Source organism: Bos grunniens, chromosome 19 (genome assembly GCF_055505025.1).
Source record: "Bos grunniens cultivar Pamir isolate PY7600 chromosome 19, Bosgru_T2T1.0, whole genome shotgun sequence".
In the NCBI taxonomy this organism is placed as follows: Eukaryota; Metazoa; Chordata; class Mammalia; order Artiodactyla; family Bovidae; genus Bos; species Bos grunniens.
In genome coordinates, this window is record NC_141183.1 from 49,391,150 (window position 1) to 49,534,236 (window position 143,087).

Genomic DNA, 143,087 nt, shown 5'->3' on the forward strand with positions numbered 1-143,087 from the left:
AGAGTCTCCTCCAACACCACAGTTCAAAGGCATCAATTCTTCAGCGCTCAGCTCTCTTTATGGTCCAACTCTCACATCCATACATCTGTTTATGTCGTCTTCAATTTCCTTCATCAGAGTCTTATAGTTTTCAGACTGTTAATTTTTTAAGGGCATCGTTTTGCCAAAGAGACCTCAAACCTGTCCCACAACGGTCTGTGAGAAGGATTTCCAAGCCCCCAAATTCACATGATAGAAAGAGGGCTGCTAAAACAGCGCTGAACCCCAAAGGGGCATCCTTCATGATGCACACATCATATGGGCCATGAAGGACAATTCACAGAAGAGACTTTTCCAAAGTGACAAGCAGGAGCCACAGAGGGCAGAGGGCAAAGGGGAGCCTTTCACAGGGCAGAACTGGGGCAGATACATACTTGCTGCCAGGGTAGGACGTCCATGTGATTTCTGCGCAGTATGACATGGGTTATGTAAGGACAGTGACCACTGAGAGTTGTTTCTTGTTCTTTTATTTTCCAAATGAGACTTTTTACTGTGATTACTCTGTTCTCTCTCCATTACAGTTTATGGCGTGTATAACAGTGGTTAAATATAACCACTTAGCCTCACTGGACCACACAGGACCAAAAGACCTCCACTTGCAAGGTTCTGTTCCAGAGAACCAGACTGGGTGAAACTGTGCCTCATCCCTTTAGGAAAAGAGGTTGCTTGTGTTTATGTAGAGAGTGGGTATTTTTGAAGATATATTTATGGGGATATAGGTGAGTGTGGCTATTGAGTAGTTAAAGGGCATGGACTGTGCTAGATTGATACTGTTTTTGCAACTCAGCATCCACTTACTTTACTTCTGATAAAATAACTCCTTCAAGTGTGGTTTGGTTGGCATCATGATCCTGCCACCCACATCTAGGGATGGGCCTTGATCCTCTTCAGGTGTGTCTTATCCCCTGGCTATGTAAAGAGACAAAACCTGATGCTGGGAAAGACTGAGGTGGAAGGAGAAGGGGGCAACAGGATGAGATGGTTGGATGGCATCACCAACTCAGTGGACTTGACTTTGAGCAAACTCTGGAAGATAGTGAAGGGCAGGGAAGCCTGGCGTGCTGCAGTCCATGGGGTCAAAAAGAGTCAGACACAACTTAGTGACTGAATGACAACAACAACATAAAGAGAGCCAGTGAAATTGGATCCGTGTGCAGAGTTTGGAAAGAGAAGAGCCTCTCACTTCTTCTCCACCTCTCTTCAACAGAAGTTAGTGGACAAAGGACCTCCCTTCCTCTGGATGACATCCTGTTAAGACGTGAGGTTTGTGGTCCCTGCAGGGATGGGAAAGAGCTGGCCCTTGGTGACATTCCTTGAATGTAATCATCACCTGAATCAATCCTATCTCAGCCCTTTTCAGTTGCAGAAGTTGTAATAGCTCCAAGTGGTTTGAGCCAGTTTGAGACAGGTTCTCTGTCCCTTGCAACATAAGAAGTTCTTCCAGGGACACTGTCAGGATTTCGTGCTTCTGTCTTTTTTTTTTTTTTTAATTTGGCTGTGTTGAGTCTTAGTTGCAGCATGCAAGGTTTTCGTTGCATCATGTAGGATCTTTCATTGTGGCTCACAGACCCTCTAGTTGCGGCCTGTGGACTTAGTTTCTCCAAGGAATGTGGGATTTTAGTTCCCTGACCAGGGATTGAACCTGCGTCCCCTGCCTTGCAAGGAAGATTCCTAACCACTGGACCACCAGGGAAGTCCGGCTTTTACCTTTTAAAAATAAAACCTGTTGTTTATCAAGAGCTTTGTGGTTTAAAGGTATTTGCATAGACTTACCTCTTGACCTTGTCACCACCCCTGTAGGGCAGGCAGACCTTACAGTATCATCCTCTTTCTTTTTTTTTTTTTTACTAGATGAGGAAACCGGGATGAGATTCCATTTTGCCCAAAGACATCCAGCCAGAAATTAGAGGAGCTGGAGCTTGGACCCAGGTCTGACTCCAGGAAAAATTCTCCCCTGGAGGGGTGGCTCAGAAACCATTCTAAACACAGCAAGTAAAACAAGTAAGTAAGCTCCCAACCCACCTGATTTCCTTTTCATCAAAAATTCTCCGCAGCAGAGCCTGGATGCTGGTTCCGAGCCCCAGCACACTTGCTTCTGCAGGAGGGGAAATGGCTCCGTTTGAGATATCTCTGGTGCAGTCAAGCGAGAGGTCATTTTCCCTTGTGGTTTCATTGATTTTATGACAAGGGAGTCTGTGATCTTAGTTGGAAATATTTCTGCTTCAAGGAGAGAGACGGGAGGGATCGGTCCTGTCTGTAGGCCAGTGACTCCCAGGGACCTTCTTAATTTAGGGATTCCTCTTCCTCTGCACCCCCCGCCCCACCTCCTCTGTCCATCTTCCTTTACACAGGGCAGGGCTGCGTGGGTGATGTATTTATGAGACTGGAGCTCCAGAGCCCACGTGGAGGAGTAAATTACAAGTGAATGCACCTCCAGGATGGGGCAGCCTCCCTTGCCCTGGCGGCACTTCAAAGCTTCCTGAAAATTCCCCCAAGAACAGTCAGTCTCGGCAGGGCCTCCCTGCGACTCTCTAATGGTTCTGTCGGACACCTGCGCAAGGATTCTCCACGATCTGCAAGCGTCCACCCATCAGTTTCCATGCCGTTTGGGCATTTAGCCACACCCCTTGGCAGAAGGAGGCTCTGAGACACAGCGACACTGAGGCTGTAACCTGCAGATGTCTGTCTGGGATTCCATCTACCCATCCACAAAGGGCCAGGAGTGTGTCTTGTCCGTCTTTGAACTCTCATCTCTAGCACAAATTATGGCACTAGCTGGGACTCAGTATCTTTCTATGGAAAGAGTGCACTATTTTGCTATCCTGGTCTTTGTGCCAAATTTGGTGAAAGTCCGTTTTGAATTTCCAACTCCTTGAGACCACAGAGAACAAAGAATTCAAGATTCTGATACATTGCATAGTGTCCAAACTGGCTCCTCAGTAACTTCCAGACATCAAAATAAACACTTTACTTTAGTGAAGCTGCTTACAATTTACAAAGCCCTTTTTCTTATAGCCTGCCATTATTCTCTGCAACAACCCACGAAGCTGGCATAGCAGCGTTCACCCCAGAGATGAGGGAACTGAGACACAGCGGTTGGGTAATTTCTCAGCTGGTAAGTGATAAAGTCAGGACTCAGACCCAGGGCTTTTCATTCTGAGCCCAGTGTTCATTCGACTCCATCATAACAAGGGCGGTATTTTTGTCCCTGCCTTCTGAGGGGCCCTGGAGGAGCTCCTGGAGAAGGAGGAAGAGGAAATCAAGATGAGAAGTCTCTGACTTTGCCTGGGGCAATGGAGAAAGAGGATGACGGTTGTCTCCACGCTTTTCCCATTTCCTGAGCACCTAATACACGCCAGCCTCCCTGCCGCATGCATGCCTGCTTCCAGGGGAAGATATCCAGGGAGGCTGATGCTTTAAGCCCCTCCCTTGTGCAGACCCCTCTAATGGTCCTGGGTAACAGGTGCCATCAATTCATTACACAAGACGCTTTGAAGTGCCCTGAGCACCTCTATAAGAGACACATGATAGTTTTCCACATTTGACAACAACCCCGAAGAAGTGCCTGACATTACAAATAATGAATTGTAAAGCTGAATCAAAGACTGATTTATCTTTCTCTCCTGACTATGGAAAACATTACAAAATCTTTGTCATGTTGAGAAGTGGTCAAAAATGTGCAGTCAAAATGTAGGAAAGATGATAAAGAGGTAATGCTTAGGTAATTGAATTTTTTAATTGTCATTTTTCTAGGTTTTGTGATAGTTCTAGTACTTACCAGCTTTGAAAATGTGTGTGTGTTTTTTTTTTTACCATTTCTAATTCTAAATAAATGTTCATTTTACACCTAACATCTAATTGTAACTTTGCCTTCTCTTTTCTTAAAGAGGGCCGTGTCAATTTTATAAGAGAATAGTACCCTGTACAATTTGGATCTGTCCCTCGGGAGGTCATCTCATTTAATTATTATAGTAAGTCAATGAGAGAATTACTATTATCTTCATTTTATAAATGAAGACACTAAGGTTTAGAGAGGAGAAGGCAATGGCACCCCACTCCAGTACTCTTGCCTGGAAAATCCCATGGACAGAGGAGCCTGGTAGGCTGCAGTCCATAGGGTCGCGAAGAGTCGGACACGACTGAGTGACTTCACTTTCACTTTTCACTTTCATGCATTGGAGAAGGAAATGGCAACCCACTCCATTGTTCTTGCCTGGCGAATCCCAGGGACGGCGGAGCCCAGTGGGCTGCCGTCTGTGGGGTCGCACAGAGTCGGACACAACTAAAGCGACTTAGTAGTAGTAGTAGTAGTAAGGTTTAGAGATGATCATTTTGCCCCAAATCCCACAAACTGAAAAGAAGCAAGGCCTTGGATCAACCTCAAATGTGACTTGAAATCTGTGCTTTTCCTTCTTTGTAATTACCAAAACTAACTTTCTGGGAATTCATCCATGGTCCTTTAATGTTTAGGGAAATAGTGATTTTTAACTATGTACACAAATCCTTTGATATTCTTTGCTCCCTATTTCGCCCTCCCCTTGAGTGAGGCTGGACTTGATGGCTTTCTTCTAGCAAATGAATGTGGAAGAAATGATGGTGCATGTTTGGGTCTTTTTAAAATTTTTTATTTATTTTTGACTGCTCTGGGTCTTCGTTGTTATGTGGGCTTTCCTCCAGTTTCTGTGAGCAGGGGCTACTCTCTAGCTGCGATGTGCAGGCTTCTCATTTCGGTGGCTTCTCTTGTTGCAGAGCCTGGAGCACGCGAGCTTCAGCAGTTGCAGTTCTTGGGCTCTAGAACACAGAATCAATAATTGTGGGGCACGCGTTTAGCTGCTCCACAGTATGTGGGATCTTCCCGGATCAGGGACTGAACCCATGTCTCTTGCATTGGCAGGTGGATTCTTTATTACTGAGCCACCAGGCAAGCCCATGATTGGGTCTTAAAAGGCACTGTGGGGACTTCCCTGGTGATCCAGCGGTTCAGAATCTGCCTTGCAATGCAGGGGGTGCAGGTTTTGACACCTGGTCGGTGAATTAAGATCCCACAAGCCACGGGGCAATTAAACCTGCATGCCCCAACTAAGACCCATCAAAGCCAAATAAGTAAATATTTTTTAAAAGGCAGTGGGGAGTGGGGGGCGGGGTGTGGGCGTTCCATGGCTTCTCTCTTGCTTTCTGTCTCTTGACTTTGGGGGGAGCTCTCATCTCATGAAGACACCCAGGCAGCCCCATGAAGAGGTGTTATGGTGAGGAACTGAGGCCTCCAGCCAACAGCCACGTGGTGAGCTGTCTTGAAAGCAGACCCTCCCACCCCAGCCAAGCCTTCAGATGAAGCAGCCCCACCAACATCTCGACTACAATTTCACAAGAGACCCTGACTCATGGAAGGAGCCCTGTGGCCTCAGGAATCCAACCTTGGAGCCAAACACCCACAGTCCGGATGGGTCCTCATTCTCCCCCGTGATGTGCAGAAACAAATCTCGCTCTGTAAGCAGTGGACCAATTCCGTCAGGTCTGAGGACGCCAGAGAAACAGCAAGAGACACTTGGTCTGAAGGAAAGAGACGCACACAGAGGCTTGGGGCAGCCACTCCGTGTGTCCTGAGGGGAACCGCCGTGCCTGGGTTCCTCTTGCTTGTGGACAAACCCCAGGGCTCTGCACAGCCAGACAGACTGGACGGTAACTTAGAGATGTGGAAACCACCGTGCGCTGTGGCCGGGGTTCATCGAGGGATTGAGTCTGACCAAAAGCGAGGGACTTGACAGGAAGAATGCCAGGGCGAGGGTCTGCAGCTTTGTCCGGCGGCCCCCATGTGACGTGGTCTTCTGTCTGCATCCCATCTCCTCATCATTGAGGCAGGCAGGCTGTATCCCCCTTTGCAGGATCTCCAGGGCCAGGCTTACTGATTGTCAGCAGAGTGGAAAGTGCCCCCAGGGGATCAGTTTTGATTTTCCTCCCTGAGGTGAGCTCTTCTGATTTGAAATGAGTAAATTTCTTTGCTCATTAACAACAACAACAACAAAAAACTGCAGACACTTCCTTGGGCTGACAAGTCTACCTGGTATGTCATTGGCATTTACGGATTATCTGGGACATTTAGAGACTTTTTGTTTGCCTGGAACAGAGAGGGTTTCCCAGGATATGAGGCTTTCAGTGTTAAAAATGCATACAATCTGGGAAAATAGGATAGTCACTTATTGGCCTTTAGATAAGTGGGAAGTCAGGTAAATACAGATAGGTTTTTCTTTTTAATAAAAAATTAATGATAATATTTATCACTCACCTTCAGGGGAACATATCTTAACAAGAAATAAAACCCTTGATACTGAATTTCTTCAGGAAAGTCCAGTGCTCTTGCGGGGAAGGACAGAGTTCTGTTTCCTAGACTTGACCTCTTTGCCTTAAAGTTAGTTTCTGTTAGCAGCACTTGCAAACAATAACTCACCTGAAGAACTGGGCTTTTTCTAGAAAGACAAGTCAGGTGAAAGGTAGGTCGTTCTGTGAGTCAACATATCTGCAAGGAAGCAAACAAATTTAATTTAAATGCTAGCCAAGCTCTCAGAAGGACACCTGATTCTTCACAGGCTTGCATTTATCTTGAATATGATTATCAGGCTACAAAATTCACTGTGCCAGAAAAATAACTGTTTCAAATGAAAACATTTAACTTCATGTCCTTAGGAGTCTCTATTGTATCATGATGGTTGGAACTTGATCTTCGCCAATACCAGAGTCCTCATCTTTTCTTCGAGGTTGTGTCTAAGCTCGGGGTGGTGTTGGAGTTGAGAGGGTATAAGGTGCGGGAAAGGATGGAAGCAAGGGCCTCCATTGCTCAGAGCAAATCCTCCTGAGCCCGTGTGCTGCTCCAGACACTCAGTGCTTCAGAGGCATTCTTTCTCTTTGTCTCAGATCAGTATTGATCTGCACTATTTTTATCCCCATTTTACAGGTGAGGCCCAGAGAAGGGGAGAGACTTATGCAAGCATGACACAGGGAGTGAGAGGCAGAGCTGAGGTATGAAACCCAACAGCCTGATTCTAGAGGCAGCCGTCTAGGGTCCTTCATTTAACGAATGTTGGTGGATTGTTGTTACCTCGGGATGCAGCAATGAGCAAAGCAGACAGAGCCCCCTGCCCTGGAGGTGCCCCCATCCTGGCCTCTATACCCCACCGCCTCTTTTCAGCAGCCACAAGACATCCACTCCTCACTTGGTCCTGGGGCAGCGTTTTCTCTGGTTCCCACTCTAGAAGGCTCTGTGTCCGGTGACCCTCTTATTCCTTCCATCCTTCTCCTAGGAAGACAGACATTCATTCTGCTCTGTGTACCACACTGGCCACAGTGGTCAGCTCTTGCAGAGCTAAGAGCCTATCTCCTTCCAACTGCCCTCAAGCACAGGGCACCCTTGCTTTTGCCACATCAGGGCTCAGGGAGAGGTCTGATCCCCAGGACCCACCGCACTTCTTGCTCAGGTGGGTGCAGGGGCTAGTGCTCGACTTCCCAGAGCATCCATGCTTGCCCCTTTCCTCTTCTCACTCCCCTTCTCAGTGGACAGGAAACTGGCTGTAATTTACCCAGTGTATTCCATGTTCCATGTAACTTGACGGCTACAGATTTTCAGTTTCAAAACCCTAAAGCCTTCTCTGCTCATTGCAGAAAATCCCTTCCTCCAGCTGGACGTGTGTGGCTGATCCCAAGTGGCAGAAGGGTCACGTAAGGAATAACCACAGTGGCTTCCCTGGTAGCTCAGATGGTAAAGAATCTGCCTGCAATGCAGGAGATGTGGGTTTGGCCCCTGGGTCAGGAAGATCCCCTGGAGAAGAAAATGGCAACCCACTCCAGTATTCTTGCCTGGGAAATCCCATGGACAGAGGAGCCTGGCGTGCTACAGTCCATGGGGTCAAAAAGAGTTGGACACGACTGAGCAACACTTTCACTTTCAGGGGGAAAAAACCAGCTGTTAGCAGTGCAGGATGACGGCCTATCCTCATCTTGACACCTCAGGCCCTGTAAATAAGCACCATTTGGGACTTCCCTGGAGCTCCAGTGGTTAAGACTTCACCTTCCAATGCTGGGGGTGTGGGTTCCATCCTGGGTCAGGCAGCTAAGATTCCGCATGACTCACAGCCAAAAAACCATCACATAAAACAGAAGCAATATTGCAACTGATTCAATAAAGGCTTTAAAAATGATCCATATCAAAGAAATCTTAAAAAATATTAACGCTCACAATACCTCTTCAGCATACACCCTTCTTTGTACCTCAGTTTACTCACTTGTAAAGTAGGAATAAAAATAATATTCCCCTCATAGTCTGTTGGGAGGATTAAAATGAGTTATAAGTTGCAAGTGCTCAGAACAATTTCTGGCAAAGGGTGGATTACATGTGAGCTATCAGCTGCTGTCATTGTGATAATTTCGTGAGATATTTGTCTTTCCCTTTACATATATGCCAGGGTAAAGAACAATATTTTAAAAGTTTATTTCTGTATCCTCAGCACATGCCATGGTCAGGCATGTAGTAGTTATTCAAAACATGTTGAATTTTAATTGAATGAGCAAACCCTGTTATGTTTCTGTCTCTTAATGTTAAAAAATCATATTTGATGCAGTAAAGTCGGTAACTTCTCCCCGAAATCCATCCTCTCCCATTCCTTGAAGGAGATGACATTCCTCAGAATGTCAGAGCTGGGAGGTCATGTGTGAAGTGTTAGTCACTCAGTCCTGTCTGACTCTTCGGGCTCCCATGGGCCATAACCCGCCAGGCTCCTCTGTCCATGGGATTCTCTAGGCAAGAATACTGGAGTGGGTTGGCATACCCTCCTCCAGGGGATCTTCCTGACCCAAGGCTTGAACATGGGTCTCCTGCATTGCAGGCAGATTCTTTACTGTCTGAGCCACCTGTAGCCTAATCTTAACTTACAAAGACAAGTCATGAGCCCCTGGAAGGGGAAGTGAGGTGCCTGTGGTTACCTGGTTACAATGCAGTGAAGGAAGAATCGCCAACCCAGGAGACAGGGGTAGGGGCTTCTCACTTTTTTTGCACAGCTCTTCAATGAGAAAACAAAGCTTATCCTTTCCTTGTACTCATCACTCACTGATGCCACCGCAGGAATACTTCACAAATAGGCTCCGGGGTGGGAAGAGTACAGACCACACGATGCTAAAGAGATCAGGGTTCAGACCCCAGTTCCACCACTCACTGGTTGTGTGCTCTTGGGTAAATGAAGCCCCACTTTCCTTGTTTATAAAATGTGGACAATAAGCCAGAGTCTGCAAGAGTTTTGTGAGGACCAGAGAAAGGAATGTGTGAGTGCTTCTAGCACAGAGTAGACATGCTTGTCTCCTCCTCACCTCCCCTACCACCACCACCTGCTCTGGTAGCAAAGCAGAGAAGTGGAAGACAGGACTCTTTTCCTCCAGGAGATCACAATCTAAGATCATCAAACATCTTTCTGAGAAGGAAGAAGCTTGAGCAGGGATGAGCTGAAGGGCAGAGTCACTGGAGAGGGAACATGAACTGGGGAAGTTTCATGGAAGAGGCAGTCCTGGTTTTAAAGGAGAGAAAGCAGACAGATCACCAGTGTGGACAGAGCACGAAGCTTTTCCAAAGGGCTTTGCAGAGAGACAGTCCCTCCCCTGATGAAGTAGCCACCCTCCCTCTCTACCCCTCTCTCCCAGCTTGACCTCTTCACAGCACTTACACCGCTCGCTCACACTTGTCTTTCTATAATTGTATCCCCAAACGAGGGGCTTCCCTGGTGGCTTAGATGGCAGAGAATCTGCCTTCGAGACCTGGGTTCCATCTCTGGATCGGGAAGATCCTCTGGAGGAGGGCAAGGCAACCAGTTCCAGTATTCTTGCCTGGAGAATCCCACGGACAGGGGAACCCAGTGGGCTGCAGTCCATAGGGTTGCACAGTCAGATACGACCGAGCGACTTAGCACAGCACAGCATCCCCACTGAGAACACGAGAGACTTTCTGTTTCACGTTTAGTGCTATAGCTCCCCTTCCTAGAACAGTGTCTGGCACAGAACAGTTGTCCAAAGAAAACATTCGTGGAACGAATCAGGAGTGATAAGGTACAAAGGTAGAGACTGGGTTATCTTGGCAAGAAAGGGATGGTCAGACTGAGCAGAGGGTCTATGTTTAAAATATTGAGGAATGCAGCAGACGGGGCTAAGGTGCAAAGGCTGAGATTTGATTCTTTTCAGCGACAGAGAGAAAGGCTCGGCCGTGAAGCTGGTGGAGTGGCTTCCCTCTCCAGAAGGCCCACATTCCTGACCTTTGGCCAGTCCCTTTCACTCCCATACCAGCCGGTGAGGCTCGAGAGATAACCTCCAGCCACCCAAGACCCCGGGTGCCTTTAGGTCAGCCCTTTACACGGGGATCATCCGTGGTCACAAGTCATCCTCAACTATGTTTAACTCTGGCGAGTGTTGGTCCAAGGAGAGCGACGCGTTAGAAAAAAACAGACACTCAGAACCCACAAAGGAACATGGTTGAATCACCAAGCATCTTGTTTGTCTTAGAGGTTGAGGTAACCTCTAGGAATCTTACACCCATAAAACTGTCCGCAGTATTGAAAACATGCTGCAGGAAAACTCCCTGGTGGCCAGGAATGTCCCCTCCAACGTGGGATGGCACTAGAAACGTTCTGAAAAACTTGAATGACCGCGGGTTGCTCAGTGTTGCTGCTGTCCAGTAGGGGGCGCCGTTGGTACAAATTGTGTCATTGACACATTGACTCCATTATTCTCAGGACCGCCTGGCTGTGTTTACAGCTTTGCACAGACACTTGGCCCTGGTTTTTAAACACTGAATAGGGGACAGGTGTGCCAGGAGAAGAAAGTGGCTTGTTCCAATACTTTGAAGGAAAATGCTTTCCTGGTTGGCACCTTAATGACCGTAACTGGTTTTCTTCCTACAAAAACTTTTTCACGGCTTTCTAGTCCTCGTCATGTCAGATTGGCTTTTCTCCTAAAGAGATTATTTTATGTAGCTTATCCCAAGGATCAATGTTTGGTGTCCCTAGAATCCCCGTATTAGAGGAATGTCGAGCTGTTGGTCTGGGGGAACCCAAGTCCCATCCACCAGCTTGAAGAAAACCTAGACGACATAGGGTCAAGCCCAAGAGATGAACTTACCCTGGCAGCGAGGGTGATTATTTTGGAAAACTGCTCTTGAGTTCTCCTGTAAGCAATACACAGTCATTTGAAGAAAGGAGCTGCACCCTAGAAATCCCAAAGAAGGGGTTGATGAGAGCTTCCGAATGCCGGTTATTGTGTGCATGCTTCCCTGGTGTCTCAGTAAAGAAAGAATTCGCCTGCAATGCGGGAGACCAGGTTCCATCCCTGGGTCAGGAAGATCCCCTGGAGAAGATGGCTACCCACTCCAGTATTCTGGCTTGGAGAATTCCATGGACAGAGGAGCCTGGCGGGCTACAGTCCATGGGGTCACAAAGAGTTGGGCAAGACTGAGTGACTAACACTTCACTTTTTTTTTAACCCCCTTAGCCACAGGATGGTAGATCTGCATCTCTGGAAGCTTTGAGCTCACAGAATACGGGATGAATAAAGGGTGCCCTCCTGAATGCTAATCCTTCACCCCTTTCTAAGCAACAAACCCCCAAGGCTGGCTCAGCTTCCCCAGATCCTGCTTGGGCCACCTTGGGATGCCCAAGTCAGTATACGGGTCAGGAAAGCGCCAGGACTCTTGGGAACATGCAGATACACTGATCTTTTCTGGAGTCTTGGACCTTCCCTGTCCCCAACAAACCTGCTTCTGGTTCTTCTAGCAAAGGAGGGCAGAGAATCCCCCCAAAGTTCCAGGGCTCCTCATGGCTCAAGGACTCTGAGATCAGACATCCAGTCTGACTCGGTGTCTCAGGACGGCCAGGAAGTCCCTTCTGGCCCTCAACTCCCTCACACACACACACACCCACACCCCCACACACACACACCCACACACACACACAACTCCAGCGGATGGAGGTACCAGAGAGAGGCTGGGAAACAAAGGTGGCTTTCACCCAGAACCAGCTGAGAGGGGACGACCGTGGCAGGGTCTGCAGCCCCGAAGCAGGGTGCCGTCCTGTGACTCTGAGCTCAAAAATGTGTGAAATTTCTTTTTGCTGGGTATTCTACATCAAGCGGAACCTGTTCTCAGAGAAACATTCCATTTCACAGACCCTAATGGCTTTCCTCTGTGCCGATGCATTAATGAGGCTCCGGCTCGTTCTAATCAGAAGGAAGCCATGCAGATAATTGCCTGAATTTTTAATTCAGGGTTATGATAGGGGAATCAAAGTCACACTGCAGTTGCTGAGGCTGCCTCTGGTTCCAGGCCATTGACTTTTGCAATTTTCTTTGATTCCCCCTCTCCGTCTCTTTCTCCCCCACCCCCAGCTCTCTGCTTCTCCCTCTCTGGGACTTGGTGGAGACGACAGTTTCAGGTAGGGGCGGGCTTGGAGTAATGGAGCAGCCTTGGGGTCTCTACACAGTCTTTCTTCTTCCTCCTCCTCTTTTAAACCCTCTCTTTCCCCACCCCCACCCCCACACACACCATAAAAGGGTGGATACAGCCTGCACCTGTCACCCCAGGGCTGGTTCTGGGAGAGTGCCCCGCACTGGCCTTCCCACTCAGGGTCTTCATGCCCGTAGGCAGAAACAGGAAATTTGCCCCAGGAGAGGATCTCCCTTGGCAATTGACTTCTCATTTCACCCCAGTTCTTTGGAACAATGGAGAGAAATGGAAAGGCCAAGGGAAAAGAAACCAGGTGACAAGGGCAGCTCAGTGACCTGCTCTGGATGATGCGGGGACCTAGAGCAGGTGGGAAGCTGGAGGCATCTAAGCTTAGCTCTTATCTGAATTAACTCACACCACAATCCCCGCACACTGGAAATTCTAAAGAACTCACAGGTCTCTGAGAGCTTACAGGTGGTAGAAAGAGGTGCAGCCGAACTGGTTAGATTATTTGCCACCCGCCAGCAAGAACCCAGAGGTTGGTACAGAAGGAGGCTCCCTGACGTTGGGCAGTCTTCCCACTGTATCCAAGACCTTGGAGTGAAATAGAATTTGCTAGGGTGAAAGTCAGTCTTTCTGGCTCAACCCCAACCAGGCAAGCTGGGTTTTCCGGGAAAGCGACTGTTCCTGCAAGGAATGTCTTCTTCCAGCATCCTCCAGGGCTGGCTCTACTACAACAGTATCAGCAGATGTTTGCACTGAAAGCCAGTAGTCAGCAGAATGACTCCATCCCTTCCAGATGGGGCTGCTGAATCCCTGGTCACCCAGTCATATGGTCTCTAACAGCAGAATGTATTTCCACATCTCTGGTTCTATACAGGTTCAGGATTCTTACTTTCAAAAATAGGGAAAAGATGTTTGCACCATGACTGAGCATTTTCTACGTACCAAGGCTCCTTTACCATCATTCCATCTAATCACAACAAGTGCGTCATGAAGAAGAGATGACCACCTCTACCTTACAGATCAGGAAAATCAGGTTCACCAGAAAGAAACAGAAATTTTGCCACCTCCTGTATCTCCCCTTCCATTGGAACGTTTCTTCGATGGAATCCAGAAGTTCCTTTATAGTTGTGTTCTCAGGGCTTGGTGATGCAGTCTTCCCAACTGAAGGCTTTCAGAAATTATAAGGAGCAGTTAGCTTTATCATGCTGGTGGAATTTGCCCTCCTTGGGGCTTTTGTCTCCTCAATAAAAAATGTCACCTCATGCTTGAGACCCAGGTTTGACCCCTAGTTCAGAAAGATCCCCTGGAGAAGGGAATGGCGACCCATTCCAGTAGTCTTGCCTGGAGAATTCCAAGGATGGAGGAGCCTGGCGGGTTATAGTCCATGGGGATCGCAAAGAGTCAGACCCGACTGAGTAGCTAACCCTTTCACTTTCATGCTTGAAGAGCACCCCTCTCCCTAACGTGCCCAAGCAACCTTCAGGATGCTCTGCTGCCACCTGGACACTAACCCGGAAAGGGGAGAAGACTCAACTCCTTAGCAGCATTCCTTCCATTTAGACCAGTGGACCTCATCTTGGCTCTGTAATATATGAAGATAGCACAGAATATCCTAAGAAATATTTGTGAATCTCTGTTGAACTTTTTATGCAAAATCACTCTCCACTTCTTTTAATAAAAAAAAAAAAAAATCTTGTGCTTTGGAATACATTTATGCAGAATTAGGGTCTCATCTGTTCAGGAATAGTTTGACCCAGGAATCAAAGTGGGGGTCTCCTGCTTTGGATTCTTTACCAACTGAGCTATCAGGGAAGCCCATCATCTATTCAACCAGTCAGCAAACAATGAGCACCTACTATATGCCAGGCTCTGCCAAACGCCGAGGATATTAAGTTAAAAGACTGAGTCCTGCCCTCTGGGAGGTCGCAGTTTATTGGGGTAGATGAATGCGTAAAGACTTACTGCTCAGGGTAAGGGCTGCAGCAGAGGCAAGTACGATATATTATGAATATTGACAGGGATTCTGAAACCAAGTTAACAAGATGATAAGTAAACTCCAACAAAATGGAGAGGAATAGCAAAAACGCTTATTCCTGAACCCAGAGTATAGACCCAGTCAGGGACGAAAGACCCCAGTGGAAACTTGGTTCCTGGAACTTCCCTGGTGGGCCAGTGGATAAGACTCCATGCTCCCAATGCAGGGGGTCAGGGTTCAATCCCTGGTCAGAGAATTAAGATCCCACATGCTGCAGCTAAACCCTTGTGCTGCAGCTGTTGAGCCATGCCATCTAGAGCCCACGTGCCACAACTAGAGAAGCCCGCCTGCCAACAATTGTAGAAGCCTGGGCACTGCAACGAAGATCCAGTGCAGCCAAAAATATAAAAAATAAAATAAACCTGAGTCCCTTCTCAAGAGCCATCTTTCTCTTAGCTCCCGGAGACCCAGACTGCTCCCCAGGTCCTGTGCATTCCAGCTCCAGCCCTGTGAACTTGGAGTTAATGATTAAACTGGGCATCGGTGCCATGGCTTCCTTGGGGTGAGCTGGACTGCTCAGCTCTGGAAACTGCCAAGTTCCTGGCTCTGCTCCAGCCCAGGATAAGCCAGAGACACAGCCAGGCCCCACACCCAGAGGCAGCTCTTTTTCCAAGTCGGCTGGAATCTCAACGATATGCAGTCTTCGAACCTCCTGCTGCACACCTAAGGCACTGTGGTACAGTAGAAGGGGGGTGTTCGAGGAGGTGGGAGTCTTGGGTCCAAATCCTGGTTCTGTTCCTAACCAGATGGGTGACCTTGGGACAGTCTCCTTACCTGTTCTGAAGTTCAGGTTCCTCATCCATAACAAAAGAAGGTTGGACCAGAGCATTCCTTGTTCTCTCACACTTCCATGACTTTGCACCTTTCCCTGGCACACCCTTCCTATCCCTTCTGCTTCTTACTCATCCTCCAGGATGCAGCTGAAGGGTCGCCATCTTCAGGAAGTCTTCCCCAACCTTCTCGCTACAGACTGAAAGGGGGGTGCCCCTCCTTTTACTAGATAGAACTCTGTGTTCCCTTTAGCCCATTGTTATCATTGCTTTTTTTGTCCCACGAGTCTGCAACTGAACAATGCCTAGTGTCTAGCGTATGCGTGTTCAGAAATTTTAAGTTTCATCCAGTTAGAGTCGTCATGATTACTGATACTGATGAAATTATTTCTACCATTTTACTTTGTGTTTTCTTTCGATCGCTTCTTTTTAAGCATTCTACCAACATGACTGTATCTTCTTTTGTTTGGTTTGGAAGTTTTCCACTTTATTTCCATTCTTCTTGTAGGAACCCTTAAAATTTACGTTAGTAAATACTTGCTTTAATGACTATAAAGTTAACCAGTATCTCTAACTTCTTATCCCCAAAAAGGAAGACTTTAGAACATTTTAACTGTTCTTCCTAAATTCCTATTGTGTCTTAGTATTTTAGCTTTATTTTATTTTTAAACCTCTAAAATTACTTTAAAAATTTTGTATGATGATTATTTAGATATAGCAATGGGCTTATGTATATATTTTATTTTTGCTCATATTGCTTCTTGCAAGGCACCTCCTTCTGTCTGGGCTTAATTCACTTCTTGAAGCACATCCTTCAGTAGTCCCTCCAGTAAGAGTTTATGATGATAAACTCTGTCTTCGTTTGAAAATGTCATTATTTTGCCATCTCTCTTGAATAATAGTTCAGCTGGGTATAAATTTATACACCAATGATTGTTCTTCCTTTGCACTTTGAAGATTATTTCCACCGTGTTCTGAAACATTTGGTGGCTAATAAGAGGTCTTGTTTCAGTCTGACATTGCTGTATAGGAAACGTGTTTGTATTCATACTTTTTCACACTTTTAACATTTGACAAACATAGCTTTTAACATTTTCGTGTTTTGTTTTGCTCTATGTTCCTTCTGCAGCTTCATTATGCTCATGTGTCTACGTGTGTAGCTGTTTTTATTTATCTTGCATGTGACTCAATATACTCCTTTAATCCAAGAACTCATTTATCTTTTTTCCAAATTTCAAAGCCAGGATCCCTTTAAACATTCCCATTTCTAAATTTTCTTTAGACTCTCTTTTAGAATCTCTATTAAAACCATGTTGGACTTTCTTATTCTATATTTCATGTCTCTTAATCCCCTTCCACAACATATTTTTCTTCACTTAACTATGTTTCATTTTGGGCGATTTCCTTAGTTCCACATTTCATATCACTAATTTTCTCTTCATTTGCAGCTTTTCTATCATCTAACCAGTTTATTAAGTTTTTGGTTTCAATGACCTATATTTTTCATTTTTAAAAAGTCCACTTTTTCAGACATCCTTATTCTAAATACTAAAAACTGTGTCCCTTTCTTAACCTTTTATCTCTTTAAATATTTTAAACACACACATTTTATAGTCTTTCCAGAATGTTCTATTATTGATAGCTTTGTATTATATATACAAATGCTCCCATTTATTATCTCTGTTAACTCTCCCTCATGGTGCTTTGGTTCTTAATGTAGTTTGTAAGTTTTCATCCTGGTCTCATCTTCAGCAGTGATTATCTTTCGTGCCATTTCACATATGACTTTTCTAGGACCTTAGCGATTTTGCTGGTTCAGATTGGTTCTTATGCTGTACCACCTGGATATTATAAATTCAAACTCCACACTGACATATGACAGTGGCTTGGGTTTACAATTTCTCAAGAGCATCTATTCTTCCACCCAGAGTCCGGGTGGATGTTAAGACTCCTGGTAAATTCCCTAATTTGGTGAGCAACTCTCCAGTTCCCATTTGTATGCAGAGGAACCCGGAGAATTCTCCCCACTTCCCCACCTCTCCTTATCCTCAGTTTCTCTGCTGTGCCTTCGCTTAGTACTGAAACTTAGCCTCCCTAGCCTGCCTCTGGATCTGAGACCCCTGTCAGCCATCAGGGTCCCAGTGCCTGCTTACTATGCTAACTTTGAACCCTTCTCTTTCGTTATTTCTTACAAGCTCGAAAATGTATTTTAGGGGAAAGTTTTGTTCTACTCAATCCAGATTTTCTATGAATCTGTAGACAAACAAGCCCACGTCAGTCAATCTCATTAACCAGACATTTCCAGAAATCTCATTCTGATGAATGATATGCAAGATTCCTCCAGCTCTGAAGTCTATACTTTTTTAAAAAAATATTTTTTTATTGGGAGATAATTGCTTTACCATATTGTGCTGGTTTCTGCCATACATCAACACGAATCAGCCACAGGTATACATATGTCCCCTCCCTCTTGAACCTCCCTCCCATCTCCCACCCCATCCCACCCCACTAGGTTGTCACAGAGCCCTGGGTTGAGCTCCCTGTGTCACACAGCACATTCCCACTGGCTATCTTGTTCACATGTGATAATGTATATGTTTCCATGTTACTCTCTCAATTCGTCCCACCCTCTTCTTCCCCTACTGGGTCCGCAAGTCTGTTCTCTGTGTCTGTATGTCCACTGTTTCCCTGCAAATAGGTTCATCAGCACCATCCTTCTAGATTCCATATGCATGAGTTATTTACATGTACTCAAAGGAGAAGCCTGACATCAGAAACAGAAATCCAAGAACCTTGTCCATCTTTCCTGCTTCTGCTGCTGCCAAGTCGCTTCAGTCGTGTCCGACTCTGTGTGACCCCATAGAGGGCAGCCCACCAGGCTCCCCTGTCCCTGGGATTCTCCAGGCAAGAACACTAGGGTGGGTTGCCATTTCCTTCTCCAATGCATGAAAGTGAAAAGTGAAAATGAAGTCGCTCAGTCGTGTCCGACTCTTAGCGACCCCATGGACTGCAGCCTACCAGGCTCCTCCATCCATGGGATTTTCCAGGCAAGAGTACTGGAGTGGGGTGCCATTGCCTTCTCTGCCATCTTTCCTATATACACGGAAATAAGACATAGGGTTCAGTGACTCTAGTGGACATGTCTTGGCACATGAACCAAGGTTCTCTCCTAGTTACATTTGGTGACGATAGTCAGAAAATATACTTTTTTGTGTTATTTAAAATGGAAGCAATTCTATTGACCCAACTTATGGAATATTAGAAGACCCAAAGAATTGTTCTAAAGAGCTTTCTGTGTATTGTGATTTATTCCCAACAATGTTAGCAGTCCAATGTCAAGGCACATTACTGATGAGCTCTTCTTCATGGGTGTTAGAAATGTGCAAGGCTTAGGTGAGAGGGGAGTTTGTGGGAGAATAGATACGTGTATAGGTATGACCGAGTTCCTTTGCTGTCTATCTGAAACTATCACAACATTGTTAATCAGCTACACTCCAATATAAAATACAAGGTTTTAAAAAATGCATATGTATTAAGCAGTATATAATATAGCCTTAATTTAGAAAAAAAAAAAAAAAGAAATTTGCAAGGCTTATAGGAGGAAGACTGGTCCTCAGAAAATTCCCATGCAAGCCCGAGCAACTGAAGGAAATAGTTTCTACAATCTGCCTTTCTAGAATGAAGACATGGTAATAATTTGCTGTGTTACAGGATTTTTATTTATACTGCCATGAAACTACCCCAGAGAAGGCTCCATTTGTTTTGCCCATGAAAATCATTGCAGTTTGACTCAGCCCTGAAAAGTAAAGTGTGCTAGTTTTCTGTCTGACTCTTTGAGACCCAGTGGACTGTAGCCCACCAGGCTCCTCTGTCCATGGGATTCTCTAGGCAAGAATACTGGAGTGGGTTGCCATTCCCTTCTCCAGGGGATCTTCCCGATCCAGGGATTGAACCCGGGTCTCCTTCACTGTACATGGATTCTTTACCATCTGAGCCATCAGGGGACACAGAGATGAACAGGATGAGTGCTCTCCAAACCCTCACAGTCTGGATGATACGAAACATGGGTAAAAATGGAAACTTTTCTGTGATTTTTTTTTTCCGTTTTATTTTCATTTATTCACCTACTTAGAATCTTTGGCATTCCTCCTAAACAATTCTGCTTCTGGAACTTCCCTGGTGGTCCAGTGGTTAAAACTCTGCACTTTGACTGCAGGGGGCATGAGTTCAATCCCTGGTCAGGGAACTAAGATCCCACATGCCGCATGGTGGCCAAAACAAACACAAAAAAAATGCTGATTCATACCAGTAAGTCAGTCTATGGAATTACATCTAAAATAATGAACAATATTTTTCAAAATTCCCCTTTCTCCTGAACAGTGAGAACAGCATTTTTGGACCTCACTTCATGGTAGCTTGTAAAGTATAAGGTATCTCAACAAACCCTACCACATGAAATTCATTTTCCCTTTGAAGCCACAGAAGGGCAGAACTTAGAACAAGCCTGCAGGAGCCTGCTCTTTCTCTGAAACCCAGAGCCCCTGCTCTGCATGTCTCTTGGGGCACCTGGCACTTTTCATTCTATATTATCACTGCTTGCATATTTTTCTCATCTTCATCCCTGGAATCAAAACCCCTTGAAGTCAGGGCTCATGCCTGGTTCATCTTATAGTTCTGTAAGTGGAAGTGAAAGTCGCTCAGCCGTGTCCGACTCTTTGTGACCCCTTGGACTTAATCTGCCAGGCTCCTCTATGCATGGAATTCTCCGGGCAAGAATACTGGAGTGGGTAGTCATTCCCTTCTCCAGAGGATCTTCCCAACCCAGGGGTCAAACCCAAGTTTCCCACACTGCAGGCAGATTCTTTACTGTCTGAGCCACCTGGGAAGCCCATAGTTCTGTAAAGTTCTGCTTAAAATTGTTTTTGTCCTATTTGATCTAGTCCAAAGGCAGCTGAGCCCAAGACTGTTCAATTGCTTACTAAAAATTGCACACCAATGAGGGAATTCTCTGGCAGGCTGATGGTTAAGATTCCATCCTCCCAATGCAGGCGGGAGCTGGTTTGATCCCTGATCTGAGCAGGGAACTAGGATCCTGCATGCTGTGTGGCCATAAAACATCTTTTTAAATAATAATAATAAAAAAAAAATTGCAGATCAAGACAGAGGCAAATAGTGTCAGCAACACTAGGACCATCATATACACTCAGCAAACACCTGTTCTCTAATTCAGTGCTTCTCAGACAGTAACTGACCACAGATCATGCAGGGTGATTTTTTAAATGCAGATTCTGATTAGAAGGTCTGGGATAGGGCCTGAGGTTCTGCATTTTTAACAAGCTCCCAGGGAGTCCAGTGCCACTGGCCCACAGACCACGCTCCGACGAGCAAGGATCTAACGCAAGACACACCCTGTGTTGTGGACACGCACCACGTGGGCTGGCATTGAGAGGGTGGAACAGAGCAACCACATATAAGAGAGAAGGAGAAGACCCAGACTCTCAAAGCTAAGAGTTCAAAGGCCACAGGAAAATGCGGGCCGGAAACGTGTGCGGTTAGTATCCTAGGTGACAGGAGAAGGAAGAACCAACGATTTCCCTGGGTTAACCACAGGAAACTTCAATGTATTTCCTTGCAGGGCACTCATTTCCCTCTCTAGTGACTAACGCTAACGCTTTTTTTTTTCCCTGAGTTTTCAAGCAGAAGTGTACCCAAGGCAGCCTCCTTCAGGCATGCGTACTCAGCGGCCCAAGGACCCCATCCTCCCCCACACCCCCAATGCCTCTGGGGGTGTGGCAGGACTGGGGCCATTACTAGACGATCATCTAATCAGAAGATATTGACCCAGACTTCAGCCTCTCTGGTTCCTCTGAGTCCACCTAGTTTTGAGACACCGTCCCAGACAGGGCATGAATGCCTGACTTCTTAGTACGGTGCTGGGCAGAGGGGGAAATTGTGATGAAAGGGGGTGGCCATCTGCTTCTCGGTTATCATATAGCTGGGGTGCTTCTATAGTGAGAGCTCCTTAACTCTGCTACTCTGACTCTGGGACTTTTTTCTTACAGAATGAAAAACAGAGAAACAACAACAAAAATCCGTGTTTCAGTAATAATCTCATTTACATTTAATTACATCGCCCTGGGCATTTTTCTTTCACTGGCAATGATTGAGGCCTATAAACAGTGTCTAGGACCCTCAGGTCATAGTCACTTCCTGCAAATGAAACTGAGATGGGGTCCCCTGAGCCAGCCCGCAGCTGCTGGGTACCCGGAGTCTGCCTTGTTCCCTCTGGGAATGGGCATGCCAACTCTGACAGCAAGTTCTCCAAAAGGCTATTTGAAATAGGCTGGGAAAGCGAACAAAGATGAGGAAGTAAATTCCTCGAAGGGGGCACCCAAGTGTTGCTGCCAAGAAAGATGCAAAAGCCTCAGCTCTCCAATTCTGTATATCTTATCCTTTCTTTCTTAAAAAAGATCCCCTGGAGAAGAGAATGGAAACCCACTCCGATATTCTTGGCTGGAGAATCCCATGAACAGAGGAGCCTGGAGGGCTACAGTCCATGGGGTCGCAAAGAGTCAAACACGACTGAGTGATTAATACTACTTTCTTAAAGATTAACAGGGGAAAAGCAGCTAAGCTGAGGAGAGTGCCTCAAAGTCAACAGACCCCAAGTGCATGATCAGAGGCAGAGCATAAGAGCGGTAGCATGGGAGTGGGAATGGAGGTAGCTCTTTTGGGGACACTGGAATTTTGGAGAGAGAGGAGCCTGAGAAGTTGTCTAGATCAGTTTACAAATGGGAAACCAAGGCCCAGGCAGGGGAAGAGTTGACTCAAGTCTCTATGCAAATACTCCTAGTATATTTTAAATGCATTTATGAAAATATAGGGATGAGGGGACTTCCCCAGCTGGCTCAGTGCTTAAGAATCTGCCTTCCAATGCAGCGGACGGGAGTTCAATCCCTGCTGGGGGAGCTAATATCCTACACGCTGCGAGGCAACAAGAGAAGCCCTCTGCCTCTGCTATGGATCGTAACTAGAGAAAGCCAGCACACCTCAATGATGAGCCCCTGAATCTCAATGAAGACCCGGTGTAGCCAAAATAAATCAATAAATAATGAAATAGAATATGGGCTTATGTCCTTTTAATAAAATTCCCTTGGACTATTATCAAGGAGGACTTCAGAACTGATCTGTGAAGGTTCAAGAGCTGTAAAGCAAGCTCAACCATCTTTAACCTTCTCTTTGATACTCTCAGGACTCCCTGGATTCACTTGGGGAAAAAAAAATCATCACATTCATGAAAGATGTATGTGACCACATTAAGTCAGGGGAGGAAAACTACAGCCCTCTGGTTTGGACACCCATGAGTTGAGAATGGTTTGCACATTTTTGGATGGTTGAAAAGAAAACAAACAAACAAAAAATAACACTTCATGATGAGAAAATTAGGTAAAATTCAAATTTCAGTGTCTGTAAGTAAAGTCTTGTTGGTACACAGCCACATGAGTTTGTTTACAGATTAACTATGGCCAATTTTATACTACAATGGCCAAGTCCATCAGCTGGCCAAACTATAGCGTGTTCAAAGCCAAAAATATTCACTATCCTGCTCTTTACAGAAAGAGCTTGCAAGCCCTTCATGTCAAGAATAAAAGTTTGGAGTAGGATGTTGGACGTGATCCCAGGCTTTGCCATCTAAAGCTAGAAATTTCCAAGGTGGGGTAGGGGTGGGACACATCACTCATGAAGACAATTCTCTACAAGCTTACAGAGGACCGTGTATGGAGAGGGCAAGGATTAATCCCTTGTGCGGAGAGAGGGTCGTGTCTTTGTGAGCTGCTTCTCTCAGCTCTGGGCCTTCCCTGCATTTGACAACCTACATTAGCCCTGACTGCCCCTCCATCAGAGCCTCCGGTGGTCCCTCCACGTGATCCTTAAAGACCATAGCCTTTCCCATGAAGGTATCACCGGTACCCCTTCCATCTGAGACCTTGTGTCTGCTATTGGTATAGTCGGAGATCAGAAATAAAGGCATCCAAATCAGAAATGTGTGCTTTGACCTGGTAGTAACAGTGTCAGAGAGATTACCCTGGTCATCCAGTGGTTAAGAATCCGCCTTCCAGTGCAGAGGATGAGAGTTCAGTCCCTGATTGAGGAGCTAAGATTCAGTGAGTCACAATGAGAAGAACCCTAGCACCACAGCGAAGAACTTGTGCAGCCAAAAAAGAAAAAAATGTGTCGGAAAATAGGGTGAATGAGAAAGCCTCTAGAATTTCCTCCTCTGAGACACTGCCTCTACTCCCTTGGGAAGACTTAGAGACACTTACCTTTGAGCCCCTTTGAACCTTAAACAGCATTCAGCATCATACTGCAATTAACACATTGCCTTGTAAATTATTTTTTGTGTATCTGTCTCCAGAAAGACAAGGACCTGATCTTTTCATCTCTGGACCACCACCACCCCGCCCTCTACCCGTCCCAGGACCTAGGACCACATATAGCACATAGCGATGTATAAGTTTGCTGCTGCTGCTGCTAAGTCGCTTCAGTCGTGTCCGACTCTGTGCGACCCCATAGACGGCAACCCACCAGGCTCTGCCGTCCCTGAGATTCTCTAGGCAAGAACACTGGAGTGGGCTGCCACTTCCTTCTCCAATGCATGAAAGTGAAAAGTGAAAGTGAAATCGCTCAGTCATGCCCGACTCTTAGCGACCCCATGGACTGCAGCCCACCAGGCTCCTCCATCCATGGGATTTTCCAGGCAGGAGTACTGGAGTGGGGGGCCATTGCCTTCTCCAATAAGTTTGCTAGAGTTTCTATAACAAAATACCGCTGACTGAGTGTCTTAAGCAACAGAAACATTATTTTCTCACAGTTCTGGAGGCTGGAAATCCAAGGATCAAGATGTCAGCAGGTTTGATTCCTCTCAAGGCCGCTCTTCTTGATTTGTAGACAGCCTCCTTCTTCCTATGTCATCAAAAGGCCTTTTCTCTCTGTGTTTATCCCTGGTTTCTCTTCATGTTCTTATAGGATAGCTCAAGCTCAGTCATGTCTGACTCTTTGCAACCCCATGGACTGTAGCCTGCCGGGCTCCTCTGTCCATGGGATTCTTCAGACAAAGAATAGTGGAGTGGGTTGCCATTTCCTACTCCAGGGGATCTTCCCGACCCAAGGATCAAACCTGCATCTCTTGTGTCTCTTGCATTGGCAGGTAGATTCTTTACCACTGCGCCACCTGGGAAACCCTCATCTTCTTATAAGGACCCCAGTTATATTAGATTAGGGCTCTACTCTTCTGACTTCTTTAATTTTCATTATCTCTTGAAAGTTCCAAATCTCCAAATGTAGTCATATTGAGGGTTAGAGTATCAACATGTATATTTGAGCGGCATGCAATTTAGGCCACATCACTGACTGTCTAACAAGTTTCTTTTGGAAAGTAGGATCATATGTGCAAAAATATTTACAAGTGGCAGAGCAGGTTACACATGTACATATTTCACTATCAGGTTCCCTCCCCCTCCTTAACTTCCCCTCTCCTCCTGAAACTAACTCACGAGCCACCAGACATGGGTTCTGTTGAGTTTCATGCAGCAAACATGAGAAAGGGGCCTGTGCTATTCTGGTCTCCCCAAGGGTATTGACCTCAAAGCAAAAGACTCTCCAGACCGCTCAGTCATCTCAGGTCCTCAGGGCAGTAAGATACACGTTTTATATCATAATCTGGTGTTATACTTCACAAAAAATAACGTTACTCTACCATCCACTGGCATTTTCAAACATATTCTTTGAAGAATAACTGATTTCTGTCTGTGAACCAACAAATTGACTATATGTCCCATAAAATGGACCAGGACCTGCAGTTTGAAAACCATTGCTATATTCCTTCAAAGGAAAGCAAAGAAGGGTCCCTTCCCTTTTTTCCCCCCAGTTATTAGTCTTCTCTACCAAACTTAACATTGTACAGAAGAGTTCTACAGACATTATCTCATTTGATTTTACTACAATCCTGAGAGATACATTTTATAAATGAAGAAACTGACAGCTAGAAATATTAGTTAACTATGTTCAAGGTCATTCAGCCAGAATTCTACTGGGGTTAGAACCCATGTTCTCTGACTCAGATTCAAAATACTCTCAATATATCATGCCAAGTAGTTTTATCTTTGTAGAAAGAGGGAAATTTTGCCCATTTTCCTCATCCACATATTTACTTTAATGTCATCATTGATTATTCTTACCTTACTTTCTAGCATTAGAAAAATTTTAAACTTTGGGGTAATCTGATTCCTGATTAGATTAGTCTCAAAATTTTTATAAAGCCTGAGTAAACTTTTTTCTGATTATTAAAAAATAGAAATAAATTATATAAAATTTGGGAAAATATAAAAAAGTCAACCAAAATCTGAATACCAAGACTTTCCTGGGGGTACAGTGGTCAGACTCCACACTTCCAATGCAAGGGTGTGGGTTTGATCCTTGGTTGGGGAATTAAGATCCCACATGCCCCATGGCCAAGAAAATTTAAAAAGAAATAAAAAGTAAAATCAAAATATGAATACCCAGACCCAGAAAAAAGAAATCATTAAGGCATTTTGGATATTTCCTTCCAGTTTTCTTTTCTATACACAGGCATGTTTTTAGTACTTAATTGACGTCATACTTGATTTTATTGTCTGAACATTATCCCAGAAGTCTTTTTCCATGTTCTTTCAAGCTCTTGTGTTTTTAATGGCCCCCAAAATATTTTATGATGTGAATGTGCCACAGTTTACTTAACCATCCCCTAGTGTTGGACACTGGTTTGTTTCTAGATACCATTTTTGTAAATCAAACTTAAGAAATAATGACCTAACTACTTTTCAATGCCCAGGTGTTTTTCCTGGGTCAGTTCCAACATTCTCTGAATCTTTTTTGGAAATTAGACCTAGACGGAGACCTTCAATATCACGTAGTTCAGTATCCTCAATTTAAAGGTGTGGATTCCTAAAGAAATTCCCATGGGGCTGTAGAATAGTATAGCTGAACGATGTACAGGGCAGAGTCAAGAAGCCCATGCCCTTGAACTTGGGAATTCGGGTCATTTTAGCAATTAGAAATGAAAAATAATTTTATTTACTTGTTTGTTTTTGGCTGTGCTGCTTGTCATGTGGAATCTTAGCTTCCCAAGCAGGGTTAGAACCCCCATCTCCTGCATCAGAAGCGCAGAATCTTAACCATTGACCACCAAGGAAGTCCCAGAAATGAAAAATAATTTAAGGAGACGCTGGCGCAAGGGCTATATTTCCATCAGTCACCTGTAGCACAACTCCTACAGACTTACATGAAGTAAGTCCCCATGGAGGGAAGCATCAGAATTTGGGAAACGGGAAGTTGCCCCCAAATTACACTGTAAGGTAATTACAGAACGGGGCCCTGAGCCCAGATCAAGCAGTTCTCAACTCAGCGTTCTCTTCATCCCTCTGAACAGATGTAGTGTAGGTCATAAAGCATCAATGAAAATTTCATCGGACTGAATTTTCCATCCCCCAAACAGGCAAATGGTACTTGTGCACTGAGGTTTACAGTCTGGCTGGGCAGAAATAAAAACTCAAAACTAAAACTCAAGTAAAAACTCAAAAAAAAAAAAAAAAAACACCCCAGCAAAGCAATAGCTTCAGTGTATTATAAAAACCAAGATTAGATACATGGAACCACTTCCATGGAGCAGTTTAACTCCCCACAGAGCTTTAAGCAGAAATTTTGTTTAGACTTATTTTTTCCCCCCAATGCCGGAAATACTTTAGGGGAAGAGACCTATTTTCTTTTTAGTTTTAAACTGTTTATTTTGTATTGGGGTGTATCTGATTGACCATGTTGTGACAGTTTCAGGTGAACAGTAAAGGGGTTCAGCCACACATATACATTTATCCAGTCTCCCCCAAACTCCCCTCCCATCCAGGCTACCACATAACACTGAGTAGAGTTCCTCGTGCTATATAATAGGTCCTTGTTCGTTATCCGTTTGAAATATAGCAGTGTGTATATGGGGAAGAGACACATTCTAATATCAAATACTTGAACCCTACTGGGACTGATGCTGAAGCTGAAGATTCAGTACTTTGGCCACCTGATGTGAAGAGCTGACTCATTGGAAAAGACCCTGATCCTGGGAAAGACTGAATACAGAAGGAGAAGGGGTCGATAGAGGATGAGATGGTTAGGTAGCATCACCGACTCAATGGACATGAATCTGAGCAAGCTCTGGGAGATAGTAAGGACAGGGAAGCCTGGTGTGCTGCAGTCCATGGGGTTGCAAAGAATCAGACATGAGTTAGCAACTGAACGACAACAATCAGAGTACATGTTTTAACAAACACCCAGACGGTAAATATCTGCCTTTGGTTGGTCTAAAACTATGCCCTGCCTAACTTCCACAACCTCTATGCTATCTTGCCAGTTGCTAGCTTCCAACATCAAAATTCCACTAACTGCCACATCTTGGTTGCTAAAGAACCTGCCTGTTGTTGAACTGCGTTACTAACATTACTAGTCCCTGCACCTTCCTTTGCTGCTAACTTTGGATCAAATACAGGTTACACTATCAACTCTGTGAATTGGTAGCAGCTTTCCAGAAGGCAAATTGATATGGCATATCAAAAGCCACAGAGAGGTCTATACCCTTGGGCCAAATAATCAAAAAAAAAAGGAAAAGAAATTTACAGAAGATGTCCAACTTGGTGTCATTTAAAACTATCTCACAATAAGTTAACCACAGCACATCTCTCTTACTAGCTGTTACTTGTTGAAGCGGTTCTCTTACAGGTCTGGACATCCTTCTAAAGCTCACAACACCTCCATCACAGATGTAGAAACCAAGGCTCAGAGCACGGTCACTGAATGCCTAATAAATGGCGGAACCCAGGCTTGAACAAAAGACTTTGTTCCACTCATCCCCAGGATTACTTGGGACCCAGACACCCGAGCGGTGAGTGTCAGGAGTGGCACTCCTGACGTGATGCCATGACCTCCACGGTGAGCATGAAGACGTTTCAGCCAGGTTAAAGGGGCCTTCCTGAAAGAACCTTATGGGACCAGAGAAGGACTCCAAATTAAACCCACAGTTTGATAATATTCATAAAAATATGTGTAAAAACTGAAAGCAGAGACTTCCCTGGGGATCCAGTGGTTAAGAATCTGCCTTTCAGTGCTTGGGAAGTGGGTTTCTGGTTTGGGAACTAAGATCCCACGTGCCATGGGCAATGAAGCCGGTGGGATACCACTACTGAGTCCACTTGATTTAGAGCCTTCGGGACACAACTACTGAGCCTGCTCGATCTAGAGCCCGGGCACCGCAGCAAGAGAAGCTTATGCAACACAGCTAGAGAAACCCAGTGCAGCCAAAATAAATAAAAATATTTGAAAACTTGAAAGCAGTCACAGAGGAAAATAGTTGGCCTAGCATTTAGGGGAGGAAATGAGTGGATGTTTTATTCTGTTTATATGTTCTTAAATGTTTTCATGCCAAGGTCTTAACAGCAAGCCTCAAAAACAAACAAAAAAACCCACCTTGGTCACTGACTGGGGCTTTATCAATGTATGTAGGTGTTTTTCTCTGTCTCCTACCTTTGAGTAACTTCTCCACCCCACCAGTTCTGTCTCGGTTTCATGATGCTTGCACCTTGTTGAAACCACAACTTCCCCTCCGGGGATTGCTGAGTGCTCAGGAGGGAATCATGGGGAGGACTTTTTCAGCAGAGGTGAGAGGATATTGGAATATGACATCACTATTCAAATGGCGAAGGAGAGAGGGAGAGTACCAAGTGCCAAGGAGAAAACCAGTGGGCTTTTATGGCTCTGTTTATGGGAAGCGCTCCACCGGCCGAAAGGTCAGGAGCTGACGTGTCCAATGGCACTGGAGCATCACATGAAAAAACAGAACCTTATAAAAATTCATAAGCTCACCAAGCACCCACTTGACTCGGGTAAGGGGTGTGGTGGCCAGAATGTTGTCAGGCCCCAGAAAAAAAGAAGCCCAGTAGCTAGCTGCACCCTGAGGACCTAGCACGGTGCTAGGTCCTTCTAGTAAAAGAACACTCATAACACTTCTTCGGTGGTCCAGTGGTTAGGAATCTACCTGCCAAGGCAGGGGACTTGGGTTCCATCCCTGGTCCAGGAAGATCCCACATCTTGTGGGGCAGCAAGCCCATGCACCTCAACTACTCAGCCCGTGAGCCGCAAATACAGAAACCTGCACGCCCTAGCACCCTCTCTCGAGCTCCAAAACAAATGCGGCCACTGCAATGAGAAGCCCACGCACTGCAACTAGAAAAAGCCCACATGCAGCAACAAAGAGTGCAGACCAAAAATAAATAATAAATAAACAAAGAACTAAAAAAAAAAAAACACTGATAAAATGGCAACCCACTCCAGTGTTCTTGCCTGGAGAATCCCAGGGACGGGGGAGCCTGCTGGGTTGCCGTCTCTGGGGTTGCACAGAGTTGGACACGACTGAAGCGACTTAGCAGCAGCAGTAATACATGCATTGCAGAAGCTCCTCTTGTAGTAACTGATTTAATCCTACAATAAGTACCACGAGTTTACCTTCTACTTTACAGAGGATGAAACTGAGGCTAAGAAGTTAAAAAAAAAACTGGCCCAGCTGAGATTCAAGCCCAGATTCACCTGATACCAACTGCTGTTCTCCATAGCCTTTCACTACCCACACTGCCCAATGGCCTAGACCTCATCCCATCAATGACCCTATGTGGTACCAAGCACTGCTTCCTTCATATGAAAGACGTTGCCATTCCCTTAGGTCACAGGAAACACTGCTTCAGACCACCCCGCTCCCCTGGGGGATCAGAGCTGAGGGAGGAAGTTCCCTGGGCTTCCTGCCTCTTCAGTAAAAGAAAGAGGCAACATGTCCCATGATGGAAAGAGTCTGGGCTTTGGAACAAAATGGATCCAGGTTTGCATGCTGACATCCACATTCAGTAACTTGAGTAAGTCACTGAATGTCTGAGAGCCTCAATGTTCTCATCTGTGAAGTGGGGGCCATTCATGAGTGGCGAGAATTGGAGTCCAGTCCAGTGCCTGGCACGAGATGGGAGTCTTATCTCTTGGTTAGTAATCTGTCCCTTACTGATTCTGAAGGAACCTCTACCGTCCCAGTGCCCCCTCTTCAATGGAGCTGCTATGGAAGAATAGGTTAGTACCCTCAAAGAGGCACTGGTCACCTGGCAGGCACCTCTGGGCCGCTACTTTGGCCACTTCCTTTCCCTTGACAAGATGCGTCTGATCCATCCACCAGTGGAATTTCTCTTTCCTTTGATGGGAGTTCTCTCCCTTTCAGTTCTCCATTCCCCAGTCTGCTAACACATTATTTGACCTGGCTTCCCTCATAGCTTGGGCTTCCCTCAGAGCTCAAAGAATCTGCCTGCAGTGCAGGAGACCCAGGTTCAATTCATGGGTTGGGAAGATCCCCTGGAGAAGGGAATGGCAACCCACTCCAGTATTCTTGCCTGGAGAATCCCATGGACAGAGGAGCCTGTCAGGTTATAATCCACGGGGTTGCAAAGAGTCAGATAGGACTTAGTGACTAAACCCCACCACCACCTAGCTGCTCTGTGCCTTCACTGGCCTTTGCAGACCCTGGAGCCTGCACACCAGGGCATGGTCTGCCAGGGCAGTGACCATGTCTGCTTTCCTCACGTTCTACCCCCCACGATCTGAGCACTGTGTCTGGCATACAGTAGGTACTCAATAATTGTGTGATGAGTGAGTGAACGAATGAATGATAAATGCATAGTGTGTATGGCCTGAGTGGAGAGTGAGTCATTCTGCAAACGTTTGCAGAGGACCTATTGTCGGCTGTGGGTGGAGAGTCAGAGATAGAAGGTCTGCTAGGCTCCCTGGGAATCAGGGTAGATTATGTGCAGCTTCTCTGTTACATGTTTTATATACATCCTCTTATTTAATCCTTGAAAGAACTCTATACATGTCTATACATGTTTTATATACATCCTCTCATTTAATCCTCGAAAGAACTCTATACATGTCAGGGAAACCCCCATTTTACAGGGAAGACTAACTTGCCTGTTACCCACCTAGGTGGGGTGTCTAACCCAGGCCTTCCTGACTCCAGCTCGGGTGTTACCTCCTCACCCGGCAGGCCATCGAGCACAGGGATGAAGTGCATGGGCTCCAAAAGTCAGACGATTCGGATTCAGAGCCTGACTTGCCTCTTACCAGCAGTGGAAATTCTGACAACTCATGGGTCTCCTCAAGGCTTAGTTATCTTATCTGTAAAATAAGGATGGGGGTATTTCCTACCTCAAGGATTGTTGTGAGAATGGAATGAGGCAATTTAAGTAAAATACCCTGAGTCAAGCACAAAAGTCTTTGGCAACAGCAGCCAGCCATAACAGGAGCAGGAGTAGTAATTGTAATAGTAATGGAGGTACTAATGGTGGGCTTCCCTCATAGCTCAGTTGGTAAAGAATCTGCCTGCAATGCAGGAGACCCAGGTTTGATCCCAGGTCGGGAAGATCCCCTGGAGAAGGAAATGGCAACCCACTCCAGTATTCTTGCCTGGAGAATCCCATGGACAGAGGAGCTTGGCGGGCTATAGTCCATGGGCTTGCAAAGAGTTGGATACGATTTAGCGACTAAACCACCAACCAATTAATGATGGTAGGAATGGGGGTGATGGTAGTAGAGGCAGGAGGAAGTCTGGCGGTGCTAGTATTAATAGTGGTAGCAGCTACAGCTACCAGCAGTGATCGTGGCAGAGAAGGCAGTGGCACCCCACTCCAGTACTCTCGCCTGGGAAATCCCATGGGCAGAGGAGCCTGGTGGGCTGCAGTCCATGGGGTTGCAAAGAGTCAGACACGACTGAGCGACTTCACTTTCACTTTTCACTTTCATGCATTGGAGAAGGAAATGGCAACCCACTCCAGTGTTCTTGCCTGGAGAATCCCAGGGACGGGGGAGCCTGGTGGGCTGCTGGCTATGGGGTCGCACAGAGTCAGACACCATAGTGTTAGCAAGAACAGTGGTAGTAGCAGTCATGGTAGTAGTAACAATGAGAGTAGTGACAGCAGTAGTGGTGGTAGTAGTCACTGTTGTTCAGTCGCTCAGTCGTGTCCCCCTCTTTGCAACCCCAAGTACTGCAGCACCCCAGGCTTCCCTGTCCTTCACCATCTCCCAGAGCTTGCTCAAACTCATGTCCCTTGAGTCAGTGATGCCATCCAACCATCTCATTCTCTGTCACCCCTTCTTTTCCTGCCTTCAGTCTTTCCCAGCATCAGGGTCGTTGCTGATGAGTTGGCTCTTCGCATCAGGTGGCCACAGTATTGGAGCTTCAGCTTCAGTATCAGTCCTTCCAATGAATACTCAGGGTTGATTTCCTTTAGTAGTTGTGGTAGGGTGATTTGAATTTCAGTGTATGCAGAAGCCAACGCGGTGATCTGAGGAGGTTGAATGGGTTTGTCCTCTTAGTGTCCTATCACATTAACCTGGAGACTGTGTGACCACAGGAGCGGGAGAGGGTGCGACTCAAATCCAGCACTCAGGGAGCGCCCTCGTGGCCCAGTGGTGAGGACTCCGAGCCTCCACTGCAGGGGGCAGATACCTGGTCAGGGAACTAAAATCCTGCAGGCCACGCGGCAGAGCCAAACAAAGTAGTCCGGCACCTAGATGCCAGAGGCCCTGAGAACAGAACAGCAGAGCTGCAGCTCCCAGGCACAGTCCTAGACGGGATAAGTTACTAGGCACCCATGGGACCTGAGCCCACCCCCAGGGAAACACACCTGGTGAGGAATGGGGTGACAGGCGTGCCCTAAGGTAACTCAAGGAGAGTTGGCTTTAGAGACGATTTTATTCCTGGCATTTCAGGCAGACCTCACGAGAGCAAGTTTGCCCAGAGGACAACAGGAAGGTCAGAGGCACAGAAGGAGCAGAGCAGCAAGGGTAATGCTCTATCTGACGGTGATGCTGGGACAGTGTCGGCTTGTGCGCCCCACTCTCAAACAGCGTGGAAGCAAAGGAGCCCCAGGTTTCGGCCAGTTCCCCTTCTTCTCTCACTCGTCTGGACACTTTTGTGTGAGTTTGAGAGCCACTGGTCTGGAAAGACATGGTGGCCAGTCAATGGGGAGACAGTTTAAAAGGTCGAAGAGTCATATTTAAAGAAGCCACACACACACACACAGAGGCCTAGAGTAGGGCAGAAGGCTGAGTACGTGTTGTGGGTGTCCAAACCAAGAACGTGGCTTTGGAGCAAGAAGGACTTGGGTTCAAATTCTAGCTTCTGTGGCTATGAGACCTCAGACAAGGGGGTAATATTAGCCTGCTAGTGTCATTAGGTAGATTAAATGAGACAACATCTGTAAAGTAATTAGCATGTGCTACTAAGTAGCAGGTACTTAGTAGTAGCTTCATTGACTGCTCAGAGAAAGGCAGCTATTATGATGATGATGATGATCTTTATTACTGAGTGAAAGTCGCTTAGTCGGTCTGACTCTTTGCGACCCCATGCCTACCAGGCTCTGTTTTGCCCATGAAAATCATTGCAGTTTGACTCAGCCCTGAAAAGTAAAGTGTGTTAGTTTTCTGTCTGACTCTTTGAGACCCAATGGACTGTAGCCCACCAGGCTCCTCTGTCCATGGAATTCTCCAGGCAAGAATACTGGAGTGGGTTGCCATTTCCTTCTCCAGGGAATCTTCCCAACTCAAGGATTAAATCCAGGTCTCCCACATTGTAGGCAGATTCTTTAACAACTAAGCTACAAGGGAAACCCATCACTATTACATCGGGTTTCCCATGATGGTTCAAGCAGTAAAGAATTCGCCTGCAGTGCAGGAGACACAGGAGACTCGGGTTCCATCCCTGGTTCGGGATTGCAGAGGAAATGGCAACCCACTCCATCATTCTTGCCTGGGAAATCCCATGGACAGAGGACCCACAGGGTCACAAAGAGTCTGACATGACTTAGCACGCACGCAGTGTTACATCAGCACAACAATGTAGAGACGTTGCTGAGACTTCCACGGTGGTCCAGTGGTTAAGAATCCGCCTGCCAATGCAGGGGACACGGGTTTGATCCCTGGCCCGGGAAGATTCCTCATGCCACGGGGCAAATAAGACCATGTGACGTAACTGTTGAAGCCCACACACCCTAGGGCCCATGCTCTGCAACAAGAGAAGCCACCGCAATGAAAAGCCCACAAACCATTACTGTCTAGTAGCCCCATGCTCACTGCAACTAGAGAAAGCCTGTTCATAGTAATGAAAACCCAGCTCAGCCAAAAATAAATAATAATTAATTATTTTTAAACTGCTTTTACATCCACTCCCACAGTCTTCTCAGTTACATGGTCTTACATGGGAACTGTCTCATATTTTGCTCACTTTGTGTCACAGATGATAGAACTGAACAAGGTTTCCAGACCCATGAAGGTCAGAATAAAAACACACATATATCTCTTGACTATTACACAATTCTGAGTATAATTCTGGACGTAGAGTGTTTGAGTGATGGGTAAACTCATGCATTGGCCAATGGTGAAATTGACAGCTTGCAAGTTTTCCAGCATGGCATCTACTGGGGCAATCCAACAATCACCTGTTTAGCACCTGCTGTATGCCAAGAACACTGGGAGAGTCTGCTCTGGGGAGCCTGTCCTAGGGGTCCCTCTGTGGGGGAGCATTGCCAGGCCAAGTTGGTGACAGTCAGGCTCTCCCAAGAGGGTGGTGGTCAGGCTCTCTCCCCTCATTTCCTGTTGATAACGACTTAGCACGCTTACGTGATAAATGAGCTCATATAGGATATGGTACAGGTGCACCATTATGCGACTCTGGAGAGTCGCCACTTCTGTTGGCAGGGCTAAATAAGGCCACTCGGAAAGTTCCCAGCTGCTGCATCAGCCATCCCAAAATAAAGCGTGTCTACAACTCCCATGGCTCCTTGAATCTTCTTCCAGCTCCCCAGCTTGCGCTTTACCTACCTGGAGTTCGTTGATCGGCAGGACATTCCTTTCCTTGTTGTTAAGTGATGATGGCCCTGGGAGAGTCCCCTATACTTCTTCCCTCTGCTCTGACCAAACTGACCCCACTCCTGGGCAGAAACACTGGCATGGAACAGAAGGGACAGTACAAGAAACTAACTTGGTCCAGTGAATTTAGGCATTTGATTTTCAAGTTCAAGATCATTTCCTCAGAGACTAGACAGAACTGATGGATCAGTTATTCTGACACTGAAGGACAGAAAGAACTGCAAGGCCTGCTTAAATAAACTCAAGAGAACCCGAAGGGGTGAAGGTCCATTTTAAATATCCTTCTTGGCCTCACTGCTCTTTCTGCCTTACTGGTCTCTGTTTCCTCATCTGGAAAATGAGGATATGAGACTGGCTGGTCACCAAGGTCATTTAAGGAGACCCTGGATATGGCTCCACATGGCACCTGACGATGGGTGAATTCTGGCTCTTCTCCAGTCGTGAACTCCCCATGTGACCAGGACCCAGAGTCAGTATTCCCTCTGCCCTGCCTCCATGTGCCAGTGACCACTGAGCTTGCTCTCGACATCTCTAGGAACCATCCCAGCTAGATCTCTGATGCCACTTCTAAAGTTCTTTCCAGCCCTGCCTTCTCTGCTCCCAGCCATGACTCAACACTAGCAGGGTGGATTGGAGGGCTTGAATAATGAGTTTCACTTCTTCCTCTCTCTCTCATTGCTGGGTAATTTCATGATGACATGCTCCTCCAGAGATGGTCAGGGACACTTCAGGTAGATGAAGGCAAATACCACTGTTCCTTGATGTCTGATTCCTCATTCACAAAATTAAGTGCATGCTTCATTTTTAATCGACAGCATCACCCCTAAAGAAATTTTGAATGACAATCCTATCATTCAATATCTCAGGCAGAAACATGAATCAGTGACTCCTTTTTCGCAAATTACAAAATGAATAAACTTGCCTCTCCTCCTGTGCTCCTGCCCTCTCTCTTCAATCCAGAAATGCAGGGGCTCCTTCGAGGGCATTTACCCCTTTAGAGAGGAGGGGAAATGATGGGTATTCATATGAGGTTTCTTTCTTGCCTGATTCACTCTCTGTCTTTGTGGCTGAACATTTGAATAATTATCATTCAACAAGCAGAATGATTAGCCTTCAGTAGCTGGGTGACTCCTAAAAATGAGAGTGTGTAGCAGAGGGGAGCATCCAGGAGTCTAGGACAGTGCCCAAGTCAATGTCCCTTGTTACAATCACAGAATGCAGGTTAGTCCGGAAGTTCCCAGTACCGCCACGCATCACCCACGCCTCTTGGGAGAGCTTCTTGGGTAGGAGCTGGGCTCAGGTGAAGAGGCAGTGATAAATGAACCATACCTCGGAAGAATGGCCATGTGACTGAGATAAAAATGATCTGCTCTGCAGATGGTGAAAAGATGAAACCAGGCAGGACTGAAATGCAAACACCAGGGGAGTTTTTCATTCATTCACTCATTCATTCAAAAAACACTTACTGGGGACCACTACATGCCAGGCATTGTTCTAGATTCTGGGGTTATATGGGTTGCCCAGGTGGCACTAGTAGATTCTACCAGCAGAGAATGAGCCCGACCTCGCTGCCCCCACCCCACCGGAAAAAAAAGGAATCCCTGCCTTCCTGGGGCTTAGTGTTGAGAAAGCAGACAATAAACCGAATTAAATAGTTCAGCACATGACTTGTCAGATAATGATAAATGCTTTGGAGAAGAAGAAAAAAAGGCAAGGGAATGGGGCTTGAGAATATCAAATAAGAGGTGGGCTACAGTTTTATTAAGGGTGAGCAGGAAAAGCCTCAGAGAGAAGATGACAGATCAGTAGAGACTTGAGGGAGAGGTCTTTGGGGAAAACCTCCCAGGGCAGGGAAAGAGCAAGTGTAAAGGCCCAGGGACAGGGATGTGCCTGGCAGTTTCCAGGAACAGCGAGGAGACCCTGTGGCTGGAGTCAAGTACCTTCCATCAGGCTTTTGCTCTGAGTGATACAGGAAGCCACTGTATATTTAGAAGCAGAGAACAACATGAATCTCTTTTTTATTTTTTTTTATTTTGGCTGTACATAAGATTTCTCTAATTGCTGTGCACAGGCTTCTCATGGCGGCAGCTTCTCTTGTTGTGGAGCTCAGGCTCTGCGTGCTCAGGCTTCAGTAATTGCAGCACGTGCGGACAAGGCAATGGCTCCCCACTCCAGTACTCTTGCCTGGAAAATCCCATGGATGGAGGAGCCTGGTAGGCTGCATTCCATGGAGTCGCTAAGAGTCGGATACGACTGAGCGACTTCACTTTCACTTTTCACTTTCATGCATTGGAGAAGGAAATGGCAACCCACTCCAGTGTTCTTGCCTCGAGAATCCCAGGGACGGGGCAGCCTGGTGGGCTGCCGTCTATGGAGTCACACAGAGTTGGACACGACTGAAGTGACTTAGAAGCAGCAGCAGCAGGGCTTCAGTAGTGGTGATGCACAGTTTTAGTTGCCCCACAGCATATGGAGTCTTCCAGGGATCGAACCCATGTCCCCCATATTGGCATGTGAATTCTTAACCACTGGACCATAGGGGAAGTCCAAACATTACCTTTTGATTGAATGAAAACTCCTTGGCTGCTCTGTAGAGAACAGGCTACAGGGGGCAAGAGCAGAAGCAGGGGGACCAGACCAGACAATAGGAAAGATGCCTGGGATGATGGAGCGGGTGTTGATGGGGGTGCCAGGAAGGGACCAGATTCTGGGTTTATTCTGAAGGAAGATCCAACAGGGGTTGCTGAAGGTAAGATACAGGTGTCAGGGACAGGGATGCCTTCTTGTTCGGAGGCACGAACCAGTAGAAAGATGGACATACCATTTATAGAATTGGGGGATCGGAGGAAAAGTAGGTTTGAGGAAGGAAATAGGAAGCCGTGTACAAACAGTAGGAAGGGGGAGATACATGTGGCATGCTGGCTCCACCTGGAAGTGGGCAGTTCAAAAAATCCTATAGAGAAGCAAGTCAGTCATCAATGCACAAGTGATGTGGCAAGGAGGGGAAGTTCTGGTTTTTTGAGTCAGAACACCTGGTTTGGAGTCCCATATTTGCCACTCTCTAGTCGAGGGATTTGGGGTACGATACGTAAGCTCTCTATGCTTTTCTAAAATTATTATTGTTTTATTTTTAATTGGATGATAATTCCTTTACAATGTTGTATTGGTTTCTTCCACACAACAGTGTGAATCAGCCATAAGTAAGTGAAAGTGAAAGTGAAGTCACTCAGTCGTGTCCGACTCTTAGTGACCCCATGGACTGCAGCCCACCAGGTTCCTCCGTCCATGGGATTTTCCAGGCAAGAGTACTGAGTGGAGTGCCATTGCCTTCTCCGATAAGTAGGTATACATATATTTCTTCCCTCTTGAACTTCCCTTCCCAAAAACCCCTGCCATCCCACCCCTCTAGGTTGTCACAGAGCACCAAGTTGAAGCTCTCTATGCTTGAATCTGCTTATCTTCAAAATCTGAAAACATAAATACACGTGTATATATATACACACTTTGTAAAATGCAGAACATTATACCCAAAGCAAGAGGTTCAGGGCTAGGAGACCCGACTCTGAAAACACAGAGAGCCAAACGTGAAGCTGCTTAGTATAAATATGAATTTGGGCTGGTTTCTTTACCTCTTAAAAGTCTTGTTTTCCTTGTTTGTAAAGTGGAGATGACATGGCCTACCTTACAAGACTGTTCTGAGAATTCTTGAGCTAAAAATTTTAAAGTACCTAACAAAGAGCTTGGTACCTAGTAGGTGCTTAATAAATTATGGCCATTGTTACACATAAATGTAACTGTTATTATAGATTGATTTATTCAGACATTGGCCTTCTGAGTGTGTGGTCACCTGTACAAAAATTCAGAGTGGACAGACAATATTATTTCAGGGAAACAGACAGTGTTATTTCAACATGCATTGTAATATATTACAATATATTACAATTGATATTGTAATATATCAATAAATAATTTATTATGTGCCCATGTATACCCTCTGAGAATGTGAGCTTGTAGGGAACTGCTGGGAGCTGAGAAATAATAAAAGACTATAAACATTCAATCAAACTTTCTGAAGACAAAGAACCTATTTTTCTTTGTATCGTCGGCTACTGGCTTGGTTCAGTGACTACACCCAGAGGTACTTAATAGAGAGATTGTTGTTGTTTAGTCACTAAGTCCCATCTGCCTCTGTGACCCTGTGGACTGTAGCCCGCCAGGCTCCTCCGTCCATGGAATTCTCCAGGCAAGAGTACTGGAGTGGGTTGCCATTTCCTTCTCCAGGGGATCTTCCTCACCCACGGATTGAACCCCAGTCTCCTGCATTGCTGGCAGATTCTTTACTGTCTGAGGCAGCAGGGAAGCCCTTATAGATAGGCTCAAAGAAAGGGATCTTAGAGATCATTTTGTTCAGTCATCTCCTTTTACTATCAAGAAAATCAGAGCCCAGAGAGGGCCAGTGACTTGCCAAAGTGGCCCAGCAAGTAAGTGGCCCAGCAGACGGAGGGCTGGTGCTCAGCTTGCCTGACTGTGAGGTCAACGGCTTTCCACCATACCTCTCACAGAGGAGGAATGATCGAATCCAGCGGTGGCTAAATCAGGAGACTCTCATGACTTGAACCCATATAGGTCTCTTTAATGGGCTCATTCTGTCTGACAGAGATTCAGAGATTGTCCCCTTGTAGGGACAATACGACAGAGCAGGGGTTCTGGAATGGTCTTCTGAGCCTCCTGGATTTCTCTGGGGCCGGCAGTGTTTGCACTGGCCTAGACATTTTCCACCAAACCTCCCGGCAAATATTTGAAGGCCTTGATACAATGCCACACAAATAACCGTATCTAAAGCTCTCCCGTGTAAACAGCCTGGAGTCCTTAGTCAGTCAGCAGTGATCAGAGAAAAAAAACAAAACCAAAACTTAGCTCCTTGAAATAGTTTTTGAAAGGTGAACCTCAAAGACCACCTAAAAGGTGGCACATTTTTGTTGTGGTTAAAGTCACAAATGTTATTTACACTATTCATTGCAAACTGGGAGAGGTGTGTGTTTTCCATGATACGGAAGAAATTTCCTGTGATAGCAAAAGTGGTTTTAAAAAATAACTTTTTTCCCAATATTTTAACCATAAAAAAAAATAACATTTCATTTTATTTTTATTTTTTTTTAACTTTTTATTTTATATTGGAGTATAGCCTACTCACAATGTTATGATCATTTCAGGTGGACAGCAAAGGGATTCAACCATATAGATACATGTACCCATTCTCCCCTAAACATAAAAAGTAACTTTAAAACTTCAAAAAACTGTCTCTCATTCTCTCCCAAGCTTTGCATGTACCATGTGTTAACAACTCCTATTGATAGGGACAGGGGAAAGACTGTAGAATTAGATTAAGGGGAAGAAATTTTTTCTGCTCTGAACTATAAGATGGTTCCTATAATATTTCCCATCTTTGGCAGAGGGGTAAAAAGTACTATTTCTTCACATATTAGCAAATCCGTCAGTAGCACTAAAGCAGCTTTGGACCGGAAGATAGGGATAAAGTCACGTGAAATCTCAGTATAGTGGTTAAAGTTTAGACCAAAGAAGCCACAGTGGTAATTACAGGTTAGAAGTCCCAGGACCATCACCCAGCCTGACTACCTGTCCGTTACCACCCACCACTCCTGACTTTCAAAGAGTCTTTATACAATCATCTCAGCTCTGTTCTACCTTCAAACCTTGTAAATTGAGAATTCTACTACTTTACCTCAGGTGATCACAGATTAGTTGAATCAACTACCCGTCACCAGAAGGCAGGAACAAAATAAACTTAATATATTATTATTGACAATAGTAGCAATTAACATTTATGAAGGCTCAGTTTGTGACAACACTGTGCATTCTCTAATCTAATCTGCACCAAAACTATGAATTTACACTATGTGATATCCATTTTTACCCAGGTTGAACCTAGGTCCTAACTAGTACATCATTATAATTTAAATGCATGAAACTTCTTTATAAATGATAGAATTTCCAGATTACACAAACCTTAAAAGATCATATTATTTTATTTTTTAATAATTTTGTTTGCTTATTTATTTTACTTTTGGCTGTGCTGGGTCTTCATTGCTGCGTGGGCTTTTCTCTAGTTGCGGCAAGCGGGGGCTACTCTAGTTGTGATGGGCAGGCTCCTCACTGCGGTGGCTTCTCTCGTTGTAGAGCACCGGATCAGACATGCAGGCATCAGTAGCTATGTTCCATGAGCTTTGTTACTGCTCTGAGATGTGTGGGATCTTCCCAGACCAGGGATTGAACCCATGTCTCCTGAGGCAGATTCCTATCCACTGTGCCTGCCACCAGGGAAGTCTCATATGATGTTAATTAGTAACTTGCATGTTTCTTCTCATCACTAATACTTGATTGGGAGTAATTCATAAGCTATTACTAGGGTCATACTATAAAAATACTTGAAACTTTTTTCTCATTTAATCTATTGAAATCTCTCTAAATAAATAAGGATTTCAAAGTGTCAACAGCAGCTATTATTATTGAAACTTGTACTTTTTCATTTTGCTTTAATTTTTTTACAATGATTATATATTACCAAGAACAAAAAATTATTTTCATTCTTGAAAAATTAAAAAAAAAAGATTCTGCTATTGCATGGGCCTGTGGCAAAATATTGACATAAATCCATTATCACAGTAAGTCAGTAATAATCATTTACACTTGCTTAAGAGCTGTATACCCACTCCAGTGTTCTTGCCTGGAGAATCCCAGGGACAGGAGAGCCTGGTAGGCTGCCGTCTATGGGGTTGCACAGAGTCGGACACAACTGAAGCGACTTAGCAGCAGCAGCAGCTGCAAGAGCTGTATGGTTTGCAAAGCACTTTTGCATACTATGGCAGTTTAATCCTCACAGTAATTCTATATAATACGAAATATGATGCCCTCTTTCTGGGCAAGGAAACTGAGGCTGGCAGCATTACAGTTTGTATGACTCAAGGTTATTCGTTTCTATAAGGTGGAACTTGAACTTGGCACCTTGACTCCAAGTGCTTTGCATAATCCACTACCCCAGTATCTTCCTAATATTACCAATCCATGTGCCCCGGGTCCTAGATATTTTCTGCATACTGCTCTGTCACCTCTTCTTAAAGTTTGCAATATGCGTTTTCACTCCAAGGATCTACTGTTTTAAAAAGGATATCTATATTGTAACAGCTGCTCTCGATTGCTGGAGAGATAAAGGTAACTTGTTCATAGCTGGACCGTCTGCGGAAAGATGAAACACATGTTGTAAATAGGCGTTTACCACCTCCTGGAAGGTCCTCCCCCACCTTCCCCGGTTGCAGACTTCCCTGAGCCCTGATTGCTCTCAGAGTCCAGGTCAAGGGAGAAACTTCCAGAGAACAAGGATTAATAATGTACCCATTTTCAGATGCAGAAACTGAGCTCCAGAGAGGTTAAGTCCTTTAGTCCCTTGTCACAGGATGGAATGGAAATTCAGACCCGGCAATCTGTCCCCGCTGCCCGTGGGCTTGAAGTCTCCTCTGGACAGCCCCTGAGGAGTATACAACAGAAAAGAGGGAACCAGGGACCTTGGTTTGGTTTTTTTTAAGTACACACACAACACACACACACACACACACCCCAGTGTGAGCATGCATGCAGGAAGCAGGTAAACTGAACAGCAAATGCTCAGAGAAAGAGACAGTTGGGGATTGGGAAGCAGGTAGTGAACAGATAAGAAAGGAGCCTCTCTTTTTACTTGATCCAGTTTTGATTGTTTTCTGTTTTGCATGTCTGTTAGGTTCTTAAAAATTGTGGTAAAACAGAATGTATCGTCTTAATCGTTCTTAAATGTATATGTCAGTGGTATCACGTGCATCCATAGTGTCGTGTAACCATCACCACCATCTTTCTCTACAACGGTTTTCATCTGGCCAGACTGAAACTCTGCACCCATTACACAATAACTACCCTTCCCCACTTCCACCACCCCCACCCTGCCTTGAAACGGTCTCTGTAGTCTCTCCTCTATAAATCTGATTGTTCTCCGTGTCTCCTCTGAGTGGAATCATACAATATTTGTCCTCTTGGGACTGACTTCTTTCACTTAGCATAATGTCCTCAAGGTTCATCTGTGTTGTAGCATTTGCCAGAATCCCCTTCCTTTCTCAAAGTTAGAAAATATTCCACTATATGTGGACACCACATTTTGCTTATCCATCCATCTGCTCTGGCCACTTGGGTTACTTCCACACGTTAGCTGTTTTTTTTTTCTTCTTCTTTTTATTTGTCATCCTGCATGGTTTGTGGGATCTTAGTTTCCTGACCAGCCAATGAACCTGGGCCCTCAGCAGTGAAAGCGCTGAGTCCTAACCACTGGACTGCCAGGGAACTGCCCACACTGCAGCTATTGTGACCAGGGCTGCTGTGAACTTCTGTGTGCAAATATCCCCGCTTTCAGTTTCTTGGTATATCCCCCCAAAAGTGGAATTGCTAGATCACAGGGTGAAGTTTATTAGTTTTGTAACTTAGAAAACAAAAGTAGGTTGTTGTTTTTTTTTTAAGTGAATACTCACATAGATTAGAAAAAAATATTTACTAATGAGCCATGGGAGACCACGGTGAAAATGAAGAGCTTCAGTACCAGGGAGTGGGCCTGTTTGGATGCCAGGAGCAGCCGGTCGCTTCTTGTAGGTGCTCAGTACAGACCATTGTCCTCACGGGATGACTTCACCAGAGAGTCTTGACAAGTGGTAGATCTCGGAGGAGACAAAAAGACGGCTTGGAAAAAGGCGACAGTGGAGGATGGGGTATTGCCACCGGCTTCCGCACTGTGTGGCCGGGCACTTCACTTCCTGAGACACCGTCCACCTTGACTCATCACAGATCCGTCATGAAAATACACCGTTCACTCATTCCTTCACCCAACAAGTATCACATGCCTCCCAGTGCCAGGGCTAGCTCAGATTCGAAACAGAGGCATTTCTTTCAATAGATAATGCTTCAGGTTTCCTCTGGTGTAATTTTGTAAAGTAATTTTGTATTCTTCTTTTCTTTTTTTTGGTATTCTTTGATTCCAAAGAATATTCTTTTATTCCACATTGAAGTGCTCTCGTCTCACACCTCTTTTTTTTTTTCTAAGTTTTTATTGTGGTAGAATATACATAACTTAACTTCGAGTTAATAGACATAACTTAAAATATACATAAGTTTACAGTATTAATCATTTTTTAAAGTCTTTTTTAATGCAGACTATTTTTAAAGCTTTTATTGAATTTGTTACAGGATTGCTTCTGTTTTACGTTTTGTTTTTTTGGCTGCAAGGCATGTGGGATCTTAGCCCCCCGACCGGGGATTGAACCCACACCCCCTGCTTTGGAAAGCGAAGTCTTAACCACTGGACCACCAGGGAAGTCCCCTAATCATTTTAGTTATGAGAAAATATATGCTAGATTCCCTGTGTTGTACAGTGTATCCTTAAAATTTAACGTATGTCTGATAGTTTCTGCCTCTTAATTCCCTACCCCTTTATTGCTCCTTCCGTCTTCCACCTCTCCACTTGTAACCACTAGTTGGTCTCTGAATCAGTGAATCTGATTCTTTTTTGTTACATTCACTAGTTTCTTTTTGTAAGTTTCAAATCTATTCCTCTGTTTTTAAAAGCAAGTCTCTTATTAAAAAGATTTTTTAAAAAAGTGATTCTCTAAGAGCTGCGGACATGCCTTTGTTCCGGTGGCTCTATAACCCAGAAGGTCACCTCCCATGTCTTACAGGAGAGAACACGTGGGTCAGGAACTTCTGGGAAACCGCGGGTCCCTCCGCTCTCTGAAGAGCCCGCTGGCTTTTCTAATCCGTAATGCTCACCTCCAGCTGCAAGGAGGAGTTAATGAGGTGTGTGGGACAGTGATGGGAAACGGTCAGCCTCTATATCACTCCTGACACCACTGCTGAGCGAGGCCCATGGAGGGGAACTAGCCATCGGGTGAGAGAGACGGACCAGAAAACAATATCCACTTCATTAGCCGGTGTTTCTGAATGTGTGGAAAGAGGCCAAGGTCCAGCCCACAGACTGTGACGGAACATTCTTACCAGGCTGAGGTCTGGGCAAAGGCCGAGCGGGGAGAACACACGCTGCCTCCGTCCAGCGGGATCTTGGGGACATTCCCCCTCACTCTCTGCCTCCCTCTCTCTGTCTCTCTCTCCCTGTTTATTTTTTATTTGCTATTTAATGCCTGATTCCCTGGGGGGATAGGGAAGATAACAGGTTACTGTCTGGGAACCCCAGCCTGTGACTCAGTACACGCCTGGGCACACAGCCCACCAGCTGCCAGTTTCCCCCTTGCCCAGCCGCTGGACCAATGCACGATGCCCCCACTGAGGCTGTGGAAGTCGAGCCAAGCATCTCTTCCTCCTGGGGCCTCAGCTCCAACCCACGGCAGACAGACACTGTCAGCCTGGATCAGGGATGGCCACTGTCCTGTCCCTGCAGTGCCGTGGGGCTCCAGCATGCTCTCGCCACCTCTCTGTGCCCATACCAGTCTCCCTAAGGGTGTTGAGGATGGCAGTGGTTGCCAGGTGGGAGTTGGGAAGAAAGAGGACTGGTGGGGCCTGCAGCTTGAGTCCCAAACCCACCCCAGAAAGGATCCTCCCTAGGTCAGGAAGAGCCCCTGAAGTAGGAAATGGCAACCCACTCCAGTATGCTTGTCTGGAAAATTCCACAGACAGAGGAGCCTGGTAGGCTACAGTCCATACAGGCCATGGGCTCAAGAAGAGTCGGATGTGACTGAGCATGCACGCACACACGCACCTTGCCTAAGGAGAGAGGTTCAGACCCCGGGCATGGCATCCAGGGTGTGCTCATATCAGTCCTCCCTAACTTCCCAGCATCATCATTAGCAAGATCCCTCCATGGTCCAGACAACTCAGCTTGCCCTCTGCAGCCCCCATCACCTCCTCACCTCCTTTCATGCCTGCAAGGCTTTGCTTAATAATTCTTTCTGCCTGAAATGTTCTCTGAGTTCTTGTCAAAATTCTACTTACCCTTCAAGCGCTCTGAGTCCCCACAGAACTTGGCTGATTCTCCTAGTATTATTAGCATTTGCTTCTACTTATTCATGTGCCAAGTGGCTTACGTATTTATCTTTCCTGCCAAATTCTACACTGTTTTCCTTTTGACCAACGAGGAAACTGAGGTTCCGAGTGGCAGCTTGCCCAGGGTCACATCTGGGAAGCAGGAGAGACAGGCTGCAAACTTAGATCAGCCTGATTCCTAGCCCTACCCTGAATCCCCCTACCGTTGCTGCCTCTCGGCAAGTACAGAAAATGTGTGAAGCTAGGCAACACAAGATCTCACTGTACATCTTGAGCTTTCTGAGCACAAATGGAGAAATCTAAAAGTAGGAGGAATAGTTTTATCTCACAGGGCCGTTATGAAGAATGAATGAGATGCCTTATGTGAAGTGGTCAGCACTGTGCTTACTGTAAAGCCTGCTCCACCCTGTCTAGCAATAGGAGTGAGTATGTGGGGCTTCCCTGGTGGTCTAGTGGTTAAGACTCTGCTTCCACTGCAGAGGACATGGGTTAGATCACTGATCAGAAAACGAGGATCCCACATGTCACACGGTGTGGCCAAAAACAACATAAAATAATTCAACAAAACATTTTTTTTAAAAAGATAAGTGAGTGTATATGTGTCTCTCTCTCCCATTATAAAACCAACTCTTTCAGAGCAGCAACAGTATCACATTCATCTCAGCATGACTAGACAGCTTCCAGAGTGCCCAGCATCCAGTAGGTGCTCAACAAATGTTTGTTGCATTGACTCAGCAGCCCTGTGTGCTCTTCACCCCCAGGCCTGGGAGCAGGGTCTGTGTCTAGTCACCTAGCATTAAAGAAGACCTTGCTCATCCCTTAGCTGAGGCCCAGTGGCCACTCATGCCTCAGATCATGTCACCAACCTCCTGAGCAGACACCACCCGGCAGAGTAGGGGCGTGTCCACCATGGAAGAAGAGGTGACACCGTTCCAGCTTTTCCATCATTTGAGCGTGACCTCAGGACTAGAATGGGGGGTAACTCTTTTTACCTTATCCTTAAATCTTGTACCTGTTCTGGGCTGTGCCTTGTGCTAATCTCATCATTGTACAAACACAATATTGTGGAGAGGACTGTAGAGTCCAGCTTCAGAAGACTTGGGTCAATAGAGGGTGGTACTGGAATCTTTGGTGGGTCTTTTTTCCTCTCTGAGCATCAGTTTCCTCGTCTGTGAAACGTGAATACTAATGCCTGCCTTGCCTTCTTTGCAAGACTGTTTTGAGGATCAGATGAAAGGAGGAAGCTCTTTGCACACCATAAAACACTGTACAAATGTTAAGAGTTCTTTATGTGGCTGGAATCGCCTTAGACAGGAAAGACTTTGACCTCTCTCTCTCTAAAACATCACAAGATTTCTCTGCCCTGAAACTGTTTAGGGTGCTTCGCTATGCCCTTTCTCTCCCGTCTCATTCGGGTTTGGAAGATGCCAAGGCCCCAGAAGGAAGGTACTTAATGGAGCACCATGGAGTCCTCAATTCAAGGCAAAGGTTCCACTCCTTAACCGTTTGTGGGTCCTTGGGCCAGTATTTACCCTTTTAGAGCCTCTATTTCTTCATCATTAAAGCAGGACTGATGCTGCCTAGCTCACAGGTTTGCAGGAAGAATACAGAGGAGAGTACCATGAGGATCCCTCACTAACAATTCTTTGACTATTAATCTTAAAACAGATTGTAGGAAATCTTAGTAAAGGGTATCACCTTTCTTTCTTTTCTGAACACTAGCCTGGCCCATATTGTTGATTCAATAAACACTTATACAGCCCCTGCTGTGTGCTGGGCCCCCTGCCAACCTCACTTTTCATGGGTGTAGTAGAAGGGCTAGATTACTGCTCTGGAGTGAAGGCTGTCTATGCCAGGTGTAGTATTTATTAGTTTAATATCATACTAGGTCGCTCGTTTTTAATTTAATCTTTTACAAGCTCCTGGGAACACCCTATTTCTAAAAATGACCCGGCAAGAAGGAGGTGGGTTGTTGAATCAAATGAGAGAACTCTCCTCTACCCTTAGGAGTTTTCCTGGCAAAGATCATCTGATAGCAGCTTGTTTGGGGGAAATAAAAGCACAGAGCTGGAAGGGATTTCTAGAAAGGAAGCTGAGGGCTGGGGTGGTAGGATCTGACATCCTCCGGGAGCCATTTGTCCCAAGCTTGCAGCTGTCCCCGGAGGACTTCACAGGTATTAGACACCTGGTTGTGTTTGTCAATGAACTTACCCTAGAAGTTGTGGTTTAGGAGGAGGGAAGGAAGGGACACAGGAAGGAGCCCTTGAGCTGTGTGCTATGATTGAGAAAGCACTTCATTCGAAACCAAGTCCAAGCACTCTACAAGGTGTTTTCCTGTGTTATCTAATTTAATCCTTCCAATAACCCTAGGAGATAGAAATTCCACTATTATCACCATTGACATATGGTGCTAATATGAAGACTCAAATTAAGTAACTTTCCCAAAGCCACACCCACAAACAGCTGCTCTATTCGACTCCAAATCCAGGATCTCCCAGGTGATCTGTGCTAATATCTCTTGGGAAAGTCATTTCTCCTCCCTGAATCTGTTTCTTCATCCCAAAGACGAAGAAGTGAAGTGAGATGCCTCTCAGGTCTCTTTCGGATACATAGTTTTATCCAAGGTTCGGCAAAACTGTAGCCCACAGGCTAAATCCAGTCAGCCAATTGTTTTTTGGTTTGGTTTTGCTGTGTTCTGCATTGCCAGGTGGATTTTTAACCACTGGATCACGAGTGAAGTCCATCCAACTGCTTTTGTAAGTAGCTTTATTGGTACAGAGCCACACAATTCATTTGTGTATTGTCTATGGCAGCAGAATTGAGCAGTTGTGACGAGACTATAAGCCTCAAAAGCCTAAAATACTTACTAACACACTGATGTGCTCCGTCATGTCTGACCCTTTGTGACTCCATGGATGGTAGTCCACCCAGCTCCTCTGTCCATGGAATTTTCCAAGAAGGAATACTGGAGTGGGTTGCCATTTCCTACTCCAGGGGATCTTCCCAACCCAGGGATCGAACCCGAGTTTCTTGCATCTCCTGCACTGCAAGCAGATTCTTTACCAGTGTGTTACGATCCAGCCCTTTATGGAAAAAGTTTGCCCACTCCTGAAACATGCTCGCCTGTAAGTTTCAGTGGTAATAAACCATACACGACAAGTGGGAAGGAATGTATAGGGCCATGCAGAAACTGTAAACAAGAGGGCAGTAAGGAGGTGGCTGCCACTGTTTACATTTTACGCTTTGGAATTATATACTTTTTACTAAGTTATCATTTGGTCTTCCCCAGTACCTCAGACAGTGAAGAGTCTGCTTGAAATGCAGGAGACCAGAGTTCAATCCCTGGGTCAGGAAGATCACCTGGAGAAGGTAATGGCAACCCACTCCAGTATTCTTGCCTGGAAAAATCCCGTGGATGGAGGAGCCTGGTGGGCTACAATCCATGGGGTTGCAAAGAGTCAGACACGACTGAGCAGCTAACATGAACAGAGTTTTAATGTATAGCAACATCCACAAATCCTAAGTGAGTAGCCTGATGATGTATCCACCATCCTGATCAAGATAGAGAACTTTCCCAGCATCCCAGAAAGCTCCCTCATTACCCATCCCTGTGAATACATCCCCCAAAGTAACCTCAATTTTTTTAAGAGGACCATTGTAAAAGCCTTCATTGAATTTGTTATAGTGTTGCTTCTGTTTTATGTTTAGGTTTTTTTGACCACTGAGGCATGTGGGATCTTAGCTCTCCAACCAGGGATCAAATCTGCACCCTCTGTGTTGGAAGGCGAAGATTTAACCACTGGACCACCAGAGAAGTCCCAAGTAGCCTCAAATTTAACCTCTATCACCATGGATTAGTTTTTCCTGCTTTTTAACTTTATATAAATGGAGTCACACATGATATACCCATTTGGGTCTGGGAAAGGTATTTAGACTACTACTTCCTTGCTGACAACTAGAAAAATCAAGTATAAATAAGGACACAAAAATCACTCTTAGTGGTATTGTGGAGGAATGATTACTTGCTCATTTATTCAACAAGGTTTTATTGAGCATGTTTTATGGATCAGACACCTCTCCGGACATTGAAGAGTAAGTCATGAGACGGTCTCCATCTTCTTGGAGTTTACTTTCCATGGTGTCCCATTTCTAGTACTACTCAGAATTCCAGCCTGAGCTCATGTATCATCTGCCCAAAAGTCTGGAAATGGACAACGTGGTCATTCTGGAATTTCAAATCATGGAAAAAACAGGGAACTTAAATGGCCATCTTTCAAAAGCAGAATCAGAGAAGGTGCCCAGCCAAGCCTTTTGGGGGAGGTGAAGAGTTACCCGGAAAAGAGTTTTGTATCCAGAGATGGGAACTCAGGCTCTAATGACACAGTCTAGAATGCTCTCTAGGCTGCAACGCTGCTCTCTTAACAATAAGGCTTCCAACCACTTTCAGACTAGGATAGGGTGGTATTCATGCTTAACTCTAGAGATGCTTTCATTGTGAGGCTTTCTAGAGACTCTCCCGAATCAATGTGGAGAGGGGAGCATCAGAGAACAGAGAGGACTGGGTTCCCCCAGCTGTAAGCAAATCAGGGGAACCATGGAAAGTAGGAAGAAGACTGTGCACAAGCTCAGAAAGCAGGGTCACCTGGGCTGTGAAGTTACGGGGGAGACTGAGGCCATGGGAACCACAAGTGCCCTTCTGTGAAACTTCCAAGACGGTGCCCAGAAAACTTTCATAGACTAGTGAGCCAACTGGATTTTAAATTATCTTGGATCAGGGACTACATTTCCCCATAGAAAAATCTTGGGATGTGAAAGAGTGGATTCATTGTTTGAGTAGAAGAACCTAATCTGTTCTCCTTAAATTCAGTAACTCAAAAAAGAAAAACAAAAGCCGGGAATAAAAGAGCCCCAGAAGACCAGCTGCCTTACTTCTTTGCATGTTTTCATGATGGGTTGTCTCTTTCTAAACATGTCAGACACTTGAACCTGCAGTTACCAACTCATTATTTTTTCACCGTCACAAAAACCCAGTAGAGTATTAGGATCATTTTCCACCTAAGGAAACTGAGGCTCAGACGCTTATGCAACGCAAGCTTATCCAAGTTGCACAGCTGGTTAAGTAGATTGCAGAACCCACATTTAGGTCTGTTTGATGCCAACATCTGTTCTCTATTCTCTGCTGTGGAATCACAGCAGAATGCCCTCTTTCAACTTCCCATCTCCCAACACAGTAAAACTGGAGCCCTTTCTCTTTCATCCTAAAGCCCTACTCAAAAATCCTGAGCCCCAATCTCAACCCTTCTTTAACTTATTACAGGAGCTCCAAGCCACCTCTTTAAAACGTCCTACATCGTCTTTTCCCAGTTCTTTAAAATGGGGCTACTGTCTTAGTCCGTCATTACTTTATCCTTTGTGAAGCATAAACAAGAGTATTTCACTTATGTTCTGGCTTCCTCTGTTCGGAGGAAGCCTAACCAAAGTGCTTTTTGAGATAATTCATTTGGTGAGTGTTTGTGACCCACATCCCTAAGGACCCTCTGCTGGGATCCTTCCACTTTTTCTTTCTAAATTTCCATATGAAGAGATAGATAATGGGTCTGCCCACAGATCTATAGCTGCAGTTACTTGGTGAGCACCCATATTGCATCAGGTAGTATATACCGATACCTGAGCAAGAGAGTTACAGGAAGCTGCTGACTTTGACTAGCCAGATTACCTGGACATGCATAGGAAATTTCCCTGTGCTCTGGGCAACGTTCTGTGTGTTTCCATTGGCTGGGGTAGGGGGGAAGAATGGGTTTGCTGACACCTGAATTTTGAGAGATAAGGAAGCTTGAGAGTCAGACTGGGCACACAGCAGTCGGAACTACAAATCAAAGCTTTGTTGTTAAAAGGGAAGTGATGGCTGGTTTTTTAATGGGTTTTCCCAGCTAAACACAGAAACTGATCTTCATTACACTTGACTGCTTCTATCATGATAGCAAGTGAGGGACAGAGAAAAAGCGATTGTTCTCCAGGGACATTTACTCTGAACACTTCATTATCCCTGCTGAGGGAAGCTGGGGAGGCAAAAAATGTTCTCCCATTGGGCTGAACTGTGAGGGGCAAGGAGGTGCCATATGTCACAACAAACTCCAAGACAATAAGGTGAAATGAAGAGCCCTCGTTTCTATGAACTTCTTACCCCTTTCTCGGGGAAAGACACTGAGATGCTGTAAAGGTCACCCAGAGCTCCGTGCACACAACCACCCCTTTCTCGTGGGTGGTCCAGGAGTACAGAGCAAACCCTGTAATTTAAAAAGTCAACCTAGGTCCTTAGCGGGGCTTCCCTGGTGGCTCAGTGGTAAAGAATCCTCCTGCCAATGCAGCAGACATGGGTTCCATCCCTGAGTCGGGAAAAAATCCCCTGGAGAAGGAAATGGCTACCCACTCCAGTATTCTTGCCTGGGAAATCCCATGGACAGAGAAGCCTGGCAGGGCCACTGTCCATGGGATCGCAAAAGAGTAGGGCATGACTTAGGGACTAAATAACAACGACAGGCTCCTTAGCAGCCTGACTTGGATCAACAACATCTGGGCTTCAGCCCTGGTACCTGAACCAAGCAGACAGATCTGATGACCCTCCGCATTCCCACTCCTACTCCTGCTGAAATTCCCCTCTTCCTCCTGTCTTTAAAAGGTGGGAAAGTGGGGAGACTTTGCTTAGAAGCTCCTTTGCAAATGCCCTGCTCATTCTGAATGTTTGTCCCTAAGCTCCCAGTCCCCCCCACGCCCAGCGCTGAATTTGCCTGGTTCTGAGAATCCTGAACCTCCCTAGGGCTAGATTTTACTACTAGGAACCGACTGCCTGCCTTCTCAGAAAAGTGTGAACACTGTTCCTGGAATACAGGGTTTCACAGGTGGGCTCACTCAGTGTACACAATGCCGCATCCTCTGGGCTTTAGGTTTCAGTATTTCTTAGGTGATGAACCTGAGGCTTAGAGAGGGGAAGGAGGTGTCCTCTGCCCCAGGAACTACGGGACTGTGAGCCATGGGTCCTAAAAAGCCCCCGCTACCCTGGATCTTCTGCAGGTCCAGGGCAGCCTGGAGTCGGGGCGCACCTCCTGCCTTCTTCCTCGCCTCTGAGCGCCTCCGTGAACTCCGATAGCGCTGAGAGGTTCCCGCCTTCCTTCCTGGGCCGGGCCGGCGTGAACAATCACTTCTGTCCCTCGCTGGCTTGGTCGGCCCCTTCCCAACTTGGCGTGGGAGTCGCCAGCCACCGCCGCCTTGACCTCGCGTCCACAGAGATCAGTCTCTGGCCCTGGGAACCGCTGTGTCCTGGAGCTGCGAATAAACCAGAAATCAGTGCGCCCAGAAGACGTGCGGCTTCACCTGCCCAGCCAACTTTCACTGGCAGAAAGGAGGCCCCTCAATCCCAGTTTTGCCCCGAACGCGCGCTTTGATATTCTGGGTTTTGAAGCCCGGGGGCCCGGACGCCCAGCTCCCCGCGGCTTGGCCGGGCTGGGTGCCGGTGCGGCCCCGCTGCACCCAGTTAGTCGGCGCCTCCTCTTCCCAAGGGTTCTCCCGGCCTCCTTCCCGCTGGCCTACGCTCTGGGACCGACAGTTCTGTAAATCCAAGCCGCCAGCCCCGGCGCCCGAAGGCCTGGGGTCGGCAGAGCGGTAACCCAGGTAGAACTCAGTGCCCGCCACCCACCCTGCATTCCACACTCACTCCCGCCCAACACGCCCCTCTTTCCCCAGGTCTCCGCGTCCACTCCCCTGCGGTCAGTTTCTTCCTCCGCCGGCCCGGCTCTCCTGGCCCACCGCTTGCAGGTTGGTCGGGACGCGTGCGAGAGTACCCCTCCTCCGTCTGCTTCTCCCAAGAGCACCCCAGCTTCCTCCAGCCCTCACCTGAGCCCCCGAGCGCAGTTTCTCCTTCTCTCCGGACTTAAAGCCGGACCCACAGCGGGTGGAAAAGTCCCGGCGCCTTGCACATCAGGCTGCAAGCTACTCGTTTAACGAGTCCAAAGGTCAGCTGAAGTTTGGCTGATAGACGGAAGCGGTACACGAATATCTTCAGACCCCCGGCGTGAATACCCTGGACCCTAGCATCCCGGCTCCCGGCTCGGGTCTCGGGCTCTCGGGTCTGCCTCTCACACTCTCACTCTCTCGGTTCCCCTCCCCCCGCGCCCCCCACCCCCACCCCACGCCGCCGACCATTTGCATCTTGCCGAAAGCCGGGCCCTCCCCGCTAATTTGCATATCTTATATGGCCTAATGGTGGCGATCATGGCAAGTTAGAAGTTTTCTGACTCCTCTCGGAGGAGACTCCGGGACCCCTGGGAGTAACAGGTGTCTGGAGGCTGAAGGGTGGGGGGGGTTCCTGGACTTGGGGTTCGCTTGTGAAACTCCCCTCCACCCTCCTCTCTCGCACCCACCCGCCCGCCCCCTCACCCCCTTCTTTCTCTGTCCTTGGAAAATGGTGTCCAAGCTCACGTCGCTCCAGCAAGAACTCCTGAGCGCCCTGCTGAGCTCCGGGGTCACCAAGGAGGTGTTGATCCAGGCCTTGGAGGAGTTGCTGCCGTCCCCGAGTTTCGGGGTAAAGCTGGAGACGCTGCCCCTGTCCCCTGGGAGCGGGGCCGAGCCGGACACCAAGCCGGTCTTCCACACTCTGACGAACGGCCACGCCAAGGGCCGCCTGTCCGGAGACGAGGGCTCCGAAGACGGGGACGACTATGACACCCCTCCCATCCTCAAGGAGCTGCAAGCGCTCAACACCGAAGAGGCGGCGGAGCAGCGGGCGGAGGTGGACCGGATGCTCAGGTAGGCGCGGGCCGAGGTGCGGAGGGGTGCGCCTGAACACCCGGAGCCCTGGGCCCCGTGGCTGAGCCACACGGCCCCCGACTGCTGTTGCCAAGCCTGGTTTCCACCAGAGAAGTCCCCGGGGGGGCGCTCCGCTTCTCTTCCAACACCTGGACCCCTCCCAGCCCCTCAATCGGACGGCCCGAGCCCCGAAACTTCGTGAATTCCTGCCCAGCCCAGCGCCCGGGACCGGCGGGGCCCTCCCGGCTGTGTTGGGGTTCGGCCTGGGAGAACCGAGCTTGCAGAGCCGTTGCCCACGCGGCCGAAGGTGCGAATGGGCGCAGTGAAACCTCGGCAATTCGCCGGTGCGGAGGCTCCAGGCCCGCAGCAACCCCAGGCCACAAGCAGTTCTCCCGGGGAGCCGCATCTGCGGAACCGGCCTGTGGAGCCGCGTCCTGCGGCTCTCCACAGAGGGACCGGGGGCTCCGGGGCAGGGATCTGGGGGGTGCCTTCTCCGATGGGCGCTCTCGTCTGCAGCGCCCGCGCAAGTCCCCGAGGTTATCTGGAATCCCCAAAGCCCGTTTAGATCTGCGAAAGGAAATGCTTGCACGTTGTCGGGTTGGAGTGGACTCGCAAGGGGCAATGAAACCGCGTCTCTAGCAAGCGAGGGATCAGTGCGTTCAAGCCTTGGGTTTGCGGTGGATTTGGTGGGAGAAAGGAGGGCGTTCCCGGATCTCGCCGCTGACACCCCGGCGTCCCCGAGGAATCCAGGCAGGCCGGTTGCCCGGCCGTCTGTCTCCCGGCCCCGGGTGGTTTGCTAAGCCTTTCTGAGCGGCCTAGGGCTTTGACAGCTTGTTACTAATTATCCAAGGAGCCGAGCGGTTCCCTTAGACCGCATGTCGCTCCCAGCCAGGCTACTCTGGGACCGAGACCCTCGTTTGGCCTCAGACCCTCAGCGCCGCAGTCCCCAGGCAAGGCCAGGACCGGAGTCGCGCCCAGGACCGGGGCAACCCGGGTCACCCGCCCGCAGTGGCCGTTTGGGATGCGTTATGACCTTGCATTTGAATTTGCTACCTGGGGACCCGGCGGCTTACTCTCTAGCAAAACAATCAGGGGAATTTCTAGATTTTTTTTTTTTTTTCTAACTTCCCGAAAGTCTGTTGCTACAGTTAGTTCGTAGGGTTTGAGGTTCTTTCTTGCCTGGCGGGTTGCCCCCTTGGCGGCGGTTTCTCCCCCGCCCGGGCTAGGGGTGCAGGAAGGTGAGAGGGGTCAGAAGAGCGGCTGGGGCGCCGGGGCGGGCCGGAGATTGACCCCGGGCCGGGAGGAACCGCCGATGTCCGGCCGCCGGGCACCGGGGCCCGCGGGGCCTAGGCCCATCCGCCTGGCTGCAGGCACCCGCCTTCCAGCGGGGTTTTGGAAGAAGAACCTGGGGCGTCCCTCGGAACCCAGCCCCGCGCCGGGTTAGACGTGGCAAAGATGTAATATAAACTGAAGCACGTGGAGTTAGGGTGTTATTAATTTATTTCTATAAATCATCAACAGAAAGATACACAAAAAGTCGTGATTAGGTTGAACGGAGAGGCGGGTTATTCATTGGTGAAGTTGTAAACGCGGCTTCGAGAGGGAAGGAAAGGAGAAAGCGGACTCGCGAGGCTGTTCGCAGCTCCCAGCACACACGCACCGGGCTGCCCGGCCCTCCCAGGAGAGCTCCCGCGCCGCCCCGCGCCCCGCGCCTGACCCGGGCTGCCCCGGAGGTCGCCGACACCGCAGGCCGGGAGGGCACAGAGCCAGGCCCGGCCCTGGGCTCCGGACCTCAGCGCTCTTCGCTGCGCAGAGCTCCGGGCTCCAGGGGGCGGAGAGCCAGGCTAGAGGGCCCAAGACCCCCACGGGGGGCGGGGGTGGGGAACACACAGGCCGGGCCCTAAGGTTTCTCCTCCTTTCCCCAGCGGCTGCTAACTTCCCTCCCCCACCTTCAGGAGTGGTCAGACTTGATTAAAGTAATTTTTCAAGAAATCGCTAGCGGTCCCCAGGTCACTGCGCAGTTGGCTGCTACACGCCAGAGGCGCGCACTCCCCTTTTGGTCCACACTGCTCCGCTAAGGCGGAAAGAAAAGAACAGGACAAGTCACTCTGGGGAGCGGCTGGCCGCTCTTTCCATCTCCAAAAAGAGAGAGACGGGGAAAGCGGGTCGGGGCTGCGCGCTGCCGGTTCCGGCCCCGGCTCTAGGCTGGCGCGCGCGGTGAAAAGTTGGAAAGTTGGTTGCTCCCCAAGAAGCCCCGGGGGAGGCTTCTTAACGAAGAAATCGCGGCGATCGGAGCCGGGGTCCAGGGCCTCTCGGTTCGTGGCATTGTTTGGAAAGGAGCGTGCTGGGCCGACGAGGCGGGCGCCGAGGTCGGGCGCTTGACACCTGCGCCCTGAGGACAATGCCGGGCGCCCTTCTCCCGATCTGTGTGTTTACCCGGCTTGCGAACCCCAGATCACTGGCTGTATTTTTAAATTTCAAAACGTAACCGACTCTTGGGGCCCTTCCCGGTGAATCCATGAGAATTCTGTGGTCAGAGCTATAAAGGTGTAACTACGCCATCTTATCCCCAGGCTTTAATGCGGGCTGAAAGATTTGCTATCATTTATATGGTTTCCCTGGCCTTTTGTTTTTTGTTTTAAACCTTTTCAGTCGTTAAGCTAATTCACTTTTTCCACGGAATTATTTGCTCTCGGAATATTACACTATTTCAGTTAGGTTTCTTAAACACACAAAATAAATACTAGTAAAAAATTTAAACAAAACCAAAAATGTTAAAGAATCTGTCGAAGCAGCATTACCTTTAAAAACCCAAATACTTTGTCTAACTTTGGAAGCTGTTGTTGATATCTGTTGAAGGTGTTTTTTTACTCTAAAAATACTGTGCAAGTATTTAGCAGAAATAAACTTCTAAAATGAGTGCTAATGTTTACACGGGCATGTTCAAAATGTTACATTACTTTCCTCTTACTCAAGGTGAATTATCCATATTTGAAATGGACGCAGTTCCTCATTTTTTGTTCCTGTTTTTACTTAAATATTGTTGTATTACTTGGAAGTACCTTTATAAATACTTGAGATATTAAGCTATATGTAATTTTGAGTTTTCATTTATCAAAAACATCTCTATCAAAACTTGTGTTCTCATAAATTTAATATCAAAGACTTGCTAAAATAATCCCAATTTTTCAAATGCTTACAAAAATCTGTTTAATTACTAGGTTAAAAAAATTCATGACACAAAGGTGATTGTCATGTTGACATAGACATCATCTAGAAATAAATCACTTATTTCATCTTCACCTATATCTGGTTTTTTGCCCTCTGTTTTGCCCTCTGAAATTTTGCTTATTGTTACCTCTGAACCTAATTATTCCCTTCATTTTTTTCATGTTTTATCAGGCTATTATATACATCAACTGTAAGGGGATGCTGGGGTTTTTTAAGTTAATGATGTAGCTGCCTTAAACAAATAATATATATGGATCTATTGTTTCATGAATATCTTTGTTCTATATTGTGCACTCTTCTCTTAATTTTTGTTTTCAATTAGATTGCTCACTTTTCAATAAGCAAGAAAAGATATTGGCAACGTTGAAAACGTTTGGAATAAATTAAGAGGCACTAATACAGTGTTCTAAAGAAGTTTTTTTCCATTACCTGTGTTTATGAATGAAATGAACTTAAATGAAAAGTTTAAGTTCTTACCCCAAGCTTGAAATTTATGAGAAAGATTAACTTCCCGACACTCTTACCCTATCCAAGGAGACATGTAAGAATATAGAAAGAGAGTGGCATTTGGAATCATTCACATCTTATTCAGAAATTGAAATTATCCGTCTGTCTGTGTGGTCTTATTTGGGAGGCAGGGCTGTGAAGAATTTTTTGTTTTAATTTTATTTGCCTCACGTCAGTGCAGTGATTCCTCAGCCCCCCAGGAGAGGAACATCATTTCTTAAAAGTTTTCTGAAACTCTGAAAACTGTTTAACATTTGGCTAAGACGTCCTCCTTGCTTCTCCGGAGGTGGTCACTTATGTTTTACTGCCATTTTTTACGCAACAAGTGGAGACGCCCATCCCAAAGGGAGGTGATGTGGAAGAAGTCCAGGTGAATCTAGAGATGCTACCTCCTATCATGGGGATCAACCAGCCTAGTCACAAGCGAATGACACCTCTGCTCTTCCTTTAAAATCTCTCACATTCCAGGAAAGTGCAGGAAAGCAAAACAAACAAACAAACAAAAACGTAAAACAAAAACAAAAAGAAACACCCAGGAACTTTTCTTTCTGCTTCCAGAGAGAGAGAGTGCTGGGCTTGCTTTCCTATTACTGAAGCAAGGAAATCATCTTCCTCTTTATTCTCCCGATCTCAGTTGAAAGGGATGGAGTACACTATATAGGAGCTTTCATCCCCTCTTTTGTCCAGGCTCTATTTCGGCCTCGCCTCTCTCCCCAGGATGTTACTTGGGCAGGAGGAGAAATAGGGGAAGGTCAGAGTTTTGCACAGAGTTTAAGGAAAACCTCTAGAAAGAGGATATTTGTCCCCGACCTCTTCCACCAGCATCCTAACCCTCTGCTTAATCTGTCTAGCGAGGACCCGTGGAGGGCTGCCAAAATGATCAAAGGCTACATGCAACAGCACAACATCCCTCAAAGGGAAGTAGTGGATGTCACCGGCCTGAACCAATCACACCTCTCCCAACATCTCAACAAAGGCACCCCCATGAAGACCCAGAAGCGCGCCGCCCTGTACACCTGGTACGTCCGAAAGCAGCGGGAGATCCTCCGACGTAAGTGCTTTCAACCGGCCTCTGCCTCAGCCAAGACTGACCTTTGCCCTAACTCTGACCCCTGTGCGATGCCTCAGTTTCCTTCTCATCAACAAGGTCTGCGTGGCACTTGGCAACTATAAGGAAGCTGTCAGGTGGATTTGATGCCCTGCAATGAGTTGGCTTATGTCATTTTCTTCTCCCGAGATGCCCTAGTCCCTAGCCAGTCGATTTGACAAGCCCATCGGTGTGTGTAGCACACCTTGAATGTTTTGGTCCCTGCTTGCAACATCTTTCTCTTTGAAACCAAGTAGGTAACAGCAGAATATTGAACCCAAAGTAAGCCAAGCATCTTCTCGCCTTGATCCATGACCATGGATCAGACTTTCCAAGGAAGACATTTAGTAGCAATCAATAATATTGATCACTGTTATTATTATTTTCCTTCTCTCTTGAAGAGTATAAAAAACAGAAGGCATTCGTACCTATAGATATGTTAGGAACTTGACCCTGTTGTTTGGGAGGATGGGGTGGGGGACGGGTACAACTGAGTTCTGAAGCAACTTAAGATGCTTACTCACATTTACCAAAGTTGGTAGAGCTTTGAGACCCCAGCTGGTGAGCCTGTCAGAGGAAGAATCTGCTTCTGGCTAAGGCAGGACTCAGTAAAAGCATCTGCATCTGCAACTCTGAGTGACGAATTCATATCCTTCCCATTGTCTTTCCCAAATTTCCTTTCTGTCCCAAGGTTTCTTCCACGCAATAACCCTGAGAGATTTTTGTTTGGAAGGCTAGGGAAGTTTGAACTGCATTTGAATGATAAGAGTATCAGTGACCTAGTGTTTTTATTTTAGGAAAAGTGTACTTTTACATTATATTTTGATTATTTCAATCCAGCCCTTTTTCTAGGAAAATTTTATGTAAGTTTTCGCTCTTCCCACATACTCTCCTCTGGGCTGTGGGCTTCTCTGTCTTTGTTCAGATATGAGTTTCCACCACTTTCTGGGCTGAGTTTTTCCCCTCTTACTAGAGGACTACTTTTAAAAATCACTCTTGTTTTCTGTCACACACTGCCCTGAAGTGATGGTTTCAGTATTTATTGTCTCAATGTCCATGGGCTGGAAAGGCCTTCAAAATGCAAGGAAAGGGTTAGGGGTTCACCTTATATTGCAGTGATTTGCTCTTTTGCTGGGAGCATTAGATAAGTTGGAGCTTCCCTGGTGGTTAGATAAGTAGGTTATAAGAAGCACAGTGAGAGGAAGAGACCCCTTTTAAACTCTGTGATGATCCACCATCCATGGTGACTATGTCTTTAAGAATTTGTGTGTCTGACATGAAGCAACTCTCTGTAATTCCTGTAAAGCCCAAGAAAAATCTTCAGGAGCCATAGTCTCCCAAAGGCCAGAGAACCCGTGGGATGCGCTTTCACTCCAATCCAAGCCTCAGGCATCATCTCCCATTTGAGTTGCCTCTCTGTGTTCTGTGGGATTTCCCTCAGAAAGATGGAGGCAGGAAAGATCAACCAAAAACTTCTAAAAGATAGAAGTCCCAGAAAGGTTCTCAAGATGCTTGAGAATGACATTTTGCAAAAATGTATGACCATCTCTGCAAAGGATTTTTCAATTATTGTTATTATTGTTTTAAAGTCCCATGAGACAGAAAGCTTAAGAAGCATCCCTTCATTCTGTAAATATTATATGGGCACCACAGAGTCAGACACAACTGAAGCGACTTAGCAGCAGCAGCAGCATGAGGTGCCAAGCACTTGCTGGCCTGTGAGATACACAGGTTCTTTTCTCCAGGGACTTACAACCTAGTGAGGAAGATGAGATGTTTGAATAAATAATGACAGCTTTCTAAAAGCTGTTATAAAAGTGTACGCAAGGGACAGCCAGAGGAATTGCTAAATTGCCTAGAGACATCTTGGAGGGCTTCCTGGAGGAGGTGTCATTTGAACCAATTCTTGAAGGTTAAATACAAGATATACTAGCACCGGATAAAAAATAGGAAGAGAGGTGAATAAAAGAAGGACACAAGTGGACAAGTGACAAGTAGTAAGAGAAAATCGGGAGAATAAAAAACACACATGATAACAAATTTTCATAAGAAGCTAAAAGTAATAAGTGGTAATATTCATGAGCCTATCTTCACAGATAGAATCTCCTTGTCCAGACTGGCTCTTGAGCCTATGAAGAAGTTACTGATGCCATCTTCTCCAAGTTAATTTTTATGGGCAACAAACATTTTCTGTGCACCACCCCCCTGCCCTCCTGCCATTAATCTGGAAAGAAGTAGGGGAGAGTTGGTGGTGGGTGGAGAATGTGTGGGAGTCTGGTTCTTCAAAAAGGGCAGCCAACAGCCAGAGGCGGCCCCTACCCTGTGGGCAGCTGTGAGTGCATCTCACACCCACCACAGGCAGAACTTCAGGAGTAGGTTCTGTGACCTGCATCCAAGGCCAGTTGGAAGGTTTTCTGGGTGTGTGCTTTGGGTTTGTTTTTAGTGAGAGGTGATGTATATGGGGCATCACCATCAAGGGTTGTGAGTTCAGTGTCTACAGGCTAGGTTCACATCCTGGCTCCTGCCCATGCCTCTAATGGGTCTGAACCGCAAATTTCTTCATGGAGATAACAATTCTTCTAAGAGAGGTGTGAGAGTTAGTTGAAGGGATACATTTGGAGGACTTTGTATAATAACCTCACTGTAGAAATGGTTCATTACACGTTCACTGTGATGACAGGTTATCTCTTCACATCAAATGAGGAACCTTGTATTGATCCTGGGTCCTTGCGATTATCTGTAGTGGCTTTGGCTGTTATTCACGACAACTCCACAGGACCACAGGGAGGAGAGGAGACACTGAGACATACATCCACTGAGCAGGGGACTTCCTTCTCCCCGCTCTGATTGTCCCAAACTCCCTGCACTTAGATGGCTGCTGTGAAGACCAAATAATACAGGAATTGTAAAAGCACTTTGAAAAGTAGAACTTCCCTGGGAATTTGGATGACCATCATTGTCGTCACCATCATCCTGACCAGAGGCATATGTTCTAAAAGACTCTTTAGGGCCCTTAAGTCCTCACCAGGCCCATTCCACAGGCAGAGAAGCCAAGGGACCAGGAATTGCAGAACTTGGCTGGGACCCTCATTATCCCATGGAGTCAGTGACTTCCTGCTAGTAGATGTGGCAGAGACACTCTTAGGTATCTAAAGGAATTATTGGGAACCAGTGAAAACAGAGCCCAAAGTGGCCTGAGAGTCTTCCAAAGTGGATGGGGCCCCAATCAAGGGTTCCAGTGACATGTTCTGTCTGTCTACCAAGGACACAGCTCGTTAACTCGGCTGATCAACAACTAATTAAACAAAGGCCAGCACTACTTGTATCCGGGGTCTAGGCTTGTTAGGGACCCACCACTACTTGATGGGCCAAAATGGAAACGGATCTTTAGATCTTAGCAAGTTCCCTATTGCTGGAGGTAGGTAGGTGGAAGGCCGCACGCTAGGGTGTTATGCAGAGGATTCAAGCTGTGGCCTGACTTTGGACCTTGAGAGTTTTCTGAGACGTGCAGAAAGGACTCCAGGAACCAAGAAAGAAAAACATCAAGGTCCAGAACACGGGGACCAGGAGTTAGGAAATGAATCTGTTTTGGGTTCTTGCTCAGCAGGGTGCTTGGCCTCTCTGCTTGGTCATCTGTAAAATGGAGTTAATACCATGATGAACTCTGCTTCATGCAGATGTAAGGAAGAGAACAAGGAGGCTGCCTCTTTCATGAGTAAATATCAAATCTCATTGCAGCCACAGAGGCTAGGGGATCACCACTGGGTGATTTGTCATCTTTCATTCATTCAATCAAAATATATTGAGGGTCATGATATGCCTGGGTCCTGGGAATTGGACTGTCAGGGGGCTCCATACCATCTATATTTACTTGTCTCCAATTCTTAAAACACCATTCTTAAGAAAGTCCTGAGTTTGCCATCTCTTGCACTTCCCATCTTTCAAATGTGTGGGCAGGTGTGTAAGACCTTTCCCTCTTGGGCTGTTCTCCTCATAAATGGACCCCTGAACACACACACACATCATTGCCTTTGAGATGATTGAGCTCTAAAGAGCTGCTGCTTCTTTTTCCAATACAAAGGTCCAGTTATATTTATTTCAAAGCAGTAGTCAAAAGGTTTGGGGTTTGCGGTTTTTCAAAGAGCATAACATAATGTGGATCCCTAGGATCTATGAGTAGAGAGAGCTATTTTCAGCCTCTGAACATTTTGTCTAAGTGCAAGCTGTACCTTTTAGCATTTTTCCCTCTAGACCTGAGACTTGGTGGAACTCATCTCCTTGACATCAAAACACAAGACTTCAGGATTCAGAGTGTTGCTTCATGTCTGAGAGCCAGTGAGCCAATGAAATAATAGTAATAATAAATTGTCCTGAGAACAATGGTCAGCCACGTTTGAGCTCCTCCAAAGAAAGGAAAGGGGTTGGTTTTGGTGGAGCCAACAGAAATGAGCAGTGAGGGGCCTGGGGTGAGCCTGCCCCCACCCCTGTATTCCCACCTATAGTTAACAGCAGACCCCCAAAGCTCAGGGGAGAGACATAAAGGTATTTTTGTCCATTGATCTGTCTGTCTGTCTGTCTGTCTACCTGCTGAGTGAAGGCTACAGACCCTATCAAATCTACTCCTTTCTCTTTTCAGAATTCAACCAGACAGTCCAGAGTTCTGGAAATTTGACAGACAAAAGCAGTCAGGATCAGCTGCTGTTTCTCTTTCCAGAGTTCAGTCAACAGAGCCAGGGGCCTGGGCAGTCCGATGACGCCTGCTCTGAGCCCACCAACAAGAAGATGCGTCGCAACCGGTTCAAATGGGGGCCCGCGTCCCAGCAAATCTTGTACCAGGCCTACGACCGGCAAAAGAACCCCAGCAAGGAAGAGAGGGAGGCCTTAGTGGAGGAGTGTAACAGGTAACGCCACCGGAAGCTCCCCCAGAGCAGGCGGGCGAGCACAGGGGCCTGAGCTCCACCCCTCAGTCCTGGAAGGTTGAGACGCTAGTGGTGCTGTGCTGAGTCGCTCAATCGTGTCCGACTCTTTGCCACCCCGTGGACCATAGCCCGCCAAGCTCCTCTATTCATGGGGAATCTCCAGGCAAGAATACTGGAGTGGGTTGGCATGCACTCCTCTAGGGGATCTTCCCAACCCAGGGATTGAACCCAGGTCTCCCACATTGCAGGCGGATTCCTTACCGTCTGAGCCACCAGGGAAGCCCACTTATCCAGCTAAATGTGGCTAAATCGGGCTTTCGCAAAGTGTGTCCCGCAGAACCCTCATTTCAAGTCATTAATAAATCAGTCTAAGAACCATCATCTGCGTAACTTTCTCTTAGGGGGTCACAACGTGCATTCCTATATTAAAGGCTCTGAGAAGTCCTGCAGTCAAGAAACACACTTCACTTTGCTGAACTGATTGTTAACCAGGGGATGTCTTTCTGTGGCATAGCCCTGTGAACTGTTATCCCAGGGAATGATGGAGAATGATGGTCTAAAATATGCCAATGAAGGGAGAATCGTGCGTTTGATCCCCCTACAGACCAAGGGAAAGCTATTCCTTAGCCATAGACTGGCTTTGGACGAGACCAAATGTTGGTTCAAAGGGAAACTTAGCAAGAGAGCAAGAATTGGTCAGAATTCCCTCCACTCTGCCCACACTGATTAGAGTTGTTTTTGTAGAGTTCATTTGTTTTTAATGACATGGCATTTTTTTTAAGCTTTTATTTTGTATTGGGGTATAGCCGATTAACAAACAACGTTGTGATGGTTTAGGTGAACAGTGAAGGGACTCAGCCACGCATATATATGTGTATCCATTCTCCCCCAAATCCCCTCCCACCCAGGCTGTCACATTTTAAAGAAAACTATTAGAAAATCCTCTATATATCCTTTAGCTTCATTCTTGCCCCATCTGCTCTGATTCCAACCTTCACTTTTTAAAAAATCTGCTCTTTGCTTTGGCTAAGACCTGTGTGTTCTCTCTGTCTCTGGGCTGGACCAGCTCTGGCAGGGAGATGATGCAGCTAGGGAAGTCTGGCAGGGGCCTGGGGAGATGAAACCATCTGCCCAGATGTGTCACAGAGTCCTCAGCTGTGCTCTGGCCCCCACTGATGAGAGGGAAGCCCCCCAGTATCCAGTGGTGTCTAAGAATCTCTCTCACGACTGGCCCTGGGGTTTCCTCAGCGATGATGACTGGAGACCAGCTGTCTCTGCTGTGTCCTCATTTATACCTCACCCAGCCTGCCCTTTGGAAGGAATTCCTATTATGTGACTAAGGGATCTGGCTTCCATGGCACCTTTGTGGGGTGTCCAAACCCTGGAAGACCAGAAGTCCGTTCAGAGTGCTATGGAGGGGCTCAGACTAGGCCAGCAAACGAAATGGTCTTTTGTAGGACAGGAAAAATAGTCACATACGGTGTCAGGAGGCTCACCTGGACCTTCCGCCTGAGATGCCTGTCCCTCACCTTCCTCTCTTGTTCAGGAGCCACACCAAAGGCTAAGCCCCAGACTTCTGGGGCAGTGAGCCTGCTCAGAACCTGTGTTCCACACTGCTCCAGCCATCCAGCCATCTCATCAGATAACTACCCAGGCTGGCCATTTCTCAGGCTTCCAATACTCTATCCTTGAACGCTTCACACTCCTTGCCATCACCCACCCCCCGCTCCATGATAGTATGCATATGTGCTCAGTCACTCACTCGTGTCCAACTCTTTGTGACCCCATGGACTGTATGTTACCTCGCTAGGCTCCTCTGTGCATGGGATTTCCCAGGCAGTAATACTAGAGTGACTTGTCATTCCCTTCTCCCAGGGATCTTCCTGACCCAGAGATTGAACCTGAGTCTCCTATCTGACAGGCGGATTCTTTGACCACTGAGCCACCAGGGAAGCCCCCCGCTGTCGTGTACCTGGGGCCAAATGCCAGGGGGCCTCCCCACCGACCACCCTCACTTACCGTCTCCCCTCTCTCCTATTCTCAGGGCAGAATGTTTGCAGCGAGGCGTCTCCCCCTCCAAAGCCCACGGCCTGGGCTCCAACCTGGTCACTGAGGTCCGCGTCTACAACTGGTTCGCAAACCGCAGGAAGGAGGAGGCGTTCCGGCAGAAGCTGGCCATGGACGCCTACAGCTCCAGCCAGACGCATGGCCTGAACACCCTGCTCTCCCATGGCTCCCCCCACCACCAGCCCAGCACCTCCCCTCCAAACAAGCTGCCAGGTAAGCAGGGCCCAGCCCCACCGCTTGGCAACCTGACCTTCTGGCTTTTCCCCCAGGGGTCTCATGATGTCTCAGAAAAGGAAATGCTTTGGGACGGTCCTAGGGCTGACTTCCTTCTTCTGCTGAACAGTTCTCATGAGAGTTGCATGTAGCCATGGTCAGATTTCCTCTGCATCCTTGCTCAGCCTCCAGGGAGCCCTGCTCCCCATTCTTCTCTAGGCTCTTTTCTTCTGTGTGAGTGTGGGTGTTGGGGCGGGGGGGCGGGGGGGGTGCTGCTGACTCAGCAGGTCAGGGCCGCCGCCGGATGAGATGGAGCAGCCTGTCTTGTCGGTGTGCCGGGTCCACACCGCCGGCAGAGGGGTCGCCCGTTCATGTGCATCCCCAGGGCTCTGTCCAGCTACAGTAGGAGTCGTCCAGGGGCCTCTGGGCAAGGACCCCTCTGCTTGGGGACATCTGTGCGCTCCCAGAGTTAGGGTAGGGTTGGTCACATGAAACCTTGGCAGTGATGAGTTGGTCAAAATCGGCTGAGTACCTACTGTGTGCTGTGTGTGCCAGGCCCCGCCCGGCCTGGGTGAGGATGCCCCTGTTCTGGGGTGTGGGCTTGTCAGGACAGAATCCCACACCTTCCTTCCTGGTGGGAGACCACCCCCATGTGCTGAGGGCCACGTGGGTCCTTCTGGGAAAGCTGGCTTCTTCCCAGTGTGATGAGTTTACTGAGGTTGGTGTGGTGCCGGTGTAGACAGAGCGTGTACGGTCTACTGCCTGCTCGGGGAGGGGTTTGCAGACGGAGTCGAGTGCCACTTCCAACTCTGGGGATGGTTCTAAACTGCTCTGCACCCTCACCAGCTGGTTGCCCTTCTGCTGGGAGAGGCCTGAGACCGGGGACCTGACCTGAGTGCCAGGGGCACTGGCTCGGAGCCCCGACCTGATCCATCTGCAAGCATCCATTCTGCACTGTGCCCCCACCCCCCACACCGCAGGCATGACCTCCTCAGGGGTCTCTGTCCAGCGTGAAGCCTGGGCCAGGGAGGGGTGCTTTTCTGGGTGCTGTTGCCACCGAAGGGAAGAGCTCAGCCACATAGGAAGAAAGTTGGGGTCACTCCTGAGAGGCAGAGAAGCCTGCAGATGATCACTGGCCCGATGGCAAAGTAATGCAGCCCCTCTGCGGTAGTAATCCACAGAGCTGGAGCTGAGAGCTGCGGGGGGCGTGGCTGGGGCAAGGGGCGTTATTGAGAAGACAATGGCCATTGTGCTGGGACCTGTGATCTCCACACCAAAGTCAGGGAGCCTGCAAGCCAAACAAAGGCCCAGTGGCTTTCTGACAAGCTGGGGTTGTGGTGAGGTCACCACGGGGTCGTCGGCTTAGGCATTCTGTATAGTGGCAGGAGACCCAGAGAGGCGGGGCTGGAGGGGCCAGAGCAGGTACTAGGGCCTGGGCAGAGGGCCGGGCAGCACAGCCAAGACACCACCGATCGATCGGCCTCAGAAGGCACGTTCCACTGGACGTGGATTCTCCGGAGTCCCCGGAAGTTGAGACCGTGTTACATATCAGGAAATGTTAGAACTGGGAGGTACTCGGAAGAAGGAAATTGAGGCCCAGGAAAAGGTAGTAACTTTGCAGAGTTCCCCAAGGTGATGGTAGTGGAACAAGGACTAGAACCCAGGGCTGTAGAATCCCACCCTGTGCCTCCCTACAGCACAGACAGGCTGAGTGCGGGCACCAAGCTAGTGATGAGTAAGACACACGCCCCTGCCCCTGGGGGCCTCTGGGCTAGTTGGGAGGCTGGCGTGGAGAACTGCCAGGGATCAAGTTTATCTTTGAGAGTTTTGTGCCCCTTTGTAGGGAGGACCTGCTATTTATGGAACAATAATTATGGGCCACTGTATATTTTTAGTGCCTACCTTTCTCTCTGCCTGAATTTTAACTCAGTTCATCACGATGGTCCACACCCACCAGGGACTGATTCTCTGGACTTAGTTTTGAATCCTGGTTCTAACCCCCATAACCTGCAGCGCGGCCAGTTCATAGAATTTCTTTCTGAGTTTCCTGTCTGTGAAATGGAGATAGGGTACCTAGAACCTGCGGTCCACGTGAGAATTCAATGAGAGACTGTGTGAACAGCATCTTTCCCAGTAAACCATAACTGTTTTGTTGTTGTTAGTCGCTGTTGTGTCTGACTCTTTTGCGACCCCATGGACTGTAGCCCGCCAGGCTCCTCTGTTCATGGGATTTCCCAGGCAAGAATACTGGAGTGGGTTGCCATTTCCTTCTCCAGGGCATCTTCCCAACCCAGGGATCGAACCCACATCTCCTGCATTGGCAGGAGGATTCTTTATCACTCACCCACCAGGAAAGCCCAAACCATAATTACTGTCACCATTGTCGTTATCGGACTTCCCTGGTGGCTCAGACAGTAAAGCTTCTGTCTACAATGCGGGAGACTCGAGTTCAAGCCCTGGGTTGGGAAGATCCCCTGGAGAAGGAAATGGCAATCCACTCCAGTATTATTGCCTGGAAAATCCCATGGACAGAGGAGCCTGGTAGGCTACAGTCTATGGGGTCACAAAGAGTCGGACACAACTGAGTGACTTCACTTTCACTTTCACTTTATCATTATCACAGAAAGCTAAACAAGTGGTCATGGCAAGAGTCAGTTCAGTTCAATTGCTCAGCCGTGTCCAATTCTGTGACCCCATGGGCTGTAGCACAGGAGGCTTCCCTGTTCATCACCAACTCACAGAGCTTGCTCAAACTCATGTCTATCAAGTCAGTGATGCCATCCAACCATCTCATCCTTTGTCATCCCCTTCTCCTCCCACCTTCAATCTTTCCCAGCATCAGGGTCTTTTCCAATGAGTCAGTTCTTCGCATCAGGTGGCCAAAGTACTGGAGTTTCAGTTTCAGCATCAGTCCTTCCAATGAATATTCAGGACTGATCTCCTTTAGGATTGACTGGTTGGATCTCCTTGCAGTCCAAGGGACTCTCAAGAGTCTTCTCCAACACCACAGTTCAAAACCATCAATTCTTCTTTAGAATTGATGTTCAGCTTTCTTTATAGTCCAACTCTCACACCCATACATGACTACTGGAAAAACCATAGCTTTGAGTGTAGGACCTTTGTTGGCAAAATAACGTCTCTGCTTTTTAATATGCTGTCTAGGTTGGTCGTAGCTTTTCTGCCATAGCTTTTCAAGCCTCTTTTGTGACAGGCAGCAGGAATCTATTTCCTTTTCAGTTTCACAGATTGGGGCCTTATTGCTAAGAGACAGTGAAATGTTCTGGCCCTGAGGCTGGGGTATAGGATGCTACACCCCAGGAAGTGTCCCCGTCATCAGCTCCCAGGGTGGGCAGCACATGAGCTGTGACTGTCTCCTGGGAAGTGTGCCCAGGGCCACCCAGATGACAGGCTGAAGCCCAGCGCTTGGGGAAGTTTTGGTCTGCATTCCTCATGATATGCTTACTTCCCATCATGGTCCCTGCAACCAAGGTATGGTCTCTAACCAAGCCCCAAACATACCTGGATGCAGAAAAGAGCTCTACAGTGGCCAAGGAGAAACGAACATCCAGGCTCAAGACTCACAACTTGAGTTGCGAGTCCCCATCCCCAAGACAAAGTCCCCATCCCCAAGCCCCCACCTTCTCCCCTCTTTCCCCTCCAAATCCCAATCCTCGAGCCAGGAGGACAGGAGGCACCTCGAGACGCATCTTCCCTTGACCCTTCTCCCTGGGGAGGAGAGCATCTGTTCTGTACCTGAGCCCCCGCCCTCCTGGCCACGCTGACAGCGCTGTGGCCCCACCTGCCCATGGTGACCACAGCGTGACCCTGGCCCTGGAATGTCCGGCACAATAGGAGTGGCAGGAGGAGCCCTTTGCCTCTGTCAGCGGCTGATTGGTTACAAGGTGCCCTACAAACACATGGTCAGCAGAATCAGCTGTTTTCAGCGTTGCCCCTCCCGGCTTTACAATCACACGCCAGCATGCAGCCCAGGGTTGTCATGGCTTTGTGTCCCTCATGCATGCTTAATTGACAATTAAGTTGGGGCTTTGAACAAGCCTGGCTGCCTCTGATGGGCCTTCATCTTTCCAGGGAGTGTCACAGGGGCACCCTTTGTTTGCTCTGCTTGGGGGCCTGGAGTTACTGTAGCCGGCTGCCAGCAGCCATTTATCTTCAGCCGGGAAGGCCTTTATCTGCAGCCCCCCATCCCAGCTCTCGCCAGCAGGAGCTGTCCCCGGTTATAGGCCCTGTGACAGCCCATTCTGAGGCCATTGAGCAGGCCCGGAGTGATGGCTCCGACCTCCATTCTGGAGCAGAATCAAGGGAAAGGCCCCCCAAAGGTCAGAGAGCAGGGCTGTGGTGAGGAAGCGGACTGGTTGGAGACTGGTGCCTGTATTGATCCGCCCGAGGAGGAGGAGGAAGTTGGCGTGGGATGGAAGCTGGGCCAGCCTTGGCTCAAGCCCTGGGATCGGCTACATCATCTCTGGTGGCCTTGTGTACTGTCCCCTCCTGACTGTGGCAAACTCGCCCAGCTGCCTCCAGCAAGGTCTCTTGGCCTCCTTGCAACACCAAGGGAGGGGCAGAGGTCTCCATCAGCCTTCACTCACCCAACACCTGATCTTCTGTATCACCTTTCAAGGAGGTAGAGGCTCATTCTCCTGGAAATAAAGGGAGTCCCAGAGGCAAGAAGGAGCCTCGCAGGATAACCTTTGGATGCCCTGAGCCCCAAAGCCTCTTTACCCAAGAGGAGAGGTGTCTTTCTTTTGTGTTGTTGTTTTGTTACCATTTTACTTCTTCATTTTTGGCAGTGCAGGGTCTTTGTTGCTGTGTGGGTTTTCTCTGATTAAGGCAAGCAGGAGCTATTTTCTAGTTGTGATGCAAGGACTTCTCTTGTCCCAGAGCAAGGATGCACAGGCTTGAGTAATTGCAACTCCCAGGCTTCAGAGCACAGGCTCAATAGTTCCCTGGTGGCTCAGGGGTAAAGAAGCTACCTGCCAACGTAGGAGACACGGGTTCGATCCCTGATCTGGGAAGATCCCACATGCCGTGGGGCAACTAAGCCGGTGGGCCACTACTATTACAGAGGCGTGTATTTCTGTGGCTGCTTGCTCCTCCCTCCCTGCAAATGCTATTCCTCCCTCTCCTAGCCCAGGGCTGTCCTTGTCCCGCCCCCCGATCACCCCCGCCCCACCAAAGTCAGATCAGAGCTGGAGAACCAGAGAATCCTGCCTCCCGCCTCTCCCTCATCCCCTGTTACATCTCTAACTTGCCTGCAGAAATCTAACCCTGGGTCTTAGACTAACCAGATCCTGAGTCAGGACATCCATGTGGTCACTCTGACTTTCCCTAACAGTGAAATCTACAGAATCCAAGGAAATCTCAAAAGTGCCCAGTGGCAGGGTTGTGAGTAACTTTGAATAATCAGCTAATACTGATTGAGCCCTTCCTGGATACCAGGCCCTGGGCTGATATTTGCATCATCTTATTGAATCCTCACAACTTCGTAGGATAGACACTGTCTATATCCTTACCCCATTTTATAATCAAGGAAGGTGAGGTGTTTAGAATGCAAGTATTTTGTCCAACTTCCCCAGTGGCTCAGTGGTAAACAATCTGCCTGCAATTCAGGAGACGCAGTAGACACAGGTTCAATCCCTGGGTGGGGAAAAATCTCCTGAAAGATGAAATGGCAACCCACTCCAGTATTCTTGCCTGGAGAATCCCATGGACAGGGGGGCCTGACAGGCTACAGTCCACAGGATCGCAAAGAGTCAAACACAACTGAGTGACTGAGCATGCATGCACATAGAGTTCATAAGCGGCAGAGACTGGTTTTGAAGGGATACACCCGACTTTCTCTTTGCATTACGCAGATGCTAAGCACTTTCAAGCATGGAAAGCAACACACAGGATCCTCCCACAGTTCCTTCTTCTCCCACATTTTTACTATTCCTCTTTGAATGACAAAGGGGCTTTAAGGGTGGGGTCTCCCAGTCTGGCAATTTGGCGGCTTCCCTGGCTTATTCCACCCCCAACCCGCGCAACTGTTGCCCCTGACCAAGGTGGATTCTGTGCCCTGCCCAGGGAAGAAATTAAAGCCCCCTCTTCCACCACCCCATCCCCATCTGGGTGGAGAGTTGAACTGCCCTTGCAGTCGGCACTGTCTGGGGCACTAAATGCCTTAACAACTTAATGGGGCTGTGGAGACAGTGCGAGCACCACCTCGGCTCACCTCTGGAGTCCCACCCACTCCCGGGGCAGCAGACAAGCTGAGGGGGTTTATGAGGGCAGTTGTAAAAATATTCATCTCCGCAGCAGCAAACCTCCCCATAGAAAAGAAGCCCCATTGTCCCTCAGCAGAAGCTTCTTTTTGTTCAGAAGAGAAGCAAACCCTGCCTTGAGTCGTCTGCTATTTTAGAAAACATGTTTATAGAGATGTGGAGTTCCGGGGTGGCCAGGGCTCCAGTGTTCTCCTTGTAGGGACTTTATCTGACTGCCATTTTATCTGTTGAATTCAAAGGTCATTTTATCTTGCGGGTACCACCCCATCGGCTGCCACTAGATTGGGGAAGACAATCAGGATATTAATGAGATTAAGAGGCCCAGCCTTCAGAGCATTCTGCTGGCAGCCTCCCCCTGATAGCGGGCCAGCCCTGGTCTGCATACAAAGAAGCCCGGCTGCCCGGGCCAGTGGGGCTCCAGCCTCGTCACAAAGGGGCCGAGCAGATACTGGAGTCCTATCGCTGGAGCAGCCCTACCTGCCTGCCTAATCCCCCTGAAGGACCCTTAGGGAATTCAAGGACTCCTTGCTGCCTCCCGTGGGGTCCTAAGGTGGAAGGAAGCTGCCTGCAAGCACATTGCCCCTGCCTGCAGGTTATGGGAGAAGTGTCTTTGGAGTCTGTTTGTTGAAGGTTTGATGGAAACTGACAAAAACTGGGAGAGAATTAAGCGCCAAGGGTGCAGAAACAGGCAGGGAGCTGTGCAAGGTTTGAAGCTAACTGCTCGATAGGAAACCACAATATCAAACATGGATGGGGAGGGGAAAAAAGCATATATATGTATATACCATAATATATGTGTGTATATTTGAAATCTAGCCCCAAAATAAAGTCAAACACATTCAATCCTGGTTATCATCCTAGCTGTTCATAAGAACTCTGCTATAGAACTTCCCTGGTGGTTCAGTGGTCCAGTGGTTAAGAATCTGCCTGTCAATACAGGGGACACGGGTTCGATCCCTGGTTGGGGTAGATCCCGCATGGGCTCCTCGAAGCAACTAAGCCCAAGCACCCCAACTACTGAGCCCACACGCTGCAACTACTGAAGCCCGTGTACCTAGAGCCCAGGTACCACAACAAGCGAAGAAGCCCATGTAACACAACTAGAGAGGAGCCCCACTCGCTGCTGCTAGAGAAGGCCCACATGTAGCAACGAAGACCCAGCGCAGCCCCTCAAAAAGGAACTCTAGTGTTGAGGCTGGCACACTTTCTGTAAAGAGCCAGATGGTGACTGTTTCAGGCTTTTCAGGCCATGCTGTCTCAGGCGCAGCTGCTCAGCTCTGCCTTTGGAGAGCAAAAGCAGCCATGGACCAGGTGTGAACAAATGGACATGGCTGTGGTGGGGATTAAAATTTGAATTTCCTGTGATTTTTGTGTATCACATAATACTCTTTTTCTTTTTAAAAACCACTTAAGGATATAAAAACCATTCTGAGCTCATAGTTCACACAAAAACAGGCCGCTTTGGCCTGCAGACCACTGTTTGCTGACCTGCGTTCTAGGACAGCGGTTCCTAAATCTCGCCGCACCTTAGAATCAACTGGAGGACTTCTAAAAACCCCAGTGCCTGGCCGTGCCATAGATGTCTGACTATCAACAACACTGACATTTAATACACGCTAAAGATACTCCAGGCTATAGTTTTTCCAGTAGTTATGTACAGATATGAGAGTTGGGCAGTAAAGAAGACTGAGTGCAGAAGTGCCTTCGGACTGTGATGCTAGAGAAGACTCTTGAGAGTCCCTTGGACTGCAAGGAGATCCGACCAGTCCATTCTGAAGGAGATCAGCCCTGGGATTTCTTTGGAAGGAATGATGCTAAAGCTGAAACTCCAGTACTTTGGCCACCTCATGCGAAGAGTTGACTCATTGGAAAAGACTCTGATGCTGGGAGGGATTGGGGGCAGGAGGAGAAGGGGACGACAGAGGATGAGATGTCTGGATGGCATCACTGACTCGATGGACATGAGTCTGAGTGATCTCCGGGAGTTGGTGATGGACAGGGAGGCCTGGCGTGCTGCAATTCATGGGGTCGCAAAGAGTCAGACACGACCGAGCGACTGAACTGAACTGAACTGAACTCATGCAGATGCCAAAGGATTAAATGAGATAATATATGTAAAGCACCCAGGATGTAGCAGGCTCTCATAAATGGTACCTATTAGCAGTCCTGGCAGAGCTTAGTGGTTTGGGTTATTCCTCTTTCCTTCTGTTCCTCTTATCTTTCGATCTTGACTTTCAGACAATTTGAGTAGTTCTACTAGATAATCATCTTTGTGTTTGTGGCAGACTCAGGCTGGCTTCTTGGAGTAATTGGGTCTGAGGAAGGCTTTCCTACTTCCAGGAAGGACTGCTCTGTGATAGCCATAGGGCGTTTGCAGTACCATGGGCTTTTCCAGTGACTCAGCAGTAAAGCATCTACCTGCCATGCAAGAGACCTGGGTTCGATCCCTGGGTCAGGAAGATTCCCTGGAGGAGGAAATGACAATCCCCTCCAATTCTTGCCTGCAAAATCCCATGGACAGAGGAGCCTGGTGGGTTACAGTTCATGGGGTCACAAAGAGTCATATGTACATGACTGAGTGACTGAGCACACATCCATTGCCATAGGTTTCAGTGGATTGATGCTAAACAGTGAGAGAAAGCTGGGAAGAACCATGGATGGCCATGGGGCACAGGGGGGTCATGACCATGTAGCAAAAGGTCAGGTACATAAGATGACCCTGAATTTTCTCCACCTAATAAGGCATTCCTTTCCTTTAATGAAAGATGTGAGTATCCTTGCTTGTTGGTAATTAGTCCTGGAAACCTGCCATTTAGAGCGGGTGTGGTGCTTTCCTGGTGGAGGCCAAATCTGAGAAGCTTCATGACCTTTGTTCTTAGGAAGGAAGCTCCCCAAACTTCAGGCAAAAGAGCAGTAAGAAGGGGTTGGGTGGACGCAGTTCCCACAGTGAATGCCAGAAACCTCAGATACTCCTGAGGGCTGAATTTCTAGAAGCAACGTTCCTCTACCTGAGCCATCTGCTTTAAGACACCTCCCTAGCACCCTCTGGTCTGGCTTCAGCAGCCCTGTCCAAACCACACCTGTGTGAGTTCAGCCACGGAGGAGCTTGACCAGCAAGGCTCAGTCTCTCCAGTGCTCTCGGGTAGTCAAGAGATTTCTCAGCACGTGTACACTGCATGTCCCTGCCAAGCTGGAGACACACCATGCATGTAGACGCTCTTTAGTGTCTAATGACTTTCCTAAGGGAAGTCCACATCCCCCAGGCGAGCTGGTCACAGGCAGTCCCTTGTCAGGACCATGCTCAGAGGGGTGTGTCTGGGTAGCAAGGTATAGCACCCCAGACAAGCTTGGGCTTGAATTGTGATTCAGTCGCTCTCTGGCCATATGGCCTCAAATGAGTGACTTAGCCTCTCTGAGCCTTGGTTTCTTCATTTGTTAAACGGGAATCATAATATATATCTCCTTCCGGCTATCATTTGAGGCTTAAACATGATAAAATGCATCCAGCACCCCCATGTGGTGCTTGACCCGGAAGGAGTTATTGGGTTGACTCAGGTACCCTCAGGGCGTCAAGAGATAGGAAGAGCTTTGGTTCTCCCTGAGTTCTGGACAAGGTTGTGGTTTGCAGTTTCACCCTGGAAGAGTTTCCCTTTTCATGAACCCTGCTAGTCATTGGAGACATCAGGGAGAATAAAACTCAAGTATTGACAAGATCTGTGGTTCTCAGATCTGTTCCCAGGCCACATCAAAGGCATCTGGGGAGCTTATTATTATAAAAGTACCTATATCTTTGGGGCTTCCCAGATGTCTCAATGGTAAAGAACCTGCCTGCCAATGCAGGAGATGCAGGAGACACGGATTCGATCCCTGGGTGAGCCCTGTAGGAGGAAAGCCATTTCATCCCACTCCAGGTTTCTTGCCTGGAAAATCCCATGAACAGAGGAGTCTGGTGGGCTGCAGGCTATGGGGTCGCAAAGAGTCGGACACATCTAAGCAACTGAACACACGCGCAGACCCCCATCAACTCCTTTTAGAGTCAGAATATGGAATAAGTGGACAGGCAGGGGAAGTTTCAATAATTCCCTAAGAGATGTGGATGGATAGTCAGGGCTGGACATCACAGGCTAGATGGGGCAAGGCTGGAGTCTAAAGGGGTTGGAGGCAGGCTTGAAGGTCTCCTGTCGAAGTAGAAGAAGTGAGAGAGCTGGTCTGAGGGTCCTAGACTAGGATCCAGGAGCCCCGAGGCACTGAGAAGCAGGGGTGACCTTGGACCAATCGTCTAACATCTCAGAGATTCTGGCCGATGAGACCTTTCAGCTCTGACAGGTTATTATTTGGAGACTGGGGCTCCGGGGCTCTGCTGTTTGAAGCTGCAGAGGGAATTTGGCCATTGTGATATTTTATTGTTAAGCTCATATCTGCCTCTCTCCCTCCTGGTCACCCTCACTCCCTTTCTCCTTCCCCATTTCAGGAACTGTGTGCCTTCCACCTTTATTAGGGACCATTAGAGCTTTACAGCTCCAGCAGATTGGGTGGGGCCAGTCACAATAAACAGATTTATAATGGATATAAACGAGACACCTATAACTGCTGAAAATTAACACTTTCAGGACCTTTGAATGGCAGCATGCCTGCCCAGGCCTTCTGGCCCTGCCCGCTACAGGGGGCATCTTTGCAGTCGGCACCTGTCAGATCAGGCTGGCAGTGAGGCCCAGTGAGTCCTTGCTTAGCAAAGATGGAAAACCTCTAGACAGCAACTCCCATTTGTGAAACATCGGTTTACATGGTGGATACAAAATAGGAGCTTAATTTATCTCGGGATGTCTTAGGGGTGGAAGTGGAAATGAGCCTTTTTCTCCTTTTTGAGACTCCTATTTCCAGGTGGAGTGTAGGGTTTGCATTCCTACCTGTCAAAGACAGAGAAACAAGACGAGTCAGTCTTACTCTCACCATGAAGAAGGTCGTCCCCGAACCCGCTAAAACTCCAGCTCATCCAGGAGGGAGAGAGACAGATGCTGAGCTTAACATGCATGCCGAGTGAGAGAAACGTGGGCTGTGCTGACATCTAAGCCCAAGTTGGCTTTTTTCACCACTGAGTTTCCAGCCCACAGCCCCGTGCCTGGCACACGATACACCTTCTATGTATTTGTGGACTGACAGTATCTCTTCCAGACAGCTTCCTATCCAAAAGCCTCATACGTAAATGCCCTGCTTTATAAGTCTCTTATTCACTTTCAAGCTGAACGTGAAATTACTTTCATTCTATTCATAATGTATGTACATATTATTATATAAAGTATATTCTCCCCTTTCTAGGAACAATGTCATTCAGCTCCACTTCCATGAATACTGCTTAACTGAAGTATACAGTTCACCAAAAAAAAATCACTCACTGTTAAACACTACCAGGAAGTCTTCAAAGAACAAGTTATTATTCTTTCTCCCTTAAGTTCTACTAATTTAGCTTGTCCTAGTTTGGTGTACTAGCTTGGATTACTAGTTCAGTTTAGTTCTACTAGATGACTTCCTTTTTCAAAAAATTTATATTGGAGTATAGTTGATTTTATAATGTTGTGTTAGTTTCAAGTGTACAGCAAAGTGAATCATTTATATATACATGAAAGAGTGAAAGTGAAAGTCGCTCAGTCGTGTCCAACTTTTTGGGACCCCGTGGACTATAGAGTCCATGGAATTCTCCAGGCCAGAGTACTGGAGTGGGTAGCCTTTCCCTTCTCCAGGGGATCTTCCCGACCCAGGGATCGAACCCAGGTCTCCCGCATTGCAGGTGGATACATATCTATTCATTTTTGTAGGTTCTTTTCCCGTTTAGGCCATTACAGAGCACTGAGTGGAGTTCCCTGTGCTGTACAGTAGGTCTTTATTAGTTATCTGTTCTATATACAGTAGTGTGTATTTGCCAGTCCCAATCTCCCAGTTTATCCCTCCCTCCCACCCCTGGTGACCATAAGTTTGGGGTCTACATCTGTAACTCTATTTCTGTTTTGTAGGTAAGTTCATTTGTACTCTTTTTTTTTTTTTTTAAAGATTCTACGTATAAGTGATATCATAGGGTATGTGTCTTTCTCTGTCCGACGTACTTCACTCTAGATTACTTCCCTTTATCATCTCTTACCAGCATCCCTTGGGGCAAGAAAAGAGCAAGAATCACTCTTCCTGAGTTTCCGTTGAGCTACTGAGGTCTAGAAAAGGGATGGGACTTACTGCCTACCAGTCACATGGAGAGACAGGAAGGAAACCAAGCAGCTATCAGGTCTCGGGGTGCTCCCTACACACGTTGCTGGTGCTCCCGGTCAGTGGAAGCCAGTGATCATCCACGTTCGTGGCCTCAGTGCCCAGCACCTGCTGCTCCCTGGCCCAGCATCCGCAGGCCTGCCGGGTGATACGGGGCTGTCTGTCGCTGATGATGGTGATGGTGATGACAGTGATGCTGGAGCTGCCCTCCACGGCAGTGAGAAAGGGGCTGGGGTCTGGCCAGGCAAGCATCCCATAATGAGGCAGTTCTGACACTTGCCAGGCCTCCAAGGATCTTCTTCTCGGGTATCACCTCCCAGTAGGGTCCTGCGTATGAATAGGTCGCAGTGGAAAACCTCTCTCTTCTAAGGCAGTTTTATTAGCCCTTCAGTCACAATACTGATGTCTGTTTATGGGCCCTCACTTTTATGTGGACACCCAGTGTCTCAGTCTGCTGATGACTTTATGGCCCTCCCCGTTCCCCAGCCCCACCAGGAGCGTCATGATTCTCCCCGTCAGCCCAGCTGAGGGGGCCTTTGTTGCAGCCACATTACCCTGCCAGCAAAGGCAGCCTCTCAGAAAGGAAACCCCAGGAGCCAGACTGCGGCAGGCCTCTGTCTGCCCCCACAGCCTTTAGGCCTAACGATGTCCATCGTTAACCCTTCTTAGTTTCACCTTAGACTCCTCTAGAGAAAAAGCCGTTTGAGTTACCCAGGTTGCCATGGTAAATCCCCAGTAATTGATCCTCCTGACCCCCGAATTAACCCAAGGGGCCTAAAACTGCATTCTAACATGGCAAGACTAAATTTGGGGTTCCTGCCAGCAGCCTAAACCCTTTAGAAATGGTCAGCTCGTGTTAATGGAGGTGCCTATTCCCACGCTGTTAAAGGCCCCTTGTATATGCTTAGGCCTCAAGAGGTAGGGAAGGATGGGAAGGATGGGAGAGGGAGGGATAGTTAAGGAGGTCGGAATAAACATGGGCACACTGCTATATCTGAAATGGATAACCTACTGTCTAGCACCAGGAGCTGCTTAATGTTATGTGGCAGCCTGGATGAGAGGGAGTCTGGGGGAGATGGATACACATATATGTATGACTGATTCCATTCACTGTCCACCCAAGACTGTCACAACCCTGTTAATTGGCCATACTCCAATATAAAATAAAAAGCTTTTTTTAAAAAAAGGAAGTGGGGAATGGGTAGGCTCCCCACAGGCATCCCACTGGCTCTTTCCACTCTAGATAAAGCACTATCTGGGGTCTCCGGTGGGAAAAGAAAGAGCTGCTGTGTCATACTTACTCCTAGGCACCCGCATTTCGCACCTTCCAACGTGAAGTTGCTGAAATGCATCAATGCTCTCTCTTCATTTTGATTGTATTTTAATCTCTCTCTCTCCATCTCTCTCAGTCCCCCTTCTTCCTCCTTAAAAATACATGTGTCTCATCAACCTCAGAAAACTCAAGAGATTCAGAGGATCAGTGATACTGTCGTCACTTCTCCACTGCTTGGTCAGGTTGAAGGGCAGGTCATGCATTCATTCCTCATGTCCTCTTATCGAGGGCAGAGCATAGTCTGTGCAAGGTTCTGAGGAAGGAGATTGTGGAGAAGACAGACAAGGTCCTGCCCTCATCGGGCTTATGTTCCAGTGAGAGATGCAGCCAAGAAACAAGAAAAGAGGCAAAGTCATTTCAAACTATTTGTGCATTATCATGGGAGGCTCAGCATGTGTGTGTATGCCAAGTCACTTCAGTTGTATCTGACTCTTTGCGACCCCATGGACTGTAGTCTGCTAGGCTTCTCTGTCCATGGGAGTCTCCAGGCAAGAATACTGGAGTGGGTTGCCATGCCCTCCTCCAGGGGATCATCCTGACCTAGGATTCGAACCCGTGTCTCTTATGTCTCCTGCATTAGCAGGCAGGTTCTTTACCGCTAGCGCCACCTGGGAAGCCCCGAGGTTCATTCTGGGGTCAGTGTGTATCTGGGGTCAATGTGGGGCTTTCAGGAAAGGAGAGAGGTCAGCTTTAGAATAGCTCTTCTTTGCTGGGAGACCCTAGGTAAGAGGTGGTGAAAATGACTTCTTCCTCTTTGAACCTTGGCTTTCCACTCTGTCCAGTGGGCATCTGGAACCCACTGAGAAGCAGACCGTGTAAAACACTTACAGGTGTGAAGACCTCTCAGCTTCTCGAGGGTTAACCCGGGTGGCTTCCACCTGCAATTGCATCTCCAGGCTGGCGTGCTCCCTGCAAACCCTCTGGCGTTTGCCAGCAGAAACCCTCTCTCTGCTAAGGAGCAGGTGTGGTGGCCAAGCTGGGCTTTGTGCGGAGGACAGGCGGAGTTGCTGGCGCCCTGTCCACCTCCCTACCTGAGCCATTTCTCAGGTGCATGCACATTTGCTTCTTTTCTCAGCCAAGATGCTTTTGATAGAAGCCTTTTTCTTTCCTTGGTTACGTTTGCTTTGATTTTTATAAGAAAACCAGTTTGTGGGCTTCCCTGAAGTATCACTCAACTTTTACTCCTTGAGTTCAAGAATGTTTACCGTCCCCGCAGGCCTGTCTGTGTTTCTCCTCTTTTGAATTGGACTCCTAACTAAGCCACCTCGGGGAGAAAGAGATCTGGAATTGAAGCCAGCCCCGTGTTTAAATTGCTTTCATCTTGCCTCAGATTTTTACTCCCAGGCTTTCAGATTTTTAATCTTTGGCAAACATCCATCTGTATCCTCGGAGAGAAGAAAATGTTAATAAGAACCGGCGATGGTCCTGTGTGGCCAGCGAGGAAACTGAGGCAGCAATGCCAGCCTCTTGGAAAGTTTTCAAGTTTTGAGTTCTCAATTTCAAGCCGGGGGAATTGTTCACATTCTTTCATCCCCAAATGAGTGTCTTATAAGTTCACCAGTCTGAATAATTTGTGTCTCTGCCTCTCTCCTCAAGAAAGGGAACTCCTCGGGACTTCCCTCGTGGTCCAGGGGCTACGACTGGGGTCTCAATGCAGGGGACCAGGGTTTGATCCCTGGTCAGGGAACCAGATCCCACATGCCGCTACTGAGTTCACGTGCCTCAACTCAAGATCCCACAGGCGGCAACTAAAAATTAAAAAGTGGCTCCTCTTTAGGAAAAGGAGGAGAGGACTTATAAGGATGCGGTACTGGACCCATCAAGACTGGCTTAATTCCTTTCTGTCGCAGCCACCACCCCCGCCAGCCCAGTGTGTTTTGACTTCACAGGGAAGACAGCTCTGTCTGCTTATAATTGATGGACGTGGTTGTTTCCTTTCTGGAAGCTCTTTCTCCTCTGCACTCTCGCTCCTGCCTGATTTTTCGATTCCCATTTCCAGACCCGACAGGGCCGGGCTGTGCTCTGCGTGAGGTTAGGAACACAGGGGAAGAATGTGTGTGACAGGGCCCTGGTCGGTTGAGTAATGTTTACTCTGTTGGTGGCTGGGACGAGCCCTTGAGCTGGCAGAGGTCCACCAGCCAGAGGAACATTCCTGCATTATCAGGGATGGGTGATTGGCTTGGAAATGTCAAGGGTGAAAGGCATCCCACCGGATTCTGGGTGCAGCTTACAGACCCCAGTGAAAGGGACCCCCACATGGGGTCAAGCTGAGCCTCTCTCACTGCCCAGGAGACCCCACCTCTTTGCTTCTTTCTATAAAAGAGCAATTCTGGTCATACTTTCTAAACTGACACTGCTCTTCTGTTTGCCCAGCATTTTCTTTTCCAGGAAAACCTAGAGCTTTCCTAACTTTATATATTTTTTTCTAACTTCGTTTTATTCATTTATCATTCTGGCTTCTGAGGAAGGGAGATCTGCATGCCCAGGTTATAGACAAAAATGTTGAGGCCCAGAAATTGACGGGCCAGGAATCATCAGAAAGTCAAAGCAGAGAGGCAGAGTATGAGTTTAAAGTGGCTGGACACTGGTGCCCAGTTGATTTCTAGAACTATGGAATTGGGGTCTCAACTGGTCTTTTTTTCACCATTTAAAAAAATTGAAGTGAGATTCCCAAGTGGCTCAGTGGTAAAAAAAAAAACCTACATGCCAGTGCAGAAGCTGCAGGATACACAAATTTGATCCCCGGGGTCAGGAAGATTCCCCTGGAGGAGGAAATGGCAACCCATTCCAGTATTCTTGCCTGGAAATTCCCATGGACAGAGGACCCTGGCGGGCTACAGTCCATGGGGTCACAAATAGTTGAACAAGACTGACTGCACACACACACACGCACACACACAGAAAAACTGAAGTATAAAGAACAAAGTTTTGACAAATGGGAGGAGATGGTCAGGTTAGATCCTCCTGTTGAGTGGACTACATGAGTCAGAAGATGGGGGGTCAAGAGTAGAGAAAGACGGCACTTTGCCCTAGCTCATCCCGAGGAGCGTGGTGCCCTGGCTCTCTGGAGCCACAAGACTCAGCTTTATGTATCCAGTCTAGACAAGTCCTGTCTACTTTCTTCCTCATAGAGTTGATGGGATGAAAAATGAATTGTGGAAGGACTTTGTAAACAAAGGGTACATGGGACAGACAAAAAAAAATGATAGTTAATTTACAATTTTGATTAGTTTCAGGTGTACAGCAAAGTGATTCAGTAATACATACATAGATTCTTTTTCAGGTTTCTCCCCTATAGTTTATTACAAAATATTGGGTATAGTTCCCTGCACTATTCAGTAGGTCTTTGTTGCTTATCTCGTTTGTATTTAGTAGTGTGTATATGTTAATCCCAAACTCCTAAACTGTTTTTTGAAACTTGTCGAGAGCTCTGCGGGGGGTAGTTCTGAGCTCCTGAAGCACTGGTATGGAAAGTTCCTGTGGTTAATTACACCCTAGGCAGCTCCTCCCCAGGGTCCTCCTGACAGGCGGTTGCATCCATCTTTGAAGATAGGGCCGCATTCAGTTTTCTAGAACCCGACATAGCCATCGTAAAAACCACCGTGCTTTGCAAGGTCACACAATAAAATTTGCAGTGCTTATGGGAAAAAAAATGGGGTTAAGGGCACAACACTCAAAAACTTCGTCAGTGACACCTTTTAAAAAAGATAAGAGTCTAATAAAAAAACATTAGCAGTTTTACACCTGTTAAATGCTTAGGAAATACATAAACGCTGTGCAACAATAAATATGGCACTTTACCTTGAGAAAGTTCTGAAGTTTGCCTATTGAAGTGGGTGTCGGAAGCGGCGAAGCTGGTGAATTATTGAGGTGGTGGGCAGAGACTTATCTGAAATCGGAAGGAAAGTTGTAACTTCAAATGATGTGGATGGATGTGGCTATGGCACATGCAGTGAATTGACATGTTTGAAGGGTGTGAGAGTGTGTGTGTGTGTGTGTGTGTGTGTGTGCACGCGTGCATTTAGTGTATTCCTATGTGAATGGATAAACCAGGCCCTACTGTTTAACACAGGGAACTCTATTCAATATCCTGGGATAACCCAGAATGGAAAATAATATAGAAAAGAATATATATATGTATATAATTAAGTCACTTTGCTGTACAGCAGAAATTAACAGAACACTGTAAATCAATGATACTTTAATTTTAAAAAAAAAAAAAGCTTTTAAAAAAACTGTAGTGTTTTTCTATTGTGGCTCCATTAAGCTGGATGCAGATTTCTGAAATGGATGTTACACTCAAGTTATTCCCTAATATATCAATCGAATTGAAGCCCATCCTTGTGTGTGTGTTAGTTGCTCAGTCGTGTCCGACCCTTAGCGACCCCATGGACTGTAGTCTGCCACCAGGCTCCTCTGTCCATGGGATTCTCCAGGCAAGAACACTGGAGTGGGTTGCCATTTCCTTCTCCAGGGAATCTTCCCAACCCAGGGATTGAACCTGGGTCTCCTGCATTGCAGGCAGATTCTTTACCATCTGAGCCACCAGGGAAGCCCAGAGTCAATCCACACTTTTGTTTAATTTGGCCTTGCCACAAAGCTTGCGAGATCTTAGTTCCCCAATCAAGGACTGAACCCACGCCCTGGATAGTGAAATCACAGCATCCTAACCACTGGACTGCCAGGGAATTCCCCCAATCCACACTTTTAGTATCAATATTAGCACAGCACTGACTGTATTTTGTCCTTCTGCCGGAAGGGATGCTCCCATGTTCTGGGGCTGGGATGCTCAAAGCACCTAAGGGCTTATTCTCTCATTCAGTAAATATTCACACATCAGCTGCTCTGCTAGGTTCTGAGGATGCACGAATGAGTAAAAAGTCATCTCTTCCTTTAAGAGAGACAGAGAAGGAGACATATCATCCAAGCATTTCTGTGCAGGTGACCAGCCTCTGCTGTCAGTCACTACTGCATGTAGAATACAAAGGATAGAAGAGATAACTACTGGATGAATCTAGAAGAGCTTCACGGAAGAGGTGACATTTAGCCTGCTTAAAGGATGGGACATGGAGAAGCAGGGAAGAGCATTCCAGACACAGGGAACAGCATAAGCAAAGGCACGGAGGCAGCAGATGGCAGGGTTCTGACATGACTGTCTGGGATGTGGTGACAGACGACACAAATAAGGCAGAACGGAGTCGTAATGGCCCAATTCTGCCAGTCTCAGGCGTAGGGGCTTTTCCAGGAGGGAGTGAAGAGCCGTGTTAAGTGTCCAAACAGGGCAGTGCGATGGTGCAGTTTTGTTCTAGAAAGAAATCCCGACGTGCAGCAATGTGAAGAGTGCCCTGGAGATGGGTGTGGGTGCAGGAATGCAGGGCATGGAGAGAGGCTGGCTTCTGAAACCACAAGCTTGCAGCCATACTGGATAGAAACCAAGTGATTTGTCTCTGTCCCACATGCTGTTGGCAATTCAGAAACAGCATCATCTCCCATGATGCTGAGGACTGGAAACAGGCGAGAGTTGACACCTCCTCACCAAGGCCTCAGGGATGTCTCTAGATACCAGCTTTTTGCTGCTGGACACATTTGCTGTGGTTCTTAGGGCCAGTGATAGGGATGTGGACAATTAACTGAATTGAAACCAGGAATTGAGTGGGAAATACGTGGCCACTCTCTGGCCTTCTCATTGCTCCTGTGGGAGCTCTGTGGCTATCTGCCTGGCACCTTTAGCCAGCCACTGTTAAACCAGAGTGTCATATGTTCATTTTCAGAGAAGGGAAGATGCCATTCCACTTCTTCCAGGCTTCCTGCCATGGTGCCTGGCACAGGATTCTGAGTTCTGTAAATTCAATCTTCCTAAAAATGCCTTTTAGACAAAGACCATCCCCCCTCAGGAGAAACAGATGTGTCTCAAGTAACTGTTATATGCCAAACATGATCTGGGTAATTTCACACCTGTTAACACATCCAGTCTTTTCCCCAGTGACTGAAGAGATGGAAACCGTTAACAATAAAGAAACCAAAGATCAGAGAGGTTAAGTAATTCCCCCAAGGTCACACAGCTCTTATGTGGTAGAATCAGGATCTAAACCCGGGTCACCTGGCACCAGAGCCTATTCTGCTTCGGTTCTCCTTTCGAGCCCTCTTCTGAGTTTGTGAAATACACAAGGACCTGGCCTCTCCATCCTCTAAGAAGAACACATGGCTGGTCTTGCCGGGGGCAGAGACCTTGTGATATTACCCTTCACCTCGGCATCCCCTTTTAAGGCGGCTGGCCCATTACGGCCTCCCTCTCAGGAGCCTGAGTGATTGCCAAATTCTTGGTGAGAGAAGCATCAGCAGGAAAGGTTACAGGTGCGCCTGGAGCAGGTTGTTGCAATAGTTAATTATCCATTTGGCTGTTACAGAAAAATTCTTAACTGTAATTGATGTTTGTTGCTGTAATAGTATATTGCTGTATTTCTACATCCAGTAATGGGCTTTATGTGCTCGATTTTAATATCCATGAGCCTGGGCAAGTGCACATGTGTGCTAAGGTGCTTTAGTCACGTCTGATTCTTTGCAACCCTAGGGACTGTAGCCCACCAGACTTCCCTGTCCATGGGGTTCTCCAGGCAAGAATACTGGTGGGTTGCCATGCCCTCCTCCAGGGGATCTTGCCAACTCAGGTATCGAACCCCGGTCTCTTATGTTTCCTGGGTTGGCAGGTGGGTTCTTTACCACTGTGCTGTGCTTAGTCAGTCATGTCTGACTCTGCGACCCCATAGACAGCAGCCTGCCAGGCTCCTCTGTCCATGGGGTTCTCCAGGCAAGAACACTGGGGTGGGGTGCCATGCCCTCCTCTGGGGTCCACCACTAGCACCAGTACTGGTAGAGGTATTTCTACCTCTAGTAATGGGCTTTATGTGAGACATTTTAATATCCTTGAGCCTGGGCAAGTGCGCAGGTCTTTTTAAAAGAAACATGGTTTCCTTGCACAGAACTGATCAGTTTTGAGAGATCATAATAAATGCCCTTAAAGTGGTCTTTGTAGGTGTGAAAGAAACGGTGAGACTTTGAACTGGTCCCTCTTAGCTGTGGGTTTCCTGGTGGCTTAGACGGTAAAGAATCTGCCTTCAATGCAGAAGACCCAGGTTCAATCCTTAGGCCGGCAAGATCCCCTGGAGAAGGAAATGGCAACCCACTCCAATACTCTTGTCTGGAGAGTCCCATGGACAGAAGAGCCTGGCGGCGGGCTACAGTCTGTGGGGTTGCAGAGAGTCTGACACAACTGAGCAACTAACACTTTCACTCTTAGTAAGTGGTATTATGGAGAAGGCAATGGCACCCCACTCCAGTACTCTTGCCTGGAAAATCCCATGGACAGAGGAGCCTGGTAGGCTGCAGACCATGGGGTTGCAAAGAGTCGGACACGACTGAGCGACTTCACTTTCACTTTTCACTTTCATGCATTAGAGAAGGAAATGGCAACCCACTCCAGTGTTCTTGCCTGGAGAATCCCAGGGACGGGGGAGCCTGGTGGGCCACCGTCTATGGGGTCGCACAGAGTCGGACACGACTGAAGCGACTTAGCAGCAGCAGTAGCAGCAAGTGGTATTAAGTCTGCTTAATTTATCAGGTCATGTTCATGCTCTGATTTTATATACTTGTATCCATCAATAAACATTGTGATACTTGAAAAAAAAATCACTTGCTTCCCACCCCACTTTGCAGTGGTAAAAGCTCCTCCTCCCCGCCCCCCCACCCCCGACCAAAGCAGGCAGTCCTCTGACTGAGAGCTGAAGGGGGGCTGGAGCTCACCCAATACACTGATGGCAGAGCTGAGCTCAAAACAGAGATCCCCTAGTCCCCAGCCAGACACTGTCTCTTAACCAGAGGTCCTTCAAGGAGGGTGCGGAGGTCTAGGACCATTTGCCTTTCGAGAGCATCTCCCTGTTACATTTCTCCCATAATGAGGTTCTGCTAGGGGAGAAAACAAGGACTGCAAGGCGCTGCAGCCTTGGCTATACTAACAAATGGCTCTCGCCTCCCTCCTGCCAAGCTCCCATGTAAAGCAGGCTTTTGTTTCCTGTGGATACCTTTGGTTAATTATTTTTAAATAAATAATTATGTAGCCTGGGGGTAGGGGAGAAGTCTCCCAGTGACCCATATTTGATCGTCTGAGGACTGGCCCTCTTCCTTCAGCCAAATTAAATAGGGGAAAGCTAGCGTCTGTTTGACTTGAGACCAAATCGATGATGGGGACAAGCTGGGAGGTGAAAACTCACCTGACTCCCAGCGTTATCACTACACTCTCAGGAGCAGAGCATCTTGGGGAGGTAAATAGCTGGTCAGGGAGTCAGAGGAAGTGGCAGAAAAGCAGGGTGAAGTCCATTTTCTCTGAAAGGAAAGAACAAGAGGGCAGGGGCCAGGTCTCCCTCCCAAGTTGCTTCCAGGATGAAGCATCAGTGGTTGCAGCAGAGCCAGATTCTTTGGGAATGATTCTCCGTGGGAAGTAATTCCATTCAGGACTTAGAATCTACCCTCCATTGTCCAGAATTCTGGAGTCATAGGACAAATATCTTTGAGTCCATCCCTACACCAGCTCCCTTCCTGTAGGATCCCAAGCCGTGGGTGCGATTTATTTGACTTTCTACGAGGAGTTTCCTAGATGTTATTTCTGATCCAGACTAGCCATATTAAGGAAGCGATCTCTTCATTTTACAAGAGGAAACTGAACCACAGAGAGAGAAGTGATTTCCCCAAGATCACACATCTTTGCTCTTCGTTAAGAGCAAAGTTAGGATTGAAATCCAAGTTTGTCCCGCTCCAGAGCACACAATCTTCCCATTAGCTCTCCTCGTTAGAAAACCCTTCTTTCTGCCTCTCCCCTTTTCCGGTGGACCCAGCTGCCTACTGAGCTCACAAAGTTTCAGATCTCTCTTCTCCTAGGTAAGCATCCTCCTGGGAACCCAGGGGCAAATATGAGCAGAGCAAAAGGACCTAATTTAAACCCAGTGGGATGGAGTAGAGGGTAGTGGCAATGAGACCTAGGAACTGCAGATAGGTACAGAGGAAGACAGACAGGACTGGGCAGGCGATGTTGGTTTGGAGACGTGGAAGTCTTCCTTCATTCCTTTGAACGTTGTGGCCCCTGTTCCCCCTAAAATATAGTGCCCCAGCCCTGTAACGACCGAATTCCAGTGTTGTCCTGCCTCCGACACCATCCCCGTCAGCAGCCCCTTGCATCAAAGGAAACAACCAACAGAAGCGCACACACAGAACACGCATCAGACCACTTTGTAGTCTGACAAGCTGCTCTTGAAGGTTAGACTCCTGCTCCAGCGTGTGTTTGTTTTCTCCCCACCCTTCTTAAGCTCTAGGTCATTTCAGCCCTGGGGAACGTCCTTCGAACAATCCAAGGAAAACTGGCTTGGGTCTCCTCTCGGCAAGCTCTGTCTTGGTTAATTACAGGCTACTGGTTATGGCAGCCCTGCCTGGCTCCCAGGGGAGCTTTTGTAGCCTCCTCAAGCAGGTGGGGGTGGGGGTGCTCCCCTGGGGGCTGGAGGCAGGGCAGGGGGTGAGCGGGCCAACAGAACTTGGACGCTTGATGCAGTGATGTTTCATCCTGGGGAACTGGGCGGAAGGAGAAATGAAGGAGAATTTGGTCCTCCGTGCCAAAGGATTCCTTAGGCATTTGTTCTCTGTCTCTTGCAGGTAGGAACAGGGTCCCCTAAACCTGTCAAATCCAAGGCAGAAAATAAGAACGTGGTCTTTCTCAGCTTTGAGCTTAGGGCAGGATGGCCTGGCTACCCCCTCAGCTTTGTCTCTGGCTGTTTCATGGGCACATCAAACAGGACTTGAACTCTGTACACTGGCTCCAGGTTCTCTTCTGCCTTCAGCTTCCTCCAGTCGCCCAGCACTGTCCCTTTCCTGAGGAGAGGGAGAGTCAGAGCCGCGAGGCTGTACACATGCTTGCTTCTCCCCTCCCTGGCAGACCAAACAGCAGTGGTCTGCTAGGCATTCACTTCCTGCCTATGGGTGCTGCCTGCCCCACCTCCGGGCAGACACACCTTCCCCTGGGCCCTGGAAGTCAGCCAAAGGGGACCCCACTGAAGGAATGTGAGTTCCAGGACCAAAGCGTCCTAGCTACAGCCCTGGCCCCATCGTGCTCTGCTGTTGTCCCATCGGTCACTGGGCCTTGACCAGAATGGTGGTACACAGAACGATGCATTTTGTTGTGGCCCTTACAAGGGTCATGGCTTCCCTGATAGCTCAGTTGGTAAAGAATCCACCTGCAATGCAGGAGACCCCAGGTCTATTCCTGGGTCGGGAAGAACCACTGGAGAAGGGATAGGCTACCCATTCCAGTATTCTTGGGCTTCCCTTGTAGCTCAGCTGGTAAGGAATCCACCGCAATGCAGGAGACCTGGGTTCGATCCCTAGGTTGGGAAGATACCCTGGAGAAGGGAAAAGGCTACCCACTCAAGTATTCTGGCCTGGAGAATACCATGGACTACAGTCCATGGAGTCACAAAGAGTTGGACACGACGGAGCCACTTTCACTTTCAAGGGTCACTGGGCCAGTGCCTCTCTGTAAAACCTGTCAGTTCATACTCTGCAGCCCTACCTAGCCAAGCAATGCCAGGGAAACATTTCTAAAAGGTATTTTGAAGAGCAAAAGAAATACTCCAGCTGGGATGGGAAAGCCCCTAAAACCTAAAAGCACTATGTAGAAGCAACAAGAAGTAGAATCCATCCATCTGTTTGTTCATTCATTTGACATATTTATCATGTGGCTACCAAGGGAAGGGGCTTCCCAGGTGGCTCAGTGGTAAGGAATCTGTCTGCCAATGCAGGAGACACAGGTTCAATCCTTGGATTGGGAAGGTCCCCTGGAGAAGAAAAGGGCCACCTACTCCAGTATACTTGCTTGGAAAATCCCACAGAGAGAGGAGCCCGGCAGACTATAGTCCGTGAAATTGCAAAAGAATCAAACATGACCTAGCAATTAAACAACACCAATCAAGAGAATACAGCAAGGAGCAAAACAACACAGAAATAAAAACACTCTGCCCTCATGGAGCTTCCATTCCAGACTTCAAGCAGAGGCCGAGCAACCTCTGCCCTAGAGAAAGACAGCTGATATGTCTCACAGAAAGACAGGGGAAAGAGGGCAGTGTTTTCCCCGCTTGTCGGCTCCCCTAGAAAACAAGTGATCCCGGGGGCTCAGGTGGCACTAATATTCCACTGTTGGGTCTGCCTTGTTTTGCAGGAGTGCGCTACAGCCAGCAGGCAAGCAATGAGGTCACTTCCTCCTCAACAATCAGTCACCATGGCAACAGCGCCATGGTGACTAGCCAGTCGGTTTTACAGCAAGTCTCTCCAGCCAGCCTGGACCCAGGCCACAATCTCCTCTCACCTGATGGTAAAATGGTGAGTACACCTGGGCCATTGTAGCTCTGGAGCTGATAAGATAAGAGGCAAAACAAACACAACTTCTCACAAGGCCTGCCTGAAACAATGAACCATTGTAGCCCCACCGGGGAAAACGGGGGCCGTCCAGAGTTGGAACGGAAAGGTAGAGCCGGTGACCCAGCCTCCGGCGGGTGGAAGAGGTGTTCGGTTTGAACCCAGCCAATAAATCTGACAGAGCCCTGCTCTCATTTTATTGATTGAATGCCTCATAAAGGAGCAAGCCGGGTGGGACCCTGTTTGTTTTGGGGCTGCCAGTGACATTTAAGTTGATAAAAATGTTCATTCATCCCCACCCCCCCTCAACCAACCCAGGGCCTCCAAAGCCAGATTTTTTAACCCAGGGAGCACCTCACTTTGAAACTCCCCTCCCCTTTCTCTTCAGCACTCCCCTGATGCTGCCTAGTAGGGTGAGGGAAGTCAGGATTGAGTGGGTGGCAGGAGGTGGTGAAGCTTCCGGCCCTGGGGTTTTGAAGGCCACTGGGCACCCGTGAGGATCATAGCACAGAACGGTGTGTGGGGTGGGGCTTATTGCGGGGGGCGGGGTCTGGGGGGGAAGTGGGGAACACCGACTTTGAAGTTTGCAATGACTGGGTTCCAATCCCAGCTCTGGCACTTAATTGCCGTGTAGCCTTGGCCAGGTTCTAAGCTCTTTCTTTCTCGTCTATAAAACGTGGGTAATAACACTAGGGTTGTTGGCGGAACAAATATGATAACACGAGAGGTACTCAGCACTGTGTTTGGGACGGTAAATATTCAGTGAATGACAGCATGGTGGTTCTTAGGTGAATATCAGTATTGTTTCCCCCTCAATGACGTTTTCTCTACCAGTAACCACAGCCTACCCTCTCAGATGTCAGCTGAGCACCCCGGTGAGGAATAGAGTAGTTGATGCTGAATTTTCAAGGTTCTAAGCTGCAAGCAACACCAGTGCACCCTTGGGAGGGTGGCTTCCGAGACAACACGAGCGTGGCGACACTGGGAAGGGTAGGACGTGGAAAACTTGATTCTTCGGGTCATGCTCTGTGTTTCAGGGGAGGGAGGAGCTGCGGATTCCTGGCTTCCGAGCCGAGGTGGAGCCCTGCACCCTCAAGGCGTCTGACCCAGAGGCAGGTGGGGGGGCAGGGCAGGGAGCTGAGGCCATTTTAGACCTTGACGTGTGCGCTGTGTAGGCAACACAGGAATGGTGAGTCACAGGTGATTGAGTCCCCAGCTCCCTGGAGGAAAAACAAAGTGTAGTTTCCGAGGTGGATGCCAACTCTAGTCTGGGGACCTGAGCCGATGGCTTCCTGGTCATGGGCTCTGCAACAGGAGACAGAAGATGCTCCAGTGGGAGGCATTTTGCAGCCCCCTTGCCCATCCCTCATCCCTTAAGCTTCTTCTTTGGCTGCCTCGTGAGACCCAAGGATTGCCCAGACTTCCCCGGAGGAGGAGGGGAGCCTTGAGGAAGAGATCACGGCTCCCCCGTGGAGGACATATGGAGGGAGACCTCTCCTGTTGCTTGAAGGTCCTTGGTGTTTCCCTGTGAGCCCTTCTTTCCTTCCTCCTGAGAAGCAAACGGCCTCGCCCAGGCTGGGGCGCTCCACAGGCAGCCTCAGGGCACGCTCTTTTCTTCCTCTTCTGCTCGACAGCGCCCTAATGGGCAGTCTGTTATTGGATTGATGATTGACCAGGACAGCACACCTCAATGTTAGCAAACACCTGGAAGCTTGTTTGCAGCGACCAGCTTTTCACTAGTTTCCAACACCCGGGCTCATATGTTATGTCACTATCGCTGGGTGCCCAAATTCTGTTTTCGGTTAATAGGTAACGAGCCCATCGCAGATCTTGGTCCACCAAAGACAGAAGTGGAGAGGATGGTTAAAAATAACGCCGGCGAGGGAACCAGTGTGCCCACGTCTTGGGCTGTTGTTGTTTATCAGTGGAAGGATGGACATTGCCTAATTTCAGTTTCCTCATCTGGAAAATGGGGGATAACAATGCCTGCGTCACCGGGGTGGGGCGAGGATTGCCTGTAATTCTGCTGTTTTGGGGGTGAGCCCCAGCCAGGGAATGACAGTCTCTGTGTGCTGACTTCAAGTAGAATGTGCATTTGAAATCATCCCCCAGGGATCGGTTTTGGAAACGAGGGTAACGCATCTGAGCTTTCTTTTTGTACTCCAGGGACCCCATCCCATTCCCGAGTGGCACACGTCCACAAAGAGCTGGCCAGCTTTCAGGTTGCCGTCTGTGAGTGTTGAACCTTGTGTTTTAGAAAAGCATACGCCGGATACTCTCACAGCATCAAAGCAACAGACCCCCATGGTGAAAAGCTCAGCCCTAGAGGCAGATCGCCCGCCGTTCATGGCCACTGTACCACTTGCGCACATTTCTTAATTTCTCCAAACTTCCATTCCCTTGTCTGCAAAGGAGGGGTAACAGCATCACCCTCATAGGCAGTAGGCATGTGGAGCACATAGCAAAGGCCTGCAGAAGGCAACGCTGATACCATCCAAACTCTCCAGATTACCCTGTGAGGATGGAGACTGATACTCTTGGCAGCTCCCTGTCTTCCATCAGTCCTGGAGGCAAAGGCGATGGTTGCGTTTTATTAATTTTTTTATGTCATTTTTTAAATGACATTCATTTTTTCTCTCTTTTTTTTTGATGTGGATCATTTTTAAAGTCTTTATTGAATTGGTTACCTTATCTTTTTTTTTTTTGGCATCGAGGCATCTGGGATCTTAGTCCCCTGACCAGGGATGGAACCTGCAACCCCTGCATTGGAAGGTGAAGTTTTAACCACTGGACCACCAAGGAAGTCCCAATGGTTGCATTTTAGAGTAGGAAGGAACTTGACCAAGGTGACCCCCCAAATAGGAAGGAGATGGAATTTGGGGTGCAGCAAAACTGGGTTTGAATTCTGGCTTCCTTGCTTACTAGTCAGGTGACACAGAGCTACTCTCTCGACTCTTCTGAGGCTCAGTTTACTTATTCTGTGGCAGTGGTTTAGTTACTCAGTTGTGTCCAACTCTTGCCACACCATGGACCGTAGCCTGCCAGGCACCTCTGTCCATGGGATTCTCCAGGCAAAAATACTGGAGTGGGTTGCTATTCCCTTCTCAGGGGATCTTCCCAACCCAGAGACTGAACCCTGGTCTCCTGCATTGCAGGCAGATTCTTTACAGACTGAGCCACACGGGAAGCCCTTCTTAATCTATAAAACAGGGCAATCATCATAATGCCTTCCTACATGTGTCCTTATCTATTGAGGACAATCAGTGAAAGCACTTTAGATACGTTAAAGCGGGGGGCGGGGCAGAGAGGCTCGAGGAGGAGGGGCTATATGAGCACTTACAGCTGAATCACACTGTTGAAATCACACTGTTGTTCAGAAAGCAACATGACATAGCAAAGCAAGTATCCTCCAATTGAAAAGAAAATTCTGCTTTACATGAATGATTTAAAGAAAAGCAACACTAAAGCCATACACGTTTTGTTTTTATTATCGGCACCCACTTTTCTCTTTCACCATTGAAATCAAACATTGAAATGGTAGAGATTACTGTCACTCCATTGACTTTCTGCAAAGGACTGCATTACTCGAGAGAGTCTGAAGGCAGGTCACTGATTTTTTTCTTTTTTTAATGACTGACATTTTGAAAAACAAGTCTGGCAAACAAGCTGGTTCTCTCTTGTTTGATGTGGTCAGAATTCCTTCTTGGTCATGTGACCCCTAACTCACAACGTGATGCTCATTTTTAAAACACAAACAAACCTGTTTGGGGTTTTTTTTCTTTCTTTCTTTTTCAACCTCACTTTGGAAGCTATGGGATTGATCAGAAGGGCAAGCAGGAGATAGTGTCTTCCAGGGGTATTGGTCTGAGAGCTCTAATCTGAGGAGCTCTGGGTCACAAGGAAAAGGCAACTCAAACATCTGATGTATGTATCCCAACCCTAAGCCACCTGTGAGCATTCCTGGTGCCATGAAGAATGTCTGGGTTAGTTCAGAGTGAGAGGGGAACAGTCCTTTCTTAGTAATAATTTTTAAAATTATTTTAAAACCACAAAAAAGTAAGGTACTTAATCATGAATAAAAGTATGTTGTGTGTGTGTGTTGTGTGTATGTGTGTGTAAAACTGAAAGCTTATAATTCATGGGGAAATAGTGGAAGTATTTCTGATAACATAGAATCAAATTAAGCATGTCTATTACATTGTTACTGGTATTACATCTGTGACTGGTTAATACTATTCAGAAAGTTCTAACCCAGGCAATATGACACTAGCAAGGAGGAGAGACCTTTTTAGCATTATATGCTTGTAATGCCATTATATATACACTTGGGAAAATGACAATCATTAAGGAAAAGACACTATTAGGAATAAATGAAAGGATTCAATCCTTAATAAAAGGAATCAGAGTGGCCTTGGATAAAATACACAGAACTCAGTAGCTTTCTCTTACTAATCTGTCATTAAAATATAATGATGAAACAGAGTGGGGGTACCTGGGACCAAGCCTTATTTAGTAGCTTTGTCATTATGATAGTAGCTCCTTGAAAGAAAAAAAAGCGGGGGAGGGGTGTTTGTTTTTAATGTATAGTAGAGATTTGGGAAAAGCAGAGAAGCCCAATAATGGATAATGACTAATCTCCCCCAGACAGACCTTAGTAATAATTGCAGGGGAAGAGCCCTCTATAAAAAGTAAGAACTTGAATTTTAGAGTCAAACAGACCTAGGTTGGAATACCAGAGGTATCATTTATTCGGTTGTTGGTTGTTGGTTCTCAGGTAATATGCATGTCTACTCTGAGCCTGTTTTTTAGTTTGTGAAATGGGAATGGCAGAGGCATGTGCCTCATGGGTATAGTGAGGTTTGTGAGTTAATCCATGAGTAGTGTTTCCCAGATCCTGTACTCAGTGAAAGTTTCCTTGTACTCTGGGCTCTAGACCTGGGCCCTAATCTGCTACACTAGGGAATCCCAGGGCATTTCTCCAGTTATTATTTGTAGCAATCACATATTTTTAGCACCAATAATACAGATAGCATAGAGCAGAACAGAGGATACTTTCTTTCCTTTTTTAATTTTATTTTTTAAACTTTTTTCTTTTACACTGGAGTACAGCCAGTTAACAATGTTGTAACAGTTTCAGGGGGACAGCAAAGGGGCTCAGCCATACATATCCATGTATCCATTCTCCCCCAAACTCCGCCCCCACCCAGATTGACCTATAACATTGAGCAGAGATCCCTGTGCTATACAGTAGGACTTTGTTGGTTATCCATTTTAAATATAGCAGTGTGTACATGTCCACCCCCAACTCCGTAACTGTCCCTTCCCAGCCTCCTCCCCTCCTGACAACCATAAGCTCATTCTCTAAATCTGTGAGTCTGTTTCTAGAACCATTTCCAGCATGAACCAGGGACAATCATATCATACACGTGGGCTGAAGAATCTCTAAGACAGGCTAGTGATTCAAAGGAAGTCAACAAAAATGCACATGAGGGAAGGGATTATGGTCAATATTACTTACCTTTTTCTCCTCTGTATCTAGAACAGTGCCTCTCCCTCAGTTGGTGCTTAATACTTGTTACTGAATGAATGCATGAATGTATCAGTGATTTAGCTGTGCCGAGGAATTGCTAAGCGGTGTCATTTTGGACACTGCTCTTTCCTGGGTTCCACTCATGCCGCTCCTGTTTTTTCTCTCCAGCAGATCTCAGTCTCGGGAGGAGGTTTGCCCCCTGTCAGCACCCTGACGAATATCCACAGCCTGTCCCACCACAATCCCCAGCAATCTCAAAACCTCATCATGACCCCCCTCTCTGGAGTCATGGCCATTGCACAAAGTAAGCTCTGTCCTCGGTCAGAAAACTTGGGGGCAGGGAGGAGTGCTTTGGGAAATGAGTCAACCTGATTTAAAAAAAAAAAACAACAGTAAAGAAGATATTCTTCCAACTCATCCACCCCTTGTAGATTTGATTCAACTCATTTCGTTCCTTATCTCTCTCCTCATGATTTGGATTGTTCAGCCTAAACTTAGAAGAAATTAGGGAATGGAGTTGAATCTGGGTCATAGCTCACCAGCTGTGCATCTTGGGTCAAATTATTGCATCTTTATGAGGGTCAGTCTTCGCATCTGTAAAATGGGTTGTTGGGGGCAATCCAATGACTGGGTATTTAGACACGCTTGTACATTGATAAAGTATGAATATGTATAATATTGTAGCTCCTATTTTTGTCCAGTGTTCATTCCTATCCCTGAGTGTGTGGTGGGTTTTCCAGGAGGTTGGGTTGTGTTGATATTCCTTTGTGTTGTTTGAGGTGGAGTAAGACATGAGGGGTTCCCTTCTTTTTTAAAAAAATATAAGATTTATTAATTGATCTTATTTTGGACATGCCCCCATGGCATGGCATGTGGGATCTTAGTTCCCCAACTAGGGATTGAACCTGTACCCCCTGCAGTGGAAGTGCAGAGTCTTAACTCGTGGACCACCTGGGAAGTCCATGGGCTTCCTTCTTAATGGGGAATTCTGTATGGTCAAATGAGACCTCTTTGGCAGGTGGTGAAACATACTGAGAAGGAACTCTGTGTGAAACTGTCATAGCATCTCTGAGCCTTGGCAGGTTTAAAGAGAAATAGATTGTTTATGCCCAGGCCTGAAGATGGAGCGAGGCGTCAGGTCCTTCTAGCCCTGGGGGCTCACCTTCCACAGCCAGTCTGTCCCCATCCATCACAGATGGGCCATTTCAGTGCAAGAAGGCTGCCATGGGTGTGCCTGTGGATGCTGCTCTCAGAGTAATGACATTGATGCGTATTCAGTGTATTTTCAGCCTTGTGTTGACAGCTCAGGCCAAGTCTTCCCTGTGATCCAGGGAGCACCCATGAGAGGTCTTGGGGATAGCTATCGGAGGTACATTTCCCGTCTTTCTTCTACCCTCAGGATCACCCGCTGTCTTTGTGGCCTCCCTGTGTCCAGTGCCCACATGAACCACTTTTTTATTTGTTCCTGCCTTTTTCGCTCCTCTGTCCATTCTTCCTAAACCTTATCTAGCCTCAGATCACTTCTGAAGGGATGGACTTTTGTGCTCCTTGAGGGCAAAACAGAGCCAAGCCCATAGGAGTCACCTGAGTTTATTGAATGAGTACATTTGGCCCCCTCTCTGTCCTCAGCTGCTGGGAAACTGACACCTTCCCCACTTAGTTTTATAAAAGGAACCTTTAGAGGACTCACAAAATTAAAAAAGGTATTTTAAATTTGCTGCCTTTTCATGGGGCCATTATGGCTGAAACCAGCTTGCTTGACTTCTAGGAGATTTGATTAAAAGGCCCATGGATAAGATACCTCATCTCTATTCCTACAACCAAAACTATACCAAACTGTCCCATTTACCTTCTTTCTTCACTCCAGCTTTGGCTGACACACACAGTTCTATATTTTCTTAGGCACTATCTGAATTAAAATTTTCCCTGGAGCTGTTACACAGTTTTTTTCATTTTGCTCCTAATTTTTCTCACCTATAATTCTCTATCTTCTTATAATAATCTTATTCTCCAATTGCAGACAGCCAATATCAGAGTGCACTGACCTTAGATGGGTGTGTGCGTGTGTGTGTATGTGTGTACTTGCGGTGGGGAAAGCATGAAGTATGGTGAGGGTCACCAGCAAACATGGTTGAGACACAGCAGTCCTACCCCAGGGAGTGTCAGAATGAAGAATCGGTTATGGAGTCCAAGCTTGTTCTGTTCTCTACACCACAGGCCAGTAAATCAAGAGACAAGTTGTTGGGCAATAAATAGCCAACTCCTGTCCTGTTGAATAGGGCTTCCCAGGTGGCGCTAGTGGTAAAGAGCCTGCCTGCCAATGCAAGAGACATGAGACAAGGGTTCGATCCCTGGGTTGGGAAGATCCCCTGGAGGAGGGCATGGCAACACACTCCAGTATTCTTGCCTGGAGAATCCCTTGGACAGAGGAGCCTGGTGGTGGGCTGCAGTCCATAGGGTTGCAAAGAATTAGACACAACTGAAGCGACTTAGCACGCACATCCTATTGAGTATGTGGGCCCTGCTTGGTGACTGCAGAGGCCCAAGGAGAACGTGATAACAGACCCCCCAGCAGTGCCAATTCATCATTCCCTACTCACCTATTGGACTGGATAACATGCTTCTTAAGCAGAAACCAGTGCCCAGAAAACAGATGGGAAAGCCAAGAGTCACACTCCGTGGGAGCTCGGATGACATCACTGGCTTTCCATCCTGGAACTGAGGCACATTAGGGGCACATCCTGTGTTGAAAATAAAATTCCTGGGCCTCACTTCCAAAGGGTCTGACTCATTATGTCTTGGGTGGGGCCGAGGAATGTGTATTTCTTAAAGGGCTCCTCAGGACGACTCGAAAACAATAGGCTGGTTGCAGAACCAGGTCCTCCAATGTCATCCACTCCAGACGGCATCATTTGCTTTTCTAGGCAGAGACTTCCTGAAAAGAGCAGTGGTGATGGGCTTGGGGAGAAGAGAGCAAATCCATGGGGCTCCCTTGGAGTCTGAGACCTTATGGGAAAGTTAGGAAACAGATCAGGGTGTCGAGCGAGACAGAGCCTGGAGGAGAAGCCGAGCCCCTGGGGAGTTAGAGATAGTGCTGTTCTGAGTGATCAGAGGACCCCTCCTTCCCAGCCCCACCCAGGTGAGCCAGGAGGGGGCTTATTCCCCTTCCCTTCTCTGCTCACCTTTTAGGTTTCTGATAATGGTATCAGCTAAAGCTCTGAGCAGGCAATTGTTGAGGCCTCTGCGCTATCTCCATGGAGCACTTCCCCCTCCCGTGAACCTGCTTATGGAACCCTCTCCATCTCAGGAAAGGCTCTCCAGGTGTCTTTTCCCGCATCTGCCTAAAAAAGAGATCTTTTTTCTGGGCTTCCGTCTTCAGCTTGTTCTAGCCCTTCCCCCACCATTTCCCAGAAAAAAGTGAAAGAAAGTGGAGTCACTCAGTCGTGTCCGACTCTTTGTGACCCCAGGGACTGTAGCCTACCAGGCAAGATTCTCCAGGCAAGACTACTGGAGTGGGCTGCCATTTCCTTCTCCAGAGGATCTTCCCAACCCAGGGATCGAACCCAGGTCTCCCACATTGCAGACAGGCGCTTTACCATCGGAACCACCAGGGAAGCCCCCCCAAAAATGAGGTCAAATCAAAGGAACCTTGGCAACTCCAAGAAAGAAGTTGGGAGTATCTTTCCCCTCATACTCCCATCCCCAGCCCTACCCTGCTTCAGCTACCTGCCCCAGAATCCCGCCCAGGGAGCCAACGGAGGGTGGGTACCAGGGACCTGATCTTGGCAGCACTGGCCCCAGTTCTAAAGAGACCTCAGGTTATAGACACAGTACAGAACCACGGAGGCCCCGTCCTCCAGAAGAGAAAGATGGCAGCACCTACTCTAACCACCAGCCTTCAACTCATTACTTCCTCCTTCCAGTCCATGGTCCTTCCATTGCCACCAGCCCTGTGCTGCCAGATAAGACACACTCACTTCACAGACTGGCTGAGTCGCAGTATTTTATTGCCTCTCTGCTCTAGTTAAGAGAATGAGCATCTGACCTCTCTCAGATCATTGCACAGCCGGCCAAGGAGGGTCTTCAAGCTGCACACCTCTAGGACTGTGGAGGAGGTTTTGTTTTTTTATCAAAATGTGGGCCCCTGCACACTCCTGCCCCCTGCTGGACAGACATATCTGGGCAGTAATCTGTACCTTACTGAGCAAGCCTCCCTCAGAGCCAGGCATGGGTGGAGTGGGCAGATATATTGTTGTTGTTCAATCGCTCAGTCGTGTCTGACTCTTTGCAACCCCATGGACTACAGCACACCAGGCTTACCTGTCCTTCACCGTCTCCCAGAGTTTGCCCGAGTTCATGTCCATTGAGTCAGTGATGCCATCCAACCATCTCATCTTCTGTCATCCTCTTCTACTTTCAATCTTTCGCATCATGAAGATCTTTTCCAATGAGTGGGCAGACATAGAGCACTGCAACCCCAAGGGGGCTTTGGGAAACCCTCAGACCTCAGTCAGACCTGTTGAAACCCCGTTTCCATCTACAGCTGTCTATGGAATGTGGGCGAGTCACCTTATCTCTCTAAGCCTCGATTTTTCAGTCTATAAAATGGGTCTATAAAATTGCTTCCTGGGCAACCTCTTATGTAACAGCCTCAACCCAGTGCTGGCAAACAGCAGGGGCTCTGTTGATGACCGTTAAAGTCTGTTTGCCTTTGCTCACCCCTGAAGCTGTCTCTGATCCTTCCTCTCATTCCCACAGGCCTCAACTCCTCCCAAGCTCAGAGCGTCCCCGTCATCAACAGCGTGGCTGGCAGCCTGGCAGCCCTGCAGCCCGTCCAGTTCTCCCAGCAGCTGCACAGCCCTCACCAGCAGCCCCTCATGCAGCAGAGCCCAGGCAGCCACATGGCCCAGCAGCCCTTCATGGCTGCAGTGACGCAGCTACAGAACTCACACAGTAAGGACCCGGGCATGTCGGGGAGGGAGCCCCAAGGGGCCTCAATGGCCAGTGTCTTCACTCTCTGGGTCTGAAGTTTCTTGGAAGCTTCCTGGTTTGGTCACTTTTCCCTACCTGTGATCAACCAAGACAATTTCTTTCTTTCATTTTTTAAAAAATGTGTTTGGCTGCACTGAGTCTTCGTTGAGGCACATGGGCCCTTCAGTCTTCGTTACAGTATGTGGGATCCTTAGTTACAGCGTATGGGATCTAGTTCCCGGCCCAGGGATTGAACCTGGGACCCCTGCATTGGGAGCACGGAGTCTTAGCCACTGGGTCACCTGGGGAGTCCCAAGACAATTTCTTAAGCACAACTCTTATGCGATGCTGTGCCTTTTCTAGTTCTCTTCTCTACCCCTGGAATTCCCAGGGGAGATTTTGCAGAGGCCAGTGAAGGCCGATCCGGGAAGAGAAGCTAGAGATAGAGATCTGGGGAGGTAATATAAATGTGGGACGAACCCATGCCCCCTTTCCCGCCCTAGTTCCCATGGAAGAGATCCTCAGGCAGGCACACCCCTTTTCCCGACGAGCCTCAACTTAGCCTTTTCAGCCCAAAATTCCAGGCAGCTGTTATCAGATGATCAGACTTGGCATATAACTTGCCTCCTAAGTGTCTTCTCTGAATTTGAAAAATCTTCCGGAGTCCCCACACTCTCCGATTTCCACCCCCCAAACATCTCTAATCAAGAACCATGAACATGGGTGGAAAAAGCCACCTGCACACAGAATGTTAGTTTCTGCCCCATGCAGAGGCTGCTTCCCACCTCCGATGTTCTCACCTACCCTAGGACTACCTTTCAACCATTTAGCTTTGGGGGTGTTTTTTTTTTTTTTGCCATGCTGAGCAGCCTGTGAGATCTTAGTTCCCCAACCAGGGATTGAACCTGTGCCCCCTACCTTGGAAACATAGGATCTTAACCACTGGACCCCCCGGGAAGTCCCCCTTTCAACCATTTACTTCCCACCCACACCTAGCCCCCATTTCTCCCCCTCCTGAGCCCCAGAGCCCCAGCCCTCTGGCTATGTCAGGCGGCCCTTGCCTCCGAGTCTGGGGAGAAAAAATGGGAAGGATGGTTTTCTATCTTCCAGCACAACCCCATGCACACACCTGGGCTGCCTCTGGAATGGAGCAATAGTCTTGCATCAGACAGACCTAGATTTAAATCTTGGCTCTGAGCCTTAGCAGCTATGTAGCCGGTGGTAATTTCCTCAGCTACTCTCAACTTCAGTTTTTTCATCTTAAAATGGAAATAGTGTGCATGTGGAGTCACTATGAAAGTGAAACAAAAGGAGGTATGAACTGTGTTTGGTGAGCATTAAGAGTTATTAAAATGCGGACTTCCCTGGTGGCCCAGTGGTTAAGACTTCATGCTTCCAGTGCAAGGGGTGTGGGTTTGACCCCTGGTTGGGGAACTAAGATACCACATGCCACTTGGCCAAAAAATTTGAAAAATAAATATTTAAAAAGAGTTATAAAAATGCAAATAATTATTTATTAAGGGTGTCTAATAGGAGGAGGCAGGGCTGGGAAACAGGATTTCAGTTGCTCTTCTGGCTGCGAGTCTGAGGGGCAATGGCTAAGTTCAGCCTCCTTCTACACTCGGGGCTCCATCCCGCCCCAGGCCTGCAGAGCTGGTTCCTGCGTACCATCTCACATTCCAATCACATTTTCGTGGCTTTTAAAAAATCTGCTACAGCCTGCAGCAGAGCCTGGAACCACGTGTATCACACTGTCCTTTCTCCCCGGCCCTGACAGTGCTCCCCCGCCTCACCTGGGCAGGATTCCTCAGTGGCGAGGCTTGGGTGGGACAGAGAGGGGTCACTAGCGACCTGTGCACTGCCGAGGCCCCGCTGCCCTGGCTGGCTCTGAAGAGAGAGCTCATGGGGCCCCAGAACAGGAAATAACCAGCCTCCCACCAAGGGAAGGACAGGCTGAGACAGCAGGCTGTGACCTTTACCCCCATTCCCTACTGGAGGACTCCTTGGTAGAACAAGCTGGTCCCTCCCTCAAGGCCAAACATCCACATGCTTTCTGGGTTGGTCATGTGACCTGGAATTTACATGAATCTTATGGATGAACTGGCATGAGTCAAAGTTTCCAGACTTGGTGGACACATACTGGGAAAACAAAAAGCGAAAACCACATGCTTCTGGAGCTTTTATTGAAATCTAGGCTCAGGGAGCTTCCCTGGTGGCTCAGACGGTAAAGAATCTGCCTGCAATGTAGGAGATGTGTGTTCAATCCCTGGGTCAGGAAGATCCCCTGGAGAAGGGAATGACAACCCACCCCAGTACGGAGAATCCAATGGACAGAGGAGCCTGGAGGGCTACAGTCTGTAGGGTCGTAAAGAGTCAGACACGACTGAGCGACTAACATGTTTGTCCATCATACTTCATTTGTGTGATGTCATAAGGCATTTTAGTGCAAACTGGGACAGCCCAAAATTATACAAGTAAGGACACCCATGTCTATTTAACAATTATTAATCAATCTGCAATTGCTAGCATGAGACCTAGGACTTGAGTCACTACAGAAAAACTAAGCAAACAGGCCAGCTCCTTCATTTTGCCAGCTACTATGAACTTTTTTGGACTTAAATTCTCAGATGCACCACATATACCCCAGGATCAGTTGTGTTTGGGATGTTTGTTTGTCTTTGAATATTTCTTTATTTACTTAGCTGTGCCAATCTTAGTTGCAGCATGTGGGACCTAGTTCCCTGACCGGGGATCGAACCCCGGCCCCCTGCATTGGGAGCATGGAGTCTTAGCCACTGGACTACCAGGGGAGTCCCAGGATCACTTGCTGATATCCAGGCATCTAATACTTTGGAAGTCAGGGAAAGAAAGTGCTCCCGCCACAGAAGTGCCAGCCACCTCTATCCACCAGGCACTGTGGAAACCTATTTATCTATTTGGTAAACTGCTTTAAACACAGTCTCTTTTAATCCTACAACAGATATCATTCCCATTTTACAGAGGAGGAAACTGAGGCTAACTGCATTGATTAAGGAGCCAGGATTTAAACACATAGCCATTCTTTTTGATCACATCACACTGCCTTGCCCAAACGTAACTACCACCCACCCCCACCCCCTTTTATCTGCCTGGGGAAAAAGGAACAGTGGTGTGGGATGAGGGGTGGTCTGTAGCTGTGCTTACATTCTTGCGGGATCTGCACTTTGACCTTGTCTTCACTCTGTCTCTGCAGTGTACACACACAAGCAGGAACCTCCCCAGTATTCCCACACCTCCCGGTTTCCATCTGCGATGGTGGTCACAGATACCAGCAGCATCAGTACGCTCACCAACATGTCTTCCAGTAAACAGGTAATGCTGGCAAGAAGGTAGGGGGAGGGGAGGGATGACTGTGACTGCTGATGTGCAGAGAGCGTGACAAGTATGCACTCGGCCTCAGTATGGTCCTTCTGAGGCTCCCTGGGTACTTTCTAAAAGAATCCCTGAGGTCACAAGGCAAAGAAGATGGGCCACAGGCTGAAGGGGCTTATTGCTCCCCTAGCATCCCTAAGAAGAGCACTAGAGTAGTGAAGTGTGCTCAGCTGCTGGAGACTGGATTATACAGAGCCTGCGGGCACTGGGGTTGAGTATCCCCAGTGGGTTGGTCATGATCCACGGACAGGGTATGCCCAAGGAGGGCTCAGAAAGTCAGACCCTCTGGAGTCTCACGCTTTGCAAGAGGGATCCCTGAGGATTTCCCATCAGTTAACAAATAGAGAAAACGAACAGTGAGTCAGAGGTCCCAAGGCTGATTCACCCAGTTCAGAACTCATCCTGAACCCCCAGTGTTGTAAGCTCCAGAAAATGACCCAATTCTGCCAACCCACGGGGACTCCCCAGTAGACAGCCTGGCCTTACCAGGGGCCTGTATTCACTTGGTGTTTTATAGAGAAGCTCAGAATCAGCTTCCTGGTGCATTGAAAGTGGGGAATCCAGAGGCTTAGTCACCATTTCAGTTGATGACTAACTCCCACCTCCACATACATAGAGAGGATGAGGGTAAAGACGACCCATGGTGAGGCTACAGCTTGGGCAGCTGGACTCGAACAAGACACTGAGAGTTAGGAAACAGGACAAGACGTCTGAACGCAGGTCGCAATTCCAGAGTAACACAATAGGACCTTTTAGTAGCTGGGGTCTGTGCAGTGTGGGAACTGTTTGGCCTTTATTGATTGTTAGATAAGTAGGTGACAACCTTGAACTTCATGTCAGAGGCTCTCGGCAGCGTTTGGTCCTGTGGATGATCTTTTTTTTTTCCCCCATCAAATCACACTTTATCCACTGCCATGTGCTCCTGAGGAAGTTATTTCATGGGCTCAGCCTTCTCTGTTCTTCCTTTGCCCCCATCTCCTCCTGGTCCTGCAGTATCATGAAACAGGTGGATTCAGTTCCTGGCTTTGCCACTTGCTCAGTGACCTTGACCTCCCTGAGCCTTCACCTTCCTCATGTCTAAAACAAGTCGTGGCATCTACTTGTTGGGCGGATTTGATTATGCCATGTAGATTAAGTGCCTGGCACATCTTGGGCTCTGAAACATACATGACCTAGTCCTTCAGGCTGTGGAATGAGGTGGGGTAGGGAGGGAGAGGTGTGTGGGACCCACTTTGCTATCCTTCTCTCACCCATTGGAAGATGAAAGGACAGTCCCCATTGCCCTGCCCTTCGACTCCCATGCGATTTCCCACTCTTTGTAGTGAGCAGGGAAAACATTTATCTGTGCTCACCAATCTCAATCAGGGGGGCAGCCAGGCGCAGCAGCCCTGCTTGGGAATACCTTCCCCTTTGAAAGGTTTATCAATCCATCTGCCGCTTGGGCAGCCCTGAACGGGGCTGTGATTAATGATTCCTGTCTTTCCCAAGTTGACTTTGATGCTTGCTTGTTGAAACAAGTCCTCTGAATTCAGGAAATGGCCTCTTAATCAAAACGCTTCGAGATGCTCTCTGAGATGCTGTACCGGCCCCCAAATGGGACTGAGTGGCCAGCCGACCTTGACGCCACATGAACGAGCCTCTAGAACTACTGTGAAGTCATCTCGAAACCCCCAGACATTTCAGGAGTCTGACGATAGACTCACAGTTTTATAGGATGATGACGATGACATTTAGTAAGGCTAGCACTCTTCATATAACACTGTACAATTTATGCTTCTCATGAACGTTATCTGGTTGTTTTCTTTTTGCCAAAACCTCCTAAGAAGTACAAAGAAATAAACCAAGGCTCAGAGATGCAGGGTAACCTGCCCAAAGTCACAAGAGATGATATGCTAGGACTGAACTTCCAGACTTTTGATCTTAGCTTCTAAATCCTGGACTTTTCCCACTTAAACACTACTCATCTTCCAATACCGATCTTTTTATTTATTTTTCACTGCTTTGGGTCTTCTGCTGTGCACGGGCTTTCTCTAGTTGCAGCGAGCAGGGACTGCTCTTCCTTGCAGTACAGAGGCTTCTCATTGAGGTGGCTTCTCTTGTTGCAGAGCACAGGCTCTAGGGCTCATGGGCTCCGTAGTTGAGGTGCAGGGACTTAATTTAGCCAAGGCTTGTGGGGCCTTATTTCCCAGACCAGGTTCATTGGCAGGCAGATTCTTAACCACTGGACCACCGGGGAAGTCCTGGCAATACCCGTCTTTAAAACGCCTATGGTAATCACTTCTCTTGTGGTCTGTAACAGTCAGGAACAAGAGTAAAAATTAAACCTACATAACTATATTCCAGTCAGGAAACCTTCTTCCTGCAAACAACAGGAGAAGAGAGGGTAGGAAAGATGGAATGAAATAAGAGGAGAGTGAAGATGCTGCCTCTTGGCAGCAGGAGGAACCCAAGGGGAGGAAAAGTTGTACACACTCTGTTCTGAAGGCAAAGGGTCAGAGGTGAGTTTCAGAAGGGAATTGGTGGCAATTCTGCTTTTTTGTTGTTTGAAAGTGTTCTTTTCCAAAAAGCATTTCAAGACTATTGCTAGGAGGTGGAAGCCCATGACATAAGGAGAGGAAGATTCCTTGGCCAAATATGTTGGGGGAACAGCTGGGTTTAGCAGAAACCCCACAGGACAGGGCTTCTCAGAATCTCTCCTGTGCCAATGTGGGCATTGAACCAGGACCCGTCCCGGGCAGGGCTGCTTTAGAGGCATCGTAGAATGCTAAGAAAAGGGTCTGAGCCAATCCTGGCTCCTTCACACCTGCTCCATGACCTTGGGCAGTTAATTCAGGGCTGTGAGTCTCGGGTTCTTCATCTCCAAAGGGGAAGCTCCCACCTCCCTCATACAGAATATACAAAGTGCCTGAAGATCATGCCTGGTACTGAGTCATATGCTCGAAGTGACAGCTTCCTTCCTGTTCCTACCCCTTTCTGTCTGTGATCCCTTAGAAGACACCTTCCATTAGGTCCTCCAGGATTGAACTCACTGCTTGGTCTGCACGTGGTCAAAGGAGGTTCTGACAATAACATGTCTCAGGGTTGGGACCATTTCTCTGGCACATCCTGCCTCCTGGGCCGGGGCTCCAGATCCCTGCTTCCCACTCTCCTGCTACACAAGGATGCCCTTTCACCCACCTCCCAGGAAAAAAAGCCAGTAGTTCAGGCCTTTCAAAGCACCCAAGCCCTTTGTGTGGGGCCAAATGCCTGGCCTTTAGTAGATATTCAGTAAATATGAATGAGTGAGTGAATGAATGAGTGAATGAATGAATACATTCAAATCTAGCATTTTTTTTTTGAGTACCTCCCATTTGCCATGTAGGACTCCAGGTGATTTTCCATCTTACCTTTCCTGGCTAACCCTCCTGCAAGGTAGAAATTTTTATGCCTAATTTACAGAGCGAAAAATGGAGATTCAAAGATGGGGTGGAATCTGGCTAAGCATACAGGATGGTAAATCTGGAGCTAGAGTTCCAGACTTTGGTTCTTCTCACTCCAAATCCACTCAACAACACTCACCTTCTAAGATCCATTTTTAAAGTGCTTATAAAAATGACTCAAGGTTATGCCGGCCTGAGGCTAAAGCCAGGATTTGACCTTGTCTCCCAGTGTTTTCCACCGTCAGGACAGGCATGCCGCAAGACCTTGTGGATCATGTTTCAGAAACCTCAGGCTGGAACTTTCTTGCTGGGAATCCTTGGCAGCTACTGCCCTCTGTCCTTTCCAGAGCCTGTCTCCTGTCACCAGCTCCCCCACCCCCCAAAGAGTCCTGGCAAGTTACCATCTAAGTGGGTCTCTGCCTGAGCCTCCTGCAAAAACAACAGCCCTCTAGCCTGGAAACCAGACCACAGCAAGCACCAGCCTTGGCTATAACAAGTGTGGGCAGGCTGTGAGCAGACTCCTGTTTCCACAACTCTACCCACCGCTCCACTTCCTAGTTTATATAGAGAGAGGTCAGGAGAGGACCACCACCCCCCCGTCCCCACCCTCTGCCCAGAGCAGTCACCCATCAGGGGTGCTGATGAGAAGGAGGTGGGCAGCCTCATCATAAATCCCCTGAAGCTGCACCCACCCCACCACCCCCTCCTACCCCTTTCCCACGCGCTCCCGACCTTCCCCCCACCCCCCAGTGGTGAGGCAGTGTGGGCTTGATGGTAAAGAGCCAATGTAGGGGTTAGACAGACCCCGTCCCCAGCTTCTGCCACTTTCTACCTATGTGACCAAAGGCAAAGGTCCAGCCTCTCTGAACTTCAGTTTCCTTACCTGTAATATGAAGATAACGATTTCTCCTTTGTGGGATCATTGAAAGGGCAAAATGCAATAAAACTTGTAAAACACTCAGCTCAGTGCTTGGCTGGGAACACCCAGTCTGTGGCAGCTGGGTCAACCTTGGCTTTCCCTGAGGGTAACCTTGGGTGTCTCTCGAGCTTCGGAAGGAGGATTTTAAATGGTAAGGGGCATTTATTTCCCCCTGGTGTCCCACTCAGAAGATAAAAGGCAGTAATCTTACATAGTGGGTTTTCTGTTGAGACATCCTGGGCAAGTCATTTAAAATCTCTCTAAGCCTCAGTTCCCTCATCTAAAACACTAAGTATAATCATTACTTGTAATGAATAGAGCTATCATGAATCTACCTTAATAGATTATTAACAATCATCTGTATTCACTGTCTCCACCTCCTCATCCCCAATTCTTTTTATTTTCTTATTTTTACTGAGGTATAGTTGCTTTATTCTCTGAGTTTCAGCATAGCAATTCACAATTTTTAAAGATTAGTCTTCATTTATGGTTATACGATATTGGCTATATTCCAGTATCCATGCTGCACATTAGATCCTCGCGGGTTATTTATTTTATTCATAGTAGTTTGTACCTCTCAATTTCCTCTCTTGTCCCACCCCTCTTCCCTCTCCCCAGTGGTAACCACTGGTCTGTTCTCCATATCTGTGAGTCTGTCTCTTTTCTATTATCGTCACTAATTTGTTGTATTTTTTAAATTCCACATGTATTGACACCATATAGTATTTGTCTTTCACTGTCTGACTTATTTCACCAAAGCATGATGCCCTCCTAATCCATCTATGCTGTTGCAAATGTGAAATTTCATTCTCTTTTATGGCTGCATAGACTGAAGCGACTTAGCAGCAGCAGCAGCAGCAGTATTCTGTTGTATATACCTGGGGTGGGGGGTGTACAGAGACCTGTACGCCCCCGTAGTTCTCTCTTGAGAGCATTGCAGACTGGCTTTTGTCCCCACATTCCTGAAAGCCCTCTTGCCCAGTTCACTAATATCTCCGCATTGCCAGATCCAGCAGTTACTTCTCAATCTCTCTCTCTGACGTAGCCGATCACTCCCTCTTTTTCTCTCTTGAGTCTTAGGACACTACCTGTTCCTGGTTCTCCTCCTATGGCACTGGCCACTCCTCATGTGCTTGGCTGCCAGCTCATCTTTGCAACATTTACTAGTTGAGGGGCTCTGGGACTCATTCTTTGGCCTTTTCTCCTCCATGTTTATTCCTGGGTGATCTCCAGCCGCGTGAATTTGGGTCAGGTGTACATGACCATGGGTCTTATCATTCCATCTCCAGTACTGACCTCTCCCTTCAGGGCACATTCACAGACCCAGTGCCTCTTTGGCAAGTACCGGTGCACGCCTAATATACCTCACCAGCATCTCAGATCAAATCTGCCTAACACAGCAGCTCTTCATTTTGCCCCAGTGTCTCCTGACCGAAATTGCTTTCTGCTTGGGCTTGTCCATTTCCAAAAACGCCATCAGTTGTTCAGGTGAGACCCCTGAGATTACCTGTGATCATTTCACACCCCGCATTCCACATCTCGTCCATCAACGAGTTCTGCTAACGGTCCTTTAAAATGTATCCTCTGCCTGACTGCTTCTTACCCACCCCATTAGTCTTGTGCTCCTGTAGCAGCCCCTAACTTCCCATTCTTGCCCCACAGGGATGGGTGTGCTCTGTTCACCACTCAGCAGCCAGAGTGGTCTCTGAGAAAGGAAAACCCATCATGTCACTCCCCCCGCCCCTGTCAAAAGTCTCCACTAGCTTCTGGCTGTAACCAGACTGAAGCAGAGACTTCCAAGACCCTATGTGGTCAGACTGAAGCCTCTCCTTCCTCTGTCCCTCGGCTTCAGCCACACCAGAGCTGGAGGGCTCCCACCGCAGGACTTCTCCTCCTGCGACACCTTCTGCTGGAGTATACTTTAGAGTGCATCTTTGCATATGCTCGTTGCATCCAGCTCAAACCTCAGAGAGTGGGGGGATCACCTCCCGACCCCCCTGCATAATTTCTTCCCCCTTCCCTCTAGCCATTGTGACTTTTATCATGCTTATCTTTCGAGAGTATTCATCTCCTTCTGAATTTTTATGTGATGCATTTCTTAACTCGTTCATTGTTCAAAACTCTCACTAAAATGTCAGCTCAGTGCAGGTGGGGACAGAGTCCCATTCACAGCTACATGCCCAGTGCCTGCGAATGTGCTGAGCATAGGGAAGGCCCACAAAACCATGTTAAATGAATGAATGACGATTCAAAGGCTTGATGTGAGAATTCTATGGAATGATGCGTATCAAGGCTTTCCTTAGCAATGCAGCCTGGCACACAGTAGGACCTCAGTAAATGTCAGCTCTTCCCATTATGGATCAGATCTTCTTAGGGTGAGGATGTCCTTAAGAATCCTCCAGCTGCCCCACCCTCCAGACGGAGGGCTCTGTAGTCACTCGGGGACCCCCAGGCAGGGTCCCCACAGGGCTGGCTGAGCCGGGCCTCTGTTCTGAGGGAGCCCAGCACGCCCCTTATCAGATGTTTGTGTTTAGACTCTGAAGGGGGCAAATAACTCTAGTTCCTTTGACAACATTTAGGGCTCTGCCACCATTTTATTATGTGAGCAAACATTTGATAGCTGGGAAGCCCATCCCTAATGACAGGTCATAGAATCTCGCTGGCGTCTGCTTATCTGTTCTTGGTGTTTGCTCTTCCATTGAAACCTGCAAGGTCACAAGCCGTTTTCTCTCTCCTCCACCTGAAATCTGAAAATTGGAAAAAGCTTGATAGTGAGGAGTAAAGAGACTGGAGAGAGCAGGGGTGGGTGGAGGGAGGAAGAGGAGGCAAAAGATATCAGAGGACCCTGCCCAGGGGCTCAAGAATGCAGAAGGGCCAGAAACCTGTCTCCACACATGGACGCACCACTCAGCCCCGCTCTGAGGAGCTCTGGGGGGTGGCGGGGGTGGGGGCACGGGGAGCAGCCCAGACCAGGGCACCCTGGGCAGCTTAACAAGGACAGTTGTACCAGCACCACGGGGAGGACGGCACGCCTAGCAGCCCATCTAATCCCCCAACAACCTTCATCATAAAGGTGGGGAAACCAAGGCCCAGAGAAAGGAGTTTGAACAAGAGCAAAGCTCGTAGGGACTTCCCTAGCGGTCCAGTGGCTAAGACTCCACACCCCCGAGGCCAGGGGCCCGGGTTTATCCCTGGTCAGAGAACTAGATCCCACATGCTGCAACTAAGAGTTCACATGCTGTAGCTGAGACCTGGCGCAGCCTAATAAATAAATATAAAAAAAAAAAACAACAACAAAGCTAATAGAAGGCTCTTAACCTCAATGTAATGTAAAGAACACTGTCTGGGAGGTCTCCCAGAACTGGTTTGAATCTCTGGCCCCACACTCTCCTAATTCTGAAACCTTGGGCAATTCCTGGACTCTCTTTGACCTTGCTTTCGCAATCTGTAAAATGGACATAATAGCAGCCCCATACAAGGCTATGGCTGGGAGAACTGGTTAATGGAATAATAGTGGGATAAGAGGCCTTTAACAGTGTGATAGATATGTGAACATGTTGTGTGTGGCTGTGGCTGTTTCTGTGTCTTTGTGTGGAAGGGGGAATATTTGAGGGGGAGTCTTGAGAAAACGAACCGTTAAGTCAAAGGGCAGAACCTTCCTCTGAGATGACAACAAAGGGGAAAGGGAAGGAAGAGAAGCAAAGCCGGGGAAAAGGGACTCCCCGGAAGGAAAACGCGAGCTGTGATCTTGCATGACAGTTGAGATGAGCGAGGCCCACGGCTCTGGGAGCGGAGGCTGCCCCACGTGGGGGTCTGGCTCTTCTCAGGGACTCCTCCATGCTGGGTCTCCTGCCCCAACCCACCCAGAAGCCTGGTCTCAAAGGCCTTTAGCCCTTGGATCCCAGTTCTCTGATTTCTTGTCTTGATAGTAGCAAGCATTATAGAAAGCACTTTGCAATTTCCCACACTTCTTCCTGATGGAGTGTTAGTATGTGGTGATTTTCTCTTGTGCTCTGTGGCCTTGGGGCTCGGCACAGATCAGCAGCATCAGCCCAACCTGGGAGCTGATTAGAAATGCAGGTTCTTAGGCCCACCCCCGGCCCACTGAGTCAGAATCTACCTTTTAACAGGATCTCTGCTACTCCATTTGGGAAGGGATCTGGGGGACCCCTGCTCTTAGATTTTCTTAGGATGAGACCCTTACTTCCTTCAAAAGCAAAAGCTCCCCATCCAGCTGTCATTGCCACCAAACTGAGCAATTTATAAAACGCACTCTCACAGGAAGAGGAGTCCCATTTCAGCATAAAGGTCGGCAAGTTATGACTATTTCAAGGCAATTGGCAATTCACTTCTCTCTTCTAGGAATGGCCGGCTCCTAGATTTTCCTAAAGGGAGTGTGTTTCAGGACCAGCCCTGCAGGACTCTGAGGGCACGGGGTCCCTACACCTCCAGCCTCCAGCTCTTTGCTGGTGGAGTTGGGTCTCAGCTCCCCCAGAGAAGCCAGATGCTAAGGGCCCAGGTCCCCACCAGAGGCGCACAGCTGAGCTGTCTCTCCTCTCTCTCTGCAGTGTCCTCTCCAAGCATGGTGATGCCCACACATCACTTACTTTGTGCACAGCAACAAGGACCCTTATTTTCCACATCATCACCCTCTGGGCAGCTGTCACGGAGAAGCGCAGTGACCCGACATGCAGCACCTGCGAGAGGTCCCTGCTCACCTGCTGTCCTGCCGGCGCCTCGGACACTGGCTCTGACAGGCGCAGCCCCTTCTATGCAGTATTGTCACGATGCTTCTCCCAAGAAGTCTGGTCTGTCCTAGAGGCAGGGCACAAAGAAGCGGCGGAAGAGGAAGAGAGAAAGCCGTAGCGTCTACATCGCTCTCTTTCATCGAACAAACTGAAGTGAAAACTTGAATCTGTTACTGAAATGAGAAGAGGAGGACACGTGCTATTGAACTGAGCCAAACACAATGTAAATATCAGCCACCTCCCCCTGTCCTGCCCCCCATCCCGGCTGATCTGGAGATTTCTTTTAAAGAAGTAAATTTGTCCAATGGGTGTAAACTATAAACTACTGTAATTAAGTGCAATTTTCCCCCTCTACTTCCTCTCCCCTCTGCCCTGTATATAATACTAAAGTGTCTATCGATTTTCTTTGTAAAGGTCAGAGTTGAATTTTCAAAGTGATTCGCCCCCTCTCTCTTCCCCCACGGAGAAATACCCAAGGCAGCAGTGAAGCCCTTGACCCGCTTCCTCGGCCCTGGACACACACAGAGACTGTGTATTTTGGACTGACTGCCAGCTCACTCTGATCTCCTGATGTTAAGACACACCTCTGGGTCCCTAGAAGGGCTGAACAGAGAGTCAGAGTAGTGTCTTAGCTTCCGGAAGGGTTGGGGGGCCAGCCAGGACAGCCCCAGGAAACCCCAAGGCAGGGACGCTGGCTGTTTGATAGCACAAGAAAAAGTTGCCCTTTCAGAAAACCTCCCATTAAAACAATTTATTTTATCATGGCCCAGAGTCTCATATTTCTACCTCTGATGCTTTCCCTGCCTTGGTTTCTCCAAGAACCCCTGGCCCCTGGTCTTCTTGGAATTTTCCATTTACTCCACGGGGCTCGCTGCTACATGTCCCATTGTCTTCGGCCAGCCTTATTGCTAAGGTAAGAAATGTTTTTTCCCCCAGTCAGACTCCAATACTTTGTCTTTCTGTGACTCATCGGAGTAGACTTGGAGCCAACTCTTGGTGACTGTTGGTCACAGGAACAGAGGAAAAAGTAGGAAACGTGGAATCACCGTGGGTAACATTGTCAGCTTCATTGTAAGCGTGAACTCCAACCTTTCTTCCCTCCCATGGGGCTGTAGTCAGGAGAATGGCTCCTGTGGGTATCACCTCCTGCCCGGGTTCTTGCCTCCGGTAAGGATAGTATTGAAGACAAATAGTCCAAAAGGTGAAAAGCCAGAGGACTAAACACTCTCTAGCAGGCGCTTTGCCACAAATAATCCAGCGTTGACTCTAGGAAGAGAGAGGCTGGACCTTTCCTCCTTGCCGTCTCCAGCACAGACTTACCAGCCTGTGGTTTCTGGCTTCTAGACAGAGCAGTTCCCAAGCTGGCTGCAAGGGAGGGCGTCATGCTGAAGAGGTCCCAAGCAACAGGTTTTTCAAAATCTCAAAGTAGTAGAAAATGCAGTTCTTAGTGAGCCTGGCAAAGGTACTGAGAGCCCAGGGTAGGGATGGAGACTGTTAGAAATGCTGACCTCTTTTGGCTCCTTGCTCCCCTCCAGACAATGTTATTTGGGCTAAAGTGGTCGAGAGAAAATTCACGGATGGGTTGGAAAGGGCCGGGGCCAAAGCCGAGCACCTTGTGTCAAGAGAGGCCAGGATTTGCTGACTCTGGTGGAGATGGCTTATTCGTTGGTTCCTGTGAGTTCAGGAAGAGGAAGGGAATATAGGTCTTGAATTCCAGCCTCAACTGGAGCCCTATGTTTGAATTCACATTGTTTTTGGAGCAGTAAGTATCTGCATTTGGTAGATTTTATATCTATTACATTGTGTTACTGTAATAATCCTGAAAACCCAGGAGGTCTTAATCACTCAAGAAGTCATCCGGAAGTGTGGAGGACTTGGGGAGGGGTGGAAATCTCTAGGAATTTTTCTTAACTAGACCCTATGTGGACCAAGACTCATACAAGGTGACCCTGGTAGCTGAGAGCACTCCCTTCTAAAGCCAATCTCTCTTCTCACTGACTCTAAGAGTGGCAAGGAGGCCCACTGTGCATGGACTCAGGTGGGCATTACCCCCTCCAAAGATTCATCTGCAACTAAAGCCCCCCATGCCTTCTTCCTGTATGGACCAGTCGCTTGGGAATTCCTACCCCAAGCAACAGGTTTTTCAAAATCCCGGTATAGTGGGAGATGCAGTTCTTAGTGATCCAGGAGTCTCAAATGCTGTCTCAACCAGAGACAGCAAATCTTGGCCTCTTTTTTCACATGGTACTTGGCCGAGGCCCCAACCCTTTTCAACTCAACCATGAATTTTCTCTTGAATGCTTTAGCCTAAATAATATTATCTGGGGGAGCCAGGAGCCAAAGGATCAGTTCCTTACGGACTAACATTTTCAGAAGATCTCTTTACACCCTGAGCTCAGGCTAATAGACAATTCTGTTTTCACTATGACCTGCTGTGGTTTCTTGGGTGAGCTCTGGGGAAGGCAGATTTAATTTTCACATTGTGGATAAGCAATGAAATCAGTCATGGAAACCTGCCTTACAGTGGATTTGAATGGTCCATACCAGTGAATTATTTCCCCCAAAAGCAGAGAGAGCTAGAGTGTTAACTACTGGATTCAGGTGGATAAGAACACAGTCTAGACAGCCAGGGAATCTGAGCTCTGGGTTGGGGGGAAGGTTTTTGATGTTCTTTTTGAAGCCAGAATGCCTTGATTAGGATCTCCAGCATCACCACTTAACCCCGTCCTCATTGTCCTCCTACAGAAAATTGGGTGATTGTAGTAGTACCTACTGTATAGGATTGTTGAGTAAATGAGTTCATGCTTGTTAAGTGCTTGGACGTGGGCCTGGTACCTCGTGAATACTGTGTGTTAACTATTCTCTCATCCCAGAGTGAGTGATAGTCGCTCAGTTCTCTCCAGCTCATTGTGACCCCATGTGCTGAAGCCCGCCAAGCTCCTCTGTCCATGGAATTCTCCAGGGAAGGATACTGGAGTGGGTTGCCATTTCCTTCTCCAGGGGATCTTCCCAACCAGAGATCAAACACAGGTCTCCTGTACTGCAGGCAGATTCTTTACCATCTGAGCCACCAGGGAAGCCTACTATTAACAGACATTTTTAAGTATAAAGACAGGTCAACTTAAAAAGTATCAGCAGATACATGCTTGACTTTATCTTATAATCTATAGATAATACATTAGAATATGTAATGAATCCATATACCTTTTCTAAAGGCATACCCGAGATAGAAGTAGCAATAAGGTTATAAATGTCAATTCCAGAGTGCCTTCTCATATATTCTTCTGGACCTGGTTGATCTTTCCAGATACGCTCATCACAAATGTGATGTTTGGTAAATAAAACTGCCAATAATTGGTGAAATGATTTTGCTCATGTCTATGGTACATGACCAACCAAGCAGAGAACCAAGGATGAGTCAGGGAGAAGAGGTCTGAGGAGAGAGAGGGCAAGCTTGACTGGGGAGTCTGTCTCTTTAGGGGAAGAAGAAGGTAAAAGGTGGGGATGATCGGGAGGAGACGACAGAGAGCCAGGAAGCTAGGACTAAAGCTGGCTATAAGCTCCTAAAGGTTGAGGGCGTTGGTGGTGGTGGGGTGGTGATGGGAAATACAGGGATCTAGGAACAGTGGGTCAGGAAGAGGCAGGAGTGAACTTCCTCCCAAGGACAGTCAGAGCTGAGGTGTCCCCTATGAATGAGGAAGTAATTCAAATAAACGCCACTGAAATCTGTTCTGAACAGATCGCCAATAATGGACCACACAGAGGATTTGCCACACAGTGACAAATCCATGTTTTTTAAAATACTTTAAACACTTGCCAGTTGTTTCAAACAGACTGAATATTTACAAGAAGTTGCAATCAGCTAAATAAAATGTCTATAAAGCCCCTCCCTGTCTCCCTCCTTTCCTCCTCCTCTCTGCCTCTCTCTGTTTTAGTCTGTCTGTCTCTCTCTTTCATACAGAGGTCATTCCAGCTGGGTAAATACTAGATTGTCAGATAAGATTTATAACATGACAGTATTTTATTAATGAATCTTTGGGGTATGCAGACCTTCACACATGCCTGGATGACCAGTTTTTTCCCTTTCTTTTCAAAGTCGCTCAGTCATGTCTGACTCTTTGCAACCCCATGGACTATACACACCATGGAAATCCCCAGGCCAGAATACTGGCCAGTGTTCTTGCCTGGAGAATCCCAGGCACGGGGGAGCCTGGTGGGCTGCTGTCTATGGGGTCGCACAGAGTTGGACATGACTGAAGTGACTTAGCAGCAGCAGCAGCCTTTCCCTTCTCCAGGGGATCTTCCCAACCCAGGGATCGAACCCAGGTCTCCTGCATTGCAGGCAGTTCCCCACTTTCTAAGGAAAAATGAGCAGAGCAAACATGAGGGGAATGGCATCAAAAGCAGAAATCATCAAAGCAGATTTTTTGCAGTCTGTATATGTATGTGTATGCCAACAGACCACCCAAAATTTCTTTGCAGTTTCCACACACTTAATTGTCTCACTAGATATGTACTGGGATATCCTCCAAAGGCTGGTTTCCTTCCTGTGCTCTATTGTTCAGACATCCTTAATAAAGCAATTATATTAAATGATTTCCAATTAATTATGAAAGGGATAAAAAGATAAAGTTGGTTTTTTAAAAGACAAAAAAAAAAAAAAAAAATCACACTCTAAGGAAAGCATGCCTGATTTCCTAAGCCATTATAAAGCCTCTGTGTATCCCTTTGCTTTTGGAAACATCATCTAGCCCAAAATAATATTTCTCATTTGTTTATTCGAGAAATACTTACTGGGACTTCCCTGATAGTCCAGGGGTTAACACTCTGCAGTTGCAATGCAGAGAACGCGGGTTCAATCCCTGGTTGGGGCATTAAGATCCCACATGCTACATGGCCAAAGAACAGAAAAAAAAGAAAAGAAATACATCTACTGTGTGCTAGGCACCATTGTTCTAGACCCCGAGAAAACAACAATGAATCAAATAGATGAAAGTTCATTTCCGCTTGCGAGCGCCACACTCTGGTTAGGGAGGCAGGCAGTGAGCATGCGCACGTGTGTGTGGTCACGCCACGTGATCTATGAACAGTGCAGCAGGGAGACCGGAGCAGCTGCAGAGCTGAGTGAGAGGGAGCGTGGGGGTCAGAGTGTGAGCAGAGTGCTGGCTGCGGGTGATGACCAACGACAAGGAGTTTGTCATCTTTGTAAGGACTGCTATAAGCTACTGGAAGGACTTTTATTCTGAGGGAGCTGGAGGCCATTAGGAAGTTGTGAGCAGAGCAGGGGCAAGATCTGTCTGATGCTGTTTTGCTTTTTTTTTTTTTTTTTGCCTGTGCCGTATCTTCATTGCCACATGTGGGCTCTTAGTTGCAACATGCAGAATCTAGTTTCCTGACTAGGGATCAAACCCCGGGCCCCCTGCATTAGAAGCGCAGCGTCTTAACCACTGGACCACCAGAGAAGTCCCTGGCTTATGCTTTAAAAGGATCCCCCTGGCTGCTGAGTTGTAGGGAAGGCCCAAGAGTAAGCAGCAAGGAGACCATCAGGAAGTCATTGCCTCACTGGAGCCTGATACCAGGGGCTGGTGGTGGAGGGGAGGAGAGCCTGTCTGATTGTGGATATGGTTTTAAAGGGAGAGGATCTGCAGGCACTAGAATTTTCTGATAGTTTTTATGTGACATCAAAGAGGATTCCAAGGTCTGGGGCCTGAACAAAGCAGGAAATAGAAATTGATGCTACAGAAAGCAGGATTACCTGGACAGAGACTCTGTGTCAGGCATTTTGTAAACTGGCACTTTAGGAAGCATCTGGGTAGCACGGCATGCTGTGATGTCAGGGCTCGCCAGGTGACGGTAACCTGACATCTGATATTCATCCAAGAAACATTTATTGAGTGCTTACTACATGCTGCGTACTCTTCTGGGCATGGAGAGAAAAGCAGTTTAAAAAATGTTTCTCTTCCCATGGGGCTTACAGTCAACTGGGAGGGAGCCAACAATAACGAAATAAGCAAAGTATACAATATGCCAGATACTGATTGATAGGTGATGAAAAGCAACACAAAGCTGAGAGAAGGAGGCAGGGGTGGGGAAGGAGGTGGGGCCATTTTGGTAGGGGGATCCCCTTGCTTTCCAAGACAGGGATTTTTGGAGGCATCTTGACTAGCAACAGAATGCATGTTTGTTTGTTTTAATTGAAGTGTGGTTGATTTACCACGTTCTGTTCATTTCTGTTGTATAGCCAAGGGATTCCGGTTTTGTATTCTTTTCCGTTACAGTCTATCACAGGTTGCTGGCTACAGTTCCCTGTGCTACACAGTAGATCTTGTTGCCTCTTCCACATAATAGCTTACATCTGCTAGCTCTAACCTTCCACTCCACCGCTCCCCCGACCCCATCCCCCTTGGCAACCACAAGCCTGTTCTCTGTGTCCATGAGTCTGCATCTGCTTCATTTGTGTCGTATTTAAGTTATTCATTGACGTACTTCTGACTGCACTGGGCCTTTGTTGCTGTGTGCAGGCTTCCTCTAGTTGCAGAGACTGGGGGCTACCCTCTCTTTGCAACGTGCAGGCTTCTCACTTGCTTGCAATGGCGGCTTCCCTTGCTGTGGACCACAGGCTCTGGAGTATGCAGGCTTCAGTCGCTGCTGCACGCTAGCCCAGGCTCCCAGGCTCTAGAACCCAGGCTCAACAGTCATGGCACTGGGTTTAGTCCCTCTACGGCATGTGGCATCTTTCCGGACCAGGGATCAAACCCCTGTCTCCTGCACTGACAGGCAGATTGTTTACCACTGAGCCATCAGGGAAGTACTCTGTTGTATTTTAGATTCCATATACAAGTGATATCACGCAGTATTTGTCTTTCTCTTTCTAACTTACTTCACTTACCTCTAGTGGCATCCATGCTACTGCAAATGGCATTATTTCATTCTTTTTTATGGCTGAATAGTATTCCATCATACGTAGGCACCACATCTTCTTTATCCATTCATCTGTTGATAGACATTTAGGTTGCTTCCATGTCTTGGCTATTGTGAATAGTGCTTTTATGAACAGAGGGATTCATGGATCTGTTTGGATTAGAGTTTCATCTAGATATACGCCCAGGAGAGAGATTGCTGGATCATGTGGTAAATCTATTGGGTTGACCAAATATTCACTTGAGTTTTTCCATAAGACGTTATGAAAAGCCCAAACGAACTTTTTGGCCAACCTCATATTTTTTAATTTTAAAAGAGAGCGTAATTCTGAATCACCTACACTGGTGGTCAAAAATTTGTTCTCCCTGCTGTCTCCTTCTCTAGAAGAACTGTATTAGTTTCCTGTGGCTGCTCTAACAAGTGACCACACGCTCAGGGGCTTAAAACACCAGAAATATATACTCTGACAGTCTGGGGCTGGAAGTCCAAAATCAGTGTCATCACGCCCAAGCCAGATGTTGGCAGGGCCAACTCCTTCCAGAGGTTATAGAGGAGAATCTGCCTTGCCTCCTGCAGCTCTAGCAGCCTCCCGGGTCCCTGACTTAACGGCCACGTCACTCCAGTCCCTGCCTCCCCGGTCACACTGTCCTCTCTCCTGTGGTCAAGTCTCCCTCTTCCTCCTCCCTCTAAGGATGCATGGCATCACGTGTAGGGCCCACCCAGACTATCCAGGATATTCTTCCTTCATCACATCTGCCAAGACTCTTCACCTTTAAGGAAAAGAGTCCTTGACAGTCCTTGATGGCTCCCAAAGATTCAGACCTGATATTTTGGGTGGGTTGTTATACAGCCTAAAGGGCTGCCCAGGTGGCTCAGTGGTTAAAGAATCTGCCTGCCAATGCAGGAGATACAGGTTTGATCCCTGGCTCAGGAAGATCCCCTGGAGTAGGAAATGGCAACCCGCCCCAATATTCTTGAATGAAAATTCCATGGACAGAGAAGCCTGGCAGGCTGCCGTCCATGACGGGCCACAGAGAGTCAGACACAGCTGAGCCACTAGGCATGTGTGTGCGCACATGTGCACACACTCACACGTACAGTCTAATACAGACTTTACCACAAACCCAGGAAAGAAAACTGAAGGTGGTAGTTTCTTTGGCACGGCTTCATCAATGATAACTCACGATTATTTTTGTAAAATTGCTTGCCTTCTCCAGGAAATACAGATGAGGAGGAGAAAGATACTTGTTTGTTCATCTTTATGAAATCTACCTTCTGTGGAGGCACACTTTGGAAAAGCTTGACACAATTAGTAAATGAAAAACTTAAAACATGGTGCTCACGTTTGTATCATGGAAGCAAAACAACAGGCCGCTACTGTCGTGATGGTTAACCATTCATCCAGCCCTTTGTTCAGCTGGTAAATATTTACTTCTGCCATACAGAGTCGTGATGAGGAGCTCAGGCTGGGCGAGTTAGGCAAACTGAAGTTCAAATCCTGGCTCTACCACTTACCAGCTGTGTAAGCTGGGGAAGGGTGCTTAACTTCTCTGAACCTGTTGTATTATCTGAAAATGGGGTTGTTGTAGGGATTAAATGAGATACAAGGTGGATCAAGTCCTTTACCTAGTACATGAGAAAGTCTGCACTAAATGTTAGGTATTTGCATCCAGTCTTTCTGGACAATGTGAGAGAGAACACGATGATCCCCATCCCCATCGTCACTGAATGCCTGTCCCTAACTGAAGTGTAAGTTCTGTGAGAGTGGGGACTTAAAAGTTTTATTCACTGTTTTGTCCCCAACATCTAATACCTGGTATGCATTAGGCGCTCAGTAAACATTTTTTGAGTGAATGCATTTGTGTATCTGTGTCATAGAGTTTACTAGTTGTATGCCTGGAAAATGACCCCAGCGTATACCTACCACCACCTCTGTCTGGGCCTCCCAAGCTTCAAAAGAAGGAGCAAGTCATTGTTATTACTGTTATAAATGGGGGCCACGAGAAAGGAAAGAGATGAAAACAGAGGTCCTAGGTAATGTCTTATGGCCAGTTCAGTATTAGGGTTAGTTAGACCAGCTTGGAGGAGAAGGCGATGGCACCCCACTCCAGTACTCTTGCCTGGCAAATCCCATGGATGGAGGAGCCTGGTAGGCTGCAGTCCATGTGGTTGCTAGGAGTCGGACACAACTGAGCGACTTCACTTTCACTTTTCACTTTCATGCATTGGAGAAGGAAATGGCAACCCACTCCAGTGTTCTTGCCTGGAGGATCCCAGGGATGGGGGATCCTGGTGGGCTGCCGTCTATGGGGTCGCACAGAGTTGGACACGACTGAAGCGACTTAGCAGCAACAGACCAGCTTGGAACCCACTCTGGCTTCTGAGCTGACACTCAAAAAAGAAAACCAACAACAAAAACAAACCACTTCTGTCTACCTGTGAGTCTGCTCTCTCACGCATGTGTGCCAAGTCGCTTCAGTCATGTCCATTTCTGACTCTTTGGACTATACCCCGCCAGGCTCCTCTGTCCATGGGATTCTCCAAGCAAGAATACTGGAGTGGGTTGCCATGCCCTCCTCCAGGGGATCTTCCCAACCCAGGGATTGAACCCAATTCTCTTGCATTAGCAGGTGGGTTCTTTACCACTAGCACCACCTAGAAGCCCTCTGGTCTCTATACCTTTGGAAAATATTCCTATCACCCAAAGAAATATAACCATATTGAAGACTTCTCAAGGACAGAAGATTATGCCTCTCTTTACTGGCTTAACCCAGAGCTTCATACCTTTGACAATATTCTTTGTACATGCTCCATATACAAAGCCTCTTAAGTGCAGCAGAGAGATACATAATAGATGCCCATTCACTCATTCATCCAACAAATGTCTTTTGCAGACCGACTTGAGCTGGGCACAGTGGTGGGTACTGCATATTCCAAGATGTCTTAAAGGAATTGCCTGCCTGACTGGGGAGACAGAAAAATTAGCAAGTTATCGTGACCAATGTGCTATGTCAGTGTTAGAAGATAGAGTGGTAGGACAGTGGAAGAAATCTTGTTTGGGTGGAAATCAGAGACGTTTCCCTGGAGGACACTTGAACTGCGTCATGAATGAATGTCAGTTAACCAGGCAGGTGGTGGAGGGGGTGGGAAGACAGTTCAGACCTACGGCCTACAAAATGCAAAAAGAAAGTCCAGATCAGTTCCAGTATGGTCTCAGCCCAAAACTTGTTTTCTGTGTGCCCAAGACCCCCCTGCCTGAAATTCTCTTGCCCTGGCTCTGCAAATCGTGATCTGACACAGTGAAATATGTTCTCCAGGCTGTAGGTTCTTGGGTCAAGGTAATGGGTCACTAGCCAGCCAGTGCCTCTGAGAAGTGAACTAAGGCCTGAGAATCAGATACGTGGGCCCCACATCTCAGATGAGCAGAGCGGAGGCATGGGGTAAGGCATGTGATGTTTACGTTCAGAAACTGCAAAGCCACTAGCTTGTAGAGTGTCATTATGTCTGCAGGTGGAGGGTAATTTTCCTGTTACTCAAGGACTCCTGATCAGGCTCTGATTGGTCTCTGGGGAATTGTTTTATGACCCAGAGCCAGGCAGTGCTAGATAGGAGATGTGGTTTGCTGGGCAGAAATTTACAAGGCAGGAAATTGCTTCACTGGGCACAACCATTCATTAGAAACACCTTTGGGAAAAGGAGCCCAGGCTCCTGGCAGGTCTGTCCCAGGCCATGTATTTACATCAGCAACAACCTGTGTTCCTGGTTACACAATGTGGCAGCGTCACTTTGAGTGGGGGATCTTTGCCCCTTGGAAGAATAAACACATTCCTCACTCGCAGGGGAATTAGCAGACCTCACAAGACTTTTCAGTGGCTCCCCTGGAGGTCTTAATGTCATAAGAAGGTGACTCTACACATGATTAGCTATACAACCTAACTGCCTCTGGATTTGGTTGAATTGTGTGCAGGCTAAGATGCAGAGAATCTAGTGCTGAAGGGTGAAAAGGGTGGCAATCCAAGCAGCTGCCAAGGCTACACTAGATTTCTTATGAACAATCCAGGGGTTCAGGGGTCACTGGTCAGTCTTCGGGGAGGAGGAGACAGGCTGCGGGGTTGTTTAGATGGATTCCAAAGCCCAGGTTTCCATTGTCCACCAGCTCTTGGCCGAGTTCTAGAGTTTAGAGCTTTCAGGATGAGTGCCATCAGACCAGAACAGATCCTAAGGAGAAAAGATAAGCGTCTGTGGTTAGAGTCTCCGGAACTATGGGCATCTGTCTGGCGAGTTATGGGAGTTTCCAGCCCCCCGCTATTCAGTAGAGTCAAGAGTCACAATTAGGCCCCACTCTGCCCTCACTCCCCTCCCCGTGTAAACCCCATCCCAGGCCTAACTTGGCCAAGGGGGCTTCCATAGGCTGTGTCCCTTCTCCAAGGCCTTGGGGTCTGTGTCTGTGACATGGAGGAGAGCCTGGTGCCAATTCACGTGGCTGCTCTGCTGCTGCTGCTAAGTCAATTCAGTCATGTCCGACTCTGTGTGACCCCATAGACAGCAGCCCACCAGGCTCCCCGGTCCCTGGGATCCTCCAGGCAAGAATACCGGAGTGGGTTGCCATTTCCTTCTCCAGTGCGTGAAAGTGAAAAGTCAAAGTGAAGTCGCTCAGTCGTGTCCAACTCCTAGCGACCCCATGGACTGCAGCCCACCAGACTCCTCCATCCACGGGATTTGGCAGGCAAGAGTACTGGAGTGGGGTGCCATTGCCTTCTCCTATGGCTGCTCTAATGAGAGGACTTTACGAAACCATGAGTTTCCTCACTCTAGGGCGTGTTTGCACACTTAGGGTTGGGTGCATTGTCTCTGAGGCAGTTGGGCAGGTCAGGAGACTTAGAGAGAAATTTCATTTTGTTTTTTTAACTTTTCTAGGAATAGTCGCAGGCAATTCACCCTTACTCTGACTTAGTTCCGGCCTGTCTCACTGTATCGTTATGCTGTTAGTGTGACACCCAAGGCAGCAGTGGTCAGTGGCAGAAAGCCCTGGGCTTGGTCCATCTGACCTCGTTCTATTTGCTTCCTGGAGACCATTTCGTTCTGTCTACTACTAGCAAGTTCTAAGAGGGCCCAGACCATGTTTTTCTTATTTATGTCTGCCCCTCCAGTACCTTGTATAGTGCCTGGTACACAGTAGATTCTCTATAAAAGGCTGTTGAATGAATAGAAACTTCATGAATGAATAAATGAATTAGTGGCACTTCTTTTGAAAGTTGAAATCCGTTGATATAGTGAATCCATGATAAATCTACTCGGAACTTGAGATCGCCTAACTTCTGCATCGTCACGTAAGCAGGCAGCCTTCATTTCTAGTTTCCTTGTACAGTCCCCTGTACAGTGGAGCAGTTGTATCAGGGTAAGCAAAGCCTACCAAGGCCATTGCAAGGACAGTCCCTAGCCAGAACCTTTTAGATATGCATTCATTAAGGATCCATTTTAGGAGCTATGTTCGACCCCGCTCAGGATCTCATACATACGGCCCTGCGCATGCTCTGTGAAGATTGCAAAAAAGTTTAGAGCCATTGCCTCTAGACATCTGAAGAATGGGGTTGCTGGCCAGCATATGTCCAAATTCTCCTAGAGGGACCAGGATAAATCCAGAGATGAAGGGATGATCCCCCAGGGTCAGACTGGAGGAGTGTGTCAACAGGGCAACATAGGAAAAACCTGGAAGAGTGGTTTGGGATCAAGGTTGTGGGCCATTCGAGTGTGTTAGAGGTCCACTTTGGGTTGGAACAGGTGTCTGGGTCTGATGTCCTGAAAGGCATCCTTCTTCTCAAACTGGGATACAGGCCAGAGAGTCAGGGGGTCCAAGAAGCAATAAGAATCATAGTTCATCTTGGAGCATCCATTTTATTCAGAGATAAGTAATTTTAACCTCAAAGGTCATGATAGAAAATATAAAAGTTACAGGCATTTTTTAAGATATGGGGCATCAAAGAAATTTCCCGTTTGAGTGATCTAAAGCCTCAGGCCCAAGAAGAAGTGTGAGGTTGATTCTTCTCTGCCACTAGCGTTACTTGAGTAGAACAGTTTCAGAAACACTAGCCTGAAAGAGTCCCATGGAAAATGCCACCCACTGAAAGTGCTCCCACTGTCCCTGAACACTGCTAGACCCTCAGTGCATGCAGTGAAGATGCCCTTGATGAGACAATGGGCCCAGCATTGGGCCCTCGCATTGTCTGGCCTCTCTGGGACCCCAAGAGATTAACTTGTTTTCCTCTCAGGCTCTTGGATATATAAAGTCCTCTGTCCGAGAGGAGGAGTTATAACCCCACTATTGTTTTCTCTATTCTTGGTGGCCAGCACACAGGTGTTGAGCTGTGTTGGGATAGCCTGAACTCCAGAATGGAACCTCCATTTCCACCTTCCTTTCTCCAGAGGGCTGTGGCAGCTCTGGCCTCAAAATCCCTGGAGAGCTCAAACCAAACAATTACAGGCACAGCTCACAAGTGTGGCTCTGGGTGGGGTTCCTCGGGGACAAGTTTCACTTCCTTGGTTCTCAGGACCAAATGGTTGAGAAATTCTTCCCAAGTAAAGACTCTACTTTTTCGGTTTTATTCACTTATTTGAGACAAAGTCACAGAATCACAAAGGGGAAAGTTAGACATGTAGATCATCGGTAAGTGAACAGCTCCACTCTGAAATATACAGAGATGCACAGAGAATGGTTATCTGGGTCTGGGGGCATCCACAGTGAGTTTATGTTTTGGCAGACTTTTGTGGCCAGATTCCCCGGGGTCCCCAGTTCCAGCTCCTGCCCCTTCCTCTGACCTCCTAGCAAGGGAAGCTCCTCTGGGTCTCCCTGACTCTAGCATAAACCCTGAGAGTGGGAATGAGGTCTCATTCATCTTTATGCCCACCACTGCTTAGCAGAATCACTGCATAGAAGTTGTCCTCAATAAATATTTGCTGGTGATGAGTTTGACAAGCATTAGGCCAAGTCACTTACTAAATATTTATGTTCTGTGCAGTCTGCTGGGCATAGGGATTTGATGATGAATAAGAAACAATCTCTTCCCTCAAGGGGCTCGTGACTTAGCAGAGAACGCTAATATGAAAAACGATGACTGCGCGGCAGAGCAAACCCGAATGGCAGCACCAGAGTCGCCCCTCCCCATTCCCAGACAACGAGGGTGCTGTGTGCTCTCTAGCCAATGGGCTCAGCAGCTGAAGGGAGGTCTTCTAAGTCCACCGAGGTGGGCTTGGCCTCCTGCAGCTGAAGTCGTGGGTGGACCAAAGGGAGGGTCACATCCGAAGGTGGGCTTTTGCAATCACAGGAATGCCCAGGGTGGGGGGGGGGGCGGTGCCCGGAGGTGACCTCTCCATCACCCTGTAGAAAAGTGAGGCCAGGCTAACACCTGTTGAGACAGGTAACTCCCTTTTGCTCATTGTCTCATGTTTGCAGAAGAGGAGCAGGGGGCTCTGGGGAGTGAGAGGGGATGGGTCACAACCGGGTGAGCCTCTTTTGGGCGGCACCACCAGCATTAGCATGGAGATAGAGTGGCCATCCTGGAAGGATTTATAACTCCAGATCTCGAGGTCTTATCATAAACAAGCTTTTTCTCAATCTCAACATGTCAGGGGTTGGGGAGCGGGGGGCGGGGGGGAGTGGGGCAGGTGTGTAGGGATGGACCAGAGAGCAGCGTTGGAGGTAAAACTCCAGCGGATGTGAACCTTCGGCTGTAGCATAATGGGTATTTAGGAGGAAAGAAATAGAAAGAGACAGAAATGGAGCTGTTCGTGACTAATAGTGTATTGGACACTGAACTGGTTAATAATAATGCTTAATTTCTTGTCTCATTCCCTGTGGCTCAGGCCTGAAAGGTCACAAACACGCTTAAGAAATCCTAAGGCAAGCCCTGAGAGTCAGCCCAGTGGGAGCATTGTGTTGCCCAGGCTTCTAGAAGCTTCTCCCCCTCCTCCCACTGGAGTTCCTCACCCAGTGCATTTCGTTGTTTGCAAGAGGGGCTTGGGGGCAGTGTCTCTGGTCATACCTAGAGTTTCTGAGGCAGGAACACAGCAGTGCTGTCCCGGGGGGAGGGCAAATTGACCCTCTGTGCTGTTTTGGGGATGGGGAGAGAAAGGGTGTGGTGTGGTAGGGGGAGTCAAGGAGGCAATTGGTGAAGGATGAAGATGGGGAAGAGGAGACTGCACGTGAGACCCTCAGGTCTACAGCTACTGAAGGTACCAGTACTGCCTCTGTCGTCTCTTTCTTCAAAGTCTCCCCTGGCCATTCATTCTTACCTACTGCCACCTGAATAGACAGTATATGGGCTTCCCAGGTGGCTCAGTGGTAAAGAACCCGCCTGCCGATGCAGGAGACATGAGTTCAATCCCTGGATCAGGAAGGTCCCTTGGAGGAGGGAAACGGTAACCCACTCCAGTATTCTGGCCTGGAGAATCTCATGGACAGAGGCGCACTGGGCGGGCTACAGTCCATGAGTGTCGCCAAGAGTCAGACACAAGGACTGAGTGTCTAAACAAGAACCTAAATAGAAACAGCGCCCAAGGGAAGCATCATCCTCTGCCTTCCGCTCTGGACCACACCCCGGCAGCCCACCTTGAAGGGAAGGGCCTGGGTGTTCCCTTCGGTCACAGGCCTGTCCCTTGTGACGGCTCTTCTGGACTCAGGCCTGGTCTGCATTCGGCTCGCAGGCAGGACCGCAGGCTCTGCAGGAGTTGAAAGCTGTCCCTCAGAGGATGCCTCCCTCCTCCTGCTTCCCCTGAGACATCAAACATCCCAGGCCTGGGCGGCCGGGCAGAGTTAACAAACACAGCCAGGCTCAGGGGAGGCTTGAAAACCTCTCCTTCAAGCTCCCCACTCCAGCCTAAGCAAATCCTCCGCTGAGACTTCAAAGCTAGCTGCTTGTTTGCCCGGCCACAGGGCAGTGACAATGCTTTCCCTTTTGACCTAAGACAGCATCGTTGCCGGAGGAAGGCTGGCTTGGCGCCGACCTAGAACACAGGACCCTGCTTAAGGGCTGTGATATGGGCACTCGGCAACCTGACCTGCCAGTCCAAGAACAAAGGATAGGAACTGTCCCCTGGATGAGCCTCTGGAAAGACTGTCCCAGCTGGGACTCAGGTCCAAAAAGCAGGCTGCACCCCACTACAGCAAGGAGTAATTGGCCACATCAACGAACTGGGAATGGAGACCACAGAGCCCATGAACTTCCTGCTCCTCAAACGCACGCCTTGTCTCCAGGGTCTGCTCATCATAAATGTGGTGGTGTGATGTGTGCGCTTGTTTGGGCCATGTGTGCACAGAAATGTACACGTCTCTGATCCCAGGCACCACCCCACAGTTCTCCAGGAATCATGCCCGTGATTCAAATTCTGAAAACAAATTCTTATGCTTGATCTAAAAGCAAGAGTAGAGAACAGTGTATAAGAAACAGTAAATTTTTTATAGCAGTAAATTTGTATAACAAAAATTATAAAACTTTATTCAAAGATGTATGCATATATTTTTGAAGTCTAACTGATTTACAGTATGGTGTTGCTGCTGCTGCTGCTAAGTCACTTCAGTCGTGTCCGACTCTGTGCGACCCCATAGACGGCAGCCCACCAGCCTCCCCTGTCCCTGGGATTCTCCAGGCAAGAACACTGGAGTGGGTTGCCATTTCCTTCTCCAATGCATGAAAGTGAAAAGTGAAAGTGAAGTCACTCAGTCATGTCCAACTCCTAGTGACCCCATGGACTGCAGCCTACCAGGCTCCTCCGTCCATGGGATTTTCCAGGCAAGAGTACTGAAGTGGGGTGCCATTGCCTTCTCCGATAGTATGGTGTTAGTTTCAGGTATACAGCAAAGTGATTCAGAATGTATATATATATATATATATATGTATATATAATATATATATCATTCTTTTCCCTTATGTGTGTTATGTGTTAGTTGCTCAGTCATGTCCAACTCCTTGCAACCCTATGGACTGTAGCCCACCAGAGTCCTCTGTCCATGGGATTCTCCAGGCAAGAATACTGGAGTGGGTTTCCACTTCCCTTGTGGTTTATTACAAACTATTGAGTAGGGTTCTCTGTGCTATACAGTAGATCAGTATTGGTTATCTATTTCATGTATGTGCCGTGCCGTGATTAGTTGCTCAGTCATGTTGGACTCTTTGCAACCCCATGGACTGTAGCCCTCCAGGCTCCTCTGTCCATGTGATTGTCCAGCCAAGAATACTGGAGTGGGTTGCCATGCCCTCCTTCATTCTATGTATAGTAGTGTGTATATGTTCATTTTAACCTCCTATTTATCCTTCCCCCCACTTTCGCCTTTGGTAACCATAAGTTTGCTTTCTATGTCTGTGGATCTAAGAGAAGTAAATTGATGCAACCGATCAGCTCCAGAGATGGAGAAACCTATCTTGGGACTTATTTACTTACTTGGGCTTTATTTACCCTTCAGCTTACTGCTGCCAGGTCAATGATGAAAGACTCCCATTTCTAAGGACCCTCACTTTGAGGCCTGAAAAGTGATCCCAGATGTCAGGGATCTGTTAAATCTGTTAAATCCTTTAACAGGATTTTTTATAATAATGATGTTGATGGTGATTTTCCCCTGAAGACTGTCCTCCACATATTGCCCATCCCATGCAAAAGAGGGAATTGAGAGTGTGTAGGCTCTTTCTGAAGATCTGGCTCCATGATAGAGATGGCGTAGGGCAGGAGATGTGTGTGAACACTAAAGGCACCCAGAGGAAATTCCCCGGCAGTTCAGTGGTTAGGACACTGCATGGGTTCAATCCTAAGATCCTGCAACCTGTATGGCCAATAAAACAAACAAAGCCACCCAGAGCAGGGTTCACATTCTAATTCTGCCACTTACTCCCTATGTGATACTAAGACCATTATTTAACACTCTGAACCTATGTTTCTTCAGCTGTAAAAGGGCTAAAACCTACTGAAAGATTCTACCCTAAGAACATTCTTAGGGATTATAATAAGTGGAAATCATTTGCCAAAGAATAGCTTTGGAGCAGAAATGCAAGCTTGGGGCTGCAGACCCCACACACACCATATCCACTGCAGCTCCCTTCACAGTTCATAGGAGCAGCATCCATGGTGGTTTAGAGCCAGACACTAAAGCCTGACTGCTTGGAATCCAGTCCCATCTGCCAATTTTAGCTGTGTGACCTTGAACAAGCACATCTCTGTTCTATACACTCTGTGTATAGAGTGTCCTCATCTATAAAACAAGGATGATAACAGTCTCTACCACAAGAGACAGTTTGCCTTTGTTGTTAAGGCAAAATGAGCTAACATAAATAAAGTACTTAGAAGAATGGGTGTCATATAGTAAGTGGCAGTGAATATTTTAAATTTTTATGATTGCATTGTCAGTGCTACAGTCATTAGGGCAAGGAGGATTTGCGTAGCTAGAATCTCAGTAATATAGTTCAGATGGAAAATGTATGGATTTAGCAGCTTGGCAGCTGCCGACAGACTGCAGGGAAGCACCTGGTTGGTCAGGGGTAGGTGAAGTCACTTGGGGCTGTTGTCCCATGACAGGCCAAAACTCAAATTTCGGAGTTTCTTATCTCATCCAACCCCCTTTTTAACGTAGTGACATTTATGCTACATCCCTGAGAGATCCTTCTCCAGGCTTTACCAGCTCCCAGGGTGGGTTTACCTCCCTGTCAATCAGTTGAATGATTCTCACTTGGATCCGCAACCTGCCCACTGAGCCAGAGGGCACTGTCCTTTCTCCTCTCCATAACTAACCTTTCCATGTGTCTGTTCTCCTTAGGCCTTCCCCTTTAGACTATTAATTTCTAGGATATTTGCTATTGTCTTCATAGAGAATCCAAGAGAATATGCAGATAGATTATCAAAACTATTAAAAGAATTGTGCAAGGTGACTGAACTCAGGATCAGCATGCCAAAAAAATAAAAAATCATCCCTGTATATGCCTGGACAAAACTAAGCAGAAAATGTAATCTTTAAGAGTTTCTGTCACCATGTCCACAAAACTAAAAGATATTAGTAAAGCCTCTACTAAAAGAAGTCTTAACGTGGAGAAAAATAAAACTTTATTGACAAACAGGAGGTCTAAATAAATAGAGCAATATACTGTGTTCATGGATGGAAAACCCAATATTGTTTTTTGATCCCAAATTATAGATTCAATGCAATTCCAATAAAAATACCAACTTGACTGTATCTATGTATAGGAAACTTACAAGCTAACCTTAAAGTATGATAGACAGAAGCTAAGAATAATTAAGACAATCTTGAAAAAGAAGGAGGAGGCATTTGCCTTACTACACGTAAAATGTTTTTAATAAAGCTGTTCAGTTCAGTTCAGTTCAGTCGCTCAGTTGTGTCCGACTCTTTGCAACCCCCTGAATCGCAGCACACCAGGCCTCCCTATCCATCACCATCTCCTGGAGTTCACTCAAACTCACGTCCATCGAGTCGGTAATGCCATCCAGCCATCTCATCCTCTGTCGTCCCCTTCTCCTCCTGCCCCCAATCCCTCCCAGCATCAGAGTCTTTTCCAATGAGTCAACTCTTCGCATGAGGTGGCCAAAGTACTGGAGTTTCAGCTTTAGCATCATTCCTTCCAAAGAACACCCAGGGCTGATCTCCTTTAGAATGGATTGGTTGGGTCTCCTTGCAGTCCAAGGGACTCTCAAGAGTATTCTCCAACACCACAGTTTAAAAGCATCCATTCTTCAGCGCTCAGCTTTCTTACAGTCCAACTCTCACATCCATACATGACCACTGGAAAAACCATAGCCTTGACTAGACAGACCTTTGTTGGCAAAGTAATGTCTCTGCTTTTCAATATGCTATCTAGGTTGGTCATGACTTTTCTTCCAAGGAGTAAGCGTCTTTTAATTTCATGGCTGCAGTCACCATCTGCAGTGATTTTGGAGCCCCCCAAAATAAAGTCTGACACTGTTTCCACTTTTTCCCCATCTATTTGCCATGAAGTGATGGGACCAGATGCCATGATCTCGTTTTCTGAATGTTGAGCTTTAAGCCGACTTTTTCACTCTCCTCTTTCACTTTCATCAAGAGGCTTTTTAGTTCCTCTTCACTTTCTGCCATAAGGGTGGTGTCATCTGCATATCTGAGGTTATTGATATTTCTTCCAGCAATCTTGATTCCCGCTTATGCTTCTTCCAGCCCAGCGTTTCTCATGATGTACTCTGCATATAAGTTGAATAAGCAGGGTGACAATATACAGCCTTGACGTAATCCTTTTCTTATTTGGAACCAGTCTGTTGTTCCATGTCCAATTCTAACTGTTGCTTCCTGACCTGCATATAGGTTTCTCAAGAGGCAGGTCAGGTGGTCTGGTATTCCCATCTCTTTCAGAATTTTCCACAGTTTATTGTGATCTACACAGTCAAAGTCTTTGGCATAGCCAATAAAGCAGAAATAGATGTTTTTCTGGAACTCCCTTGCTTTGTTGATGATCCAGCAGATGTTGGCAATTTGATCTCTGGTTCCTCTGCTTTTTCTAAAACCAGCTTGAACATCTGGAAGTTCATGGTTCACGTACTGCTGAAGCCTGGGTTGGAGAATTTTGAGCATTACTTTACTAGCGTGTGAGATGAGTGCAATTGTACAGTAGTTTGAGCATTCTTTGGCATTGCCTTTCTTTGGGATTGGAATGAAAACTGACCTTTTCCAGTTTTGTGGCCACTGCTGAGTTTTCCAAATTTGCTGGCATATTGAGTACAGCACTTTCACAGCATCATCTTTCAGGATTTGGAACAGCTCAACTGGAATTCCATCACGTCCACTAACTTTGTTCGTAGTGATGCTTTCTAAGGCCCACTTGACTTCACATTCCAGGATGTCTGGCTCTAGGTCAGTGATCACACCATCGTGATTATCTGGGTCATGAAGATCTTTTTTGTACAGTTCTTCTGTGTATCCTTGCCACCTCTTCTTAATATCTTCTGCTTCTGTTAGGTCCATATCATTTCTGTCCTTTATTGGGCCCATCTTTGCATGAATGTTCCCTTGGTATCTCTAATTTTCTTGACAAGATCTCTAGTCTGTCCCATTCTGTTGTTTTCCTCTGTTTCTTTGCATTGATCACTGAGGAAGGCTTTCTTATCTCTTCTTGCTATTCTTTGGAACTCTGCATTCAGATGCTTATGTCTTTCCTTTTCTCCTTTGCTTTTCACTTCTCTTCTTTTCACAGCTATTTGTAAGGCCTCCTCAGACAGCCATTTGCTTTTTTGCATTTCTTTTCCATGGGGATAGTCTTGATCCCTGTCTCCTGTACAATGTCACAAACCTCAGTCCATGATTCATCAGGCACTCTATCTATCAGATCTAGTCCCTTAAATCTATTTCTCACTTCCACTGTATAATCATAATCATATAATAATATGCTACTGGAGATCAGTGGAGAAATAACTCCAGAAAGAATGAAGGGATGGAGCCAAAGCAAAAACAATACCTAGTTGTGGATGTGACTGGTGATAGAAGCAAGGTCCAATGCTGTAAAGAGCAATATTGCATAGGAACCTGGAATGTCAGGTCCATGAATCAAGGCAAATTGGAAGTGGTCAAACAGGAGATGGCAAGAGTGAACATCAACATTCTAGGAATCAGCAAACTAAAATGGACTGGAATGGGTGAATTTAACTCAGATGACCATTATATCTACTATTGCAGGCAGGAATCCCTTAGAAGAAATGGGGTAGCCATCATGGTCAACAAAAAAGTCCGAAATGCAGTACTTGGATGCAATCTCAAAAACGACAGAATGATCTCTGTTCATTTCCAAGGCAAACCATTCAATATCACAGTAATCCAAGTCTATGCCCCAACCAGTAACGCTGAAGAAGATGAAGTTGAACGGTTCTATGAAGACCTACAAGACCTTTTAGAATTAACACCCCCAAAACATGTCCTTTTCATTATAGGGGACTGGAATGCAAAAGTAGGAAGTCAAGAAACACCTGGAGTAACAGGCAAATTTGGCCTTGGAATACGGAATGAAGAAGGGCAAAGGCTAAGAGAGTTTTGCCAAGAGAATGCACTGGTCATAGCAAACACCCTCTCCCAACAACACAAGAGAAGACTCTACTCATGGACATCACCAGATGGTCAACACCGAAATCAGATTGATTATATTCTTTGCAGCCAAAGATGGAGAAGCTCTATACAGTCAACAAAAACAAGACCGGGAACTGACTGTGGCTCAGATCATGAACTCCTTATTGCCAAATTTAGACTCAAATTGAAGAAAGTAGGGAAAACCGCTAGACCATTCAGGTATGACCTAAATAAAGCTGTAATAACCTAAAATGTATGATTTTGACACACAGAAAGATAAATAGCTTCAATGGAATAGAATAGAGAGCTCAGAAATAGACCTGTGAATATAAGAACTTGGTATATTATAGAAATGACATCACAGATCACTGAGAAAGGATGGACAATTCAGTAAATGGTGCTAGAATGACTGATTATCAATATGGAAAAACAAAATAAAATTAGCTTCATACTTCATACTGTATATAAAGAGCAACTTAGCGGCTTTGATTTAAAAAAGGCAAAATTTTAAAGCTCTTAGAAGAAAATATTGGAGAATAGTTTTGTGCCCTTGGGGTAGGATAGGATTTCTTAGGTAAGAGCCTCAAACACAATACCATAATGGATAAATTTGACTGAATTAAAATGAAGATTTGATATATTAAATAGATTTAATGTTTATTTTATTGAAATGGAAAAAACACTATAAATAAAGGTAAAAGTCAAACCACAGAGTGGGAGAAAATCTTTACAATGAATGCTACTAACAAAGGATGAGTTCCAGATTATATAAGGAATTCCAACAAATCAATAAGAAAGAGACCAACAACCAAAAAGGAAAATCTTCAAAGAATATAACCAAACAAGTCATAGAAATGGAAACCTAACAGGTAAAAAGTATACGCAAAGGTAATAGACCTCAGTAATATTTTGAGAAATTTAACTTAAAATCACAATAAGAGAGACTTCCATCATCAATAAGATAACAATAAAGATTCTTTTTACAAAAGGCATAAACTCACAAGGATGAAGAGAATGGGAAAGGAGATTACAACACATTTTGGAAATTTTGGAAGCTAGAAAGCAAGTAAATGAGAGATAACTGACTCAGTAAACCTAAGAAAGCTGAATCCCAATCTAGAAGTGGAGAAAGTAGGAAGTAGTTCTACCAAGTACTTCAGGCAATGAGGATGAGTGAAGATGGAGTGAAACATCAAGATTGGTTGAAAATCTTTATTTTTTATTTTTTATTTGGTTGGAAATCTTTAAAAAGCCAATGTATGTGCTTAGTCACTCAGTCGTGTCTGACTCTTTGTGACCCCATGGTCTGCCTCCCACCAGGCTTCTCTGTCCATGGGAGTTCTCCAGGCAAGAATAATGTAGTGGGTTGCCATGCCTTCCTCCAGGGGATCTTCCCAATCCAGGGATCGAACCCAGGTCTCCTGCACTGCAGGCAGATTTTTTACCATCTGAGCCACCATGGAAGCCGAAGAATACTGGAGCGGATAGCCTATCCCTTCCCCAGGGGATCTTCTCAACCCAGGAATTGAACTGGGGTCTCCTGTACTGCAGGTGGATTCTTTACCAGCTGAGCTACCAGGGAAGCCCCTTAAAAAGCCAGTAGGGTCACATATTTTTTCCCTTGCTTCTTGGAGCCAAGACTTTGAAGAGAGAGTCTCTGGAAAGAAAACAACAGACAAAGCTGAGGGCAGGTTATTATATGGAGAACAGGAGGATTAAGTGAATGTTCATATGCCAAATGTTGATGAAGTGAAGGAAGCCTTCATTCTCCAGGATGGAGAATGAGCAATGCTTCCCTAGGGATTCTCACTAGTTCACAAGAAAAAGCCTAACACTTCTGACATCAGGGGTTCCCCCAAGGAAATGGAACAGCCAGGTAAATCTACAGTGAGCCTCTTAATTGATAAGTCCTACTCTCAAATTCAGAGCTTTCAATCAGTTTTTAAGTTCCCCATGCTCTTTTAGAGAGCATCTAAGAACCACCAGACGCCTCAAGAAGAACTCCAACATGAAAAATAGAGACCAAAACAAACAGGAAATTACAACCTGGAGAAAACAGATTCTATGCAGGAAAAGGAAACTAAAAGCAAATAAACAAAATAAAGGCAAAAAAAAAAAGACTATAATTATTATTCCTTATCAGGTAAGAGTAGATAGCATATCCATAAAACAAGAGCAGGAAACTATAAAAGGAACACTTAGACAATTAAAAAATAAAAAATTAGAAATTTTAAATATATATGATAACATCAGTGGAAAACTTAATGAATGAGTTGGAAGATAAAGTTGAGAAAATTCCCAGAAAGTTTAAGTAAAATGCAAAAAGAAAAAACAAAACAAAACAAAACAAAACATAGAAGAAACCAGAAGGGAAATTCTCCGATAAATAATGAAAGAAAATTTTCTTAGGAGTAAGTATCTAGCATGTTAATGAAAGCATCCTTTCATACAGATACATTATCAAATATGTAAAAACTCAGAATGGATTCAAATGACGTTCAGAGAAGTGGTTACTTCTGAAGGATCAGAGGTGAAGAATAGGAGTGGGGTGGGATATAGAGTGAGTTTCAACTAAATCTATAAACTTTCTTTTGAAAGAACTGAACATGGCAAAATGTTAGCATTTATTAATGGTGATATATGAATATCTGAAATAATCTCTGAACTGTTTGCATACATTTTATAATTAAAATATAAATGCAATGGGGCTCAGGAGAATATATAAGAACAATCATAACAGCTTTATTCATAACAGCCAAAAACTGGAAAAAAATCAAATGTCCATCACAAGAAAATGGATAAGTTGTGGTATATTTATACAGTGGAGTAGTATTCAATAAAGAGAAATGAATTACTGGTACATGAACAACGCGAATGAATCCCAAAAAATATGCTTAAGAAAAGGAGGCAGATAAAGAAAAATGTGTAGCATCCAACCACAGGCAAAATGAATCTAGGATGACGGAAGTCGGAATTGCCTAGAGGAGAGCTTCCCTGGTGGTCCAGTGGCTAAGAATCCACCTGTCAATGCAGGGGACATGGATTCGATCCCTGGTCCAGGAAGATTCCACATGCCTCAGAGCAACTAACCCCATGTGTCACAGCTTACGAGCCAGCGCCCTGGAGCCCGCACTCTGCAACAAGAGAAGCCACCACAATGAGAAGCCAGAAGAAATCATTGCAACGAGAAGCCCGAGCACTGTAGCAAGAGAGCAGCCCTTGCTTTTTGCAACTAAAGAAAGCATGCAATGAAGACCCAACATAGCCAAAAATAAATAAATAAATAAAACAGTTTAAAAGAAAAAATGAATTCTTAGAGAGGGGAAGAGGAAGACTGGGAGGTTGAATGGGAAGGAGCAAGAGGGAACTTTCTGGGGTGATAGAATTGTTCCTGACCTTGTTTTGAGTGCAAGTTACAAGAGTATATACCATTATCAAAATTCACTGAACTGAACATTAAGATCTGCATTTTATTGTCTGTAAATTACACTTCAGTAATGAATGAATAATGTAATGGAGAGAACATGTGGCATAGAGGAGCTTCAAAATTAAGTTTTGGATAGAAACTCTTATCACTCTGTGACCCTATCACGTCCATAATGTAAAGCTCCGCTGTGGGTTGGAGAGCCAGTGTTCATAGATGGTCTATGTGTCTAGTGTATTTTCATCTTTTTATCTGCTTCTGAGTCCATGTGCAATGGTCCTGGAGTGATGGTCTGTTTCAGAACTCTGGGCAGAGCTAGGCAACTGATTCTATTAAACTACACAAAAGTTAGAAAGAAAATTCACAGAACTCAGACCTCATCTTGGCCAACTACCAACTGATCCATGAATTTCCCTCCCAACATTCCTGATGAAGGGTAAACCAGCCTAATGCCTGATCCCCTGCACAGACAAAGCACTCTCTCCTTCCCAGGAATAATAATAATAATGACAGCTGGCATTGCCTGAGTGCTAACTCTGTACCCTGCAACTGCGTTAAGCCTTTTGCATGTGTTGACACGAGTCAGCTCCTTCCAAATTTGGAGACCCTTTCAGAAGGTTCAGACAGGACTCCAAAATTTTCCTCCAATCCTCACAGCTCTCTTAACTAAGGGGGAATGAGAATCTTCATCTTGGAATGGGTTGCCCATGGAGATTATAGAAGAAGAAAGAGTTGATATTCATTGCCTTACATGTTTATCACCATAAGCGCAGTCTATGCTGGGCTCAGAAGAAATAAGAATAGTAATAGTTAACATTTATTGAAGCATATGCTCACCTTACATGCATTTAGCTCACTTAATCCCCATAACAACCCTGTTTTTCTACAGATGAGCAACTTGCTGCCTTGAAAGTTTAAGGTTCGTAAGGTCCCAAAGCTAGCAGCCAGCATTCTAGTTCAGGCTGTCTGGCCCTGAGGCTGAGCTGTTAACCAGTCTGCTCAGGTTTTCAAAGTTAATATGTTTCTGAGAAGAATGTCATGGAAAAAAATCTCCGGCCCAGGAGGGAGAAGACCTGAGCTCTGCTCCCTCCTTCGCTCCTTGCTCTGAGAGTTTGAGCAAATTGCCTTCCTCCCTTCCATGGGTCTGAAACAAGAGAGTTGGACTAGGTGATCCCTGAAGCCCAGACCTAACTAATTATCTGTGATCCAAGCTCAGGGTGGATCCTTTCTCGTCTTACGAATGTGCCCAGCATAACGTTTCCTAGGGCATCCAATTCACATATGGAGATAATGATGATGGAGGAGGAGGAGGAGAGGAAAGACAAGGAGAAGGGGAAGAAGAAATGCATGCATGCATGAATGAGTGAAGTGGAACCTTCAACATTTTCCTTTGCAAGAAGGAAAAAGTGTTTCTGGAAAAGTAAAGAAGGTCCTTATCTCACTTGCTTTTCATTGGCCTGAAATCTCGGGACATAAAAAAAAAAAAAAATACAGCCAGCTTCCACCCTATCGCTTTGCCTCCAGGCCCAGCTGTAGGCTAGAAGCAGAAAGTGAATATGCACAGAGTGGCCAATTAGTTTCCTGAGTGCCCTCCTGACCTCTGACCCCCGCTGGGCCACCCCATCCATTAGCTGTCCTCTTCCCCCCTCCCCCCTCCTCTCTCTCAGTTTGAATCGCGGTCTGGCCATTCTCTTTCAGCAAAGAAACATGCTCAGGCATTCAGCCAGCCGCTGCCACTTTCTGTTCTTTTGTCTCCTCCCCCTGTTGCCCTTGTTGCTAACCTGGTCACCACTCCTTGACCCTAGGCTGGGCTCTCTTCCCTCCTGGGATGGGGAGTGGGCAGTAACTGGAGGCAGGGCTGGCTAGGAAGAAGATGAGCTCTGGCTTTTCCTTTTCACCTGGGCTTCATTCCACAAACTTGAATTTTAGTCCAAACCTCATCGTAAGAGAGTCCCTATAATACTTTCTCCGGGATGATGATCTCTTTCAAAGGCAAGCACTTTGAAACGTTCACGTGGGTGAAGGCAGTATTCCTTTCCTTTGAGATGTTAGCTATTCCTCTATGAGGTTGGAAAATCAGTAAATATTTATATTCCATTGAT

At 47.2% G+C, this 143,087-nt stretch overlaps 1 protein-coding gene and 4 long non-coding RNA genes across 14 annotated transcripts; 2 read left to right on the forward strand and 3 right to left on the reverse strand.

Moving 5' to 3' along the window:
* Window positions 1–1,178: 1,178 nt before the first annotated feature.
* On the forward strand, window positions 1,179–3,890 carry LOC147352599 (uncharacterized). Its single transcript, XR_015148272.1, has 3 exons — window positions 1,179–1,302; window positions 1,891–2,040; window positions 2,391–3,890. It is a non-coding gene; the product is annotated as an uncharacterized LOC147352599 (long non-coding RNA).
* A 760-nt stretch (window positions 3,891–4,650) lies between these two features.
* LOC147352600 (uncharacterized) lies at window positions 4,651–35,554 on the reverse strand. Of its 3 annotated transcripts, none has more exons than XR_015148274.1 (3): window positions 35,297–35,554; window positions 6,485–6,553; window positions 4,651–4,830 (listed from the first exon to the last, which is right to left on the reverse strand). It is a non-coding gene; the product is annotated as an uncharacterized LOC147352600 (long non-coding RNA). The 3 variants fall into 3 exon arrangements; XR_015148273.1 differs by lacking the exon at window positions 35,297–35,554 and adding an exon at window positions 15,318–15,508; XR_015148275.1 differs by lacking the exon at window positions 35,297–35,554 and adding an exon at window positions 11,185–11,276.
* A 14,874-nt stretch (window positions 35,555–50,428) lies between these two features.
* On the reverse strand, window positions 50,429–54,553 carry LOC147352601 (uncharacterized). The gene is made up of 3 exons (XR_015148277.1): window positions 54,317–54,553; window positions 53,527–53,749; window positions 50,429–50,651 (listed from the first exon to the last, which is right to left on the reverse strand). It is a non-coding gene; the product is annotated as an uncharacterized LOC147352601 (long non-coding RNA).
* A 121-nt stretch (window positions 54,554–54,674) lies between these two features.
* HNF1B (HNF1 homeobox B) lies at window positions 54,675–115,886 on the forward strand. Of its 8 annotated transcripts, none has more exons than XM_086360354.1 (10): window positions 54,697–55,228; window positions 59,818–60,017; window positions 64,690–64,954; window positions 67,017–67,252; window positions 92,370–92,530; window positions 94,733–94,798; window positions 98,265–98,400; window positions 102,855–103,049; window positions 106,300–106,418; window positions 115,385–115,886. In XM_086360354.1, the coding sequence occupies exons 1-10, from the start codon at window positions 54,885–54,887 to the stop codon at window positions 115,403–115,405; spliced, it is 1,743 nt and encodes a 580-aa protein (XP_086216480.1). In that variant the 5' UTR covers window positions 54,697–54,884; the 3' UTR covers window positions 115,406–115,886. The 8 variants fall into 8 exon arrangements, 7 of the variants coding, with proteins under 7 accessions (XP_086216483.1, XP_086216485.1, XP_086216482.1 ...); XM_086360355.1 differs by having other exon boundaries at window positions 98,268–98,400; XM_086360358.1 differs by having other exon boundaries at window positions 64,768–64,954.
* LOC147352603 (uncharacterized) lies at window positions 90,758–92,146 on the reverse strand. The gene is made up of 2 exons (XR_015148278.1): window positions 92,014–92,146; window positions 90,758–90,833 (listed from the first exon to the last, which is right to left on the reverse strand). It is a non-coding gene; the product is annotated as an uncharacterized LOC147352603 (long non-coding RNA).
* Window positions 115,887–143,087: the final 27,201 nt, after the last annotated feature.

Bases quoted from the DNA above. Each gene is read 5' to 3' on its own strand.
- HNF1B (XM_086360354.1), top strand. From the start codon at position 54,885: ATGGTGTCCAAGCTCACGTCGCTCCAGCAAGAACTCCTGAGCGCCCTG. The intron at 64,955-67,016 runs GTAACGCCACCG...TCCTATTCTCAG, and splicing joins TTAGTGGAGGAGTGTAACAG to GGCAGAATGTTTGCAGCGAG. The intron at 92,531-94,732 runs GTGAGTACACCT...TTTGTACTCCAG, and splicing joins TCTCACCTGATGGTAAAATG to GGACCCCATCCCATTCCCGA.